At 39.9% G+C, this 144,179-nt stretch overlaps 5 protein-coding genes across 10 annotated transcripts; 4 read left to right on the forward strand and 1 right to left on the reverse strand.

The window, feature by feature from the left end:
* Nucleotides 1–3,811: 3,811 nt before the first annotated feature.
* On the reverse strand, nucleotides 3,812–11,999 carry marchf5l (membrane-associated ring finger (C3HC4) 5, like). Of its 3 annotated transcripts, none has more exons than XM_015339077.2 (7): nucleotides 11,107–11,999; nucleotides 9,892–10,000; nucleotides 8,546–8,748; nucleotides 8,074–8,204; nucleotides 5,598–5,781; nucleotides 5,239–5,405; nucleotides 3,812–4,370 (listed from the first exon to the last, which is right to left on the reverse strand). In XM_015339077.2, the coding sequence occupies exons 2-7, from the start codon at nucleotides 9,918–9,920 to the stop codon at nucleotides 4,209–4,211; spliced, it is 876 nt and encodes a 291-aa protein (XP_015194563.1). In that variant the 5' UTR covers nucleotides 9,921–10,000; nucleotides 11,107–11,999; the 3' UTR covers nucleotides 3,812–4,208. The 3 variants fall into 3 exon arrangements, with proteins under 3 accessions (XP_015194563.1, XP_006625374.1, XP_015194605.1); XM_006625311.3 differs by having other exon boundaries at nucleotides 11,094–11,999; XM_015339119.2 differs by lacking the exon at nucleotides 11,107–11,999 and adding an exon at nucleotides 10,450–10,636.
* A 153-nt stretch (nucleotides 12,000–12,152) lies between these two features.
* gpat4 (glycerol-3-phosphate acyltransferase 4) lies at nucleotides 12,153–39,364 on the forward strand. Its single transcript, XM_006625310.3, has 13 exons — nucleotides 12,153–12,284; nucleotides 15,246–16,191; nucleotides 19,529–19,598; nucleotides 20,282–20,579; nucleotides 23,920–23,994; nucleotides 24,331–24,420; nucleotides 28,203–28,296; nucleotides 29,320–29,435; nucleotides 29,952–30,007; nucleotides 30,133–30,218; nucleotides 31,017–31,145; nucleotides 36,704–36,783; nucleotides 37,539–39,364. The coding sequence occupies exons 2-13, from the start codon at nucleotides 16,024–16,026 to the stop codon at nucleotides 37,645–37,647; spliced, it is 1,371 nt and encodes a 456-aa protein (XP_006625373.1). The 5' UTR covers nucleotides 12,153–12,284; nucleotides 15,246–16,023; the 3' UTR covers nucleotides 37,648–39,364.
* A 3,591-nt stretch (nucleotides 39,365–42,955) lies between these two features.
* On the forward strand, nucleotides 42,956–78,147 carry inpp5l (inositol polyphosphate-5-phosphatase L). Of its 2 annotated transcripts, none has more exons than XM_069182804.1 (16): nucleotides 42,956–43,615; nucleotides 53,221–53,262; nucleotides 55,408–55,508; nucleotides 56,968–57,055; nucleotides 63,224–63,287; nucleotides 64,632–64,735; nucleotides 65,569–65,621; nucleotides 67,654–67,773; nucleotides 68,132–68,216; nucleotides 68,931–69,026; nucleotides 69,471–69,545; nucleotides 70,095–70,168; nucleotides 70,794–70,905; nucleotides 71,811–71,879; nucleotides 72,385–72,450; nucleotides 74,219–78,147. In XM_069182804.1, the coding sequence occupies exons 1-15, from the start codon at nucleotides 43,556–43,558 to the stop codon at nucleotides 72,424–72,426; spliced, it is 1,185 nt and encodes a 394-aa protein (XP_069038905.1). In that variant the 5' UTR covers nucleotides 42,956–43,555; the 3' UTR covers nucleotides 72,427–72,450; nucleotides 74,219–78,147. The 2 variants fall into 2 exon arrangements, with proteins under 2 accessions (XP_069038905.1, XP_069038912.1); XM_069182811.1 differs by having other exon boundaries at nucleotides 74,323–78,147.
* Nucleotides 78,148–80,695: 2,548 nt separating this feature from the next.
* On the forward strand, nucleotides 80,696–87,115 carry nkx6.3 (NK6 homeobox 3). The gene is made up of 3 exons (XM_006625309.3): nucleotides 80,696–82,209; nucleotides 84,143–84,312; nucleotides 85,395–87,115. Exons 1-3 carry the CDS (start codon nucleotides 81,807–81,809, stop codon nucleotides 85,617–85,619), a joined length of 798 nt encoding a protein of 265 aa, XP_006625372.1. The 5' UTR covers nucleotides 80,696–81,806; the 3' UTR covers nucleotides 85,620–87,115.
* Nucleotides 87,116–89,307: 2,192 nt separating this feature from the next.
* ido1 (indoleamine 2,3-dioxygenase 1) lies at nucleotides 89,308–103,726 on the forward strand. 3 transcript variants are annotated; one of them, XM_006625488.3, is made up of 10 exons: nucleotides 89,309–89,547; nucleotides 91,249–91,344; nucleotides 92,972–93,091; nucleotides 95,029–95,147; nucleotides 97,281–97,295; nucleotides 98,973–99,072; nucleotides 100,144–100,261; nucleotides 100,587–100,638; nucleotides 101,469–101,617; nucleotides 102,976–103,726. In XM_006625488.3, the coding sequence occupies exons 1-10, from the start codon at nucleotides 89,449–89,451 to the stop codon at nucleotides 103,350–103,352; spliced, it is 1,245 nt and encodes a 414-aa protein (XP_006625551.2). In that variant the 5' UTR covers nucleotides 89,309–89,448; the 3' UTR covers nucleotides 103,353–103,726. The 3 variants fall into 3 exon arrangements, with proteins under 3 accessions (XP_015203794.2, XP_006625551.2, XP_015203856.2); XM_015348308.2 differs by lacking the exon at nucleotides 97,281–97,295 and having other exon boundaries at nucleotides 89,308–89,547; XM_015348370.2 differs by lacking the exon at nucleotides 89,309–89,547 and having other exon boundaries at nucleotides 91,259–91,344; nucleotides 92,918–93,091.
* Nucleotides 103,727–144,179: the final 40,453 nt, after the last annotated feature.

The raw sequence follows: 144,179 nt of genomic DNA on the forward strand, positions 1-144,179 counted from the left end.
GTTTTGATAATTGTGTCAAGTCTCTTGAGATCTCTGTTCAAGACAGAAGAGATTCAGTTCCTCAACCAATCTGTCTGTGATTAACTATCTGATTTCTTCTGGTAATTTGTTTTTGAACCCCCCACAAGGGAAGCATTTCTGAACAGTGTTAAGGACAGCAATAATAAATCAAGTATATGTTAACACTCAATGTGAATGTAACAACGAGTGAGTTTGATTGGTAAACGTGATAGATAGCTCTTTATATTGCTGTTGTGTTGGCCTTCAGTTGTTTTGAACAGATTTTTAACTATTCTGATTAGTGTGAATTAAAGATTGGTCGTACCACTTAGCTGTATTAATAACAAAGTCATGCAATAGTAGAACACATTATTGTAGGGTTGGAATAAATTGCTGAAGCTCATGAATACATTAATTACTTGTAATTCCTGGTGAACAGCAAGTTGGCGTGGTGGTTAGCATTTGCTGCCTTGCAGTACTGGAGTCCTGGGTTCAGTTCCTGACCTGGGGTGCTGTCTTTCTTGAGTTTACATGTTCCCCCTTAACTGGTGTGGGTTTCCTCCCACAGTACAAAAACATACTGGTAGGTGAAAGGGTTTTTGGTCAAACTGACTCTGTAAGACTTCCCTGTGTTGGACTAGTGTCCATGGACGGTTGGAATTTCCAATTAATGAAGGCTTTAAAAAAGCAGTGTATGTAAACTAATAAATATTTAACTTATCCCTGTATAATATTATCTAAACTAATAACTATATAACTTATCCTTGTATAACATTATCCTAGTATAATATTAGAAGAATTCGTTTTTATGCATGGGTTGATTTCAGGTGATTAAACGTGAGTTAGTGAAAAACAAGGTACTGAAAAGTACTTTTCTTAATTTTTCAAATATTAACTGTATCATGTTGTTGTTCTTTTCATTTCTTTATAAATGTGTTGCCACGTTTTTGGTCCAGTTAGAATGTCTTTTTGTCAACAGTCGCAGACGTGGTCCATCTTTTGTCTTCCTCCCTTAGATCAAATCCTGTCGAGGAGAGCCCTCTGCAGGTAAGTAGAAGTACTGCACCCCTGAACAAATACGTCTGTTTTTCCGAATTAAGTACATTTATTTGCAAGTGTCTTTTTTCAAATGCAGGCGTCCATTCAGGAAAGTCGCGTACAAGCTAATCCAAAATGATTGTTCTGGAAGGGCCTTCCTATACTTTGATCGATTTACTTGTATCAATTTAAAATATATATATTTTTCAACTTCTTTGGCAAATAGTTTAAGTCCAGTAGCTGTAACAACATGTGCAGGCTGGAAAGGAATAGGTAAAGGTTTATTCCATTGCAGCATGGAATGATGCACGTCTCCTCGGATTTATTGAACGTTTTTATCGATAATCTCACGTTCCAGATTATGTTTGTATTTGCTCCTGTCTAAATCAGCCGTCCTCTTTGTAAAGAGTGTGTAGGCGGAAGACTTGTGGTAGTCTAGATTCACCAGTAAATCACTGACACATTCAACACTCTAAATGTCTCATTGCAAGCTCTACTTCAAAGTTCACAGCCCTCCATTTTCTAACCGTCTTTATCCAATACAGGGGTGTGGGGGGAGCTGGAGCCCATCCTGGCAAGCAGTGAGCAAAAGGCCAACACAAGGGAACAGTCCAACACAAGGCACACACTCCTGTCAGCAGGGGGAGGATATACCAACTCTACACAGGTAGCACACCAGGAACTGAGCCTAAGGCCCCAGCATTATGAGACAGCAATACCCACTATACCACCATGCCAAAGTTTGTGATTTTTAACACCAGCCTTCTGAAAAGGACTCTCTGTATAATTTATGATCCAGAGTGTCCCAAAACACACAGCTTGGACTGACAGAGATGAAGACAGAATTCACTGCCTTGTGGCAGATCATCTTTGAAACATGTTAGTAGGTATTGATGTCACACTGCAATTTTGAAAAGCTCATCTTGTTTCCTGGTTTACGCCTGTCAGCTCCCCGTTCATGACTCGGATTCTCAGTTTGAACAAGAGCTCCCACATAAGTGTGTCTTTTCCCCAGGTCTAAAACTGTATCATAGCAAAGCAATTTTTTAATGCTAAATTCATTATTGACAGATTTGATTATACGGTGTAATGAGAAAAGCTTTTATTCTATTGAACGTAAAGGGATTTTAATTCCCCCGTGTACTTTTCTTACTGTAGGATCCACAAAGCTCCGCTGTGAGCTATTCACAGTAAAGCCACCATTATTTCAACAGCTCAGTGCCGACAGGTGTTGCTTTTGCAGCTAAGGCAGAGACCTGCCCCTGGATTCTCGTATTCATTTCTGTTTGCTGGCCTTCAGCCAAGTCTCCTGCTTCATTTTGAAGTTTAAGGTCTTCAGCTTATTGTTTGTATTGATTCTTATACGTAGAACTAAAGGTTCTACCGCAGTGGCACAGTATTGCTGCCTTGCAGGGCTAGGAGCCTGGGTTCAATTCCAGACCTGGCGTGCTGTCTGTGTGGAGTTTGTATGTTCTCCCAGGGTTTGTGTGGTATCCTCTCATAGTCCAAAGACATACTGTAGTGGTAGGTTATTGGCTTCTGGGAAAACTGGCCCTGATTTGAGTGTCTGTCCTGGCGTCCAATCCAGGGTGTATCCTACCTTGAGCCCACTGCTTGCTGGGATAGGCACTGGCTCCCCTGTGACCCTGAATTGGATGAAGGGGTTAGAAAATGGATGAATGGGTGGTTCTGCTAAGAATAATTAGTATGTCACACCCCTGTGCCTACTGTATATCTGACAAAGACAGCACAAGAATCAGACTCACATTCTTAATGAGAGACTACAAAGATCTTTACCTTTGCATTTGATTGAAATATACAGTATCTCCATGCTTAAGGAATCATCACATTAATCTATTTGCAATATTAAGGTGAATATCTTATCTCCCCTTTATTCTACATTTCATTTTAAAGGGCTACTCAGCTCTATATGTAGGTACAATAAGGTGCCTTGATACCCATTATTATGACACATGAATGCTGTCTCTCAAACTTATGCCGTCATTGAGAGAAAACAAGGAGCTTTCCTCTACCTTCGGAGATGATACAAACACGTCTCCCTGCTCGTGTTTCACAAATCAGTGCAAAAATGTGGTCAGACTTGGATATTAAGGTGTAGCCTGCAGGGAAGACAATCCCAATAACCTTTGCTTCACTGTGCACAAGCACGTAGAAAGCAATTCTGTTTTTTATTGTAATTCTTCCAAGTCTGAGAACATTTTTTTCCTCTTTCTTTGGCTATTTGCTTGTTGGATCCAATAGATAATAGTACAAGATTCACTCCAGGTACAATTCCTTTAAAAGCAGAGATCTGCAAGGTTGGTCCTGGAGAGCCGGTGCATTTAATAACGCCTACAAATTAAGCAGCTGACTGACTCCATTAAAAGTCTGATACAAACAAGAGGACAGAGAGGATCTCCAGGACCAGGGTTGCCGATCTCTGTTTTAAACAGTTGTGAGCTGGGATAAAAGTATTACAGATATCCAATTAATGAAACAAACTAAGTAACTGAGTGCTTAGGTGGAGCAAAACCCAGAAGATGCTGCTCGAAGGAAAGCAGTTTCAGACCCGTACTAATTCATGTTAATACTTAAGAAAAACACACAACTTGACTTGGTAACAAACAATTACAGGTAGATAGCAACTATTTTCATAAAAAATACATGCAAAATCTTATTTTTAATCCCAGCACATGTGAAATCATTTTGAATTGAAAGTATTGGGGAGTACGCAAACCCTGCTCCATGAATGCACATGACCTGAAAGCTGTCAGAAATTTTAAAAGTGAAGTTTAATGCAGTAAACACAACAGAATTACATGATAAAAGAAAATGGTTTTGACCACAACCCTGGTCAACAATTCTTTTTTCTTCTGATGAGTAATTTGATTTTTAAACAAAAAATGTGTTGCAATAGGAGCCCTGAGAAGGAAAACGACCTTTTTCGGGGTCATCCTTTTATCACACACTCTTTCATTCCAAATTAATTTTAAATATGGGATTGCACAAGCAATCTTCATCTTTAAACAAAGCAATCCAGCAGGGAATCGGTCGAGTGGTTTAATAATAAATACTGGTATTCTACAGGACTGTGTTCTCAGACTGCAGGGGGACCGCTGGAGAGGCAGGGGGAGAGGAGAGTGGGGTTTGGAGGGGCGAGACTGTTCTCTCTACTCGTTTCCACTGTCCTCATTGTCCTCCTCCTCATGTGCCTCGTCCCCATCCTCTCGCTCCGGGTAGTTCAGGATGTGGCGGTTGGCCTGCATGAGGTACTGCTGTTGCTTGAAGTACACCTTCAGGACTCCCTTGATCACGACGAAGGCGATGCCACCCTGAAAGTGCCAAGAGACAGTAACTGCCGGGACACCGTGGAACAAAGGTGAGGAACGATCACGATTACAGGCCACGTGCAAACGCAGCAGGGAAGTATCTATGCAATCAAAAAAGAATCCTATCAGCCATCTGGCCACTTGAAAGGTAAAAATTTAAGCATTTCCCCAGATTCTGCTGTCCATCCCATACTAGGACCTAATTTCAGATTTTATCTAGTTGTTTCCTTAATTTGTAGTCAATGCGTCCAGCTCTTAAGCTATTACTGCATTATAACCAAGACCTGGCCAGCAATGGTCTAGCTATTTACAAGCCTTACTTAATATGGGAAAATCTCACCAGTACAACATTCATACAGTGGAGACAAAGATGCATCCAAGCACGCATGCTTTTGAGAGGAGCAAAAGAAGTATATCCTGTTGGTCCATGAAACAATTTACCTGATAATGAGGATGATCTCACATTTACTCTCCTTGGTATTTTATGGTCTAAAGAAATGAATATGATACGAAGGGCTTTATTCTGGAAGGTGCAACATGTTTTTTGGTTTCAAACTGTGTTCCGTTTAAAAAAAAGCTGGTCATTAAGTTGACGCATGGATGGTCATCAAAATGATGCACAGACTTCACTTCAGTTTATTCTGAACGTCAGAATTCTGTGGTTTTATGTGCATGTTAAAAAAAACCCTTCAGATCATTGTCATGTACTGTATAGACACAGAGAAAAACGCAATCACCACCTATTTGCTGTGAGAAACTGGGTAGGCAGCGTAAATACATCAATTACTCGGCACAAAAGCACAAATCACAATGAGATGAAGAGGGATGCAAACCAATTTAATGCTTCTTGTCTCTTTTTGTGTCGACTCACCAGGATGGTGCGCTGCAGACTGGAGGGCACCCTGCGGAACATGAGTCTGCCTGCCAGGTTGGCAATGGTAGGGAAGACCAGGGCACCACACAGGGTGCGCGACACAGAGAGGTGGTCGCCTGGATAGCCTCCATCAAAGGGTACACGGGGCGCTGGGCGCCCAATGCCTGGACAGGCAAAATAAATCAGGCACACATCAGAAATGTACAGGCAGGATGCCCCAGGGCTCAAATCCTGTTGAACTATAAGCTCCCGATCTGAACTTAAAAATGAACACGAATCCCACTACCGCTGCTGTACGGGCCATCTAAATGAAACTCCATTTAAGTCGCAATCATTCCTCTTCTCCAGCACCTCACCTGGCATGATGCCGCTGAGCAGCTGAAGCTTGATGGAGTGTTTCTGCCAGAGCCGCAGCACGTAGTCTTCCCAGCGGATCATCTTTCCCAGAACCAGCATGACTGGGATGGTGGGCAGACCCATGAGCAGGAACAGCGGGTCTGCCCTCTCCATGACATCCAGGCCCTTCTTGTGCCCCACCACCTGGCAGACGGGCATAGAGAAGACAGGACAGTTCCCATCGGGTCAGTGCAGTCACCTGGACAGCCGTCACGAGAGCCAGGAGCTATCTTAACCAGCCACTCTATACCCTTGGCTGTAATAAAATAGCATCCTCACTCTTGCACTTCCTCTCTCACATGCTTTTATGCTACCGGGCTTCAAATGTAAAAAACTGTATTTGGGACTCATACACCGCTAATTCTGATTTATACTAGTAAGAAGTATACACAGTAGTGGCCCAAACTGTGACTTTTGAGAAGTCAGGGAAGATACTTTAAGGATCTCTTATCTATTACTTCTATTGCTATGTGTGCTTTTCAGTATGAAATAGTTTGATAAAACTGCTTAATATTGTTTGAATCGTATGCTGCAGGCTGTATAAAGGTTTTCTTAAAGTTAACATAACATCTTAAACAGTTTTCACCTTTTTTCCAAAAGACAAAACACATACAGTTGCTAGAAATCTTCAACTAATCTGATCTTCAACTACAGTAAGTCACAATAATAGACAAACACAATATGCTTAAATAGGTAACAAACAAATGTACTTCTTCTCGTCAGTTCTGAACACATCGTTTAAACATTCACAGCCTAGTTTGGAAAAAGTTCATGAAGCTCTAGGCTAATGACTTCTCCAAAAGCTAATTGGAGTCAGGTGTTCCAATCAATGAGATGAGAATGGAGGTGTGGGTTGGAGATGCCCTGCTCTATAAAAAAGGCACACGCAGGTTGGTTAGTGACAGAGTCTGCTCTTCTCAAGAAAGAGCTGCTCATGTGAACCATGCCCTGATCAAAAGAACTATCAGAGGACCTGATAGAGATAGAGAGGCATAAAGCTGGAAAAGGCTACAAAAGCGTTTCTAAAGGCCTGGGTGTTCATCAATCCACAGTAAGACGAATTGTGTACAAATGGAGGGAATTCAGTACTCTTGCTACTCTCCCTAGGCGTGGGTGTCCTGCAAAGATCACGGCAAGATTGCAGCGTGCAATGCTGGAGGAGGTGAAAAAGAACCCCAGTGTAACAGCAAAGGACCTGCAGAAATCTCTTGACCTTGCCAAAGTCTCTGTCATGTGTCCACTATAAGAAAAACACTGAACGCGAATGGTGTTAATGGAATGACACCACGGAGGAAACCACTGGTCTCCAAAAAAACACTTCTGCACGTCTCAAGTTTGCAAAAGACCACCTGGATGTTCCACAACGCTTCTGGGACAATGTTCTGTGGACAGATGAGACAAAAGTTGAACTCTTTGGCAGAAATGCGCATGCTACGTTTGGAGGAGAAAAAAAGTACGGCACACCAACACCAAAACCTCATCCCAACCGTGAAGCAAGGTGGATGGAGGATCATGGTTTGGGGCTGCTTTGCTGCCTCAGGACCTGGACAGCTTGCTACCACAGAGGGAACAATGAATTCAAAATTGTATCAAGAAATTTTACAGGAGAATGTCAGGGTAGTGGTCTGTCACCTCAAGCGTAATAGAAGTTGGGTCATGCAAAAAGACAATGACCAGAAACATGGGAGTAAATCAACAACAGAATGGCTTTAAACAGAAGAAAATTCATGTTCTGGAATAGCCAAGTCAGAGTCCAGACCTCAACCCAATTGAGATGCTGTAGCATGACCTGAAGAGAGCTGTTCACACATGCAATCCCAGAAATATCAATGAACTGAAACAGTTTTGTAAGGAGGAATGATCTAAAATTCCTCCTAACCGTTGTGCAAATCTCAATAGCAGCTACACGAAACGTTTGGTGGAGGTTATTGCTGCTAAAGGAGGCTCTACCCGTTACTAAATACAAGGGTTCACATACTTTTTTCAGCCTGGACTGTGAATGTTTAAACGATGTGTTCAATATTGACAAGAAGAGGTACAATTGTTTGTGTGTTACTCATTTAAGCAGATTGTGTTCGTCTATTATTGTGACTTAGTTGAAGATCAGACCACATTTTTATGAGTAATTAATGCAAAATTCCAAAGGGTTCACAAACTTTTTCTTGCAACTGTACATATATATTCATAATACCTCAAACCCTAATCCTAACCTTAGCTCTACTCCACTTTTAACTCTAACAACAATACTCACCATTGTTCTAAACCCAACACGTACTATAATTTGACATATGAATACTAATGTACCTTATGTCTTTTGTAACAATAGCCCCACAGGTAATGTTATAAGAACACCTTATGTAGCAGCCTCTCAGAAGACTACATAAAGCTTAATTCACAGGAATCATGACCCACAGCTCCTACCACTTCTCTGCGTACCTGCATGACAGTGACCGCTCCGTAGGTGACAGCTGACCAATACACAGTGCCCACCACCACTCCAGCAGCAGCGAAAGGGCTGACCCTGGACAGGACTCTGTCCACCTGCTGCAGGAAGTACACCAGCGGGCCTGGGCCAGACAGAGGAGAAAGTCAGTGGCTAGCTCCTAGGGGGTGCTTCATAAGAAGACTCAACCCACTAGAAATCTACTGTTTATATTCGCAGTATAAGAATGGAAATAAGGGAACTGGCAATAGGAAATATACGCTTAACAACACTGAAAATGTAATGGACTCCTAACCAGATAATATGACCATTTTGAGTATTGGTTTATTTAACTAAACCCCACTACAACATGAATGCATCAGTAAGAATTTACATTAAAGGGCTGTACCGTTATCCCACTCCTCTGAAAGAGATCTAAACTGAAGCCCCTGGTTGATTAGCGCAGCGCCGCAGAGGAGGCCGTACCCAGCTTGGGGAAGACGATCTTGTACTCGGTGCTGCACTGCGGGCAGCTGACGCTGCCAGCTCCGTTGCCCTTCTGCTTCTCGTCCAGCCAGCGCTGCAGACACGCCTGGTGGATCCACTTGGTGCAGCCCTTGCAGCGGCAGGGGCTCACCCACTCGGCCGCGCGGTCCTCGCGCTCCGTGGCGAAGCACACCCAGCAGTGCCTGCAGGCGCGCGGGCACGCGGGCGGAAACAGACACACGGTCACTCACAACACCTGCTGCTAAGCCTAAACGAAAACACAAACCTCATAGCGGGTACTTTCAGCTCTTCGACACACTGTGCTTCTTGTCGGAGTGGCTGCCATCATCCTTAACAATTTGCTCATCCAATTCAGGGTCGTGGGGGAGTCGGAGCCTATCCCAACAAGCAGGATGGGACGCCAGCCCATTGCGGGGCAGATACAAGATCAGATCACTTTACTGGCCATATATCATTTCTTGCACTAGGAATTTGTCTTTTCGCATACCCCAGCTCGCTCTCCATGAGACACACAGACAGGGAAAGAAGGTGGGGGTCAGAGCACAAGGTCAGCCATATACGGCGCCCCCGGAGCAGCTGGGGTTAAGACCCTTGCTCAGGGGCCCAATGGAGTAGGATTCCTCTGCCGGCTGTGGGATATGAATCGGCAACCTTCCAGCCACAGGCGCAGATCCTTTAGCCACAGAGCCACCGCTCCACCCAGACACAGTACACACTCGTACCAGTTTTTTTTACATAATCCAATTAACCTAGCAGTATGTCTTTGGGCTGTGGGAGGAAACCGGAGCACCTGGAGGAAACCCACGCGAACACTGGGAGAACATACGAACTGCCCGTAGACAGCGCCTAGCTTGTGCTTTTGATTCAATTTAACACTTATACAGTATGTTGCAGGTTCACACCTCTGTTTGAAAAGAGCTTCAATTTCAGCCAGCTCTAAAACAGCATCCCCCAGCCATTTCAGTATAAACGGGGCTGAATACTATGTGCCTTTTGCAGACAACCAGTCAGAACCCTATTGTCTATTACTGCGCAAAAATATTCTGCAGTTTTTCAGAGGTAAAATCACTGTTGTGAATGATCCCAGAGATGTCTGCTCTTTACTACAGGCTTGTGGTTCTTTTGTGTGCATCTACAGGGCGTCACAGGAATTCGTTTTCAGAACAACCTTTAAAAGAATGGCTACACACAAGTTAAGTTACATGAGTCAAAAACTCTGCTACCTCATGATCCAGGTAACCAGATTTGACTTTACTCCTCACACGTCCACGTGGGAAAGTCAAGCCCCTGATGGGTAATAGTAATAGGAGGGCTTATTGTCTTACTTCTCTGGGGGTTCCTCTGTGGCAGCCATGATCTGTCAGGTCGTGTAGCCTGCAGTCTTCTGGGATACCATGAGTCACTCGGCTTGGGGCTTCAACACTGCTACACCCACTGCAAGCAAAGACCGGTTAATCACAAGCCATGTCACCACAGTGCCGTAATACCAAAAACGACAAACATACAGCACGCAAAGAGATTAATTTGTCCATTTCTTCATACAGTATAATATCCACAGCACTCTTACGTATCAAAAGCAAAGGACCCTTAGCTGTTATTACACTCCACTTACAAACCATTTTTACAACAACACAACCCAAAGCACATTTTCCGTTTTTATTTGTTAAATTATATAGTTTGAGCACACCCCATGATAAAGTAACGTAGAGTGGAGTATGTGCGATTTTCCAAAGGTTCGAGGCTTCTCCTAGTTCAGTAAAAGCAAAGCTTTTAATTTTCAAAGGTAATTTAATTAAACTCTGACTTAAGTAAAAATACAACAACACATAGCAAACGACAATTCTGTTTCTCTTATGTAATCTCGCTACGTTTTGGAAACCAACCTGTACTTGTTTTAAACGAACACTCAAATTCGAAGAGTTGATAAATAATGACACAATTTCAATTACTTTTAGTTCAGGTCTCGTTATTTAAAGAACCAGTGGTTAAATAGTTTAGCGGCCGTATGTGCGTGTGGTTAGTTTGTACGTGCCAAAAATATGACCTGACTGGGAAAAGGTGGAGCTAAATTAATAACGCATTTAAGTGAAGCTACACTTCTTCGTGTTTAAATAAAAGTGACGTCCAATTTTACCACCGACCAAATAAGCCCTACCGAACGTGAAAAACTGAATATTTCACTCCCATAAATTAGATTTCAATTCTATCTGTTGCCAATTTTTAGATTTCAATATTGTCTAGTTTTTCTACGGAGAATCGACATTATTTCTGGTTAAGACATGCTTGCTACACTAGGAGTAGGTCAGACAATCACTACAGCTTCCTTCAAAACTAGCATATACGTCTGTAACTCTTACACAACAGTGAAAATGTTAACGGATGTAACTCAGGGATAGGCATTATGAAAGATTCGAGTTTGCCAAATAAAGTTTACAGTAGGTTGAAGATTGTTAGTAGTTACAATCCCCCACTCAAGGAGCACGTTATACGCAAATAACAAGACAGAAATGCCTAATAATCCTTATACCTTTTGACCTTACCCCGTTGAGAATCATCCAGTCTCCAAAAACTCAGATCTTTTAATATATCGTTTTTCTCTGCAACCGGATTCTTTTAATTTTTAATGACTCTGCAACTGATGTTGATTTCACACAATCTGTCGGCCAAATCGCAAACTTCGGTCCTGCTTCCGGTTTCCTTCCTGCTGTTAAAGGGGAAGGCGTGATGAGTTCAAATCTGTCTCGCCTGTTACCTCTCTCGTTTCCTTACATACTGTACAAAAGGCGCCGCACGATTCACATATGTAAATCGCAGGTTACATGTTGAAAACATGAAGACATTTTCAGGATCGATCTTTATAGATTCTTGCTGGGAACTTTCAGAAATTCTTCGTTTTTGCAGACCAGGAATATTTGCACTTAGGAATTAAAAAAAAAGACCTTGATTGTTCTCACATCCTCAAATAATAATAGTAAGAAAATTGATACAGACAAAATAGTAGTATCCATGTCAACTGTGGTCTAATCACACACATCTGCGTGATATGAAAGTCGTCATTTAACAGCACCCATTGGGGGAACATTGCAGTGATGCAGGTTTGTAGTATGCAATATGACTACAAATAATTCCGTTACTCGAAACTTACTATTTCTTTGATATTCATTTATACGAATATATTACAATGCGAATACTATTACTTCGCAACTGTCAAAACTACTAACACCCCTGCGCGTTGTTTAAATCATTTTCTGTTTCAGTTAAATTGATTTCGCGTATTTGGCGACACAAAGGTTGGAAGAAATGTTTCAATAGATATTTTCAGCCGCCTTTTTTTTTTAAATCATTCCTTCGAAAAGAACATCTAAAGCACAAATGACCCCCCTCCAAGCTCGCCGCAAACTGCCAGACCCAGAACCCGAGCCGCAAAGGCGTCTTCTTGCAGTAGAAGAAATATCCGCTAGAGGTCACTGCAATTCCGCTGAAGAACTAAAATGGCGGGGATCGTCTTCAGACGCGCGCACGCAGGAGTGGCGTCCTACGGAAACGCCCCTTTCGCTCTGACGGGGGCACGCCTCGTTATTTCTTGCGCACCCGCAGCGCGCTCATGAGCCGGGGCTGTGGGATTACACTGTAGCGCGAGGGAGGCCTTGTCATCAAGCACAAAAGGAGGGCACGCTGCCGACGGGGGTAAAAAAACACTAACAACGCAGAAAAATGGGTAAGTTGTTGGAAAATACCGTTGCAATTAACCGAGGAGTTATTTTATTTCCAGTATGCGACGGTGTCCTAATCGGACGGGCACCTAAATAGTATGGTATTTATCAGTGTCTAAAAATACCAACAGAAATAAGCGGAAACCTGTCATCATATGGTATCGGGTTGTTTTTTGCTTCCTCAACAGGAATATTGAGATGTTTTACCTGAGCTGTTTCTGCCTTTTAGTGTGAGAAAGTGTATTAAACAGCGTGTAGCCGGAGTGTTCAGGCATCTTATTGTGGCTCAAGCATGATGTGTCATTCGTGTAAAATCACGATTCAGGTGGACACATGATATACTGCAGGAGAAACAACCGCGTCTGAGAGTTAAAGCTCACGGTTTAAATCTTAATTGTTTACGTCCCGACAACAATCAAGTCAGAACAGTGGGCAATTTCATGTTTATTGTGTCAGCGTGCGGGATTCCTGGGCCACTTACCCGGTCGTAAATGCGTGAACCGAGATGTGAACTGTGAGAAACGCTCATTTTCTTGAAAAACACGCAGTGATATACCAGCTGCCAAACTGTTGTCGTTTGTAATATCCGGATAAATACAAAAATGCACTACAGCTGTCCAGATTAGCGGTAGCAGGGACCTGTTTGGTATGAACGTCGCATTTTGAAAATCGAGAGATTCTTCGCATTTTTTTGTGGGAGTAATCCCAGACAGCCATTCTTTAAAAATCATAATTTTTGATAACTTTCCATTTTTTGTTTTCCCTTTCGCTGAAATTAATGACATAAATGTAAATACAAGGCTAGAATCCTTTGCCATGTAACAGGTTTTGTCCCATACTAAGAATGCGTTTTAGTTGACATTAATTTGGCAAATTATTCTAACGATTCTTCACAGCCATATGGTTTTAAACTTAAAGGAGAGGATCATCAGTGCTTTCACTCTCCGGTCTACTGGAATGCTTAAAAACACACTGAATTGCCATTAAACTACCGGCAATACAACAAGCATTACATTTGAATTGAGCAAGTAACTACTTAGTTATCAACTCTTCCTCAAAAAGCTGAACTTCCATTTTCTTGTCTCTCTTTGATCTCTTCAACATGTTTATTATTTAATGGTACCAGAGAGTCGAGAGAAACTGACAGTAGTGGAGAGATCTCACCACTTGACCAAAACATCCTAATCGGCTAATGGCTGTGACTACAGACCTGTGTGAATGATAAAGTCCCAGACCCATGGATTGTTGTTGAATCAAGCAGTACAAAGTATTTTATTGTCTGGAGTTGATCGGTACTTAGTGTGCTTGCCTCTGTCCCCAGATACTCCATGTTGTACAAGTTGGTTATAATAGTCTAGTTGCTATTTAACTTTGTGCGTTTTAAGATCAAGTTTTTCCGTGGCGTGAAGTGTGGTTAAAAGCAGTTTGGTTTGTTTTCTTTTTGCGTGATTTGCTTGAAAAAGAGCGAGGTTCCTACTGAGTGTTATTTTGAGCAAGGAATGCATAAAGTGTCTTTCATAGGTTAATTTCCAGCAGCTTGTGCCGGCCATTTCAATAGCCTGATCCCTCTGAGAGGTTAAATTGGTCCAATACAGCAAGTATTAGTTACAATACAATTAGTTTGACTAGGTAATAAAGAACTCTGGAGTCCTCTAGGACTGCAGACATTCTGTGGTCTGTCCCTGTAAAAATAAGATATTGTAAGAGGTTGTCCTGGAGGTTATGTTTTGGTTGAAGTATCTTTTACCATCCTTATGATCTGCTGCAGTGTTCAGAACTCTTTTTTTCCTTTGAGGGTGCAGGCACTCATTCACAGCTGCAGTGAACAGGATCGTTTCTGTGAGCACATCCGTACAAGTGCTGCACAGGGCCCAGTAATCGGCGAAAAGTAAAAGTGATTCAACTCAATTGATAGTCTTTTTGTAAAACTTGTACGTTTAGCAGATGTTCGATTGACAGCATGAGCAATGTGTTCCATATGGAGTACCATTTAATTCTTGGTTTTAGACTAGATAAAACAGCACTTTGCTTGGATAACACCCCTCAGTGGAGAGAACCATTTGCTTTGATCCTAAGTTTTGCAAACATGCAATTTACTCTATATGATTTTATGCAGTTTTATACTGTAGTTGCCATAGTTTGTAAAGAGCATTCTGGGTGAGTGTTTACCTGGATTTGACATCAGGTGTTGCAGGGACTTCTGTTCAATACTATTGACTTTTTATTTTGTAAAGTGGTCAAAGAAGTATTCAGTCACAAGAGCTATTGACAGAGCAAATAAACTTGTTAGAAAGAACTTTGATAAAACTGTGCCTTCACTAAGCACACCATGAACAATGCAAAAGGCTGTTCTACAGTTTGAGTCCTGTTTGCTATGTGCTTCTTCACATGGAGTGCGGCTGGGCTGTGTTCCTCCTCCTGATCAGTTTACAGATATTTCTGATCCCATATTGTGGTATCAATTTCCATCACTTCCCAGAAGCACCACAGCATGCTTGCACACTAAGCCGAAGCTGGGAAGTGTGTGGTGTTTGTGCCCTAAAGAATAATTTATAGTGGAGTACTGGCAAGGGCACTTGGGATATTTGAAGCGCCCTTTATAAGGCACCATTTTGGAGTAGTGGCTAGGTTTTCGGTCTTGTAAATGGAAGGTTGTGAGTTCAGATCTTAGGTGAGACACTGCTGTTGTACCCTTGAGGAAGGTACTGCAACTGAATTGTTCCAATGTAAATAACCAGCTATGTAAATGGGTGCAAATGTTAAGTTGCTTTGGATAAAAGCATCAATTAGTAAGAAATGGGAAACACCCTGCAGGATGACCCCTTGAAAATGACTGAAGGGGAGTGATTGAGTACTTGGGCTTCCTTTTTATTACTTGGATATTTCTTGTACTTGTGTTGTGTGTGAGTAAGGGGATTCTGTTTTGCCTGTGACTAATTTTGCCTTTTGTTCTCTTGCTTCTTCAGGCTTTGCTGGTTCTGTCTGGAGTTGATGCCTGCTGCACAATTTGTGAGGATGAAACTGCTTTCATCTTCCCCTGCGGAAAGACTGAAATAAACTGTCTCTGCAGTCACGGATGGAGCAGACTTCTCGATAATCTTAAGAAGAACTCGAGAAACCACCTTGTTGGATTGAAATCAAGTTCTTTTAATAAGCGTTCGCTTTCTTGGCATTCAAAGCAAACATCTTACCTCTGAAGTCCTGTAGACCTCTATCCAGACCATTTTTCTACCTGTTTCTTGTCCTGCTGTTCTTGTTCTGTGCAGTTTCTCTTTGCTAAGCTCTTATGGATTTGCTCCAAAACAGATGTTATTTGAGGTCGTGTTTCATAAGCAGCTACATGTGCTGTTCAGAGTGAAGCAATGCTGAACAGCTAACCCGGCCCATTAGGTCTATTGTGGTAGGAAGACAAAGTCATGACAGTGTCCTTGGGAAGGTTTTTCTCTTAAAGTAAGGACTGCCTTGAGGCTGCCACTGTATTTCTTGTCTGGCATTCGTGGGAGGGTGGCTGGGTGGGCAGGTCTAAATGGGGGACTGGCTGCTGTACTTTTGAACAAGCAGATAAGTTCTTCAGACTTCTTGATGAAGCTCTTGTTGCAGTGCAGGCTGAGGAGACTGAAGAGGTAGAGGGTTTGAGCAACACTAGGGCTGGGCTCACCTCTCGAAGCAAGAAGTATTTTTTTTTTCTCCCCCATTTTCTGTGGGGAGGTGAGATCCCTCCTCTTCCTCCCAAGCAACGCCAACATGGGCTGGTTCTACTTCCCCTTCGACAACCTGGTGTGCATGCTGCTTGGCATCTCTTTCACTGTGTGGTTCACGCTGCTGCTGGTTTTCATCATCGTGCCTGCCATCTTCGGAGTCTCCTTTGGCATCCGCAGGCTCTACATGAAGACCCTGCTGAAGGTCTTTGAGGTAAGATGCTCTTCCTCCTCGGAAGGTGTTTAGAGCCCTTCTGGTGTTCCGTGATTGCTTGTACCAACCTGAGTTTTAAAACCTTTTGATCTACGACCACATGCTGTGAGTGTTTTGTAAAACGTATGGAAGAGTGGTTTGTCTTATGCTGTCCCTCAGCGTTCACAGTAAAACGGAACTTTGTAACCTGTCTTGAGCAGTGCACTGGTACAGTTTATCTTTCAGTTGCTTTGAAAGTGTGCTGCTGAAGATTGGGCTTTCTTATCCACCTGATAAGCTCGGAGAAACTAACAGCCCCATTCATTCTGCGATAAAGACACTTAAAGAGGACTGTAGAAAAGATGTCAATAAGTAAGGAAAAATGTGTTCATGTCCCTGCCAAAATGAACAACGCAGCAATGCATTTATACAGAAATTGGCTGGGATAGCCTTTTCACATTGGAGTCAGGTGTGGGCTGGTAATTTGGTTGTTAAGAGAATGCATTTTTCAGGCTGCTCAGTCTATCCAGAGTCAGCATTTCAGCAGGTGTGTGTGCGCGGAGACCCTGCATTCTCTGATGGGGCTCTTCTAAAACAAATTATAAATAAAGATTCTGCAGGACTGTTTTGTTAAAATAAATGTTGTTGCTTATTGAGCAGTTGTCTGAACTGTTTACTGCAAATAATAAAAATAAAGCCCTGTAGTATCTGTGTGAAAGTGATCCTAAAATATGCTGCTGTTGTCTTCCCTTGACTGTTGCTCTATAGACGCATCTGTGTTTGCATGTGTACAGGTGCAAACAGAAGTATTACACACCCATGTTTAAGTATCGAATTATATTAAAATGCACTTCAAAATTTGCTGAATATTTGCTCTTCCCAACAGCTGCTACCTGTTAGTGTTTGTTGTGTGACCAATTCGTGATAAACTGTGCCAGTACTTCTCTGCATCTGGGAATGATTGCAAAATTAAATGACAGGAACATTTTTGTAAATGCGACGTTAAAATGTGAAAGCAAACAAGGAAAATAGGACCTGCATTTGTCATTTACACTTTTAACGCTAATGATATGACTCTAATGATTTTAGCTCTCCAATCAGGTCGGCTTTGTTCTATGAAGTGGTTTATATCCTGTTCTGTGTACTTTTTAGCTCTCCAGCCCAGCTAAAATAGAGATTTTTTTTAACATCCGAGTTGGATATTATGAAATGAGAGGAGGACAGGATTGGACCCTTTACTTGCATAGTAATGCTTGGTGCATTTGAGACCAGACCATTGGAATCAATAACCCTGATCAAGCTTCTAAATAGGCAAATGAACTTTGATTTTCAAGTCTGTCTGAAAAGGTAAAAGAAAAGAACCACCACCATATGTAGTTGGTTTAGTTAAAACATTTTCTGATGCCAGGTGAAAAAGCCAGCTCTCTGAAAGTCCTCCTGGTTAACTTTACATTAGTTTTTGTGAGGAATTGGTGAAACTGAACAAAAGCTGAATTCTCTCCTTAGTCTATTGGTTTAGTGGCCGAGCTCAAGCAGTGTTGGATCCTGCCAAATCCTGGATCTAATTGGTGTACTTGTTGTGTTCGTAAAATGGAGAAACAAGTTGTGGTTTCCTGTGGGAGTAGTACTTCTATTAATGACTTGTGAAACTTCTCGTCCTGGGGTGGCTCTGGTAGAGGGAGACCATTCCTCTAGATTCTCAGCTGGATGGTAAAGTTTGGAGAGAGAAGATTGAGATCTGTGGTGTAGTAGAGATGTAGTCCTGTTATGAAGGCCCTTTTCCAGTGGGATTTAGCTATCAAATTATATTGGGTAATGTAATGAAGTCAGTGGTGGGGTTCATCGCATAATAAAATAGTGGATTTTGTTTACATGCTGCAGGAGTTTGTGCACAACTGGTGACATTGTAAATGGAAATGAAATGCATAGTATATTGTTATAATTTGTGCGTACTGCAAAGTGGAGTAATACAAGACACTTTTTTTCAGCCTTGCAAATCTGCCTCCTTGTTTACTGCTGGTAGCAATTTAGTTCTGCTGTTTTGTTATTCCGCCTCCTTGTTTTTCCCACTGGTGCGCAAAACAAGTATCTTGGTGAGATCACTGCTGGGATCGGCGGCCGCCCATGTGAAGCCAGCTACAGGATCACCAGAGCAAATTGGGATGTTGCCATGTGGCAAAGGGGAAAAAAAAAGTTCTGCTTGTGTCTGCCTGAAAGAAACCTCTGTGGTTATGTGCTGTCTAAACTGGTCTTGTCGCACGCCTTGCCCTGACTGATTAACATTCAAAACCAATGTTGAATTTTTCTGATCGGTGTGTGTCGCTCTATGCAGCTTTAATCAGTGTTGTAGAGGGGTGTCTGCCAAATAGCTTTTTCTTCTACAGGACCTCCTGTCAACAAAGTGAAGTTCTAAGGATCCTCTATTCTACATGTAGAGGTCTACAAATGCAGCATCCCTTTTGTTAACACCCAGCTAAAAACGTTGAAGCACAGATGTTGCCTAGACTAGTAGAACACTACAGAAGAACTATTTTCTTTAGAAGTGCCAGTGGTCTTGCAGATGAAATGAGCTCTAGATCATATTGTGTTTGGAGGGGAGATTAATTATATTCTGATTATTCCAATTCACTCTGTTCCTTAAAGAAAAAGCAAATGTCATCAGTGTCTTTCGTGATAATGCATGGTAGAGGAGGTAGGAACTCCTTCCTGCCATTGTCGATAAAGAGATTGCGTGGAGGTCTGCTTTGTAGATTGTGACATTCAGAAGTGCTTTTACTCCTTTTTTAGGAGTGTAGCTGTTATTTTAAGAGCTTTCTTGCAATGCAGTCCTGAGGAAATGATGGATTTTATATTATATTGCAGGTTTTAAGAATTCATAGCTCTTACAAGAAGATTAATATAAAGTGCTTCTGCTTATGTTTTTAGTAAGTTTGTATTGAGATGAGTGTAACGTGTAAGAGTTCCTCCATCACTATAGTTTTACACAAGAGCTTATGACTTGTGCAATCGGAGATGGATGGGACTGCTCTGCATTGGGCATTATCTATATGCCCAATCTTTATCTTTATTCAAGCATATCTCAAAACGCAAAAAGTAGCCGAATATAGTTAAACAAGTGTCTCCAGCATCAAGACTTAGCAGTTACAGCACAATTTACAAAAATACAAAATGCATTGTTTCATCACAGTTTGTGCCAAGAAAAATCGGAAGAACATTAAAGAAATAATGAACACAACAATATGGCACAAGGTAAAAGCAATAATGTCTGAATGTAGCCTACAGTTTGTTGCTTTCAAATATTTGATATCTCAAATCCTTTTTTTTCCCCTTTGCATAACATGTGCTTGCTTCTTTCCAGTGGGCCACGCTGAGAATAGAAAGAGGCGCTAAAGAGAAGAATCACCATCTGTACAAGCCTTATACAAATGGTAAGCCTGGGTCGAATGTAGGATGTGTGTGGATGGTTAAGATGGGCAAGCCTGTGTGGGTTTGACCCATGGTGACTAGGTGACCATAGCTCTCTTTGGTGCTGAGATGTAGCTGTGAGCTATGCAAGGAGTGGCCGAGACCTTTACCTTCCAGTTTCTTCATAACTGTCATCCGAGATCTAATTGTATCCTTGCTGAATCTAAGCCATCAAATTCAGCTAGATGGTATCAGGGAGGCAGAGAAGTAGTTGTTTCAGTTGTAAGAAGAAACTGCCCGGTGAGCAGATATCTAGGAGGTGAGGCATTGTCAATATATTGTATCATTTGACCACTGTCGATAGTCGGAACAAGTATAGTGCTTTTTTTTTCCCTCCATAAAGGTTTAAAACATGCCAAATTGTTTTGAGTAATGAGCTTTGCCATTGCATCTATTGAGAGTTTGAGTACAATTTACAGTATGATGTCTATTGGAGTTGATTGCTTGAACTGCTGTTTCATAATATTGACTTTATTACATTGATCTGTTCACGTGTTGATCGCTTTTGTGAAGTTACATAATGGAATCCGTAAAAACAAGACTTTTTTTTGTGGCGGCAAAACAGAAGGTAGTTGCATTTAAAAATGAAGTTAACGAAGGATCTTCCCAGCTAATTGGATCCTTGATCTCTTCTGGTTGTTGCCAGGCATCATTGCCAAGGAGCCCACCTCCCTGGAGGAAGAGATCAAGGAGATCCGCCGCAGCGGAAGCAACAAGGACCTGGGAACGCCTGAGTTCGAGATGTCCGACATCTTCTACTTCTGCCGCAAGGGAGTGGAGACCATCATGGACGATGAGGTGACCAAGCGCTTCTCCGCAGAGGAGCTGGAGTCCTGGAACCTACTGACCCGCAGCAACTACAACTTCCAGCACATCAGCCTGCGGCTCACGGTGCTCTGGGGGCTGGGCGTCCTGATCCGATACGGCTTCCTGCTGCCGCTCCGGTGAGTCCGGCTGTTTCGCCGAGCTGCAGCTCCTGCGTCAAGGTCGCGATAGACAGCGCAGATCCGTTCGGACTGAGCTACACTGAGTAGAGCCTACTGTGTGGAAGTCCCCAAAGTAACATCAAACAGGAGTTCATATAATCGTCAATAATCTTCAGATTAAATGTCATTTCACTGCAGCCATGCTTAAGCAGTTTTGCTTTGAAAAGCTAAGAATTGTACTTGTTGGTTTTTGGTTTTGGTTCATTGTAATCACACTAATCAGTTCTTTGATTTCAGATGAGAATGAACTTGTGCTGCACTGGTCAGATAGCCTTCTGATGACCGCATGGGGCATCTTGGTGTTGCTGCACCAAATCGATTCGCCCACATGCAAAGAATTGTTAAAAACGTCTAATTGTTGAAACTGTAATTGAGATTGCGCTAGAGTGTGTTTGCACTGGAGCGCTAGTGCTGTTTTGGGGAAGTTATTGATAACCTTGCTAGATAACCGAGCTGTGGCAGAGGGACCAGCTGGCACCTGGCCCACCAAAACATTAATGTTTAGCCAGTACAGATCTGGAGGGTTAGCACAAATAGCCTGGCAGGGCTGGATGAGTTTAAAACATTTTCCCTGTGTGTAATTTTCGTAATGATCAGTATGTATACAGGCAGTCCCTGTTATAAGTCGCCCTGCTGCAGTATGTTCTTTTGCACTTATGTCATTGATGAGTTGAGGAACTCTGTGTAAAAGGACCTTTGTTTTGCATGGCTTCAAAAGCCAGCAAGGTAGGTATTACATGGATTATTTTGTTCTGAAAATGAAGAAAAATTTGTAAAGAGCAAAATCTAGCATACACAGTTCCTCTTGTAGACATTTCTATTGCTTGTGTCTTGGATTGTGAATCATTGTGCCTCAATATTAAAGCTGAGTTCTTAGCACCACACAGTTAAGTCACCATCCTACCAAACAATTACATTATTCCTTATGGATATTTCCTTTTCTAAGTCATCTCACTAAGTTTCATTATTTAGTAACATTCCTTGGAATTAACACAGATCAGTGGGTCCTATTATTTGTAGCTTCAAGTAAAACAAACACTCCATCTACCTTATGGTCCCTATCCCTGCCCTGTTAATTCTTATGGGGAAAAGCTTAAGCTTTAAGTAACATGGGCAGAGTTTATGCTCTTATGCTGACAAACTCTGCATATGTACATTGTTCTTATGGGGAAATGGAGGAAAGTTGGTAGTTTTGTTATGTCACCTGATGTGTCAGGGACTGCCTGTACTACAGTGTCCAGCATGTTCCCCTTTCTAGCAAAAGGTTGTGCGTCATTTAACATCTGTCATATTCTGATGTATAGCATATTTTAGCTTAACACCCGTTTCCATGAAGTAAAAGCAGTTTCATGTACTCCAAAAATATAAGAATATCCCACATTGCTATTCTAACTAACTAAAGGAAGCAGTTTGTATTTTTTAATTGCTATTACTATAAACTATCCAGTGGCCCCATTAACCCCTTAAATGAATGTATTGTCCACTGAATTTTAGATGCATATAAGCTTTCATTTAGAAATACAGTAAGAAGAGATGGTTTTCCGTATTGCTCAGCCAACAAAGGCACTTGCTTCGATAAGGTTGTGTCCTGTAGTCTGGTTGTCACTGGTTTGAACCTTGGCTGTCATTTTGCCACAACCTACCTGATATGGTTTTCCTGGGTTAATATGCAGCAGAGGCTCTGGGGACTCAGTAGAATAGTGTGAGCTTGCAGTGATGTCATTGGTAAGTCTGCCTGCTGTGGAGCTTGCAGTATCATAAATGACAAATGAATTGGTCAGGCAGGGTTGTCAGTGGAGTGAATGCATAGATCCTCAGCTTCCCCTTCAGGAAGAGAGACTGTAGTGGTAAAGAGGAGGTCATTTATAACTAGTGTTTCCAACAAAATCAGGAGTAAAATAAAAATAATTGGCATTTTAAATACCCTTATTGTTCCACAAACAGGTGAAATAAACCAAAGTAAAGTTGTAGTTTGCCTTCACTGTTACATACTAATGACAAGAACCAAATATCTGCTTGGTGATTCTCCTGCTTTTTTTGCTAGATGTTCTTAACAGGGTCTTTGCCCTCACTGAACCCGTTCGTGAAGCTCATAATAGCAGGGTGTTGAGTTCTGGCTCGGTGTCTCTTCAGCTGGGAGGAACGATCACATTCCCGGCCGAGGGGCAGGAGTAGTGTTTTGCTGGGAGGGAAGCAACTGTGGGGATTGTCAGCTCTGGTGATTGAAGGACACATGACTTGCATTCCCTCCTTGCCCCTCCATTATCAGTTGAATTCTTTAAACCAGTTTAACCCTTTCTCAGGGTTTTAACAAAAGATTTTCTAAAGCAGGGCTATTTGCCTGGCTGCCCTTCCAGTCCACTTATTTTTAAAACATCAAGCACACTAATTATTTTGCTCCTGTTAATGTTTATATAAATGCTGAAGGAGATGGTCAAAATTCTGCATTGATAACTCCTTGTGGGAGTTTCTGATTCTTTGAAATTTCCCTCTTTACCAGCAATATATGAACCGATTGCCTGCTAAGGGATCTCTTGCCAGGAATAAGGGAGTAATTTTAAGAAACTTAATTGGCAAGTTCAAGAGATAGCACATGTTTTCAGTTCAGACATTGTTGGAAATGATCAACCTGATCATTGGCAAGGGTATATGCAGAGTGGGAATGAAAACCAGAAGAGACAGCAGCCTGTCAGAACCAAGTTTGGGAACCACCAGGGTATATGACTTGATTGTGTTTTTAAGGTTTAGGGTTGGAGAATCCTGTATTAGACTAAACCTTCAGAGCTGCTTCTTGCTCTGTTTTGGATACCTTTAAATTGGTCTGTTATTGTCATATTACAAGACGCAGTAGGTGGTGTTGCTCACATGAACATCAACCCTGCTGTGCCCTGCAGGTAGTTGGGGTAGGGAGGGTGTTGTGGATGCACAATATAATCTAACCAATCCCAGTCTGAAGTTTGTGTCCTCTCTCAGGATTTCCAGCCATGGTCTGTAAGTGTCTGTGGTTGAATCTTTTATTCTTGTTTTAAAGGCATGTCATACAATTACATTGAACTGACATCCACAGTCATGAGGTGCTTGGTCTAGAAATTCAAGTGACTCAGTAAGATGATAAAGACAGATCAACAACCAGGCCACGTGTCGCAGGTAGTCGATCCATGTTATAGACATGCAAGCAATTTCTAAAGGTTTTTGAAAACTAAAATACTAGGTGGGCTCCCCTAATTCACAGAGAACTGGTTCTGTGGTCAAGCAGCAAAATCTGCATTTGAGTCGTCTTGATTTTTTTGTTTTACAGAGTAACTCTTGCTTTCACTGGAGTGGGTCTCTTGGTGGTTGGGACGACCATGGTAGGCTTTTTACCCAATAGAAGGTACGTCAGTCAACCAAGGAATTGAAATTTCTTGCTCTACTCCTGCAAAGACAGCTCCATTTCCCAGCATAGACAAGCCAGCTTTCTAGCTCCATCTAAATGAGTTTATTGCTATAAGCGACATTGTTTGATTCAGTAGTTCACTCACTGACATGTTCTCTTTTCTACTAAATCTTCTCTAAAGCACCATGAAAATACAGTTTTGATGGAGAACTGCTTACGTTGATTATAGTTATTTAGGCAGGAAAATGTCTAGATTCTATTGAAAAATTTACTTCCTATGAGAGTTTTGAGGTTTTTAGTATTAAGCGGTTTTGTTCACCTTTTCCTTATCAGGATGAAAAACTTCCTCAGTCAAAAAGTGCATCTGATGTGCTATCGGATCTGTGTGCGAGCCCTGACGGCGATTATCACCTACCACGACAGGTAAAAAAGACTATTGTACACTTTGTGTCAACTTAATTGGCATGGTTATGCTTTTAAGGTGTCATTTTTATATTCCTTTTATACATTTTAATTTTTCACACTTTTCTTATTCTGACTTCTGAGTTATAATCTAGCATTTGGATGACTTGTTAATAACTGAGAACTGCAGAACTGCTGCTTTTTCATATTGTGAAAGTTACCGTTTTGCTTCTCTTACAAAGAGTACTACTGAAAAGATCCCAAAAGGAGCTAACACAGAGCGCAAAGCTAAGGTTGTGTGCAGATTTATTGCAAGGTGCACACATTGCAACTACAGAAGCTATCGCAAAATGCTTTAAAGTGTTAGTCATCAGCTGAATTTTATCTGCGTGATGAAGCCAAATCTGAGAAGTGCTGAACTGTTATAGTTTGGGTGTTTTCACGCAAAATGATTTTGCAAACATTTTTTAATGTCATGAAACGAAGGTGGTGTGTTCTACCACCTTCGCAGTACTGCCTTAAGATGTAGAGTAACAGCAGAGCGCTGATCTGAGCTCCTGTTGGATCTCTCCATCTTGTTTCCAGATATTGACCTTGCCCGTTCCTTAGCATTGTTTGCTTTCCTGGTTTTGCGGTCTACTTTGTTAAAGCCGTTAATCATTTGTCTTGGCGGCTACCCAGAGTAGGCCATGTGCTCTGTGTTTGGATGAGCAGTGTGGTTTTATTTCCACAGTTATTTGAAGCCTGTCATGTGGTTCCCAGCCTGCTGTGTACAGAGCATGTTGCTCAGAGTTCAGCTGGCACTCCTAACCCCCCTGCCCTCGGTGCAGTCTCCCAGTGTAACCTGTCAAACTGGTTCATAATGCAGTATAGGTGTAGCAGGTGTTTGTTCATTTGGACATGAACGTTCGATTTTCTTAGCAATATTCATACATTCCATTCTATTTGCATGCGCACTTGTGTTGGCTGAAACCCTACATGGCTCTGCAGCTTCCAGTGCAGGTGTTATGCACTTAATATCCAAATGACCAAATTTGGGATTTTGGTGTTTCTCTGGGGGTGTTGTTCTTAGCAGGGAAACACTAAACCTCTGAAAACCTTTCTAGTGAACCAGTATCCATATTCCCAGCATGGCTATCTTGTGCTGGACATCTGTAACTTAATATATAATAAATTATTAGTATTGGCGTCTAGGACTCAGAAACCAGCGCACAGAAGTAGGAAATAATTCCACAAGACAGTAAGCCCAACCTAGTGATAAGGATGCATCACGGATGTAAGGCCTGTATTGCCTCTAGCAACAACTATAATTAATTCGTTTGTGTTAAATTGTTAGACTGTTTTCTACAAAATCATTTTTCCCCAATTATTTTGCAAGTATGCTGCTGTTATAAGTGATTTTCTTTTGATGCTAGGGGAATTTTCTGAAATTGACACTGATGGCTGAATGATTGAAAGTGTTGTTTTTTTTTAATAAAAAGAAGGAAAATAGGAAATAATGCCTGGATAGCAAGGTCTTGGCAAGATATCTTTTTTTTCCAGGAAAAAAAAAACAATTGCAGTAAGCTTGAATTGGCATTGATCTGCCATGTTATGCAGAGTGCACCAGGAACAAGGAGAGTGTTTGTTTGCACTGTGTGGGTGTATGGTACATCTCTGGAGATCTGATCCCAGTGCACTGATATAAAAAGGGAAGTGTGATGTTCAGAGGGCCTCCAGTGACCATGGAGGCCTGTCAGCACTGTATTAATATCCAAGATCAGGATCACAATGTTCAGGGTGGAATGGAGCCGCCTGCCAACAGTAGCTCAGAGCTAGCGTCAGGTGATTTCACATGGGCTGTTCTGTAAAGGTCTAATTGATTTGGTTTAAGGGTATCAGGGTTAAATTCATGTAATTACCTTTTACTTTTGGGTGTTTCAGTCCTTATTCAGAAAGGATTGTCACTGTCCTCTCCTTTTAAGTCCAAGATGGAGTTAAAAGATTTTGTGCCTACGTTATTGTTTTTTTGTTGCGTTGTTCTTGAAATGTCATTGCAGGGATCACAATGTGTAGGAAGGTAAGGTCCCCTTTTCAGGCCATAAAGGCTCATGGGCGAATGGGGAGGGCAAGGGCCACCATTTTCCTTGGCCGTCCGACGCGGCAGGGTGAGGTGATATGATCAGCATCACGCTCCGGCCGGCCTATTACCCCCGGAGGGATTAACCCCTGGTACTCATTTGGAAAGCAGGCTGAGTGAACCTGGGAGTAGTTAGGAAGGAATTGGAGCAAGATCCATCACTTGCCCCTACCTGGGATTGAACCCGGGACCTTCCGGTCAGGAGCTCGACGCCCTTGCTGTCTGAGCTCGATCAGAATGTGTAGTAATAAAAAACAGATACCAAGCAAAAACAAACAATACTTAAAAGTTGTATAAAACAGTTAAAAGGTTCAGAAACAACAGGGGGCCTTGAACTAGTGCTTCTGATCCTTAAGGGTTTGGTTAATGGCTACAGAAGGATCTCTTTTAGAGTTATTACACAAGGATGTTTTTTTTTTTATTGGCCAGTTCACGTCAGTTTTATGCTGTAATTTTATTGCTGGATGTGATGCACAGTGCAGCTGCTATGTGCTCAAAACTTACTTTGTTTCTGCATTTCAAATTGATTTTAAAATCACTTGTGTAATAGGGATATCAATCACTGTGTACAGCAGCTTGGCATTGTGAAATTAAGCCATCAGTCAGTAGGGTGTAATACAATACAGGGCCTTTCTCTGCCAATCGAGCCATGAGTTTCAGTGGCCTGTTGGACTTCAGGACAAATGTCTCAGGAGAGCTTCTCCTATCGTAAATAGTGAAAATTCAAGTTGGTCAACTGCGCAACATGCATTTTCCTTCAATGAGGGACAAGTAGCATGTCACAAGGTACAGTTTAACCTTGTGTCTCATAAATTTGGACCTCTGTGCAATAGTAAAAAGCGGCAATTTTTAACTCCTTTACAAGTTTTAGACTGAGTTGTTCAATCTTGTAGTTTCTCGTTTTTTGCTAAATGACATTTAAAGCCTGTGTTTTCATTGCCTGACTTCTGCTGGGGATCTATGTTTCAGGTGTCGTTGTTGGTGCAGTTTTGAGTGCCACCTAATGGGCACAATTTAGTAAAAAAAACATGCACAGAACTGATGCTGAGTAGATGCTCTGTAGATTTACTCCAAGTGCTGATGGGTAGAAACATTTAAATCAGCAGTTTATGCTAACAAGTGTTGAGTCTTGCTGTTCTTGGGAGTTTTATCGGTCCTCCTTTTTCCAAATGCTTAATCTAGTCCATGGCTGTGGGGGGGCTAGAGCCTATCCCAGCAAGCAGCAGGCACACGGCAGGACACACTGTGGATGGGACACATCTCGAGGCATATGTGTACACGCAAGGTCCAGTTTTTAAAGAAGCCATTTAACGTTCCAGGATATCTTTGGACTGTGGGAGGAAATTGGAGCACTCAGAGGAAATGCACGAATGTGGGGAGAACATACAAACTCCATGCAAAGAGCACCCCAGGAACTGAACCCAGGGCTGCAGTGCTGTGAAGCAGTACTAACCACCACTTTCTTTTTTTTTTTTAGAATGTCTTTAAATTGGCTTTTGTGCTGTCTCGATTATTGCAGAACCAATGGAATGCTCTCATTCAGGAAGGTTCTTAGAGCTAATCAGTGCACCGTTAGGAATGAGAATGGAGTGATGGATTGAGCCGTTAAGGATATACAAGGGCTGCTTTGAAGAGGCGGCCAAGTGCTGCGTTACTAACTTTTTTCTTCCTTCTTGCATTGCAGTGAGAACAAGCCAAAGAACGGAGGCATTTGTGTGGCGAACCACACCTCCCCCATTGATGTCATCATTCTGGCCAGCGATGGCTGCTATGCCATGGTAAGACACTTGCTCAGGGTGGATTGCGACACCCATGATCGGGGAAGAAAAGAATCATCTAAACATGAGACCCTAAAAATCACAAATGAAGGATTTAGAAATAAAAGAAAATCCATTCAGCTGTTTTCATTAAATGCCGAAAGAGCTTTTCAGATTGAATGACCTTCAAGATTGTGGGTTTTGGTTAAATATTATTCCTTGGATCTCCAGCTGCCTCAAAACCCCTGAAACCTTTGACATATAACAGGATTGTTACAATAAAAGTTATTTAATAATGTCATTTATGTGACATACAAAAAAAACTAAGGCTAGTTTGCTCACCACTTTAAAACTTTCCCCATTGTTATTTCTGGATTCTCTGTTCAAAAATATTAAAAGATGAAGAAAGTGTGATTACAAGTACAGTAAAGGGAAATTCAGTTTTCTTTATTGAAATAGAAACTTTTGGAAAGCTTGCAGAATGTTTTTTTTCTCCATTTCAGCAAAAGGCTTTGAAATTGGTCCTACTAGCATTAAAAGTTTCTAAGGAACAAGTAATAGGTTTATTCCATGCTGAAAAAAAGAAGAAAGAGAACACAACGTTTCGGCCGTGGAGCCTTCTTCAGGTGTGTGACCTGAAGAAGGCTCCACGGCCGAAACGTTGTGTTCTCTTTCTTCTTTTTTTCAGCATGGAATAAACCTATTACTTGTTCCTTTGCAGCCTACGCATGCTGACGCAGCTACCCACCTTAAAAGTTTCTATTTGTGTTTCCACTCTGCATTTTGATATGCTAATGGACATTTGAATGGAAAAACCCACCAGAGCTATTAGATATTGTCAAAAAGAGCACTAATTGCCTTGGATGATATCACCGGGAATATATTTATCAGTTATAAGCGGCTTCAGCCGCAGAGCACTGAGGTTTTGTGATTTCCTAGAACTGTTAGGGTAACGAATTTCAATGTCCGCTTCCCGTATAATTGACTGTGGCAAGTGTCTGTTACTTTTGCCCAGTGCTGGAAGGTCAGTCTGTGTTGTTGCAGGTTGGGCAGGTCCATGGAGGGCTCATGGGAATAATTCAGAGGTCCATGGTGAAGGCCTGCCCACATATCTGGTTTGAGCGGTCAGAAGTCAAAGATCGCCACCTTGTGGCTAAAAGGTACATCTTATTTTAGAGAATCTCTTGGAGTTCTACGGTAGTACTGATTAGTTAAAACTATTAACCTAGCAGCGTGTTTACCTTCTGCAGGTCTTACAATATACCTGTTAAAGGTGTTTTCATGGTCTTGATGCTTTGCAAGTTTTCAGTTGAGAAAATGATTCTTCAGTTTTTTTTATAAATGACAAAATATAAATTCAAATGACCTTTGTACTACTACTTTAAAATTTCAGGGAATTGGGTAACAACCATATATTTCATAGTTGATTTCTTTTATCCCTTATTGCAAAGACTGAGATATGGAGATAACTGTTTAACTTGTATAATGACTGCCACCTTTAACTCTTGTGAGATGTAGCTTTGATCTGTAAAAATAGTATTAATGATATATTTAATAGTGAGGATGCCATTATCCCAGATGGATCTTTTTGGCTAGGGCTGGTATTCTTCATCATGCCACTAGTCGGAAAGGTGCCCAGTCTTTCTTGATTCAGTGTTGCAATCCCTGTCCCACAGGCTCAGTGATCACGTGGAGGATAAAAGTAAACTGCCCATTCTGATATTCCCAGAAGGTGAGTCAAATCAATGCATGATAGTCAAACTATATGATAAAATATGAAACAAATAAGCCAGTTTGGCCGTTCTGAAAAGTTTATCTGCCATGTGTTTTTTTTTTTAAACCTCTTTTTTTGCCTAGGCACTTGCATAAACAACACCTCTGTGATGATGTTTAAAAAAGGTAGTTTTGAGATTGGCACAACAGTGTACCCAGTGGCCATAAAGGTAGGCAGTTTCTTCAGCATTTGTTCCATTTTAAAAATAAGACAGCATGAAAAAGATCAGTAGTTTTTCCTCCTGAAATAGACACCCCATCTGCTTCTCCTTGGGGTTGTTTTACACTGGACATGAATTTCTTGTCATACTTGCCCTTTGTAATGGCAGGTAATTAACCACCAGCAGAATATATTATATATATATTATATATATCATTTTTCAATTTCCCACTGTTTTGGCTACATTTAATGGCTTTTCAAGTTTTGTAACAAGGTAAAACAAGGTTTCCTTTTTGCCACCTTTAAGCAGAGGATGCAGATAAGGGCTTTAACAGATATAGCATGTAGGTAATTAAACTGGAGAGCTGTTAGTTGTCCATTACCTGTTCTATTAAAAATCAGACAGTTGATTAACTGCGTCACAATTTTTCCTTTGCATTAATATTCTGTTAATTTTCTTAAAATCCCTTTGGTGGAAATGTGATCTTTTACTAGTCTTCAGCAGAACAAAAATGTGCACTCAGAACAAAAAAGGTAAACTCAGAGCTGGTCATTTCAATAGGAAGGCCAAAAGCCTCCCATGTATGGACCAGTTTCCAGACAAAACTAATTAAATGCCCAGCTGAAGCTAGAAGGCAGCACTTGGGCATGTCAAGTGGCATTGTGATGGCAGTCACTACTGTCAACAGTTGTAAAGTGCACATCCTCAGTGGTTTATAAGGGGGAGGGAGTTTGGAACTCCTCTGTGCCCTGAGCATAGGATTTTGTTTTGCTACATCCTTATGGCAGACTTGTCCCTATGTTTCAGTATGACCCTCGCTTTGGAGATGCTTTCTGGAACAGCAGCAAGTATGGGATGGTCAACTACCTCCTGAGGATGATGAGCAGCTGGGCCATTGTCTGCAGTGTCTGGTACCTGCCACCAATGATGAGAGAGGTGAGGATGGCTGTCCAGCTGGGTCACTATCTGGTGCAAACCTGGGCCCTGAATAACCTCTCTCTGGAGCTAAGAAGTCAGTGATATTTGAAGCGTTCCTTGCATGAAAAACTGTAGGTCCTGCCTTAACATTTCAATGCAGTTTGGATCCAATCCAGAATTCAAAACTTCTCTTCAGTCACTGTTGTGGATCTGCTTAATGTTTAGAATCATTGCCTTGCTGCATGTTTGTCAGGCTATGTTTGAGCTGAAGCGGCACCAGTCTCCTCCAGATTTTGCTGATGCAAAGTCGAATTCATGGGTCCTTCAGTGATGGCAAGCCTTCTGGGTTCTGATGCAGTAAAGCAGCCCTAAACCACCACCACAATGCTTGGTCAGGATGTGGTTGATGTGGTTCTTCTAATGGAAAGTGTTTTGTTTTTCAAGTTCACTTTCAAAGCTCAACTTGTCTGTCCAGAAATCATTCTTCCATTATTCCTGTGGATCCTCCAGGTGTTCTTTGCAGTATTTGAGACATGCGGCTGTGTTCTGTTAAGAGAGCAGTGTTTTTTTCCAGGCTTCCTGTCTATTTTCCATTTCTTTTCCACTTGTCTAACAGTGGATTGATAGAGCTTCAAATGTTTAGAAATGGTTTGGTTGCCTTCTCTTTACAGATGAGCATCAGTTACTTTTTCTAAGTCTGAAATATCTTTGATCGTTGCATGACATGTTTCACCTAACCTGTATGGGGAAAACTAAAACCACAAAGTTCCTGACTATTAAATAGGACAGGGCTGCCAACTTCAGTCCTTGGTTACTTACCCTATCATTTCATTGGAGCCTGATTCTAATTATCCTTAACTGAGCTATGGAATCTAGGGGTCTACTTATCCCTGATTCTTATTTTTTCTACTTCATATACTATTCCATCTCATAAAAACATTGAATATCCTTTTGGTTATTAAAATCTAGTCATCACAGTATGAAATTATTCCCATAATTGTACATTAAATGTGGGGTTTACCATATTTTTCCTCAATACTGTGCCTGCTGGACTAAAAGTCTGCAATCGTTTTGGGTTTTAGATCGAGATGGCCAACATGAGTAGCACTCCTATGATTTTTATAGGGAACATTTAATGAGCTCAGATGTGGAAAAGTCATCTACTCGAATTCATTATGTAAATATTTGGTCTGTTTTGTCATTCATGTCAGCTCGGCATAAATTCTCCAAGGTCAGTTGCCTTGAATGCTGCTTAAGACCTACTAAAGTGCTAAATTGTCATCATAAGCAAGGCAGTTCTTTACTATGATCTGTAAACATCCAGGTACTACAGCCCTGCTGGAAGCAGCGTTTGTCTCTGCTTAACTGAGGGCACATCTGCTGCAGATGGTATTTATTTGTTAGAGGTTTATTTAAAAGAGGTATTTGAAAATTGTTTTTTAGGTAAATGCTTGCCCCCTCGTACTCCATAAAAGTGATGGAAAAGTGTCCATAACACTTAAATTAAAAAAACTCTACTGTTTCTCATCAACAGATTGACATGTTTTATTTAATCCCCACTTGACTGAGCAGATTAATAGTGTCTTCCCATTACAACACGGATTTTGTTTCCATTATTTTTGTTCATCGAGTGTCTCGTTTAAAAAGTACACAAGGATTAAAGGCTTGTGTGTGGGGGGGGGGGCATGAACCACCTGAAATGGTCTGTGAGGTGCATCTCTCATGGAAATCAGCTTGGTGGGATTGAGGATTTGCATTTGAATGCAAATGGTTTGTTTTTCCTGTTGGTTAGTATGGGTGATGCAAATGGTATCCTGCACATTTCCAAATCAGTTCTTTCCATTGTGAAGGTCACAGGGGGAGGCTAGGATCTTAAGCGATGAATCATGGGATGAGTTAAAATAGCCTCCTCATGTTTGATAAATGTCCTTGTTTTCTGGTGTTTAGTGCTCAGTATAGAGATCAAGATCTAGCCCCTTTTACAACCTTGCCTGGTGGCCCTCCTGACACATACAGTAACATTCGTTGTACACTGTCAGTGGGCAGTGTGCTTAAAGCACGATTTTGTTATGCTTTGTAGTTTTCGATCTCTTATATTCTGCCTTCTCTTCAGTTTTTGTGCCCCAGTGCTTATGGGTGGGGCTTTATTGCACTGGTTGAAGAGAGAGAACTTTTGACATCTCTTATGGCACATTTGGTATTTCCTCATATTGTGTACTGCAGTAGCTTTCTTTTTTGTTTTCAACTTTTGTAAAACTCTTCAGTTAAGGTGTTTGTTATGTAGGCAACATAAGTGAAATACAGATGCGTGAGTTGTATAGTTATTTAATACACAGCCTTACATTAAATACTAGCATAAGGCATAATAAGGTGGATGGAAATATTTTTAGGATTATTGTAACTGAATTCACTTTAACATTTGGAACTACTCGGATAAAAGTTTTGGACTTCTAGGTGTGTAATGCCCATAAGCCGTGGCATGAAGAGCTCAATACTGTATATGTGCAGCTGTAGTGAAGTCTGATTGTGACAAAGAGGATGAACCAGCAGGCAAAGAGCTCAGAGCTTCAGTCCTCTAAGGTTAAAATTACATAACGATAAGTTCCAGATGTGTAGTTCAGGCTTTAAAAGACCTAATTGCTTACAAGCATATGGTCTTTTCAGTACTGCTGTCCTCCTGGTGTTTTGCTGTGGTATATTGTGATATTCTATAACCGAAGAGCCTGTGAGCCTGGTAAACAAAACAATAGTGACTGACTCAAGGGCTCTGAAACAACTTACTCGCAGATTTGGCAAGCTTTTTGCGGCAACCATGTGTAGCCCTTCTAATGTGGAAAACAGATTTACATTCTTCCTGAAATGTCAAAACACCGGAGGGGCAATGCGATCATGCCTGTACTAGTTGTAAGAGGAGCATTTGCCCTTTGATACGGTATGTTTCCATTAACAGCCTGTGAAAATGAAACTGATGACCTAAGTCTAGCAGTGGTGACAGCTGCCAGGATATTTGTTTTATGAGAGATCAAAGTGAGGGATATAATTATCCCATATTTAGTAAAGTCTCACTCAATGCTATCTCCCTAATCCATTTTTTTCTCTTGAAGTCTTTCTTACCTCAGTACAGTCCTTATATGCATGCTGCTAGCTCATGTTTTTGCTTAATGTGTCATGGGATATTAGATAAGCAACCAGTGTTAGAAATGCACAGCAAGGCAGGGAAATGTGGGGAGTTACAGTGCCTTGCGAAAGTATTCGGCCCCCTTGAACTTTTCAACCTTTTGCCACATTTCAGGCTTCAAACATAAAGATATAAATTTTTTATTTTATGTGAAGAATCACCAACAAGTGGGACACAATTGTGAAGTGGAACGAAATCTATTGGATTTTTGAAACTTTTTTAACTAATAAAAAAATGAAAAGTGGGGCGTGCAAAATTATTCGGCCCCTTTACTTTCAGTGCAGCAAACTCACTCCAGAAGTTCAGCGAGGATCTCTGAATGATCCAATGTTGTCCTAAATGACTGATGGTGATAAATAGAATCCACCTGTGTGTAATCAAGTCTCTGTATAAATGCACCTGCTCTGTGATAGTCTCAAGGTTCTGTTGAAAGCGCAGAGAGCATCATGAAGACCAAGGAACACACCAGGCAGGTCCGTAATACTGTTGTGGAGAAGTTTAAAGCCGGATTTGGATACAAAAAGATTTCCCAAGCTTCAAACATCCCAAGGAGCACTGTGCAAGCGATCATCTTGAAATGGAAGGAGTATCAGACCACTGCAAATCTACCAAGACCTGGCCGTCCCTCTAAACTTTCAGCTCAGACGAGGAGAAGACTGATCAGAGATGCAGCCAAGAGGCCCATGATCACTCTGGATGAACTGCAGAGAACTACAGCTGAGGTGGGAGAGTCTGTCCATAGGACAACAATCAGTCTTACACTGCACAAATCTGGCCTTTATGGAAGAGTGGCAAGAAGAAAGCCATTTCTCAAAGATATCCATAAAAAGTCTCGTCTAAAGTTTGCCACAAGCCACCTGGGAGACACCCCAAACATGTGGAAGAAGGTGCTCTGGTCAGATGAAACCAAAATCGAACTTTTTGGCCACAATGCAAAACGATATGTTTGGCGTAAAAGCAACACAGCTCATCACCCTCAACACACCATCCCCACTGTCAAACATGGTGGTGGCAGCATCATGGTTTGGGCCTGCTTTTCTTCAGCAGGGACAGGGAAGATGGTTAAAATTGAGGGGAAGATGGATGCAGCCAAATACAGGACCATTCTGGATGAAAACCTGTTGGAGTCTGCAAAAGACCTGAAACTGGGACGGAGATTTATCTTCCAACAAGACAATGATCCCAAACATACAGCAAAATCTACAAAGGAATGGTTCACAAATAAACGTATCCAGGTGTTTGAATGGCCAAGTCAAAAGTCCAGACCTGAATCCAATCGAGAATCTGTGGAAAGAGCTGAAAACTGCTGTTCACAAACGCTCTCCATCCAACCTCACTGAGCTCGAGCTGTTTTGCAAGGAAGAATGGGCAAGAATTTCAGTCTCTCGATGTGCAAAACTGATAGAGACATACCCCAAGCGACTTGCAGCTGTAATCGCAGCAAAAGGTGGCTCTACAAAGTATTAACGCAAGGGGGCCGAATAATTTTGCACGCCCCACTTTTCATTTTTTTATTAGTTAAAAAAGTTTCAAAAATCCAATAGATTTCGTTCCACTTCACAATTGTGTCCCACTTGTTGGTGATTCTTCACATAAAATAAAAAATTTATATCTTTATGTTTGAAGCCTGAAATGTGGCAAAAGGTTGAAAAGTTCAAGGGGGCCGAATACTTTCGCAAGGCACTGTATATTAGTATTATGCAAGACTCTTTACACAGTACCTCAGGGTATTTTGTGACAACAGTTGCCTTTGCTTGTCTCTTAACATTCACCTTACTTTTTGTTTTCCAAATGACATTGTAAGTCAAAGCTGGGCACATGTATGCATTCTTATATTTGTGACTTCAACATTCTCCTAATATTGAATATTTAAACCTTTTCTTCTAATGGAATCAGACCGCAGGTGGTAGCCATGTGCATATACTGCTGTGAAGAGTTTGTAGGACGGCAGGCACGGGCTCGTTCTCTCTCATTTCCGGCAGTTGTGTATGTGAGTGCATGCAGAGTGGGCTCTCCGAGATGGGATACTGCTCCGAGTCGGATTTAGGAATCTCCAGTCCAGATTGGGAGGGGAAAAAGAAGTGGGATGATTGCTTATGTTTTATTTAAACTTTACATTGTGTTGGCAAAAAAAAAAGTTGAGATCCAGTGGAGTACAGTGTTTTCAGCAGAAAGAGAGATCAGATGTGTGAGGGAGAGAAAGCAGGACTGATGCTGAAGAGCAGGGGAACAAAGAGGTTTTGATGGGTCTTATGAAGAGACATGCCCTACGCCACTGTGTTTGTAGCGAAACTGCCCTTTTGAGGAGTGCTAGAAGTCAGTGGTGCTACATGTGTTTAATGGTGGCCGTCTGAGCTCCTGCCTCTTGGTGATAGTAGTGTGTTCCTCTGTTGCACAGGAAGGAGAAGATGCGGTGCAGTTCGCCAACCGAGTGAAGGCAGCTATCGCCAGGAAGGGGGGGCTGGTGGACCTGCTGTGGTGAGAACACTCATGCACAAGCGTCCGTGTGCAAGAGAAACTAACGCATGATCATTTTTACTCACTCTTTCTCTTCCCCATTCCCTATCCTGTAAGCCTCTCCTCACAAACTCTTCCTTTCATAATCCACCTCATACCTTCATCCACTTTGGCCAACAGTATCACTCCCTATTCAGTCTTTCACCTTGTCCCTCCCAGTCTCTCACTCTGACTTACTGATTTTCTCCCACTGCTTGCATGCTAATTTCATCACTCCAAGGCTGATTAAACTAAAGATCCAATTTTAAAAACTCAATTTTAAAATACTATGATACATTGTGGATATTGAACCGCTCAACTGTTTTGAATGTACAGTAGGACTCCAAATATTTTTTGCAATTTGAAAAACTAAAAGCAAATATTCTTGCATGTGAAACACTACAGATTTTTTTTCTGAAATACCTTCTGCTGGTCTGCCCACCTTGCTTTTGGTGGAAAATATGAGTTACATGACCCCAGAGGTATACTTTCTGCTCTGTGATTCCATCTGTTTTGGGGGTTGTGTGCACCAAAGCAGAAGTGATCTTTAAGAGGACATGAGTTGTGAAAAGCTGTTCTGGGACTGGGGTTCCCTATCTACTTGAAGCCAGAGATGTCTACATGAGTCAAGACGAGAGGTATTCTGCTGGTGTTTAGATCACATCCGTCGGTGTTTGAAGTGAGACTGAGGGGCCGTGACAGTGCTCTGATGTGTGCCTGTGTCTCTCCTGCTGCAGGGATGGAGGACTGAAGCGGGGGAAGGTTAAAGAGACTTTCAAGGAGGAACAACAGAAGCTGTACAGCAAAATGCTTGTTGGGAACCAGGAGGATCGCAGCCGTTCATGAGAGTGTGGCGGATTGGGATGGGATCACATGGCAGAGAGGGATCTGGGAATACTGCAGCGCATTCCAGATTGCTGGAACACAGGAATATTGCCCCGTCTCTCATTGGAACACTGGCTACAGCCCCGGCCATATCCTGAATGGCTTGGGAGCCTACTTCTGCAAAAGTACCATGAAGACTGCTTGTTTAAACACCAAGCGAGAGCCTTTTGTTAGAGAAGACTGAGGAACACGGACACACCTCTGATTGCCTTCCATGGTTTGCTTTAGAGAAAAGGGGTAGAAGTAGAGAGGGTAAACTTTTCAGCAGGGTTATGACATACATCTGCACAGAAGAATGCTGTTGTTTTTTTTTAGATGCAAAATTGATCCGGTCTTGGGGAGTGAGACTGTTACGTACATTTTTTTTTTCTTGAACATCATGACTTTTGTTTTTGTTCACTCGATTATGCTTATTATTCTACTATTATACTTGTCATTACTGATACTTGGGGAAAATTAAAGGAGACATCCTGTCTAGTTAAACAGGTGGCAGTAGTTGCTGGAGATGCATTGGTAATAACTGCATGAGTTGGTCACGGCACCAAGTTTTTGCATGTAGTCCTGTTTTTTGGTTTGTTTCTAAGTTTTCTTACCATTTTAATTTTTTTATAACCACCTATTGTTTTAAGCATTGTACGCACAGGAATGAAAATACAGGAGCTACTCTGGAGTAAAGAAGGCGTTTTTTATTTGACATCCACAATGTTGTCTTTTTGCTGGTTATAGTGGTATGTTAACCTTTTGTTATTAGCAAGTATGTTTCTCTTTACAGGTCCCCTTTTCCTCCCCCTTCACACTTGGCTTTTACATATCTATACCAGCTGGTATAGGGTTTAAGATTTTTTGTATTCCAGGATCCGTTCTATAAATCTTTCTGTTGTCGCTCTCGAAGTTTGCAATACAGCGTTAATATGAAGGATGAAAGACAACATTCTACATGTTCGCTCTTTCGAAAGAAACTTGTGCAATGGTCGTGGTTTGACGTTTGCACGCCCGTTTCATTTGTAACCATTTGTGGTTGTGGTCGTCAGACTCTTTCATGTTTCTGTACCAACTCTGGGGTTTCTGCCACTTTTAGTCTTTGGATCTCCACCACAACTGATCCTACCTCGGTGATCTGCTGAAACACCATTCCTCTGCTTTGCGTCCAGCTGCACTGAGCAGCTCCTCCTCTTCAAGTTGGTGTGAGATTTTTGATTAGTATTCACAGCAAGCTATAACTTTTTTGGGTGGTCAGTATGTGTGTGTTTCCATTATGTGCATCTGCCGCGTTCCTGGTGCGGTTAACCGACCACAACCCAAGGAGCCCCAAATCTGAAGCAGCTCTTAAATTTGTGGTTGTAGGTGAAGGCAAGTGATCTGTAGCAGAAGATTTTGCCGTATTCCCTGTGAAATAAGCCATTTGATTTTAGCTGCCGTAACACAAGGAACTGTTATTTTGCTCCTGCAATGTGAAGTGCAGCAGAAATGATGAGGATTAGTACTGCAGATCTGGGTAGGTAATGAAGACCGATTGTGCTGCAGAGGCCTGGAATCTGGTGTGGAGTCCTGTGGAAACATTGCAGTCACAACCAAGCCCAATGCATTTTAAATGGCGCTCATGTTCAAATGTATTTGTGTACTTCAGAAGCTGTTTTTTTCTTCAGACTCAGATTAAAGTAATCCATAACAAAAACAATCCTGTATTTCTTGGGTGAGTTGAGATGCAAGGATTTATTTTGGAAATTATAGCTTCATCTCCGAAGGAACAGCTGATAAACTGAAATGCTATAGCCTTGCCCTGCTTTTCATCTGTGATGACCAGTATCCAACATCTGAATGTGCATAGCCTTTTGTGATGGTTATTTACTTTTTATGTGATCTGCTTACATTTGTGGATAGTGTGCATTTTGAAGTTGGCTGAGAGAATGCTTTAAGAAGGTTATGACTTTGACATCCAGGTTTGCAAGCTGACAAACATGCCATCTCTGCTCATTCTGGTTTTAAAACCACTTGATGGTTACTTGATCAATATAATGTGAGCAGTGGTGATGTTGAAGTACATTTAACATTGAGAGCAGGAGGCACTTAATACAAAAGATTGTGGGAGCCTTTATAAATATACACTAAAAAGCATGATGGGTGGTTTCTGAAAAGGTGGTATTTTAAATGATTTGAGAAATGTCAAATTGACAGCACGTACAGTATGCTGTACACTGGCTTTATTCTGGGTTGGAGTCATGCGAGATCCATCAGGCTGTGGCTTTGTCAGACATGGATGTTTTGCAATAACGCAGATCCAGGATTACAAAGAGCATTTTCAAAGCCCTTTTCCTTTGAAAATTCATTAGTTCTTAACTAGGATAATTAGAGAAGTATATTGAACTTAGCATTTTAAAGAAATGCTGACTTTAAACATGCCAAATCAAAATAATTTGGAGGGTTGGGACTTCAGAAACCTTGCAGACCAAAAGCGATTGACTTCATTCCCAGATAAAGTGCAATGTAAGCACACTCCAAATGGCTTTCAGAATAAAATTCAGTTAATTACAATTACTCAATTGTGAACATCCTTTAATAAGCATTATTTGCTTAAACATCAGCTTAGGCACAAAGCTTGAAGAACAGTAGCATCATATCTATTGATCAGGTGGGTGGTAAAGGTATGTAGTGTACTTCACTGGCAAATTTTGACATTGCAAACCTGCATTAATGTCGTAAAATGATGTTCACCAGATACTTGTAAAATGCACTTTTGAGCATTCCCAAGCAGAGGGAAAGGGATTCCCATCTCTACTCTTCTCTTTGTATCATTGTTCTTTCTTGTTTACAGGGATTGAAGATGGAAAAGGAGGTTTTAAAAGTGCATGCACCACAAACCTTTTACATTTTCAGTACCTAAATAAAACCTTTCTCACTACATTGTAAAATACTTGGTATAGTGCTACACTTGATTAGATGACCATTCACTTACCCTGCGAAGAACTTTACGTAAAATGGTATTTTGCTTTGAGAACCAGAAATCTTGGGCCGCTTTTATTGTGCGATCAGTTTCCTTCCTTCCAGGAAGTTTCCTTAGTATCTCTTTACACTGTGGGTGCTTATCAATTGTGATCAAGTGACTTTTCCCCAGAGAGCTGTAGGGTATTCTAAAATAAATTCAGTCCAGCAGGACTTTGAATTATTGAGACAAAATGAATTTATTAATAGTCCAAGCTAAAATGTTCTGTAGGTCTCGGCTCCTTAAGCAATTTAGAACACTGATGGCCATCTCAGGTAGATCAGAGTTGCGGGGTCTTTGGGTTTCAATTCCATCTTTGAATTTTGAAAACCCTGTTGTTGTTTCTGCACTAGTTGAAAAGTACCTAACAAAACTGTTGCTCATCCAGGCTTCTAAAACTGGATGTGTTTAGGTGCTGCAGATCCTTTTGAGGATACAATAAACAAGGCCCATTCTCAGCACAGTATTGACAATACTACACAGAGGTCTGAGAATGCCCTCTTAGTTTTCTAAGTTCTTCTGATGAGATTAATTGCTTCAAATTTGGTCATCAGAACAGGAAAGAATGGATCTCTGGAAGTATGCTGTTTTGCATTCATTTCTACACGAGTGCGTATTGGCACTTTCCTAGCAAGAGTATTTAGAATGAGCTCCTTGGTAAGCCCTGTGGAGACGCACAACAGGGCGAATAGTGGCGAAAGAGCTTTGTGTAAACCATGCTGCTTGTTATCTTCCCACTGCCAATGTTTGCTCTACTTACTGGAAGTTCTCTGGCCCCCTGAGTAAATCCAGCTTTCAAAGGCGGCTTTAATGAATGTATAGTTGCATTGTGTGTGGGCCAAGATTTTTGAATGGTGACATTTACTTTCCACCTTTTAAAAATGATCGAGCTCCAGAGAGCTTTTTAACACTTGCACAGTGATGGTTGTGCACAACTTTTTTTTTTGACTGCTCCTTACTTGAGAATTCTCTTCTCTGGGCTTTAAAATCATTCCTTTCGGGATCGGGTTGTTGAACAACCTACAGTATGCTCACTTCAGGACACCTTACTGGGTGGATCCTAACTTGGCCCACATTCGTTTTATAATGGGCCTTGTGCAATGCAATATTCACAGCTAGATGGGTCTTCATGGTGCAACTAAACCCCAGTTGTGTGAGAACAATCTTTTTCAGTTTCATAGTTCAATCGGGTTAGGAGGGTAGGGAGGAACCATGTCCAGTTCTGGGGATCTGTGGTCCTTCTGCTTTTCTAACTCTTTAATCCCTCTTTAACTGATGTACTAAATAAATCCAGAAAAGCTGCTGCATTAAGGATTTAGTTTGCTCTCCATGGTCCAGATCCTCTTGATATCCAGCCGAGATTTCATTATAGTATTCAAGAGAACGGAGTCGGTGGCTGTTGCTTCATGTTCCAGGCCAGCTTGACCACAACTGCCACACCCTCTCCCACTTTGAGGGAACACCACGCATGTGTGGTAGGGAGTGACTGAATTTTCTTCAAAAAGCCTGAGCTGACAGTTTTATTCAAATGCCAATTTCACATAACCTGATTGGGTTGATTTGATTTTAAAACAGTGTTGTTGTTTTTTTAAACAGACTCAAAGTGCTGGTCAATGATTCAACAATCTGCTGAAAATCTCATGCTAGAGTCTGCAGTCAAGCTCCAACAGAACCAAGATTCAAAAGCATGTGTTCGGTCTTCTCCGGTGCTTTTAAAGTTGCTACTACAGTATCGTGTACACTGGCAGCAACATTTTCACATTAACCCAAATGCAGCAGGAGGGAGAAACGGTAGAGCTTCTCAACCTGTCAGCCCTACTGAAATCTTACTTATGTACAGTTGCATGATTCCTCCCCCCTCTATTTTACACTTTGAAAAACATCCCGACTGGACTGGACCTCCTTCGTGCTTCACGTTTCAAAAGGACTGCTCTCTTACATACACGTAAACGGCTAATTCCCCACTTGTAATCTCGATCATTTATATTGTGCATTAACAGGTTTACTATACCGCGGTTGACTTTTTACCCTGCGTCGAGATCGTCGAGAGCTTCGAAATACAGCGGGTAGTTGCCTCCTCTCGTAAAACCCAAGCAGATCTCGAGGAAAAGGCCATAGTCATCGATTTCATGTTTCTAAATTAATTTTGCATGAGTGTGTACGTACTGTAAACTGTTATAATTCAACAAAATTACAGTTCTATATGGGCGTCGAGGCTTTTCTTCAGACTTTTGAAATAGAGGATTCCTGGACCCCCGGAGAGGTACTTTGTCAGGCTTTCTGGAAACGTCTTCATGACAGATTTACCCATCTGATCCAGTCGTTTATCACCACGATGGATTTGTTTTATTTTACAAGAGCTGCGCGCAACCCATCTCCCAGGCTGTCCTACGGAAAAGGCGCCGTTTAAATGCGATTAAGTGCTGTACTGTCAACTAGGCGGAGCTTAATCGAGTTCATAAAAACATTACAGTAGCAACTACTGCAGCTAGGCAGGGCAGGAACTAAACGACTCCCTCAGTACTTACATTGTGTCAACTAATTCTGTTTAAGCCTTAGGCTGCTTATCATGCACTGAAAAGAAGATTTCGTTGCGTTGCTAATACCGAGCCTGCAAGAGGGCTCCTGGAGGAGTCGGCTTTGAGTTCGAAGGATCCAGTCGGTAGAAATACCGCAGTGCCGCCGAAGTTAGGAACGTTTCAACTTTTAGACCGCTGAAGAGAAAATGATCACAAAAGACAGAGACACGCTTTCGGGACGAAAGAATCCAATGTATCTTTAAAGCAACTGTGGACACCGTGATCTTTGTGATTCTCCGTGTCTTCTCCTGAGGTGTACAGCGCACCTGTAAATAATTTTGACAGTTTATTGTGGAATCCGAGCTCTATCATGGGGACGTGCACAGACGTGTTACTGGTAACTGCTAATGTTGGATCGCTGTTTGATCGTGTAAGTATATGTTCTTTAAAAGGGACTTCTCTAATTTTATGTTTTTAACATTGAAATTGCTTAGAGAGCTAATGAGGAAGGACGGTATGACATACCCACGAAAGACGGATGATCCTGCAAAACCAAAAAAAAAAATAAAACGGGAAAGGTAGTTAAAAGGGGAAAAACGTCGCATTTGTACATACTTTAGTAAAAGCGAAACCTTTCGAAATAATCACAGTCATGCCTATGGTGTTGTTGAACTTAGAAACATGAGAACAGTTTCCCAGAACTATGAAACCGTACGAGACTACAGTATACAGTTAGGAGACTATACCTGTTTTTTTCCGCAACGTGTTTTTTTCTAGTGCATTTATAGGTAGCTCTTTGGGATTAAATATTTTTGCACCAAATTATGGACAGTTGCAGATCCTGCAATGTATTCTTAGCATGGGAACGTGGTTTAGCAACATATTTCTAGTGCTGCAAAGGCCCTTTCCCAACGGCAGAGCCCTGAGTCTAAAGTAGTCTTTGCCCCCTTCCAACGTGAGCAGTTAGGGCAGGATGAGGGAGGTGAGTTACGTGGGGCTACGCTTCAAATCCGGTGAGATACCAACTGCCTATCGAAACGGAGTTGCTACTTTGTATCTGTTTAAATAAAACAGGAAACCCGTTCGACCTAAAGCGGGTCATTCCGCGAGAGGTGCCCATGTTTTTAAAAAAATAAAGAATCGGCCCTTTTCAGGTTTTGTTCTCGAAAACAAACACGCTGGATCCAACAACAGCCCTTGAGATTGGCATCTATTAGTCTCCACGCCGTCTGTTGAATCCACGAACCGTTTTTGTGATGCACGTTTTTTTTTAAATCGTGCAGTGGTGTAAAATAACAAACCCTTAACCTCCGAAGATGTACAGACAGGCAGAAACCGTCAGCATTTTGACCTGCTGCGTTTTCTACAGGTGAGAAGTTCAACGAATGAATATGAATTATAGAAACTGTGAACTGAATTATGTGCAGTTTATAGTCCTTTCTGAAGTAATTCCGGTGACCAGTTGCAGAAAATTTCTCATTTTATAATTAACTTCAATGAACAGTTCTTGATCTACACCAATTAGATGAATGCAGTGACTTACAACTTTTATTATCGCCTGTTAAACGATTGAAGTGTTACCTTTTAGACTTTTACAACGACTGAAAGGAGTGAACAGGTTAGTATCCTACAGATTATCAATTGGGATTAGGAAGCATTTTGTTTATTGTACTTTATTTTGTGGTTTAGAAGGCCCCCATTAAAAAAGCAAGTGATTCGGATGCTATGTTGTGATAAGAAGGAAAGTGACCAAAGACAGGAAAGTTGCAATAAAGCTTTTTGAAAGTTAAACGTCATTCTAATATGAGCAGTTAGTACTGTGCAAACCAGCTAGTGACATTTGATTAAAAAAACAGAGCATTTTCAGTGTAAGGAAGGAATTTGATGCTGATTTCGGAAATACAAGGATATGAACCAGAGACGGTCTGCTTTACAATCTACAGTATAAAAGAAGGATCAGGTCAGTTAATTCAAGGTCATTGGGTCTAGCAGGCAGAAAAGACAGATGAAAGAGTTGTTTCACTTGATAATTTGGAAGTTGAACAGGATGGAGATGACACCACCTGCAGATCCGACACTGCTGAAATTCAGAAGGACTGTGTGTGGGTATAGATGAGGGCTAACAACAGATGTTAGAATAAGTGGTGAGGAAAAAGTTGTTCTTTTTTTTTAAAGATGAGATGGGTATCAATTGCCAAATATTGTGTAACCCTGACACTTGTTGAGCCCAAGTATAGTTTTCCGCTATTTCAAAATGGGAACTTCAGCTCAGAGGATGAAGGCTATGTTGGAAGGGGACGTATTATTTGTGCTGCTGTGTAATTTTGGAGGGGGAGAAATTGTGTTAAGGGGTTAAATTGTTCAGTTTGGCACTGGGAGTCAGTATTGCATCACTGAGATCATGAACTGATGGGTGTATTCGCACTTAGGCCTGGAGGGCGAAGATGTTTTTAACTTGAAAGCAATCTGACTGCAACTGCACGTAACATTTTATTTTCCTACAACAGGTTAAGCAATAACTGCATTTCAAGTTCAGCTTTTAGGTCACATTGTGACAATGGAGCTTATACTTGTATTCTTGTAAAATAGTGCCTGCCATCAGCCAAAGAACACTAAACAATTAAGCCTCAGGAGTTTTGTACAGTTAATCTACCTAAGTGAGGCCTCCCTGGATTAGGCCAACAGAATGTCGTTGATTTTTTTTTTTTTGACGTAGGCTAGGTTTTGAAAATTTAGCTGAAGTTTGTTTTGAATTGGGGTATGGGATCATTGATTCAATTTTGTAATTGAAAGAAAAAAAAACACTCTACTCTGAAAACAATATTAGGAAAACAGCCCTAAGGCATTTTTTGAATGGCTAAAAAAGGCCTGTTTGATTCACATCCTAGAGGATCCAGTGGTTAGTCAAGTATTTGTTGAAGAAGCTGCAGAAATTAGATTGGGCCTCTACTGTTTTCATTTTTTTTTTTAAAGTACAGTAGCTCTGTGCTTCTCTGGAAACGCACATTAATCTGAGATCCTCTCTCGTTTTTCCTTGTTTATTTTTTATCCATAAATATCAAATAGCTTTCCATGGTAAAATAAATTTATTAATTACCCTCATCACAAGACTGCAACAACCCCGATTTTCTCTGTGTGAGTTTAGAGCACTGTTTGTATCAAAACATACTCCAGTATTTCTGGGCAGCACTTGGCTTAGGCCTCAACTCCATTTCCCTTGTGAGAAGGGAGAAGAGATGTGTATGGAAAGTTGGCAGAGGGCCACACTGTCTTGTTTCCATATACAGCTTTATTAATAACCCATTAGATCCTTGTGTGGAAATAAGTGGTGCAGTCCATCTCTAAGTCAGAAGGTTCTAGACACATTCCTTTCTAGTTTTTATTGGTTTGTGGAACAATTTAAGTTCTGTTCCTCCTGAATTGCACCTTGGTGTAGCTGAGGGCACGCTAGCTGTGCCTGTGAGTAGTGTGCATCCCCCCTCCCCCGAAAAAAATAGACTTGAACTTTAATGGTTCTTAACTCCAACTTCGGCCTGCAAAGGAGATTCTGTAGACTGTAATCTCTTATGAATCTTTTCTATTAATTAAAAGTCAAAGATTTACAATTCTTTACTATGTGGTAGAAATGTGTTTTTTCTTCTGTGAGCTTAATGAGGAGAATTACTGTATGGTACGTTTACAAAAAAATAACCCTAAAATCTAGGAAAAAAATACATCTTGGAGCTTTCAGGGAAAGTGCTCAGGGTAATGGAATTATACCTGAGCTTCAGTGTTACATACAGTATATAGCATACGCTTCGAACACCCATTGAGTGTGGTCTAAACATTAAACCTAACCTGAGTACGCATCTGCTCATTGGACACCAAAGCACTTGGGAACAAAAGCAGAATATTTTCTGTATCATGAAAATTTTCTCTAACATGTTGCTTCTTGCAGGAGTTACTACTTTCATTTGTGGTGATGGAGTGTTAAAATTGTGGGATTTTTGTGATGGTGACTCATTGGTATCATATGAAGTCAATTCATTTTGTTGTGTGGTAACCTGATAACCTGGAAGGAAAAAGTTGTGTAACTTGCTGATCTTGGAAAGTGAGCATTTTGTTTCTTTCTACTGTATGTAATTATTCACTGCAAGGCTCTCTTCTTCATGCATTATTGTTGATGTGCTTGAAAGCCGAAGGAATGCGACTTATCAGATCTAAAATGCATCTGGGTTGTTGGGCTGACAGTTCTCTCATTTGGACGTGGCTTAAAGTAATCTACTAGTGACAGCAGCAGTCCCATCAGCATTGCTGTAACTGGGGCTGCCTGGCTAATAACCTCTTGTGCAGACACATCCACTGTCCAAGAACCTGCCCTGACCTCTGCACTCTGCATGTGATGGTATGACATCATGTGCTGAAGGACTCTGTCTTCTTTAACCCTCTAAACCACACACACTTGCTTATCTTTGATATATAAATGTGAAAGGCAAGGCAAGGTTCTTCAGTCCCGAGAAGCTTTGTCAAAAGTATGTGTATAGGTTTGTCAAGTTTGTTGAGAGTGCCCTCAACAACAAACCTTAATGCATTTGTCATTCTTCTGGTGTTTTACGTTTTAAAGTGAATTGGCATCATTACTCTGTGAGGGGCTGGGTGTCTGTAAACTAGCTAGTCCTAGCCTTGAGTTCAGTGCTTTTCTCTTTTATCTCAGGGGTAGTTAAACAGCAGTAATGACAGTGTGTACATTTCTGAATACAATTGCAGAAGTAGTGGTATTTCTTGTGCCTATGAAATGAAGTCTCTGTAACTGGAAAACCTGTCCATGTCAGTACATTAACAATTGGCTGTTTGTATCAATGACTTTAATGTGCGAATGTCTTAAAATAGTAAGAGGAAAGGGACACTTAATCAGAAATGAGAGGGTTGGTATGGGTCATTTTAGAAAAATGTCAAGGTGTAAATGCTACAGTATTTGTATGCTACAGTGCTACAGTACACAATGCTACAGTACACAATGCTTTTAGGTATAGTCCTTATCCAACATGCACAGGCTTTAGCTGCAGTCGAATTTAGTCCAACATCCACCCACCCATTTTCTAACTGCTTTACCCAACTACAGGGTCACGGGTGCTCACCTATCCCAGCAAGCAACGGGCACAAGCAGGATACACCCTGCATGGGATGGCAGTCCATTACAGGAAACATATGCATGCCGGGGCTAATTTTCTCAGAAGTAATTTGACCAACCAGTACATTTTTCTAATGTGAGAGGAAACCGGAGTACCCGGAGGGAACCCACTTGAACCTGGAAAGAACATACAAACTCCATGCAGATGGCACCCCAGACCTACCCCAGGTCCGGGGCCCCACTGCTGTGAGGCAGCAAGGCAAACCTCTGTGCCACTCTGGGTCTACAGTAAATTTAAACACTTGAACAAGAAGTGGTAGTATGAACAAGTATTGATGCAACGCAGTGATGTAATGGTTTGTAGTCTTCAGTTTTGCTATTATTGTGAGGTATCGGTGGAATTTTTGGGACGTTATGTTCCACTAAATACCACGCAAGATGATTTTCCGTCTGAATTTGCTGAAGCCCAGCAGAATGGCGTATTTTAGCTTGGCAGACTAGCCTTCAGTGCTGAATTCATGCAAATCTCTTATGCAAAATTGCATCATGCATTTTAACCCTGCAGTATGTTGTATAGGGCCAGAGTATGTCTTTTTATAAAGGGAAAATATAAACAGAAAAGGCCCCACTATTTGGTATTTTTCTTATCTGGAATACAATGTCAGCTTTTTAAAGACCTAAGTCACTGAAGAGGCTTGTTGGTTTAGAATTTTGTTCCTAGAATGCCAGATAGTAGCCTCATTTCACCGAGCGGTTGAGCCTGTCATCAGCCCCTTTTGCTCTTGTTCATGTTTCTGTGGTCTTAAGATTTTGAGTTTGGCCTAGGAGTGACATAGACAACTCCTGTGCGTACTTCTGCTTTTATTTGTGCTGCAATCCCTAGATCTTAAAGAGGAGGGCTGTTGTGTCACTGGGACAGCAACATAGAGCTCTTAGAGGAACTGCTCAGTCAATCGGAGATAAGGTGTCCAGTCCACAGAGGTCCTCCTTCCTCCTGAAACGGACTGTACCATACACAAACATGACACGATTTCCATTCGGCTAGCAGCCACATGCAAGATTCGAGATGAGCTAACTGCCAAGGCAGAACAGGAGCCCACATCAAACAGCTTTTTATGCCTCTAGTTGAAGGGTGTCCTTGTCTTTATTCTGGGCTGTTAAACAAGTTAAACTGTAAGTGTCATGGTTCTGATAAATGTGATGTACATCACCTTGTGTCACTGCAGTTGTGCAACAACTTAACCATTTTTCTTTGTTGCTCTTAGCTTGACAGGTTTTTATACTTCAAAGCGATCTGCGCGCACTCGCTCCCCCCAGATGCTGGCTTCCATTCAAAGCGGCAGGGTCATGTTGTCGTGGCTGCAGTCCGCGTGCTATCGCTCGCAGCTGCTGGCAAAGTGTCTTTATACCTGGGTGCACTGGAAGCACAGGTCCGTGGCACGTCTCCAGCAGCTGCAGACGACATCAGGCTGACAAACCCCAGCTGCACCGAACTTTCGAAAGCACAGCGGGTTTCTTTCCCTGGGAAAGAAAAATCAGAGTGTTTTTCTGCTTCCTACTCTTTAAACAGTATCTCCTGCTAATCCCTAGAAAAGAGGCAGGTAGCAGGCAGTTTTTGACAGCAAACTGATTGAATACTAGATTAGATCACAAGTTTTGCACTGGATTGCATTTTATTTGTGGAGTGTAATTTAACTTGACACTGCAAAGGAACAAGTAAAGTAAAAATTCCATGCTGAAAAGAAAAGACATTTTGTGCTGTGGAGCCTTCTTCGGGTTTGCAGCCTCCACATGCGGACACAGCTGCCCATTTTAACTTGAGGCTTTCTAGTTCACCTTCGTTCTTCACTTGTTAGTGTAATGGAGTGTGCTTCCTGATTTGAGCCTTTCAAGAACCCCGTCGGAGTCTAGATCTGGACTTGACCACCTTGGCTGTAGTGTGTAGGAAGTGCGGAAGAGCAGTCTGGAGAGGGAGAAGGTGAAACCTCTGTCAGTTAAAAGCTGGTTCTGCTTCTTGAAGATCTATAGAGAGCTGAACCTGCAGATGACTGTTAAAAGTGGGGCGGAGAGCTACCTTTTAATTATTTTTTGGAGAGCTGCACAGTACTGTACATGGCATCATGTAGTTTTTGAGGAATATGAAGTAAAATCTTTTATATTGTAATTGACATTATATAGAAAAAATATTTTCACTCTGAGCACACTACCTCCATAAATATAACTTTTACATTTAGCACTTTTAGTTTTTAAAGCCTATTAACATTTAAGAAAAAATGAAGAAAATATGAATAATGTTGTAAGCAGTCATTTGTTCTTATCAATGGAATATAATAACCTCACACACAGCTTCTGCAAGACAGTAACCCAGTCCTTTCACAAGGACAGAATTTCACATCGGCACAGGAGTTGCTGGGAATTCTGAATTGTGTCACATTTGTATCTCGAGTGCTTCCTTGTTTTTTTTGGTGGGGGCAGAGCTACAGTTTGGCTGCTCGGTCATGATAATGTTATGGAAAAGAAAGTTCCACTCCGACTGTTTGCATAACTAGCTTTGACAGTGGCTGTACTTATCTGCCTCTGCAGGTCTGCTCCCCTCTTCCTTATAATTATACTATATATTCTGTGTAATTAGATCGAGTTACTCTTTAAAATAACAAGGGCCTTATTTAATATTTCCATTTTGCTTTAGATACCAAAGATAAAACTGTAGTATTTAATATTTGTGGTCATGGTAATGTTTTTAGGAATGTATGTCATCGTTGCAGTGAAAGTCCTTAAAAGACCTAAAAGTGGAGATCTGAGCTGGGATTGTTTGAGGGATATGCTGTTTTTAATTGCAGAGTGGTTTGGGGAAAAAAGGAAAGCTGCTTTCTTTGCGAACAAAAGCATTTTGCTGATGCGTATTATCTATCACTTCTTAGAAATGATTTAAAAATAAAATGCCTGATTCTCACTATAGAAAAATGTGGTATGACACACAGGTTGATTTATATGACAGTTCTGGTCCTGGGGACCCAAAATCAAGTGGGTTTTACAACTCAGCCTTAAGTCCTCAATTTGTAAATGCTTTGCTTTTGAGTACTTAGGGGTTATTTGAAATGAAAATATCAACACCCTATAGCTCCCGAGGCCTGCAATGGTGCTGGTCCTGAGTTCCAGGTCTTGACAAACATGATTTAAGGGTTAGTGGTAGACCATAGTATACGCTTATAGCTAATATACATGTCATTTATTTGTGCTTGTTTGTTTGCTTTATGCTGAATTGATTTTCATTATGCACTAATATTATATAGACAATTACCATATTTACAATTGAACAGAATGTAAGAGGGTGACTTTCTTGCATCCCTTACATTTGTCACTGCTTTTTGTTATTCTTTTATTAATATTGATATCAAAAGTAAGTTTTTATTTAATGTACATAGATAAAGATTGTATATTGTTATATATATTTATTTATTTTAAATTGCATGTAATAAATGAAAAGCAGTAAGTGGAGAAAGAAAAATTCTTGAAATGTAAAACATTTTAAGGATGTATTAAATGTTTATTGAAGAACAAACAAGCGACACAGTGTCACAGTAGTTAGCATTGCTGCCTCAAAGCACTGCTAACCTGGGTTCAGTTCTGGACCTGGGGTGCTGTTTGTGTGGAGTTCTCTTTGTGTTTGTGTGCTCCAGATTCATCCGAATGTCCGAAGACATGTTGGTAGGTAATAGTTAAAAGAAAGGTTGGTAGGCTTCTGATGACAAACTGGTCCTTGGTGTGAGTGTGTGCACGTCTGTGTGCCATGCGCATTGCCTGAAGTCCTGTCCAGGGTGTAACTTGTACTACCTGTGTTAAGGGCTTTCCCGTGGCCTTGAAATACTACGCTTAAGCAGTCCTATGCAAACATGTATCATTCTAAATATCTACTAAACGAATATACTTTCCTGTTTCCAAAAGCAGTGGTCCCAAAGAAGGAAGGGAAAAATGGACTTTTAATTGAGTGCTTGTATCAGAGCTAACTTGCTCACTATACTACAAAAACATTTGATCCTGAAATATAAGGAAGCAGTAAGGGGACAACTACCTGCCCAATTTCGTAGCGCCCTCTTGTGCTCTCCCAATGCATTTTCCTTCACACTGGTGTAAAATTAATTGGAAATCTGGGTATAATTTGGTAAAAATATACGTACAGTATGAAAACAAACTATGTACCAATGTATTGTTTGGGGATGGCATTTTGACCATTTTGTGACAATGTGCAAAAAAAAAAACAGCAGTGGAACAGAACAACTTTTTTTGGAAAAGACAGATTTCTAAAACTGTGGAGTGGATCATTTCCAGAGCTTTATGGAGTTGTTGTTTTGTTTCTCTACTCTGCATTGAAGATCTGTTTAAGTTCTCTGACCTTCTTCTAAAAAATAATGGTTAAGGCATTTATTTGACCCCAAAAATAGGTTTTGTTTTTAGATTTTCCTTTTGTTTGTGCACCAGGCCCTATACCAAACATTTACATACTGTACCATGCCAGAAACAAACAAAAAACAACACTGTGTAAAGCTATTTGTCGTCACATATTTATGCACAAAAGCACTTGCTAAAAAACAATTCCCTGTATCTTTTTCCAGAAAATTAAAAAAAAAAATCTGAGGTGTTCTAATTTAACAACTGTATCTCAGTTTCCCCATTTCCTTTCATATCCCTTGACACCATTGCCAAATATCACTTCCTGAAGCGTGGAATGAAATGATTGATAAATATTAAAATGTGTTTTAATATTTGTAGCTGCACCATTAAGTCTGGCTTTAAGTGACCCCTATCCTGCTCAGTGAGTGACAAGGATGAGTTGCAAAAAAAGAAAGCTGCTGCCTTGTTCTGCTTTTCCTTGTGTTTCCTTGACGGTATTGAATGCAGCTCTTGTCTTTTTTTCTTCTCCCCAGCTCAGAGAGATCCAGAGTGACTGGCTCCGGGAGTTTTTTAAGGTGGGTTCTCGGAAGTACAAGGTGGAACATCCCTTGTCGATGTACTCTGTTCTTCTAGAACAAAAGAATGTTAAAAACGAGAGGAAGCTGTTTGCCCCACCAAGCCCAGTAGGCAGTTAGTTCCATCTAGCTCAGTTATTCAAATAACTTATTCAGTTATTTCTTGGGTATCTTGTTCTCATTGATCCAAGGATTTAATTGACCCTTTTTTTAAAAAAAAAGAAGCTATTTTTGTTGCAGTGTTTTAATTGCAGTGGGGGTAAAGATTATAGGAGGATACTGTTTGCTGTTTTGCTGGCTCTGGCATCGGTGTTCTCTGTAATGCTGCAGTTTGAAACAAACCCATGTTTTTATTGTGCCACTTTAGTTTTTGTGGTGGTTGACAGCAGTAGTACTGCCTTGTGTAATCCAGGTGCTTTTATTCCAGCCAAAGCCTTAAAACTATACATGTAAAGAAAAGCAACTGAGTACTTTTAAGTCTACAGCCTCAACTCTTATCCTGATCTGTTCAATTGTGTTGACTTATCCTGATTCTCATGTTAATCTACTGCTGGATAGATGTTGATTACAGACCCATGCACTGTTCACTGATTGCTTCTGTAGCCAATGGTGGCTTTCTGAAAAGGTTTTTTTTTTTCACATTCTCCACGTTGGGTTCCACCTTCAAGTAAAAGGTCTGATGTTTTCCACTTTTTGGTGGATTTAATTTTAAATGTTTAAACCCAGGAGTGTGGTTAGCAGTTTCAAAATACTGTTTTTAAGTATGTTTAATCTTTTTAAAAAGCCATTATTTCACAGTGTTTTCATTAGAATTTTATATTTGTTTTAGATAAAAATGACTATACAGCAGCACATGTTCTGCATATTAATGTGTAGAAACATTTTGCAAAACATATTCCTTCACCTTTATATTTACAGTAGCTGTGCTCCAGGAATAAGTGCATATTATGTCCACATGAGGGCAGCATATATTGCCTAATTAAAATTCACACAGCCTACAATTCTTTTACTTTAAATTAGAAACGCTGTAAATTTGATTAATGTTCTTTACTGATTTCTTTCTAGTTAATTGTGGGAGAATTTCAGGATTGAAAAGACTGAAAATACTCATTTATGCCATGTATTAAAAAAGAGACACTGCATTAGATTTAAAAGTTTTTATTAGAGGTGCTCCATCACATTTCTGTACAAGTAACAATTTTAAATGCAGACTCTTATAAAATTCCCAAGGATGTTTAATTTTTCACATTCAGGAACAAGTGTTTATTTGACAGCGGGATTCAAAAGCTGTTGGAGAACCCTAGCCAGGTTTTCTGCCACAGCTATTTGCAGTCCTTATTATTTCAGCAGTGATTCAAGTTAGGTGTGAGGGAATTTGTTAGCGTTCAGCATCCGTTGTGGGCTGTTTACACCCATGTCCAAATGAAAAGAAAGGCATGCAGACTATTGTGATCTTGGTGTTTGCCAAACATTAATACTATTATTGTCTATTAAGTTTCTCAGAAATTAGTTTTGCATCAAAGCAGCCTTGTTTTACTCTGAAACCTACTAAACGCACCAACAGTACTAGTAAAGGTTGCATCAGAAATAAATATAACATTACATAACAGGTGTCTACCAATACATATTTATTTTACACCACTTGTACAGGAATGTCCACAGATACACCTGAACGTTGTAAATTTACTCTGCCGCTAATTACACTAAGCCCATATAATTCAACATTACCCTTCACTTTTGCAGACAGTCTGCTGACTGCATTTGCCCATAAACAATTTGAGTACACTTGGATTGTTAATAGCATAGACCCAAGCTGCCCTTTTCCACTCCACTTCCCAGCTCTTGTCAGTAGACTGCATGCGTTTCTCCTAAGAAGAATTGGTGTCTGCAGATTGTGTGTTGGCAGCCGCCCTAGTCAAAGGTAGAAACCCTTCTAATGCGTCTAATGTTTCCTTTTGGGTAGCTTGCTGTGTGTTTTTGCTCAGTGACCCTGCACGGTCTGTTGTTCCTCTTCGGCACGGTCTTGGGGTTTCAGAAATTTTTCTTTGGTTTCCTTCTTCCCTGATGAAACGGGTTGCATAGCCTGTGCAGGTGGCAGTAGAGCAGGAATGTGAAGATGTAACTCTCTTTCTTGTCTCTCGTCAGACCGTCCACACCTACAAGCCTCGCTTCGTCGCCCTGCATTTCCAGGAAGTGGGAGGGAAGGATTACAAGCGTAACATGGGCCAGGTTGAAAACTTCTTCCGGTAGGATCTGCATGGAAATTGCGGCCAGTGTATCGCCATCTTCTTTTGTACATTTAAATAATTCCCCTTCAGGATTTCCTCCTTTTTCTGCCTTAAGGATGACATGATATTTATAATCATCGTCCATTTGTGGGACACAGGAAGTGAAGGGATTTGTCTACACTCTTCACATGGGAAACAGAGCTAGGACTAGTCATCCCAGAAAACAGGAAGATTGTCCACAGCTTCCTCCTTCACTGTTGTTAAAGGGCGTTCTGACTGAACTTTCAATTTAATAATAAGTAATAATTTCTTATACTTGTATAGCTCTTTTCTGGACACTCCACTCAAAACTTTACAGGTAATGGGGACTCCCCTTCACCACTACCAGTGTGTAGCATCCACCTGGATGATGCAACAACAGCCACAGTGCGCCAGAACGCTCCCCGCATACCAGCTATCAGTGGGGAGGAGAACAGAGTGATGAAGCCACTTAATAGATGGGGATTATTAGGAGACCATGAATGGAAAAGGCCAGGAGGAAATCTGGCCAGAACACCGGGGTTGCACCCCTACTGTTTTTGAGAAACGCCCAGGAATGCCCATGCACAGTGCCCTTTTTACACTATAGTGTCCATATACTGGGGCATAAGGATCACACAGACTGCAGGGTGAGTGCTCCCTACTGGCCCCACTAACACCTCTTCCAGCAGCAACCTTAACTGTCCCAATAGGGTTCCTGTGCAGGTACTGGCCAGGCTCACACCTGAAGATCTTCAGTGGGTTGCCACTTATGAGTTGCAGAGTATTACAGTTGCTGACAAAGTGGATGTCATCAGCTGCAGTAAAGGATGTAGTCAGGAGTCCGTAGCAGATACCATTTTTTTCACATCACATGCCTTTCTGTTCACTGGACACCCTTTGAGGTCAATTGAAAACAACTGCACATATCTGCAAGATCTGTACAGCATACGTGTACAACTCCAGTCTTCAAGTCCCAGAATCTAGTTTCTAGTTTGCTAGATCCTGCGATAACTGGGGAGATCTTTGAATCGCTACACATTGGTCCAATTAAGCTAATAATGAGCTCCTTTTAGTCAATTATGGCCACACTGCAGCCCTCTCAGACTGTAAATTGGGATTGCTGAGAGCGGGGTCCTGATTTGTGGATTAAAAACTGTCTTATCAAACCTACATTGCAATGTTAAAAACAGATCTCACATATATACACCTTTTTTTAATAAATTTTGATCTTGGGCTTTGAGCTCTTTACATGGTTGAGTGATGGCTTGGGTTGCTGAAGCAGTGTCTTTGGCTGGCAGGAGGCATTGGGTGCTGTGTGACTAGCAACAGGGCATGCCAAATGAGGACATGCAGGGGGAGGGGGGAGTTTAAGAATTCCTTGGCTCTAATCTCCCCACACTGAAGTCTCATGATTGCTCTGACTACTGCCAATACATGACATTCCTTTCCTTCTTAGGGACATTGAGTCGAGTGAAGAGATGAGAGATTTTGACAGGGTCTGTATCTATGTGGACACCAACTTCAAGGCCATTGACCGCTTCACGGTGAGTCCTCCAGTTTAGACTGAAAATGAAGCACTAACATTGCGAAGACTGGGATGTCCTGAAATTTGCATTTATTTTTTTTAGTCAAGTATTTTATTGGTCAATTCTGATTTCTCTTTGTGCTGTCCATCGTTTGAAAGCGTGGTTAATTTTAACACACAGGTGTGCTGCCGTAGTTCCTTACAGGTCGAAACCCTTGAGTTGTTATGCCTGCTCTTCAACACCAGGTGGAGTCTTCTGCTAGCTCATGAGTCCACTCTGCCTGCTGGGCGAGGTTGGGTTCTGTTTCTTAATCTGGCCGTTAGGTGATGGTCTTAATATTTCTATGTGGTTCCAGACACAGAATTTAGATTTTTTTATAATGTCTTAAACGTTCAACTGCAGTAGATAATTTAAGGATTGATGTTTCCTAAACTAAAAAAACAGCTGTATATAAAGAGTATTTACAGTATCTGCAGCTGTCATAGAATATAGGAGAAGTTGCAAACACGAAGATGCAATCCAAGCTATGTAGCTCATGTAGCTGTGCAACTCATTAGCTGTTAATAAATCTCAAGATCTCAGCTAGCAGTTTCTTGAACGAAACCCGGGTACTGACATAGACAACTTGGCCTTTTAAGTAACTTGTTACAGATTCCTTTAATTATTTTGTAAAAAGCTCTCAGCTGTATTTGAACTTTCCCTAGGTCTCCATCTGTGTACTCTGACTCATGTTTTGCCTTTCATTCTGAGTCCGTTGGTTGCATCGCGTTTGCTTTGTCAGTGCTTTTAAGGATTTTGAATAATTGAATTACGTTTTTGAGCTCCATAGTGATGTGGCAGTTAGCTAGCTGTCTTGCAGCTCTAGGGTCCTGTGTTCAGATCTTGACTGAAGCACATTGTGTTTGGAGTTTGCATGTTCTATAATATTCATACCCTGGTTTCCTCCCCTACTCCTGCTTCTTAAGATATGCTGGCTACTATAGGATAATTGGTAGTTCTTAAATGAGTTGATAATATGACCAAAATCATACAGTACTTTAATTGCTTATGGCTAATGAAAGATGGCAACATGTGGCAGTCTCTGCCCCTCAAGAAACTCCATAGACAGAGTTTGTGAGTTGTAAAAAAGCAAGAAAGTGTAGTGAGGGTATGTGCGGCTCTGTGAAATAGCTCTGCACAGGTGTGTCCACTCTCACACGCACCTCTGACCTATTCCAGTGTGGCACGTCTCTCTGCAGCATTTGTATCAGAACGATTTGTCTTCCGGGATGGTGGCTCTGTACGTACGAAGAAAAGATCACATGCTTTTGCCCTCCACGGGCAAATCAGCGCAAGTCATCTTGAAAATTGAGTGGCACTGGGATTTTACATCCAGTCATTGAGCCAAGCATCCTGGGTCTCATCTTTCATCAGGGCGCGTGCTTGTACTTGAGAGCTGTTTCATTGAACACTGTTCCCTTGTTTACATTCAACATTAAAATTAATGCAAGGCTTTTAAACAATCTTCCTCCCAAGTGCATGTCCCAAAAACAACATATTGAATATCCAAACTGGTACAGTGGATTTAATTATCGCTTAGTCACTTACCACATTATTTTTCTTTATTTCAAAATTCTGTGCATTACTGAAGGTGAAGAAATACATTAGTGAAAGTGTTCTAAATGCTGTAAACACTATCTGCAGCACTGTTAACAAATTATACACATTTGATCTTTAAAACCAAATTTTCTTCACTGGTTGAATTAATGAAAATGATGGTCATCATTCACTACTAGAGGTGCAAAGTTTCTCAAGTATGTTGAAAAACAAGGTAAAGGAATGTATTCACAAGAAACAAATTTTCTGCATGGCAACATGTTTGATTCCAACACGATTTTCCTGTAGTAGCAATTGAAATGTTTCACACATGTGATTTTAGTTTGTTGTAGAGGAATTTTTTTTACCCCTTCTGAATGTGTCTGGATGTGCTGTCCTCCTCTTCCTCGGTCACCACTGCCTCTTATAGTTGAATTATCAATTGCCCCTCACTGACATTAAGACCCCGAATTGTTGAGTGGATCTTTGTCAAGTTCAGGGACTGAGGTCAAAGGCACACAGTTTCAGCTGCAGCATCAGTTGCTGTGATCAGCAAGCTGTACAGTATATACTTTGAGGAGAGGGACAACTTTCTGAAGTCCGAAAATCGAGGCACTGTCTGTTCTTCCTGCTGTTGTTGACTCTCATTTCCTTCTCCTCTAGTTAGGGGCTTGTTTGGCACTGTAAGGATCAGTTTGAATCATGGACAGTATCTCCATCAGGCTCGTGTTGCCTTGAGTTCTTCTCTGGCCTTCAATACTGTGCCAAATACTGTAGGAGCTGCCAGTGCTTACTGTGTAATACAGTATAATGCAATAAACTTATAATACATTTCCTTAAAAAATAATTTAATATTGCCCAGTAATTTTCAGTTTTATTTCAACAATGTATCATTTCTAAGAGGGACAATATAACATCCTGTTATACTGAGGGCCGCACCAGAGGATGTAGAGGTTGAGGTTTAGTGGCGTTGAGAGGAGAGATGCTTGCAGGAGCTGTCAGACCAGTTTGCCTCAGCCCCTGTGGTTGGTTGTGCTGTCCTTGAGGCTCTGACTGGCACACCGCTGAAGCTGCTTTCCCATAGTAAAGGTTAAGTGATCCCATTAATCTCGGTGCTGATTCTGGACTGGGAGTCGATGCGTCTCTTGAGGACAGTATGGGGTGTGTAGGGCTAGGATGGGGTGCTGTGGTGGGGGGGGAGGGGTAAAGTTAATAAATTTAACTCTAGATTAAAAGTATTGATTTTCTTCATTCGTAAACAATAAATAAAGTGAGAGAAGAGTAGTGGACAGCTAGGACAGTGCTTGGCCACTTCCAGGCCGGGGGCCCAAAGGCATCGGCCCTGGCTCTCCCTCTCATTTTCATTTTGCCCGTGCCGCCAGCATTGATTTTCAATCCGTTTCCCTTCGGCTGCAGATCCGCGGCTCACTGCTCTGGGCCAGGGCTCTGAGCGCGCGGGGGAGGGGGTCTCGGCTCCCCGGTACAAATGGTGTTTTGATAAAAAATCACTTGTAAGTCAATAAATTTTTATTAAACTGTGCACCGGGTGATGGATTAAGATCGGTGAGCGGGCAAGTGTGTGTTTAAGTTAAGGGTCTGTGTGTGTGTGTGTGTGTGGTGGTATCACTGTGAGGATAAAATCTGAGAAAATGTCAAGAACTGCTATCTTTATAGAGGCAATGTAGGCATGTCCCCTAATGTCAATTTATTCCAAATAAAACGACATCTTCTTTTTTGATCTAATGGAGCCCCAACCATTTATGGCTGTCCATTCACTCTTGGTGTTGTTTCATGTAGATTGAGTATAGAAATACAAATGCATGAGAGCTGATGGAATAGGGGAATCCACACATGTGTTTTGAAAAAGAGAGAAAAAACAACAGTACCATCAAACTGGAATGCACTGGGAAGCAACAATGAGGCTGCACAGTTTTTTTTAATATTCTGTAGCATGAAAGGCCTGGTGGTTGTCATCTTAAATGATGTACAACAGCTAACAGGCTTAGTTCTCCCAGATCTTTGAACAGTATGCATTCTGTACACACTTCCTGATCAGAGCAGTCCCAATGCATTTTAACATGCATTGTTTATACTGTGGTTAACAATTGTTTGTTCTCAAAGTGTATGGAACACTGATTCATCACAGTGAGTAGTGTTGAGGGTGCTACTGTAGGTGAACTAAATCTAATGTAAATGATATAGGTCACGGGGGAGAAGATAGTTGCTGGGAGCTCTTTTGGTTTGGATTCAGAACTGAACCCTTCTTCTGGGTCTGCTCTCTGAAAGAAGGGTTTGTTCAGAGTCCAATGTAAACACTCCTCTTGCCTTATTACCATGATATTTCCTTTTTCTGTAATTATTTTAGAATACCTTCATTTTTAATTTGTTATTATACCCATCTTGTAGCATTTTGGTTTTTCTTGTGTTTACTTTCGGTCTCCGTCTCTTGTTTGTTTTTCTATCAACAGTACGGGCAAAGGTTGATCAAGCTATACGCTCTTATAAAAGAGGTTCTTTATATTTCTTCAAACTGTGACGCTTAGTAGTGTCAAAAATGTTTCTCATTGCTGTAAAAAAGTTATTGAAAAATGCTTTAAATATGAAGGAGTTGGGCAGGCAAGTATCCTCAGTTATTAACAGGTTCTTTTCTGGATTTACTATCTTATTCTAAAAGAGTTTTTTTCAGATTACAGTACTTACAATATAATTATAATACACAACACTGTAATGTAATCAGTCGTTTAAAATACTTTTTTTCTTGAGATATACAGAGACACGGGGTTAAAATAAGTATCAACTTATTTCAACAAAGTATCTCTCTCAGTTGAGAGAGTTTGAAATGTGTTTTTTTCAGCGGAAGCATCAGGGTTTGAGCCTGCAACCTGCTGATAAGCCCTTTACTTTAAGCACAGCAACATCTCGGTGCAGGGCTGAGCTGACGGTGGACAGGCCTCACAGCGTGCATAAGCCCCTCTCTAATAGCGGCCCTCCCTGGGCTGGTCAAAGGGACAGGTCTGTCCCATTAAATGAGGATCACTTTGCCGGGAAGATTAATCGGCTCTTTAGGGGAAGATATTTCATAACGGGGGGCAGCGCTGCGTCACGCCTGAGACCCCCTCGACACTTGGCTGATTTTTCTTCTGCCTCTGGCCCGGGCAGGAGACAGCTGCTCAACTGCTTAATCCCTTTTAAATTGTTTTAATTTTCTGTTGTTATTGATCTCCGAGGGCCCGATTAATCAGATCAGTGAAGCAGGCAGTTAGTACATTAAAAATTGTCAGGGCTTGTCACCGATGACGAGGGGGGGAGGACAGGGGGAGGCAGTACTGCGAGAGGGTCCTGAGCAAAAGATCAGGAGGTTCAGGCCAGCGTTGTGTGGATTGTGTGTTCAGGTAACAGGTGGACAGATTCCCACTGCAATTGCTGTAGACCTTGGTTTTGTTAAACTAGGCTTTAGTGACAAACAGTGACATTTGCTCATTCATCCTAGCAAGTGGAATTTGAGAGTGCTAGTGAGGTAACTCATTTAAGAACTGTTAGTTCTGTGAAATTTTTGTGAATGGTGTTTTTGGAGTTTTGTGTATCAAACACATCTGGGTTTTGTTTTTTCAAGAAGCATGTGGGAGTGTTCAGAGGATATCTTCTACAGCATCCAAAAATGTCTTAAAGCACAGAAGCAAAAATAAAAATGAAATGACTGTGATCCATTTCACTCGCTTTTATATTGCATAAATGTAATGTTCTTTTTCCAGTAAGCTGCTGTTCATCTGAAAGGTCAAGCAGGGAAACAGACCAGAGTGCCATTGTGTAGCATTGCAATCCATTTCAGGGCCTTTTCACTGTGCTAACTGTGCTGATGAAGCATAAAAAGTAGGCTTGTTTATGGTATTATTTGATCTCCCAAAACCTAGCTCTTCATTAGCGATTAGTATTGTGTCTTATTGATTAATTCTAGGAGGAAGCTTGGCACCATAAACTAGGGCAATGTGGGATGGAAAAATGTCACGGTGTTGGTCTCTCTAAATACATACTGTTTGGGTTTGTGCATTCTATTAAATGGTATTATTGCTTTGTTTTTGTCAGGCTCTATTCACTGGTCCATCATAGAATTAATTTATGTTTTCGTTGTATGCAATCTGTTTGCATTCATCTATGTATGAGTTGGAGGTGAGCTGGAGAACTGTTATATAAAATAGTAAGAAGTCAATTTATAATTCATGACAATATCACTGTAATAGCACGTACTGTAGTTGCTTCCCAACAGCTGCTAGTAGGATTAATTTAAAAACTATGCTGTACTTAAAAAAACTGATGTGTTGCAAACATTTAGAATTAAAGGTTTATGATACAAATAAGAAAACTGAAAAATTTAGATATTTGAATGTTTTGTCTAGTATAGCTCCTCACATTGATTTCTATATTAATTTAAATGTGGGTTGGTTCACCTGTGGCACTGATACATGGTGGTTCTTGATTAATTTGAAGGGCTGTATTTCTGTACTGTGAATTGTATTGAACCATATTATGTTTGTTGTCCTTAACTGTCTTGCCTTTAACAAATCCTTCAGTTATCAATGAAGTCATACTGACATAGTTTTTTATGGTGTTTAGGCTCTGGGTAGCATGTACTTCATCCACAAATCCTTAAAGAACATCTACCAGTATGATTTTAATGGTAAGTTTTTTCAATACATTCTTAAATGTAGTTTCTAATCTAAATTAAAAAAAAAAAACATTTAAGGCAACAATCAAAAAGTGCACGTTACCACTTTATAAGAATCTGTTGTTGATAGACATTTTTAAAACATCATTGAATATGAGATTTCTTTTTGTGACTTCGTTAGTACTACTGTATAATTAGCATCCCACGTTTGACTAAATGTGGTTTTGTCTATTTTCCAAGTAAGGGAAGTCACTGATGCAAATCGACAGGTTGTTGGAATTATGGCATTATTCTGTATCTGAAGTCCTTTACAGTCCTGCTTCAGGTACTACAAAAAAACAGGAGTGCCTTGTGCATTGTAAATCAGATGCAAAGAACTTTGAACTTTGCTCTGAATAGGCAACTCTGTGGCATAGCATGTATACTCAGGAGACTTTCTACTGTCACCTACTGTATATAGACCTGGCTTAAAAAGAACCTTGCTTTTAAAAAGCAACTTAAACTACTATACATCACTGCGTATATCAACCCTGTAGACCACTAAAAATATTGAGGGGGATAGCTGAACTCTGTTATCAACATATTTTTTTATGTTTTGCTCAGAGCATCAGGTTACCATTGCAAGTTTGCTAGCACTCCAGATCAACTGATCACTCTGAGGAAGAGTGGGTTTGATACATTGCCATTAAATTAGACTGAATGCATCTAAATTGTTTTATCAAACCATCTTTTTGTTGGCTCCTGCTAATCAGAAAATATGAACAGCTGGTCGTTATTACTGCCCCCTGTAGGAGTCTGTGGGATTTAGGCCAATGCTCATTCTTAAGTGGATATTTGCAACAGAAAACAAAGAGATCTAAAGTTTAAATTAAAAATATTCAAGACCAATTTAGTTTTTGTTTCATCAAGCATTAATGCATTAAAAGCTTCATAATGACCTCATAAGATCAACTCAGCCTCAGGTGTAAGGCTGACCTGGGGACAGATGGGAGTATTGCTGCTCTGTGTCTAAGGTACAGTACAGTCCAGAGGTAATGTCAAGGACTGATGAACTGGTTGACTGACCTGCAGAGTCCCTTCAGTGCAGTGAAATGTAGGTACATTTGTAGAGTAGATTGGGGATGTTTTTTATGACTGTGTGCAGAAAAAAAAAACAAGTTCTCCTTTGTTCCTGACGGAGGACAAAATGGAAGAACCATAAACATTACAGTCCCTGTCGGGGTTTCGTGTACAACAGGACATACAGAGAAAACCAACATTGTCTAATTGCTGTATTATGGATCTCATCACATGTGCTGTGGAGATGAGTCTATTGATTTTGCTTTTTGTACTCTTTTTTTTTTCCCCTTCCTCCAGTGAAAGATTTTAAAGCCATCTCTGGACAGAACAAATATCTCAGCTCTCTGGATGGGGTCACCACGGTGGAAAAAGAAAAATTTCCAAAGAATTTCTGGCCTGACGTGAGTGTGCACAGCAAGCAGGAAGTTGATAGTGATCTTGGCCGTTGCTTCTAGGCTCCTGTTTAGTGGAGAGGCTTACCAGACACAGGTTGCTCCGACTTATCAGGGCATTAATGACGGAAATACAGTTAAGGTCATTATTCAGAGGCCCAACCACGTATCAATCTTCCCTCTGGTACAGTACATGGCAGATGCTCATAAGGCATTATTGACATGATGGCATGGGGTTCCTGAAGTCCTCTTGATTTTCTGAACAAATCGCTTATCCATGGTTCCATCTTTGAACTTGTAAAAACAATAGTCACAGCAAGGTACCAGTTTCACTGTGAAGAAATTGGGGCATGACAACGCCGAGGCGTAGGTCTCTTGTAAAGGTGCATTAGCAGCACGAGGGACCTGAAATCTGCCTGGGCTGTGGGATCAGTGCCTCATGTTTTACCAAGCTCAGTGGGGTGTTATTGTACAAAATCACATCTGTGCAGAGTCGGTAATTATACTGCCTCGCTGCATTGCCTGCTTTCACACAATGAAATACTGTAATTGTGCCATTGTCATTGCAGTTGCCATCAAAGAAGTTAAAAAAACTCAAACAGCTATATTTAACAGCAAATACTGTAGCTCCTTAGTCACAACCATGAATCACAGACCACGATCGGTGTGGAAATCTAGCTCATCTGCTAATGCTTAAGAAAAGATCTTAAAAGATCTTTGAATTACTAAAAAAAAACAAATATTAACAACAAATTAGGTGGTTTCCAATACAGGGAGTATGAGAATGTACTTATTTCTTGAGTAACATTAAGAATTTAGTTTTTTTTTTTATTGCGTTTCAGTTCAAGTGGTCCAGGAAAGGCTACATGAGAACTCGCTGGATTATTCACAATCAGTAAGTTATTAATGTTAACAATATGTTTAGTATAGGCTGATGAAATTCTTTCTCCAGGTTATTTAAATGGTATTAAGCAATCACAGCTGGGAGCACAGTCAATGGCTTTTACATGCGTGCCCGAAGGCGAACCCAGGCTGCTATTGGCACAGCACTGCGCTGGGTTTGCTGTAGCTACAGTATGAACACAACACAGATGGGTATCTCTTTTAATCAATGTGTTATCTCTGCTCTACCCAGTGAGAACATGTGTCAGCAAACACACTCTGTTTTCTCTCTATAATAGTAACTATTTGCTCTTCTCCGGTCATTTGCACCAGGAAGAAAATAGCTTATTCCCAGGAGTGTGCTGGGGGCACTCACTGGGTAAATAGAGGTGGCTTGTTTGTTGAACATTAATTGTGTGCCCTGTGGCAGGTAAAAGAGTGAATGCCTGTCCAGAGTGATAAATGGGATTTGTGTGATATTACCTGCTTTGCACTCTGACACCACTCAGCTTTCCAGTAAGCCATCGTATCCCAACTGGCTGATTGGCACCGAGAAAGGTCAACCCAGAACTGTGAACTCGGTGATCTGCAGAGATTCACTTGGGCTTTATTAACTCGCCTCTGTATCTACTGTAAAGTATGTCAGCGCGCAAATGCACGTTAATATTTCCTTCTGTGAGTGACATTGCCCTCACTGAGGCCACGAACGCTTCTTTTCACAGACAAGTTCCCATCAATCAGCAGGCCTGGCAGGTTTCGCTGGGCCAGTGGAACTGCAGTGAAAGCGTACGAGGCTTGCTAGAGCCCGAGAGGCCCCTTCGGTGGCATTCATCTGTAGGAAATTGTTTTCCGTGTCCTGCTTTATATCTGATGTTTTGAAAAATGAAAACCAATAATAAAAAAAAAAACATTCAAAAGCAAAACATCCATAAATACTGTATGTGGGTTTTGGGTCCGGGGGAAATTTTTTGATTTCCTTCACTTCGTTTTTAACTTCTGTCCTTTTTAGAATGCGTATGTGTAAGAAGACAATGTACAGAAAAGTACATTTAAAAACAAATATGGTTGAATAGATGCAATTGGACCAAGCACGTTATTGGAATAGTACTGAGCGCCAAAAGAAACATACAATAGCAATCTGCAGCATATTTTGAGAAAAATAAAGCATATGGATTTTGGATGTTGATTAAATGTTTTGAGTGTCATTTTGATTAATTGATCATTCATGACCAAACATGACATACTTATCGGCCCCTCGTCTGTTGCATTAGCATTAAATCACCTCATTTAGTAAGAGAGCTGATTGGCCACAAGGGATAAAGAGGATTTAACCTCTTAATCCAGCCTAGTGCATTACACAAGTACAGGAAGCAGGCAAGCGTGGTGCACATTTTTTAGAATAATTTGCTGATTATTTTGTCCAACAGACCAATCAGTGGTGAGGTTCAAGCATGGTGAGAGTGTAGGCAGGAGTGTCTAGTTACTAAAGAGCTGACCACATGGCCCCATGTGGATCAAGTCCTGGGAGCTTGCTTGCTGCCCTGATCTCTATCCTAACATGACAACATTCCAACAGGACAACATGCTGCTCTTGCAATGATTATGTGACGGTTAATAAGCCATGGATGGCCAGCCTGAGCCCCTGAACGTTAATAGGATGACTTTGGATAAAGGGTCGAACACCCAAAACTCAACAACCAATGAACAGACACATGCATCACAGATCTACAGCCTATGTTCTTTCCAGCAGTGGCCACAAGCTATTAGCTTGTGACATTTGCAGTACACAACCTTTGATCAACCCTGTTGATGACAAATGTTAAACAGCATGTTGTGCACCTGCAGCAAAAATTGTCATTTGCTTTATAAATGTGAATTAATTGCAGCTACAGTATAACTTGATAGTCTGTGTATTAAAACAAGAGCTCATAGAGTCTTGAAGAGTTCATAGAATGTTTAGGCAATATGGCCTTTTAGGTTCTTTTGTATTCATACCCTCTTCAGTGCATCATGTCAGGCCTAATGCAGATTGTTTACTTCTAAAGGGGCTTTGAGCTGGTGAATGTCCACTTGTTCCATGATGCCTCCAACCTCATCGCCTGTAACTCAAGCCCTTCAGTCTACTCTGCCAACAGGGAGAAGGCACTGAGATATGTCATCAACAGGTAACCAGACAAGTTGCAATCTGATGGCTGCTTGGGAACAAATATTTTATTCCTGAAGCAGGTCAACATAAGTAAATTATCACCGTAAGGAAAACATCTGTGTAAAATCTTTTGTTTGTTCTTTAAGCTAAATCTTTTTTATTAATTAAATACATTTGCAAACAGGCATATTATAATTCAGATCATAGATGTTCCATGTCGTTTATTCAGTGATGCCATTTTAAAAATGCACCCCGACTGGCTTGGTTGCACACAATCTCTGGTGAGAGGCACAAGTATATTACCCATGTCAACTGTTGCAATGCTAATTCTTCAACCACAACTTCAGACAATTTTTTACAACTTTTTTTTGTTTCAGGGTATCAGACAGCAGCTATACTCCTCTCCCATTCTTCTTGTTTGGAGATTTCAATTTCAGACTGGATACACTCAGCCTGGTGCAGGTGCTGTTTTATGAATAAAACTGCATAGTTTAGTATGAATAAATTGGGCATGGTCTAAAGCCGCATCAGTAAAATTCTTTATTCCTGCATATATCATGTGGCAATGTTGCCACATCCTAAGTAAAGAGATTAGCTCAGACAGGTATTTGGAAGAAAGTGTTCTGTGCATTTGAACCACTCCTTCAGGCACGTTTTGGAGTGTCCGTTTGATGCCGTGAGGAAACACGAGGATCCTGGAACCTCACATGCTACCCTGGCAACCAAAATTGATGCAGAGGGAAAGAAAGCGAGGCCTGGTGTCAGCTTCCTTCTTAAAATGAACCTTAGAAACCTGTAACAGTATGAATTCAGTTTATCCAGTGCAAAAGAAAAATGTACTGTATTTGTGGATTACGGTAGGGATTTCCCAGTTAAATAATTGAGGGATAAGAACCGGTCTCTAAAATGAATCACCCTTATATACTGTATACAGTAGTGTATGTGAGAAAAATTGTCCATTCTATAGTGTATTTTTCCCCACAATGAAAGGCATGAATATCTTTCATATCTTAATATTAGACAATATTCTTCATTAAAGAAATGTTATTAAAGGTCTTCTGTCTAGAGGTTTAAGGTTTGTGAGATGTGCATACACTGTTTTGAAAGAAGATTATGCTGAGTCTTTGAGGTCTAGGCTCTGGTTAGGCTGCGGCTAATGACCTTGGCTCTTTTCAGACTCTGTCCAGGTCTGCTGATATTCAGACAGTGAAGAAGGATAGCAGCAACGAGGTGGAGAAGATCATCTGTGAAGAGAAGGACAATGACCATAAGGTAGAAGTTTCTGAGCCTCTGCAAAGGAAGCTTTCCTGACTTTCTGTTCATTTAAATTCATTTAAAAAGGTTTATCGGCACTCATTAAATTGGTTACTATGCTATTTAACTTGGCTCTGAATGAGTGGTATAGACCTACACTGACAAAGGTACTATATATGCTTACTGTATAACTCAAATCTCATTACATTCTTGATTTGTACTTTTGCAGTTGCCTTAGACTTGCAATTGAAGTTATGCTAAAGTATGTACAGTATGCAAGAATTACACTAAGATGGCTAAGATAAAGAGAAAATCTTTAACCCTTAAAGATCTAAACAAATTAAGCAATTAGCAAGCTGTGAAGTTTGAGGTTTTCTGTAAAGTAGTTCACAGTCTGCTTTAGGTGCATAGCATCAATATTGCAACAATAATTCCCATGTTCTGCTTTTCTTTCTGCTGCAGGTTCTTCTGCACATTGAGACAAAGCTGTTTGAGTACTTGCACCAGGCTGTCTTTAGAGAGGACAATGGCAGAGGAGTGAGTGGCTCACTAAAGACCTTAATGCTGATTTACAGCCTTGATCCAACACAAACCCACACAGCAGTTCTGACAGTCAGTCTACTCAGTCAATCCCCATGAGAAGTAAATGATCTGGTGCTGTCAGAGAATCATCAAGACAGAAGTGACCATGTGGATTTCACTGATTCTCTCAGTCAAATCATAATCAAGCACCTGGCATCAGACTGTTACAGTATGTCACCTATCTTGCTAGATTCCTGACTGAGCTGTTTCTTATAAACTACTGTCATTGTCATTAGGCTTTGTTTTTAAATTGAGAACTGAACACTGTTATCACTCCATCATTACAAAGATCACACTTCTAGACTAAAAGAGCAGCCTACACAATGTCAGCTATTCAAATAGGATATATTCTATTGGATTAATTTACCACTATTATAACCTTTTAATTCTTATTAAATTATTTATTTCTGATTTGTAGGTTGCATTGGTGTCAAATTTGTACAGACTCTGTAGATCCGACTTCCTAAGCTAATTTTCGTGATTTATTTTCCCCCAATGTTTCAGCTTTTAAAGTTTGATAAGGAGATCAGTGCCTTTCATGACGTCATCACAGAGGAAGACATTTTGTTTCCTCCAAGGTAAGCGCTGTTATGCTCTGTGTGGGAGATGGCTTCATTCCATTGACACAACAGAAGCCTTGGGAGGCTTCAGTGAGCCAGACCTTATCTACAACTTTAAGGACAGTTTTTAAGCATTGTGCTACAAGATGCCCAAAATAACCATTCTACAAAGCTTTTGATGGCCTTCATTAAAACACTTTTTTCTTAAATATGCAAATGTCTACAAAATCAGATTTGGCCATTTGCTTGGGTTCAGAAACATTGCCACTGTAAACATTGTAGCTGAGATTTTCAGATCTCAGAAGGTAAGCATGGCCTGGTCAGTACTGGTATGAGAACAACCTACGTGTTGTGGTGTTGGTGGACCAGTAGGTGGCGCTCATCCCCCTGAAACAGAATTTCCAAAACAATTCTCCATTATGATGACCAGGGATACTGGGCTGTAAGAAGTGCTGTGTTTCAAGTGAGACATTGATTCAATTGGCGATTTTACTTTCTCACTTCTCCACCTGATCTGTTGTGTTGTTAATCAATCATTTTGAAAGTGGATGAAGGATTAGAACCCTGCCCAAGCTCCTTAAAAAAAGTGTTTACATGGAGTTGTTCACAACCCCAATGAAACAACTTTCTTTTGGCTTTGCAGCTACCCCTACAGCGAAGACTACACTAAACCCACACAGTATATGAACACAAGATGCCCCTCCTGGTGCGACCGGATCCTCATGTCTCATTCAGCCAGTGACATCATACATAGGGTGAGTGGCAAATTTCATACAGCTTTATGAGACCCATGAGCTTCTGTGTAGTGGTTCTGGGTGATCTGTTACTGTGAGCCTATGAAAGACTACAGGGCTAGCTGAAACATGGAGGTCGAAACTTCTAACTAGTTTAAAAGGAGTGGAATTTGCAAGCCGTCAGTTGTTAATGGCATAAATAAAAGATTATATCGTAAGTCGCGCAATCCAAGTACCAGCACTTAGCTGAATGGATTTTGAAAAGTGTAGACCCTTCACTCTGTCCTTGAGAACTGGAACTGTGCAACTGAGAATTTTTTGCACTAACCGAGAGAGCTCTCATTGCGTCACATCTCGCCATTTACAAGGTCTATCCTCTAGCTCTTACATTGAGGCATTGGAGAGGCAACCTAGTGTTTAAGTAGAGCAGGGCTGCATCATGGCTACCCTGTCATCTGGATGGGCTCTTTCAAAGAGCCTGTCTCAATGTTAAGATTTTGTTGGAATAATCTGGCGAGTAGTTTTTTTTTTGTTTTAGAAAACAAAAAATACAATGTGTACTGTAGTTGAAAGAAGGTCAAGGGACCCGATATAATCCCCAAAGGCAGTGGACTTCTTCAAAATGAACAATGAAACACAAACTAGAGGACACAAGTGGAAACAATGTGGAAGTGCTTTTTATGGTGAGAATGGGATGCACTTCTTGTTCTAAAGAGGTGTGAGTGTTTAAGAAGCTACCCAACCACGTGATCAGAGTTGGCACTTTAGCTTCCTTCAAGAAATGGCTGGATTGAGGTCCTTGGATCTATAAGCTACTTAGTACCAAGCGGACCACATGGACTGAATGGCCTCTCATTTGTTGTCTGTCTTACTTTCTTCTGAAAGTCACATCTACATGAGTTTGCCATTTCTGTGCTTCTGCTCAGGTTCAGGATGGGGAAAGCAGTGTGGTCTACAACACCCTGGGGCCTAATGTCTGCATGGGGGACCACAAGGTAATGGTAGGCGGAGCGCTTAAATCATAAGCGATTTCATGATGTAAAACTGATTTAAGCTTTCAGGACATAATGCACCAAGTATCAGTTTGTGGTATGGTGTGCTAACACCACACAATTGTTGGAGTTGAAAACGACCTAATTGTTATGTGGCTTATCTTAAAACGGGGAAAAAAGAAATTGAATCATGGTTGTTACTGCAATGCTAATGTTTGATAAAAAGATTTTGTGCCATACTTTTGCTTACAACATTTTTCTTAGTAATATCTACTAATTGTTTTGCAAGTATTCCTGATTTTACATACAGTGGGGGAAACGTTTTTGATATAGGGTAAGAAAGTATAGGGCATAGCACTGTGGTTGTCAGGTGTTTCCATCTTCCTGTTGGTACTGTACAGAAGCTCTGCAGTTCTCACACTGTTTCTCCAAAGACTGAAGATCCTGCACTGTTTGCTGTGTCAGTCCAGGCAGCAGATTCTGACGCTTTCAATTTCTCTTTTTTCAGCCCGTTTTCTTATTTTTCACATTAAAAACAGATGGATACTGAAATGAAGCTCAACTCTCTTGATAGGTAAGATACAAGGAAGAGTGCCAGAATAGATTATCACCAAGCCTGGCTTATTTTTACAACCTGTGTGTCTGTGCAAGTACGCTGGCAATCCAAAAAATGTCCAAATGAAAAAATAAATTAGTGGTGTCTGGATGCTACTGCCCTGGTGCATAATGTAATAGGGCCATCAGCAATTTCCTGAAATGTATGGATTGAATTCCCTCTGCCCCTGCAGAGAACTGCAGCTGGATCAAATGCAGTGTCATTGGAATGCACTCTGGGACTGTCCATTAATTAAGTGCAGCTTTACAGGTGATAGAAAATTCATTATGTGGTATAATGTATTGGCATATCTATTACTAATGCAGTGTTTGGTTTACTTTGGTTTACAGTTTTGCATTTAGGCACCCTAATTTATCAAAATTAAGGTGCTGTAGTATTTAAGAAATTTAATGGAATAAAAGTCCAGAGCTCTTCTAAAATATTGTAGGAGCTTAATACCAGTTTCATAAGACTGTAAATGCAATTTTGTATTGTATTCATAGTGCAGACACTTGCTACACTCTTCACAGTTATGAGTTATTCAGGATTCTGTTTAGGTCAAGAAGAGTGCGTCTTCAATAGTGGAACGAGTGACATGGGAGGTTTACTCAATAATAGTCAAAAATATTTTTATAAATCGGCTACATTTACATTTATCTGGATAGTGCAGCAGGGTTGTTTAAGGCTGTGGCCACCTGACTCACATGGGGATACAGCTCCAGCCATAAATTAGTATAATTATTTATCTTAGTATAAATTAGTGCTATGTATGTGTATGTACAGTAAGACATAGTTAACAAAATCTTTGTTGCTCAGACTAAAAACATCAGCCAAATTATTAATAACAATATTATATTAAATTACAAATGATTACATACAATATTATGTATTTCTTTTGGATCTGAATTGTCTTTAATCTACAGTGCTTTCTGAAGAGCAATTTCTCTGAAGGGGACTGTTTAATTGAATAAGAGTAATGGCTACAAGCACAAACAGCAACAGACACAAACAAGCAGTGTCGGATACCTTAGTCTTCTGCACTATCTAGGTTCAGACTCTCATGTTGTGTACAGTATGTTCAGCATAAGACTACATACCAAATAGAGGTACTGCTGTAAAAGCAAAGCTTAATGACCGTAGTTGATAAGAAATAGCTCAGTCAGGAATCTAGCAAGATAGGTGACATACTGTAACAGTTTGATGCAATCCTTTACGACACAGTATCTATATGAAGTTCTGAATATATTTAGTGCATAAAGACAAAGGTGATTTTAAATCTAAACCCTAGCCCAAAATGATGAATATTATTTAACCTCATGCATGAAACCCCATGATTATGTTGATGATTGGGCTAAAAGATCAGCCAGGGCTAATGTCCCTGTTGGGGGGAAAAAAAAATTCAGGTTGCAGTTTTTGTTCAAACTGAGCAAGGCATTGCTGGTGAATGCAACTGCAAAGAAAAAAGTTTTTCTACATTTTCAAGAGAAAAGGTCAACCTCGTGAGCAGACAATTCTTTGTCCGTTCAGCCTGAGAAGGTTCTGAAAATGATTAGGTTACAGATCAAATGCTAGAATGATTTCAGTTCTAACATTTTTATGCTGTAATTTAAAAATGAATCCTGCAGAAACATCTGCATACCCTTAATTTCCTGGAGGGCAAAACAACTGCCAGTGCCGTTTAGACTCCACTATTATCTGTTGTTGGTTACCAGTTTATCGCTTGTAAGACCCGTGTCTTCATATCCAGTGCCAGCAAGAGCTGTCAAAGAGAGACGCACCAGGAGAAGGGAAGACACAGGGAACAGCTACACCACAGGGAAAGTGTTTCACAAGTGACTCCTGTCTCCACAGCATCACCAAGAAAACCCGTTGGCTGGGATCCCATGGACATTTCTCAGGTTTTCTTTCTTTCTGCAGAAGCACACACACTCCAGCACGTTTTACCGTTATCCTGACATGAATGAAACAAGTTGGTCGGCTTTTTGGTGATGTTTTTTGATCTGTTGTTTTTTTTATGATTTTTTAAATTGTCAGGAGAAGGAAAATTGCAAGAAAAATGAAACACACCAGTAAGAAGCTGCTTAGACTGAGAAGTCAAGAAGCACTGATTGTCTAGCCTGTCCTGTCTGTGCAGCTACACTTACTGCTTTTGGTGTAATACAGTGTATCATTATCTGACTAAAGGTGTATACTATTAACAACAAATGTCACAGAGGGAAATTCAAATAATCATTTATGTATTCACTATATTATGCAGTAATTCTATAGTCAAAGAGCATTACAATTTGACATGAAGATCTAACAAATATAAAATCCTGGCTTTCAGAAATATGGACCTTTCATTGAACCAGTAACTTTCCACTGTTTCATGGTTGACCACTGAGCCAGAATTTGGTGCAAGGCAGACGTTTCAGTGACCGATACTCTATCAACACTCAGACGGTTGTCACCATTAATTTGGATAAACAGCCAGGACTTGAAAACTGCTGCATATATCATGACACCTTGATGGAACGTGCAGACGTTAATTCTTTGGTGTGTTGGAAAGTAAACCAGAAACAAGGAAGGTGCCATTCTCATGTTTTATTTCTTTCACTTTCCCTGCTCCTCTTGTCTGCCATGTATTCCCGTTCTCTTCACAGCTGAGAAAGACTCCACAGGTGGAGTGTTTTACTCTTTTTCCACTTTTTAGCATGGAATGACCTTCTGCCCATACAGTTTAGACTTGCTTTCTGACAGAACTCCCTGCTCTAGTTGCATCTTAATGACTGTTGCACAAAACTTGTAAATGAGAAAATGGAGATGTTCTTATTTGTAGGAACTTTAATTTTAAAAGACTAAGTTCCCCCCACCCTCCCAATTCCTGATTAGTGCTAGAGGTTCTGACTGTGTCCCAGGAGAGGAATTAGCGGGCTGATTACTTTGGGACCTGAGCTATAATTATAAAGCGTGTGCAAAAAAGGACTGTTAAGTGATGACATGAGCAATTTGCATGTGTATAATATGAAAGGCTTGCTGTATATTGCTATATTTTCAGGAGATTGAAAGCCAGAACTATGTGCAGAATTGTTTTTAGTTCCAAGTTCCTTCTGCAGTGGATTAGAGTGGAGTACAGCTGCACTCAAAGCTAAGTTTACATGGAGCACCACCATTATTAGCTGTTTCATTACACTTATTTCACTGGTATTATCTAGACTGCATTAACAATGATGTTGAATAGCATCTGCAAATACACACACTGCATGTCTCTAAGCTACTGTACATGGAGCCAAAATATTTAAACTCAAAAAGATTTCTTAGAGATCTTTCATTTTTATCAGTTTTTCTACCAGGAAGTTAGCTATTTTAATCTTTATTTTCATACTATACTGTATATACAATGTATGTTAAAGTTTGGGTGATTTTAATTGTGTTTCTTAGGACTTACACTATACCATTCTGGTTTAATGTAATGTGGAGTTTAATGTGATATATTGACATTTTTACAATTGCTCTTGAGCCCCAGGCCACTTAAAATTTCCCTCCCATTTCTGTCATGCTTAATTGCAACGGTGGATATTTTTTGGTCTTGGAAGACGCATGATTGGGAATTCATGTGATGTATTATAGTTAATTATTCCAGTAAAAAATAGCAGCATTTCCGATGAGAGCTGTCGATGTAGATGAGCAACAGAAAAGATTAATGTGCTAAAGGGAAAATATAAAGGACACTTTTTTAGTTCCTGCACTCAACATATGCTGTTTTTTTAAATCTTTGCATCTCCAGCAGTTTGAAATCACTTCTTTTGCAATCAGAGGAAGTATGAGAGTTGTCTTTTTTTTTTACACTGGACGCTGGTTTAATGCCATTTAGCCTGTTTTATGATCCTGTACAGTATGTGTTGTGTAATCTGGTAAAGAATTTACATCTTGGGTTTACTCTATTAGACTGAAAGGTGCATTGTTCTCATTTCATTTAGTGTCATTTCTGACATGTAATTGGGTTTTAACCTCTGCAGGATATGTGCAGCATTCTTGAGATTAATGTTTTAGTTTCTTATGAAAAAAGTTGCAACATAGTTGCTTTCTTGTTATTCTGTAGTGGATTGCATCAGTGCATGTACCTTAGTGAAGGGTGATGAGTGTATCTGGAAATTGAGTGGTTTGGTTTGCTGAGATATTTGTTTTTGGCTCATTCTAGGACCTTTTATGATTCTTACAATTGTAAGTGTTAATATGCAAGTCAGGAGCCCAGTTATGCAGTAGTTCTGATGACCTGGACAATAGTGCTGGGGAGCGAATAGTGAGGGACTGTTGTGGCCTCTCAACATTGTTTTAGTGGCTGGACTAGTGGTCAGTGACCTTGAAGTCAACAATTTCACAAGATGGGAAGCAATAGTAGAGTCAATCTCTTACTAAAAACACTACATTTATACTATTTAATCTGTTATAATATGTGCTGTGTTTGGAAATTTGTATTTGTCTGTTTACAGGGATTGTTGAAATATTTTAAATTGTTTTTTGAAGACTATCTTGACTTTTCCAAGTCCTTTTAAAAAGAACAAAGCCTAGATTAGCTGCATTCCATAGATAAGACCATTTATCCTTTACTGTTTTTCAACTCCATTGCACAACCTGCATGATTACCAAGTAAAGTAACAGCAAATCAGAATTTAGAAGAGTTCCTCTTACAATGAAGGCTTCTATAAATCTAAGAATACAGACCTGCCAAACATACATTTAAATATTGCAATATGGCACTTAACGGCTCAAAGAAGAATATCAGAAGTCTCTTTTTGAAATCTTAATCTTGCCTTTTAGAAGTTCTCATTTGAAACATTTTTTGAAAATAGGTCATCAACAATTGGGAACGGTTCTAAACCTTTTCTGACATGTCATTCCTACAATTGCTGTCCCCAATACTGTGATGACATATATTTTAAGCTTTGAATTATCGGTAAATGTGTCTGTTATAATATTTTAAAAAACATTTAGAAATCACTTCTCCGTCCTTACAATGGAGACAGCTGGTATTCCAGAAGAAAGCATCCTGTAGATCATAGTGTTTTGCACAGCAAAGTTAGACTTTGTCGATGGAGTAGGAATAAAATAAATGATGTATTAAACTTGCTACCACAAGCAAGTGGTAAATGTGATGGGGGGTTTTTTGGCTGTTGACGCTGGGCTAGTCATTTAGATCGATAGTGTTAAGAAAAAAGCTGAAATATGCATGTTTCAGAATCGGAGCCCTATGGCTATAAAATTTGAAAAGATGAATAGTTGTCTGATTTGGCTGGTGCAAGTCATCAGCCTTATCTGCATAAAGTGCAGATACACGGTGTGTACACAAAGTGAATTTTTTAGTGTCTTGGGCAAGTTACTGCTTTCCTCTGCCTAACTGCAAGTGTTCAGGAGAGCACAGGTGTGTTTTTTCAGCTCGAGAGCTTCCGCATCATGAAAGGAAAGCAGTCAGCCTGTGTGCATTTATTCTTATGTCGAAATCTTTTATGTTTTTATTTCAGGAAAATCCACTTTACATTGAGTTGGAAATACAGTAACTTGCAATTACCCAGCATTTAAACAGATCAAATCCTTTTACATTTTGACTTGTAGGAGTGGGATTTAACTTTCTTCTTGTATATATTTGTACTGTAATTTGTCGTAAGACTGTGTTCATTAAATACTGTATTGATGCTGGATGTTTCTGTTTTTTTGTGTATTTATGAAACCTGGTAGGCATCTTGGTTAATGATCATCTTCATCTTGATTGTTTCATGTACTGTAGATCTACTGTTATTTTCTATTTCTATACATTCACAAAGCTTTACTTGAGAAGCAACATGTTAGTTTAAGGGTTATGAACTATGTATATTAACTTGAGATCCATAATATTTAGTCAGAGTATCAGTAACCCTGCAATACAGTACATTATCAATACTGTACATTTCATATTACTAAAAAGCTTTACATTACACAGCAGTGTCAAATAGGTCTAAGAAATAGCACACCTTTACCAAGGAGCCTGAAAGTACTAGTTAATGACCTTCTAGAGTTGTAAATCTCAGATTTCCCTCCCCATACCACATTTACGCTGTGGTAGTCGACACATTACCAAAACCACTCCATATACAGTACAAGTCAAAATCAAAACTTGAAAAGTTTTAAACTGCAAATACATTTTTGCACAACATGCATTTTTTAAATACTGAAATTCTGATGTAGCCCTTAACACTTCCATCAGTCCTTTGGGATTTGAGAGCCCTAAGCGGCTCTTGGCTGTCAGTGTGGTTAATAACACCAGCTGTTCTGATGACCTGAACTGGTATCCTATACAAGCGCGATGGCCAATTGATTTAACATTAAGGATTAGAAACCTTTCACCTCTACCAGTGCAGAGTCAAGTTTATTACCTGTTCTACAGCATTCCCTTTTTCTTTCCAGCTAATGGTTCAATCCTAATGGGTCAGTGCTGCCATTTAATCAACAGCTCCCATTCAGCGTGGCTGTGATGTATGAGTGGTTCTTCATAACTGATCACTGTTGAGATCAATAGGCCCACACAGACAACTGGTCATTCCCATCTGTTCCTGAGTGACAGAGGAGTGGCAAGAGCTCAGCCTGAGAAACAAAGCAAGGGTTTGGACAGGGGGTTTGCAGTTGTGTTCTCTCTTTTTTTTTTTCTTTTTTTTTACCAGGTACTGAAACCTCTATTGGCCTCCCTGAAGAAATGGAGGTTACATGTGATTGGTTGCTCTAAACTGATGGCAGGATGGGCTGTTTTAAAGTGGTCTGTTTGCAGTTACAGCCAGTACTGCTTATGGAACAACCAGACCAAAATGAGCCCTTTTGTCCAGATGATTTTTTTTTTGTCATTTACAGCTGTCCCAGGGAGCTCATAGGCACTTTCATAAGTCTTTCAGAAATAAAATTGTTCACATTACTGGAAGGGAATAAGCGCCAGACAGAAGAAGATTAAATGCAATACGAACAATTGAGGAGTTTGATATTGGTCACCTTCTTGAAACACATGAACTTGAAAGTTACAAATGAGAGAAGGTCATTTGGCCCATATAGCTTGTTTAATTGCCAGTAGGTAATTGATCGGAGAAACTCATCCAGCCAATGTTCGAAAAAAGCCAGGGTATCGGATTCAGCGATATGGCTTGGTACAGTAGCCTGTTCCAGACTTCCAGAACCTTTACTGAATTCACGGATTAATACAAAAACTGCCATACATTAAGAACACGATGACACCAGTATTTGATGTTATTGTGTGATGACATGATGTCACATGAAATCAAATCAGTACTTAATTTGGATGACGACATGTTTTCTATATTTACATTTATTTTTTTAGGACAAATAGTCTTGTTTAATGATTTTGTGTGTGTGTTGCAAAAATCTGAATAAATCAGTTTAATAGACTTGCACACTATAGATGGAATCATTGTTGTTAATGGAATTTTTTTCCCATTTCTATATTGATGGAATTTTAGTATTATAGTATTATTTTGTAACTAGAAAATGACATTGATGTTGGAGTTATTCTGATTTTTTCTGCTCTTCTGAAAAACTAACCGCACTCACTCTATGCAGTAAGGCTGTCACTGAGATGCTGTACTGCAGGATTCTAATACAGCATCCTTCAACTGATGTCCTCTAGCTACAGTATGTAACAAAGGTCATCAACCCACTTTTTAAAATTATTACAGTTAAAAATCCTATGGGATAATCCAATGCTTATTGCAATATTTTTTTTCGAAGGTACGGCTTCTCATTCACTGTAAAAGAGTTCACATTGGATCTTGAGCTTTTCTCGCCAACACTAAGACATATCCCACTGTGCACTCGTCTTAACAAAGAATCCTGTTCGTTTCAGGAATATTTAGATTACATTTGTGTGGCTAAATAGTCACAACCCTTGAATGTCACACCCCCCAAGGGCACACAAGACTCCCATTTCACAGCAGATTCCAGCTTTAGAAGCTGACAAGGCTCATGATTATAAGCAAACAAATCTGTGCTCCACCCTTCCATGCTTGCTACCTTATTCTGACTACATTTGCAAAGCCGGAGTAATGTAAAATAAACTTTCCTATCTGATCGTCACTTCTGTTTGCACAAGAGCCTGCCTCCCACAAATCCCGAAGTGGATGCAGTCACTCCACAAGGGGGAGTCTTGTTTGATTTCCTGCTGGAAAAACCCCTCCTCTCTCAGCTGCTTTTTTTTTTTTTTTTTTTTTACACGTTGAAGCAAAACAAGAATTCAGAAAAGGTGACCGAGCAATGCAGGAGTGACACTGTTACGGGCTGTGTTGCCTACTACTGAATGACACATTGAGAAGGAAAATGATGTGTGTTAAAGCAGTAAAGCAAACAAAAGGCAGATGTGCAGACAAATAAGACAAAGGAGAAACAGAAGTTATTCTAGAACATTAGGATCCAAATAGACAGTCAGAATCCGAAAGGCAGACAGCAACATGCAAAAGACAGAGATGATCGCAGACAGGTGCCGTTCAGCCTGAAAAACAAATTGACAGTCCGTGATTCAATGCAGCAGTCTTAAACACAAAGCACAACAGATACTTAAGCAGACGGATTGAAAGGTCTTAGATGGAGAACAGTATCACGAAGCGGGCAATTCTTTAAGAAACATCATCTTGTTGCAGAGCCTCACAGCATTTTCTCTGCATCCTTCATCTCAGGCCTACATAACAACAAGTCATCAAAAAGCAACTTATTCCCTCTCTGCCTTTTAAAAACCTATTAATCCACAGACATCCAATAAAAGGCTTGCCCTTCATTGGGTAGCCAATAAAAATGTGTGCTAGTGTGAGCCATAACCAATCCCTGTCCTGCATTCTAATGTTGCCCATCTTTATCAAGAAAGTGTCACCTCTCTTTAAGGTACTTCTTATTTATTGCCTCAGAGTTAAGTGCCAGGAAAGATATTTGTCTAAGGAACTGCTGTACCCTTCTCCTTGAGCTGCTTTAGCTAGCTCCTGATGTTTACCTTGGAATTAAAACACAATGGCAAGAAACAGGTAAGAAAAAAGAGCTACTCACATTTCTCTGTGTGCTGTCTGCTGAACGTACACCCCAGTTAAGGCACTGAACCGGTTTAAGATTTGGAGCTAGCTGTCTTGCAAGGAAGGGAATTGCTGGGCATTTGGACATTGTTAACCAAATAAATAAAGAGAGTGAAACCTGGAACAAGAAGGAGGAATCTTCAGGATCATTTGAACTTAATTCATCTTTTTCAGAAGAAAGCGAACTTTGTGCAGTAACCAAGTCTTTCCCCGTTTTATTTCGAAGAAGAAACAGAAGAACACAAACCTGGAGCTCAACGTTTTCAGATGGATCACAACATAGCAGGATCTTTCCTGTTTAACAACGGTCTGAACCAGTTTTCCTCGGACATCAAAGCTCCAATGTGCCAATACTCCGTGCAAAACTCATTCTACAAGTTCAACTCGGGCATCAACACCCAGCTGCAGGCGGGCACCCCTCATGGAATCAGCGACATTCTAAGCAGGCCGGTGGTGGGGGGCCCCAACACCACTATCCTCTCTGGCTACTCTCACGTGGGGGGGTTCGGTACAGTTGCCACCCCAGGGGTCTACTATAACCGGGACTACGGCCCTGCGCTGGGGGGCTATTCCAAACCGGGATCGGAGTGCCCGGTCAAGGGCAGGAATGGGAACTGCTGGGGCGATGGAGGCTACGAGTGGAGAGGCGCCAGGCAGCACTGCAGTAACAGTGAGTTTTCCGACTGGCAGCGAATCCCTCCTCCCTGCACAGCCCTGTCTTATTCTATTCACCCTTCATCCGCAGGTAACCGGTCGGGCATCAGTGAGTTCCATGGAGAGCAGTTAAAGGAAAAAAGGCGTCTCAATTAAAGCGTTGAAATTCAAGTGTCTGTGCTTATTATAGCAGCCATTTGTATCTTTTAGGAGATACATTTCTGGTAAATTCCCATTCTCTTTAAAAGAGCAGCCTTAATTGTTTCCAAACTGTAATGGGCAGGCATTATTAATAATTGTCTATAACCAACATTCTGCAGAATGAGAAGCGGAGAAGAAGTTGTATTGGTAAACTGAGGAGACGCATTCTGCAACAAAACGGAAGGCTATCACTTTCTTTTTAGAAAGTACTGAACCAAGACAAAATGCTGTGGAGTGATAGAAAATGCCCTACTTAACTATCTATTTATTTTAGCATTTTATGGTAAAAAGACAGTGAGGTAGTGAGGGGTGCGATGAGATGTATATTCAACACTGACTATCACTAACTGCAGAAATGTCAGTGGGCTGGGTCCTGCTCCGCTGCAAAAAAACTGCTCTGAATCCTAAAACACTTGAGTTATTTTTCAAACACTAATGTTCAGGCAAATATAAAAAAATATCCTTTAAATTCCACTTTGCATTGCTGTTACTAGTGCAGATCTAACATGGCTTTTAGAAATATGTTCGCGTGGAGGACTGGATCAGTGTGTTGTCTTTTGAAAAATAAACGAGATCATTTGGAATATAGAACAACATAATTAAGAGTTGTACTCTTTTTTTTTACTGTTCAGCATTTTATAGATATGTATAGGAAAACAGGAAATTTCGGTATGGAGCAATTAAAAAAACCTTGTTTCTGCAAAACATAATCCTAATAATATGGAAACAGGAATGAGGGAAAGATCTCCAATAGGACGTATAGAGCTTTCCTGTTGTCATTATCTGCATGCAGCTTCTTTCTCAGTAGAAAATTTTATATTTTTTAGTAAATCAACCAGAGATTTTGATTAATCTGTTACTCTCAGTTATAGCAGCGTAAAAGCCTCAACAAAGAGTTACAGTGAAAAGTCTTTTTGGAAGTGGACAGAAAGAGCCTAATGTGAAGAACCGTAAATGTTATCGTGTCTCTGAGTTGAGTCATTCAAAACAGGTAATAGAACAGTTTGAAACTTCATCGCAGAGATCATACAACAGATCAGAATTATAAACAGAACAAACAGGTAAATTGTGAGGTACAAGCCTAGGAGTCTGAGAATGTAGTGGGTTGTGCATATGCTGTACTCCAATGAATATAACTTCTCTATTTAATTTCTAAAAGAATTTGTCATAAATGTGCATTTTAGTCTTTTCAAAACTTCAGCCTATTGAAATCTTTGACCCTAATTTCAGAGCTATTAACTCAACTGTGCTCTAGCCCTGTCTTAACTCTAATACAAACACAATCCAGTAATTCATATTGTGCATTAATTTTATGACTGAAGGAAACTCAAGATCATAGTTTTCCCTTCCTTTATACTGTAACCAGTATTTCCAATACTAGTTACTGTATTTTGGAATTAAATCCACTTTATTCTCCTATAAATAATACCCTACATTGTATTTCTACCAATTAAACACAAACAGAAGAAAACTAAAATAAAGAGAATGATAACTGTACAGCTCTTGTAAAAGCAGTTCTGCAACTTGGTGACTCATTTGGATAATTTACAGTTTTGTTTTTAATATTTGGACAAAATACAAGTTAATATCAAATGTACAGTACGCTGTATTATGAGTGATGAGTGTGGGTATTGGATCTTTCACGGCGATGTAAAAAATCAGGGCTTGATTAGTGTAAGATCTGAACTTTGTCTTCAACAAGCGCTAAGGCTTGCTCTGTAGCTGCGTTGATGTGCTTTTTTTCTCAGACAGTGGGCACCTGGGCGAGTCAATGGGCAGGAAGAAGCACACACGACCAACCTTCAGTGGGCACCAGATCTTCGCTCTGGAGAAGACCTTTGAGCAGACCAAGTACCTGGCAGGCCCTGAGCGAGCCAGACTGGCATATTCCCTGGGCATGACCGAGTCGCAGGTGAAGGTAAACCTACAAAAGTAGTCCTTCTACAATCAGTACACGCAGCTTTTTTACATATCCACAGGCTGAGAACATAAAGAATAGGGCAGGGTATTTCATCTTACAGAACAGTTCGTTTCCCATTTTAAATCTATTAAAGCATATCAGACAGAAAAATCAAATAATTTACTTTTCATTTTGAAATTTCGATTGAAAGGTGATCCAACGCCCTTTCAAGGATTCAGGAAACATTCTCTTAAAATTGTGGTATATTGAAGTTATGATTTTTTCTCACTTATACTGAAGTGTAAGACAATTGGTTGTTTATTCAGGATTGTAAAGTCTAAATTCCGTTCTTCAGTCCTTTCTGAGATAGCTAATCTGTAATCACTTTAAAATTCTAAGAGTTTATAATACATTAAAAAGATACAATTTAAATTTATTTTAAAGCTTAGAATGTTTGCACACTGTGTGCAACTTCAACACTGCTATAAAACAGTGTAGATTTAGAGTAAAGGATTTATTGATGACTGGATTAAAATCCAGGCAGCTTCCCAGTACAAAAGCACACAACTCTGCAGTGGACACCCTTGTTGTGCAGACGTCAGATAACTCTGTTGTAGACACCCCTGATGCACAGATGTCAGATCTCTTTGTTGTAGACACCCCTGATGCACAGATGTCAGAGCTCTTGTTGTAGACACCATTGTTGCACAGTTGTCAGAGCTCTTGATGTAGACACCCCTGATGCGCAGATGTCAGAGCTCTTGTTGTAGACACCATTGCTGCGTAGATTTCAGAGCTCTTGTTGTAGACACCATTGCTGCGTAGATGTCAGAGCTCTTGTAGACACCATTGCTGTGTAGATGTCAGAGCTCTTGTTGTAGACACCATTGCTGCGTAGAAGTCAGAGCTCTTGTTGTAGACACCATTGCTGCGCAGATGTCAGAGCTCTTGTTGTAGACACCATTGCTGCGCAGATGATGGGGTTCATGCGCAAAAGTTCAGTCTCATGCTGTAGACATCTTTAATGCACAGGTATTGAACATTGTACTGTAGACGTCTTTTGTGTACAGATGTCAGGTGTTGCTGTGATCTTCCTGCAGGTGTGGTTTCAGAACCGGCGAACCAAATGGCGTAAGAAGAGCGCCTCAGAGCCGAGCTCCACACAGCCGGTCGGGCCAGAGACGGGCACATCCGAGAACGAGGTGGAGGATGAGGAGTACAACAAGCCTCTGGACCCCGACTCGGACGATGAGAAGATCCGCCTGCTGCTGCGCAAACATCGCAGGGCTTTCTCCGTGCTGCGGCTGGGCCCGCACCACGTCTGACACCCACGCCATGTCTCCACTCGCGTGGGTGCGCGTGCAGCACACTGCGTTTGACTGACACGCCGAGCACACAAGCAGAGACCATCTTCCGCTCCTCACCTGACTGACATTAAGACATGCTGAGCTCAGGCAAGCACACATGCACTCACGGGGACTTCAGCCTCCAGACAGAATATCCGAAACAAACCTCCAAAAGCACAGGGGGCGTTTGCCAAAATAAAACACTGTGGCTTGCCAACACTTTTCCTGTAATCTCATTTGCGCTGTTCCGCCCCGAAGTGAGTGTGACACCGCATGAGTCTTAAGTGACATAACTCACCTTAGAAAGCAGTATAGTTACTAATGATCAGGACCTTGATTTTGCCGGGCAATATTGTCAGCACTGGGAGTTGCCAGCTGTAGGAATTGTGGCCACGAATAGAAATCACTTTGAAAGTTTCACATCTAACTCATTGACTTTAATAGTGTCGCAAACTTACAATACTTGGTGATTGTCAATTTTCTGTAGCAAACCTCTGCGTTACTTTACTTACTTATGCAACCTCTGCCATTCCATAATAAACCAATAGCCATTGACTGTTAGAAGACTGACTATATATTGTATGTAGCGACTGAATGCTATCTTCTAAGGGTACGATTAACCCTGATGTGATGCACCTTTTCACCACCAAATCCTGACCTTAGAAGAAGAATCAGAAGAAGAATCTGTCTATTCTAAGATCTCTTTTCAGAAGAAGACTTTTTGTAAAAAAATGTCCCCAATATTTATTCTGTAGTTAAGTAGAAAAATACTGGGGACTATATTCCTGGAACACCTGTTACACCATCACTTTACCTAATAGGAAATTTAAAAACAGAATTTGTGGAGTGTCATCCTAGTTTTTGAACTCCTGAATTAGTGGTACCTTTGGTTCTATCTTATTTAGTTAGAGTATTTGAAAATTACACGACAGAGAAGGAGAGCGATCTTTAGAAGGCAAGCAAAAGTTTTATGAATGGGGTCCTAGAAATGTATACCAAGGTATGGAAGCAGTTAATAAGTCTGTTAATTGGAGCAAAAACAAAAACTCAGCCAATCCATGGGGCCAGAGTTGTTGGCCAGTGTATTTGATATTTGCTGATGGTGCTCTGTGGGTATGGCATACCTGAGACAGCAGCAAGAGCCTGAAATCTGACTGTGGTGACTCTATTGCCAATGTCTGGAACACGCTACAAGGAGCAATCCAGCAGAACATGTAACCATTAAACCTGTGGCTGTTCCATTTACAGTTTAGACTCCATTACAGAGACCTAAGCACTATAATATATTGTAAAACAGATTGTCTGAAGAACTACCGGGCTGTGAGACTGTTTGCTGGGTAAAACAGTATCTTATGTCTCTACCTGTGGGACACTCTTCAGTGCATGTGTTTTTAACTGTGCAGTTTCTAAATTCTCAATGTACTCGAGACTATATAAATAAATTGTATAATAAAATACTATGGATTACCTATTGAGTGTGGTAACTGTATTGGATTTTTTTAAAGCTAAACTTTGCTAAATGAATGCTAAATGAATGTGCAGCATTTCATCGTTTGTACTCCTAACGCAGTCAATATTTAAATCAAAATCGAAGTTAAATTACAATACTTTTGGTACAAATGTATTAAAATCTTTCTCCTTGTTAATGGCAAAAAAGAAAGATGGTCAGGTTTTGTCCACGACAGAAAATAATTCTAGTTAATAATATTTATTGATATAATTAATTGTTCAGACAGATTGAGTACTGCCATCCTGCATCTCAAAAATTGATTTTACCTTCCCGTGTAGAACTACCTCCCTCTGCTGGCGAGCCCATATCTAGGTAACCATTGGATCATCGAAAACTAAATACTGTACATGGAACAATTTGTTTGTCTTCAATTGCTGGATGAGTGCCATTAAACCCACTCCATTCACAATAGTTTGCATTGCACAGGGTTCAGATTTCTGCCTTAAATATGCCTTGATAATCTATGCCAACTGCAGTCAGTAGGACTGTAACACATTAAATATTAAATTCTGACATTTTCTTTCCATATTCTCTTCTTGAATTCAAAAGCATTGTACAAAGCTTCTTACTGCAACTGGTATCACCATATTTTGCCCATAAAGCAGGACATTGAAGCCCACTTTTAGTATTCTACATCTACCCAAGAGAACATATTGCAGATTGGGGTTATAATAATCAAATTATGTTCTGAGTTTCATTTAATTTCACATTTAGGTCCTGGACTCCAGCTCATAGTAACTTCCTGACCCACACACCGTTGCTGTTTCAACACAGCTCTGAATCACCATGTCACAAGGCAGAAGAGTAGTTAATGAAGTATTTCCTATTAACAGTGAATAACAACATTTATTAAAATACAGTTACAGTATATCTTATTCGATTTTTATTAGCTGAAAAAAACAGCACGGGTTATTCAAATCTGGTCTTGCAAGGACCAATCCTGTAAGTTTTATAATCCTCTTTAATTCACCACTTAATTGCATCGGCGTGCAGTGTATTACATCCTAAAGAAGATGACTGGAAATAAACATCATATCAATATACATATGAAATAATAATTAAAGTGTATTGAATTACGAACTCCGGATAGGGATCACTAAAGCAGAGATTCAGGAAACTTCCTCTAAACCAATTTATGCATGAATATGTTTTATACACAAGAGGGCATAGAAAGTCACCCCCCTAGGTGCAATGTTAAGGTGAGACCTGTTAGAGTAACAGCTGGGGTGTTCAGTTCAAGTTCAGCAGTCGTCCTGATACTTCAGGACTCTCTGTTCCCTTCAGTCCACTGGTGCTGTTCTGGTCAATGCTCTCTCATTGCTATTCTGCCCTCACAATATCCACCCCACCACAGCTACATCCTTTATAATGTACTTTAGTCAAATATGTCTCTTGTGTCAAAGCTCAATGGGCACTTTAACCATTTAAGAGCTGACAGCCTGGTGATGCATCGTCATCATTACAAGCGTCATACATTACCGGCAAAATCAATATGACACTGCAACTCTCTGAGCTTTACATAAATTAAAACTGCTGCCAGGGGAGCCACGTGCAAATCGAAAAGAAAATAAATGGATGAATGAATAAATTGCGCGTCTCTTTATACCCCGGTGAATGAAAGCTAATGAATGTGCCAGCACGAAGGGGAATAGTAAGATAAACTGTTGTACACAGTGGTGTGCATGACTTTAAAACAGAAGGTTGAAAGTGGGAGTGTGGGGGGCTGGTGGTAGCGAGTGGTTAAGGGCAGCACGCACAGAGAACTGGATGGTTTGTTAAAATTCTGACCATGAAGTAGAAGTGATCACCAGAGGCCATCACTGCTGCAACCTCTTAGGAATCTAGTCTAGTCTCTTCCATCATTTTAGCCTTTTTTGTATGTAGACCCCAAACATGGACGCTAAAATGTAAAAAATAGCACTATCTTGGAACTCTTAAGCAAAGAGCTGTAACAAGCCTCTCTTTCTCCTAGGTCTTTACCAGTCTGTCCCTTTGTCTCTTGCGGGGGAGTACGTGCATGATTGTCAATGAGCAGATAAATAGCTCAGGTGAGTGCACTCTAATCAGAGCAGAGACTGTTGTGCAACTTCTGTATAACAGTCCAGAAGGCCACCAGATGTCCAGACTTTCTAGTACAGGACAGCAGTTATGCAACGCCTATGGGTAAAGTTTAAAATTAATGAACTATTAGGGGTTGGTTGACTTGCATGCTAGCAGAGCCTGTTCTCAGACAGAGGGGACAGGGATCTGGACTTATGCGGTGTGCTCCACAGAGGCCGGGCTCACCTTAAACCAACCATGGCAAGCAGTCCCAGAGACCAGCACCACCCAGGCCCTTTCTCTTTAAATAAGTATCATGTGTCTGAGGAGTATGGCTTTGTCCTTCCTGCACCACTGGTAGGTTAAAATATTCCATGGCCTTTCTTCTTAGCACAGTATTTTCGTTGCAGTTTCCATTTTTAAAACAATGTTGTAGTTGTTTTTGTTTTTGTTGTTATTGTTGTGTGTTTGCAATTCTAACTGATCCACTTGGTTTTGCACCACTTTCTCTAGACTTGCTCATTGAACTACATGGTAGAGAAATTATGACAAACCTATGTTACAGCTAAAATTCTCAGGTATTGCAAAAGATCCTTCAGATTTAGAAACACTTCAAACGGTAACTAGAAATCACATGGAAATATTTCAAGAATGCAATGCCAACAGTCATCAAAAGCAGTCTCCTGCCTGTAATCACCATAGGAAAAGTCTTATCTGTGTATTGATTGTCTGTCTTTTGGAAGCAAAATGTAGGTTACAAAAAGTCAAGCAGTAAACTGCTCCTCTTTTTTAGGTAAAGGCTTCTTTAGCCATGCTTTAGTTCCCTGTTGTGTGTTGTAAAACATCAGTACCTGTGCATTAAAGCACTATACTGTAGGTCAAAGCTGCTCTTGCAATGGGGACATGCAATCTGTTAAATTGAGCATTGGTTCTTTTTTTGAGACGAAGTTTAAAAGGCAAAATATTTGAAAACATTTCTGTATGCTACTTTGAAATTGTGGGGAAAGTGTTTTAAATGTTTGTTATATTTGAAAAGAACTCAATGGCTCTTGAAAATCCCAAAGGAACACACATGCAAATCAGGCAGCTACTAAACACAAGGGACCACAGAGTGTTTTGATCCTGTTTCATGTATACACAGTTTTAACATTCAGGTCCAATTCTTTTAGTCTATGGTAGAAGTGCCTTTATATGCCAACAGACTGCAGCAGGGCTGTAAAACTGGGTGCCTAGAGGTCTGTGGTCTCTCCTGACTTTTTGATTAAGCTCTTTTTTTAATTTAATGGGCTAATTAAAGGATTAAATTTGACACATTTAACTCTTCTTTCCATGTTTAATTAAAAATTAAAGGGATAATTTTCGAAAGAAGGACATAATTGTGTCACTTAAGTAAAACGTGTGAAGTTAGTGTATATTAAAATGTGTTTAAATATTCCAGCACTAATACCAACTGTACTCCTTTCCCTATCTCCATCCACAGCCCTTATTAACCATGCACTTACACGCAGCCTGGCTACAAAATACTCCCAGCCTTGTCAGGAGGCAATCCAAGCATGAGAGGTCACATGACCACATCATGGCTATAGGGTGACACACCAAATCAGGACAGAATGTTAACAGGATATGAAACCAGTGATCTGAGAGACTTTGAAAGGTGGCCTGACTGGGAAATGAATCAATAGTAAAGACCACAGAACTATAAGAAAAGGTGAAGAGTACTGCGTCTTGCCAGGAGAAAGCCGAGCTTCAAACACTGTCTGTCAACAGGAGAGAGTGAAAGTTGAAGCGACTATTGTAGGACAGAAGCAAATGAACCTCATCATGTGTAAAGGAATAGTTGAGCCACAGTTCAGCATTGGGTGTCAAGCACAGATGCGGTCCTAATAATCCTTATCAACATACACAATGCCCTGGAAACATTATTAAGGGCTGGTTCCTAATAATTTGGCCAGTCCATGTAGTGATGCTTTGACCTTAAGTAGCAGCTAGCAGAGCTTAAGTGTCTGGAGTTGAAACAGCCAAACCGGAGGAGTAAAACTGCCCTCTCACTTCCTCAAGACAGACCTCCCTCAGTATTACCAGCCCTGGATGCAGATTGCCAGGCAGCTGACTGAACTCATTGACAGCCACTCACTGCGCTCGGAAGTCCACAAGGTAAGGTCCTGGAGGAGCAGAGGAGTAAAGATCTGATCCAATTGTTAACAGATAGATGCACAACATAGATGGGTCCTCCCCAGTTTAGCTGTAATGACCTGAGCTCTAGGGAAACTGCAGCTGTTGGTTGATTCTTAATACAACTTTGTCTTTTGCTTAAATGATTGGGCAATTCATATCTGCACTGACCGTCTTAGTCACTTCAGGGAGAAATACTGCTTAAAAACGCAAAAAATTTTGATTTGAATAAAACTTGGATTCACTGATTAAAACTAGGATCAGAATAAAGTAGCTTCGCAGACTCCTTGACATCACTTAAATTTAAATTGTTTTTATATACATTCGTGTATTTTATTAAAAAAATGCAGAAAAGATGAACGTCGAGGTTGACTTTAGTATGTTATGCTGTAGCGCCATCTAGTGTGCCCAGTGTGTCTTCACAATTGGTCTAAATTTTGGAACGATAAAAACGCTTCTAAGACTACAACAGGTTTTTAGATTCAAACTGAAATTGTTTTCATTCTTTTATCCGTCTGTTCATTGTCGGAAATGTTCCTTGTAAAGAGAACAACAACCACGAGCCTATTCTAGAAGCACAGGGAGTAGGGTGGACCTAAATCCTGGAAGATACAACAGTGCACTGCAGGGTCTGCACACAAATGCCATATCATTTTTTATGGCATGCTCTTGACCTTGACATAGAAACCAGCAAAAGCCCATATTTGTAATAAGCCAGCTGGTCCTCAGACATATGACATAATTAGTTCATGAAAAAGTTTTAAGTAGAAGTAAAAAGTCTTACTAGTATTCGAACTCTCCCCCCGTTGCTCCTTTGATCATAATAAAGGCTCTTTAACAGTTAATCAGCCTGTCCAGTACACTCCTGAGTTATCACAGTTAATTACATAGGGGGCCAAGCTCTGAACACATTATTGAATTCTTTACTTGTTCTTCAGGATAGTTTTGATGGTGGCTCGGGAGATATCCAAAGCTTAACTGATTTGACTTGGTGTATCTCCTTTTTTGGATCTCAGTTATTCCCACGTTTGTTTCCATAATAATCGTTTTTCTTTTCTTAGGATAACCTGTCCCGTTTTCACCCTTCCCCACCATTACTATGGACAAAACAATACACAAACAAGAATTCCAAAGTCGAAACAGGAAACAAGAAGAACAAAGTAATTCAAAGAAATAGGCCATGTAGTATACAGAAGCACACTTATAAACTTTAACTTTGCTCGCTGACATGTTGTGGCTGCAGACCAATTGTCATAAAGTTGAAACGTGGTTGTAAATTGTGTATGTACCTTTCTTCAAACATCATAAACCCGAGGACTGTCTGTACAGTGTAGGTATAACATGTTTAATCAATGTATTTTATATTTATATTCTTCTTAGCACTTGTAATAGTAGTTTTTTCTTGTTCCCTGTATTCTTAGCACTCATTTACGTTGCTTCCTCAGTGGTTCAATATACAGTACTGTACAATTTTTTTTTTCACTGTCTAAATATTCACTATGCTTCACAAGCATGACACTTGTGTGATTTTCCATTGTATGTGCTGTCTGCTTAGAATCTTTAAAGGTCTTCACCTCCAGCAGTCTCCCTCCACTCTTTGTTCTCCCAGATGCCTCAGCTGGATACCTGCTACCTACAAACACACAGGGAGCTGAGACTGGCACATCTGGCACTCAGCCTTCTGACAATGGGCTACGTGTGGCAGGAGGGGGAGGAGGGCACAGTGAAGGTACAGGGCACGTTTCAGCTCTCAGCCACCAGCCTTCTGCTGCCCACAGTCATTTTCTGTTTCACAAACACCAAGAGGGCAGAATACTGTAGTCCACAGAGGACTTTACTGCAGACAAAGCTCCTGACATCACTCATACTCACAAAAGGATATTGCTGGTACAAAGTCACACATATTTGTTTAAAATAGCGTGGTGATCTACAGTCAATTCCTTCCGAATGTGAGTGTGAAATAGACTGTACGTCATTACTCACAGTCCAGTCTTCTCCACTTCATTCCATATTCCCCTGTCCTTTCTTTAAAGAGCAGAGTGGTGCCACACAAATCTGGATAAATCAGAAATGTGCACACTAAACACTGAAGCATCCACCCTGTGACATCAGTGGTGATCTTCCACGTCACTTCAGCTCAGTGCTGGGTGATCAGAGTGACTGCCTGTGAGGAACCGATGCTCAGAGCCCTTATAAGATCTGACAGTGGATTTTAACTTAGCTCCCAATGCACAGCACAAGTGAAGCTGATCAATGCCTTTATGACACTCTGCAACTTTAGATTTTTTGATAGCAAATGTATTTCTCAGGGGTTTTTGGTTTTATAATAAATAAAATAATCATAAATGTATTAAAAAGTACTGCAGCAAAGATATGAGCTAATATCAGCTGTTGAACATAAACCTGTTATCCTGTTAACAGGATCCTCTGAACAGGAAGTTGTTACCTTAGTGCCAGCAGCTATATCACCCTGCAACTCCTAATGACTGAAGCTAAGCAAGTGTGAGCCTGGTCAGTATCTGGGGCCAGTAGGGGGCGCTAACCCTGCAGTCTATGTGGGTCCTAATGCCCCAGTATAGTGACAGGAGAACTGTACTTTAAAAAGGCGCCGAGGTTTTATAAACTCCCACGGCGTTTCTCGAAAAGAGTAAGGGTCTTACCCCGACATTCTGGTTAAATTTCCCCATTGCCCTTTACCTTTACCCCTCCTAATAATCTCCATCTGTGAACTGGCTTCATCATACAGTTCTCCTCCCCCTTGATAGCTGACTACACATTGGTGGTGGTGGAGGGGAGTCCCCATTACCCGTAAAGCGCTTTGAGTGGAGTGTCCAGAAAAGCGCTATGTGTAAGAGTAAGGAACCGTAATTATTATACACCTCTCTGTCCTTTTATATCTAGAAAATGTAATGCCCGCGCAAGCGCCGGTGATCGGTCCCGCATACACAGGCGGGACTGCACACCTCCCGGCGCTGTTAAAACACGCTCACGGCTAATTAATGTATTATTTAATTATTAGTTGCAATTGTCGTCACATACTTCTCCCGCCCTTCACTCAGGGCTCTGTCATTAGCTGAACTGCAGCGCGATTGCTACCTTGAAGCTTCCTTTCGCCAAGTTTCTCCTTTCCCCTCTACGGTTTTGCGCATCCTTAATTATATCCAGGGGTTTCTATGGCCTTTGCAACTGCCTCTCTGAAGCCTTGAGTGTTGGGTAACTTTTGTGTCTTTCTCTTTTTTTTTTTGGTTCCCCTTTAACCTTTTGTTGCGGTGTTCCCCACCTCGCTTTTTTCCCCTGCCCGCGTCATTACAAAAAAAAAACCCATATAGAAAGACAGGAACAAGTCAAGGTTTATTCCATACTGAAAAGCGAAGAAAGAAACACAATGTTTCAGCTGTGGAGCCTTCTTTGGGTGTCGTTGCGTTTCTGTTCTTCTCTTTTCAGCATGGAATAAACCTTTACTTGTTCCTTTGCAGCCTACGCATGGTGACACAGCTACCTTCTTGAACTACGATAGAAAGACAAATCTCACTCCTGTTTCCTGTTACTTGGAGCAAGTGATCATGTCACATACTGTACACTAAGCATAACACTCAGGCACAGATTATCAAGGACAGTTCTGCCACGTACAATCCACATGCTCAACTCAGCCATGTCTTTCATCAGGTATTACCCCAAAACCTGGCTGTCCCATACTGGGAGGTTTCCCAGCGCCTGGGGCTCCCTCCTATCCTGACGCACGCAGACGGGGTCCTGGCCAACTGGAGGAAGACCAACCCTGAGGGGTGAGTTCTGGGAACTCATTATAAATTGTCACCAGCTACGTTTTCTAGTACATACAGGGGAACAGTTAAGGTGACTCATACACGCTGCTACTTATAACTCTCGGGCTGTCACACTCCCTTTGTGCTGCTGGGGTGAAGTGTACGTTTACACAAGATCATGACCAACATATTCCCAGAATCCGCAACTTCAGTAACAGGAAAATGCAGGTGACATCATTTTAATTTGAGGCAATATTCTTTTAAAGGATCACAAAAATAATTGAAATGCTTTCTCCACGTATATTACAGTAGTTCCTAATGAATGCAGTATCCAATACTATGAGTTAACTGCTGAAAATGTGCCAAAAGTATAGGCTGGAATAAGTATAATTTTATCACAAATGAGAGCTGAGTTGTCCCTCATCTTTTCATTGACACAATAGATACTCATCAGTCATTATACAGTATAAAGCAACAAGCAAATTAGTTGACTTATTCTGTCTCTTCCCCCCTCACTTAAACTTGTCACTCGCAGCTCTCCTCAAACCACAGGGATGTCTTTGAGCAGAGAATGGTAATTATTTCTAAGACAAGCCATCGTGTTTGCAGAACCACACACAATATACTGTATTTTCACCAGTCAGACTATGTAGTCTGTGGTATTAGTGGTTGAATTTTCCAAGTGAATACAGGAAACAAAGATTCAACCGATTCAAGATATCACAGTGAATGTGATATCATGGCACTGATAGAACAATCCTGCCTTCTCAGTTTTTAACACAAAATTGCTTTACTGCTTTTTAGACTGCTATAAAATACATTAAACAGCGTAATATGTTAACTGAATGAAAAAGACAGATTGTTAAATGCTACAGTCTTCCTGCTGTAGTTTAGATCAAATTGATCAATTTGCTCTTTCTAGTAGAATTATATACTTTTAAATAACTACTGTAAGTAATAAGAAATATATTTTTTCTGTACAGTACTGTACAGTATATCATTGTTTTATTTGCTAGATGGCTTTCCTGAACATGTCTGTGATTAACTGAGTCATGCAGTGAAATGCATCATAGTTGTAGGCTTTCTGTCTTATTTCAGGCAGGTGACAGCTTGTTAAAAGAGTAGTTCATATTACTTCCATTTTCCTGTTTTTACATCCTGATATTACTGCTTGGTATATTTCACAGATGAGGTAAGATTTTTTGGTGTTCAGAACACTATTTTCAATGCTAATCTGGTGTTCCAGAAAAAGTTAAGAAAGGTCAAAACTGAATGGCCCAGCTGGTCCATTTGGTAGTTAGTAACTAATTGATCTGAGGAGCTCATCCAGCTGTTTCTTGAAAGAAGGCAGGGTTTTGGCTTCAACAACATTGCTAGACAGCTAGGTATCCCTACAATCTTTTGTGTCCTGTTTTCAGATTTAATAAACCTTTCAAATAGTTTCCACTTGTGACAGCTGTTTTGTGTTTCTCTGCTAAAACTGTAGAAGTTCAGTATCAAGTTCAAAATCAGGGCTGATACTGGTTTGGCTGTCAATGCCTGTAAGAACCTGCAGTGCTTAGACCATCAGTTTGGAAAGACTCTCACCCTTGAAACAGAAAATACAATACACATGATTGTTGGCTGCACAAAATTAAATGTATAGCGCAGCACTTATTTGCAGTATCCCAGATTCTTCATGCAGAACCCTACATCTGACATGTTTCAGGAGTGCATTTAAAGAAGAAACACCAGTCGATTTTAATAAAGGTCAGACTTATATCCCAGCTTTTTTAACAGAAAAGCACATGTTAATCAATCAATGGTACTGTACAAAGCTAAAAAGCAAATTAAATGTTATTTTTAGAGGAATGTAGACACTATGGATGGATGGCATCCTTAAAAAGCTTTATGAAAACAAATAAGAGCACAGGCAAAACATACAATAGAGGAAAGATGCTACTGTCGATTCAAATTAGATAAAAAATTCTATTTCATTCTCAGAGGTATACATCTTTCCTACGTGCTTGTGCTTGACTGTAAACACTGTGAAGATGGAAGAAATAATCAGTGAATTTACAGTAAATTACATCATGCTTTACATTTTGAAAAAAGACAAATGCTAATGATATTTTTCCTAATTTTTTCTATTTCTCCCCCGGAACCACTTATAAGCCCTTTTGAGATGGAGTAAGTATTTCCTATTTCCTCATTCAATGTGGATTTCAAAATGTACACAAAAAGCCTACACTAGCAATCTCAAACTCATCTCCCCAAATGTCTTCATTTATTATACATATACCTGCGGTGCTCCACTTATTACCACTAATTACAGTACATCTCTCCAGAATGAGCATTTACCACTAGCACATAGACCTTACTCCACTCTGTACTCTCTCTTTTCTATTAACCAGCTGAAAATCATGTACATGCATGAACGTGAATGTCTATCACCTGTAATTTAATAATTAATCTCTTATGAGGATCTTTATTAAAAGCTTTCTGGAAATCTAATTACAGTATACCAATTTATATGCTTTATTTTTACCCACAACTTCTGCTGCTTGTCCAAAAAACTCTAAAAAGGTAACTAAGCAAGGTCTACCTTTATAGATCCATGTTGGCTATGTCATAAGATATCCCTATTGACATAAAAATGATTCTATAGTTGGTTAGCATTTCTATAACCTAATTGAGTAACACTCGTTGGTCAGTAGTTAATTGGTAATACTTTTCCAGTGACCCTGTCTTGAGTGAGAGTGAGTTTTGGCAGTGTATTGTTAAAAATAAGAATGAAATATAAAAAACATTTTTAGGCATAACTGATTAAACACAGTACCATCAGACCCCAGAGGCTCTTTTATCTTAAGTTCTCTAACTACCTGTAACACTTCTGCATCCTAGGATAATACTATTTAATATAGAACTCTATCCTAAGCCTAAGGCATGTTGTGAATTATTTCCATAGTAACCACTTGAGTGAAATTAATACATCAACTCTTCCACTTTGATTCCCTCAGACTTTCCCATTGTTGTTTCTTAGACTCGTTGCTTCATCCTTTGCTATACTTTTGTTGTTGAAAAAAACTTTTTATTATTATTTTAGCTGCTATTGTAATATTCCTTTTCATCTAGACTGTTCATATTTTCTTCTTGTTATAGATATTTAATTAATTCATTTTCTTTAATTGAATGTTTTTTTTATAATTTTGTAAAGTGCTTCCTTTCTCCTCAGATTTATATTAAATTGATGCATTAAAATATTTGAGCCACTGCTTTCTAGCCTTGATTTGCTCATTGCTAGGACAAAGCTATACTGAACTTCAAGCAGAATATCATTAAAATGCTGCCATCCATTCTCTACTTATTCCATATTTATCCCGTCCCAGGATAAACGTCTTTTAAATTTAGGAACAAGTAAAGGTTTATTCCATGCTGAAAAGAGAAGAAAAGAAACACAACGTTTTGGCTTTGGAGCCTTCTTGACACCTTTTCTTCTTTGTAGTCTACGCACGGTGATGTACTTGTAGCTACCTTCTTGAATTTCTTTTTAACTTATTCTAAAGTTATTAGTCTTATTCTAAACCTCAAGTTGTTTTGCATGTTACTTGAGGTCTGCATTGGTGCAACTTATCTTGAGATGTGGAAACGCTGTGCTGCTGATGCACTTTTCTTAGTTATAATTTGACATTGCATTAAGAAAACTGAAATTGACATGATAACTATTAGTCATACACATCAGCTGTACATCAAAAGATGTTATACAGGCTGAGGTGACTGTACTGCCAGGGGTATCTGAGAAGTAATTTAGATGCTAAGTTGTGAATCTTAGTTGATGGGGTTGTGTGCTGGCTGGAATCTTTTCAGGAACCTGGAGCTGATTTTGACTCTTCCAGGAGGGGACAGTGTCAGAGGATTTTTCCTGGTGACCCTGCTGGTCGAACTGGCCGCTGTCCCAGGTGTAAAGGTAAGTTTCCTCCCAACTTCCAATCTCATGCCGATCAGATTAATTGGTGTCTCAGAATCGTTCTGGGCATTCTTTTTTGTGTATCCTGTGAAGACAGGCATCACAGTCAGGGTTAAGTTTCTCGTTGAGGAGTGCAGTTGTATTAAGCAATAACCTGTCACAATCCTCGACAGCAATGATTGCCAATCCTGGACGAGGAGGAGCAATGTAGCTGCTGAATTTCATTCCAGCTGATCTCTAAATCCCCAGTGCTTAATGATGATGATTGAATTGATCTCCCTTCTTATTTAAAACTTTTAGTAATAATTTTAGTTAACTTGTTTCCTCACTCAGTCCTGAGTGTCAAATAGACCCTGCTTCTAGTTTCCATCAATATCAGAATTTCTGACCAAACAGCTCTTAGTAGCTGTTCAATTTATGCAAAATATTTACAGGTGAAATGACAATCTATAAACACTTGCACAATAAACTTCTATTTACTTTTGAGCAGTTCAGTTGGTAGCATTTCTGAAACTGGTACAGTGTTAATACCATTTACAAATCCCTTTTCACCTTTTAAGAGCTGAAATATGTCACAGACTGACAGATGGTGGCTTTGTGGCTAAGGATCTGTGTCTGTGGCTGGAAAGTTGCCGGTTTGTATCCTGTGGCCGGCAGAGGAATCCTATTCCATTGGGCCCCTGAGCAAGGCTCTTAACCCCAACTGCTCCAGGTGTGCTGTATAAATGGCTGACCCTGCGCTCTGACCCCAAGCTTCTCTCCCTGTCTGTGTATCACATGGAGAGCAAGTTGGGGTATGTGAAAAGACAAAATTCCTAATAGAAGAAATTGAATATGGCCATTAAAATGATCTGATCTTATTAGCCTGTGATTAAGATCTCAGCAAAAACACAAGGATTCCCCAGGATCAGAGCTGAGAAGCTCTGATGAATTGATTGAAGCAGATAGAATATAGATGGATGTAAGACAATAATGTGAAAGTCTGGTAAAGCATAGTAAGAACATGCTTGTGCGGCATGTGGAATGCGTGTGTTTTGCTCAGGCCAGTGAAGCTGATGTGCTGTGTTGCAGGCGATCCCCAGGGTGATTAACAGCATGCTACAGCAAGACAAGCAGACTGTGCAGGCTGGGCTTAACGACATCACTCAGGCCCTGAAGAACATGACTGATGCTATCAGACTTATGCATGGTAAAATAAAGAGCCTACAGGCCTCTGTCCACTCTACACACAACTGCCCGTTACCTGGGAAACTTTTAAATATGTCTCTAGAAAATCTATATGTTTCAGAGTGAAATACAGAGTGTATAAAACATTTAGCATCCTTGTTTATTCATGATTTAAACAACACAGAAAGGAAAAATATATATTTGCACCCACTAAAATTTCCACAGGATAACAACAGTTCCTTATTCAAGAAAAGATACTTACAGAAGGAGCCTGGCATTATCTCAATATTTTGAACAAAACATCCACAGGATTTATCTCAAATCTCTTCTTTCCTGTCTGATTCCAGCACATGTTGACCCAGCTGTGTTTTATGGGATCATGCGTCTTTATCTCTCTGGGTAGGTGTCCTCTTTGCAATTATTAAGGCGTTTTTAATTACTACCTTAATCATTTAAATACCTCTACCCTGGAACATGCCAAGCCCTAATGCTACACTCTCTTCACTTCACTGTAAGCTTTCATGGTGTGAGATGATACCTAAGGCAAATGTATTTGTTGTGCTAACAAAACACTTTAAAGAGAAACTCTTGTGGACACATGAGGTAACTAAATGGTAGAACCAGCAAAAAGATTTGTTTTGAAATTGACTGAAAATGATTTCCTGGAGAACCAGAGATTGAATTTGACTCTTATAACACTGAATACATTAAGAAATCTTATATTTAACATCTGGGCTTTGTTGCCAACTGTAGCCTGCTTTCTTTATACTGAAACTTAGCTTTTTTTTTGTTTATTCTAACATTTTGACTGTCCAAATGACCAGACTGCTGCATCCACAGATGTAATTGCTCATCTGAAACCAACAAACACTTGACTGAAGTTTGAGTGAGGAGTTGCGTTAGTGTGCAAAAAATATAAATAATGCAATGTTTTGGGATTTTGAGCTCCTTGAGGTGTCCCATACTGTATATAACACTCGACAGCTTAAGCATTTTATTTCTTCAATGTCGGCCATGTTGTGGAACCGACTTCAGAATCCATTCCGATATTTAGGGTCACAAACAAAATCTGATTATTTATTAATCATGTTCATTTAAATACACCATCACTGCAATGCACCAATCAGATTGATGCAACAAAGTGATTGTTAAGAATATCTCTAAGCTGCCACCTGTCCTACTTTCTGTGCAAAGTAAAAAGTGGGGCCTTCCTTCTCGTGTGTGTTTAGGTGGAAAGACAACCCCCTCATGGCAGAAGGGCTGGTGTATGAAGGGGTGCGCACAGAGCCACTGCAGTATTCGGGGGGCAGCGCGGCCCAGAGCAGCTTGCTGCACTGCTTCGACGAACTGCTGGGAGTCCAGCACGAACCCGAGAGCGGTGAGGATGAGCTGCATGTTTCTTCTGGAAAGCACACGAATTGAGAACCTGGATAAAAAATCACATTTAGCCAGCTGTGCAACACTTTATATCCGGTGCTAAGCTGTGTGACTTGATATGGCCCTGCAAGTCACAACTGGCAGCCCACTGCAGCTCAGCAGGTGTGAACCTGGTCAATACCTGGATGGGAGGCTCCTGGGAAAGCTAAGGTTGCTGCTTGAAGTGGTATTAGTGGAGCCAGTAGGGGGCACTCACTGCTGTGATCTATGTGGGTCCTAATCCCCCAAAAAGGTGACGGGGACATTATACTGTAAAAAGGCACCTTCCCTTAGATCAGAGGTAAAACCGAGGTCCTGACTCACTGTAGGTTTTAAAAATTTCATGATGTTCCTCGAAAAGAGTAGGGGTGTTACCCCAACATCTTGGCTAAAATCTCCTATTGGCCTTTACCAATCGTGCCCTCCTAATAATCCCCATCTATGAATTGGCTTCATCACTCTGTTCTCCTCCTCATTGATACCTGATGTGTGGTGAGTGTACTGGCACACTCCAGGTGGCGGCTACACATTGGTGGTGGTGGAGGAGAGTCCCCATTACCTGTAAAGTGCTTTGGGTGGAGTGTTCAGAAAAGCGCTATATAAGTGTAAGCAATTATGATTATTATTTTACAATAATTCCTGAACTCAAACTCTCTTAAAGGGGGATTCCTCTTACAGGCGTTCTGTCATCATCCCACGGATGGTAGCTTCTTGCCATTGGCCCGGCATAGACACCACATGTCTGAACCTGCGGTTCCTCTCTCACTGAGCAGGATTACTATTACAACAAGACATAGTCAGTAGGGTTAAACTGAGCATGACAGTCTAATCCCAGCTCACGGTCCCAATTAGTGGGTGAGCAACCCAATGCTTGGTGAGTTCAGCTTGACAATAACGGTAAGAGCATCTGCATGAAATGTATAGTACAGTAGGTCACCTGACCACCCTTATTCTCTGCTCCCACTGGTCACACGGGAACACAGACTTCAACGTTGAAATCAAGATCTTTTTCAAGCTTGGAAAGAGAGCAAGAACAAGAATTTCACCTCATTTCAGACGGAAGGGGAGGAGAACAGGGCTGTATAGAAGTAAGGTTTATAAACTGTATTTTGGATTAGGCTAAGTGAGCACAGAAGTAACCTGGGTTCCCTTATCCAGCCAAGCCTTGCTTTATCTTCCAAAAGCTGATAAACCAAAACTTCAAGGAAGTTAGAAATTAATGGGTATCACAGACTAGGGGAGAAGGATATCTAAATGAGGGGAAAATGAAAAAAAAAATAGTATCAGCCCTGAAGAAATAACATGATTTTCTCCCTGTAGGTGCATTTCTCACCAGGATGAGGGATTACATGCCCCCCATGCATAAACAACTGGTCCAGGACATCTCGTCTGGCCCCTCCCTGAGGCAGTATGTCCTGGATGCCGCTGACCCACAGCTGACGCAGGCCTTCAGCACCTGTGTGTCCCAGCTGCTCTCTCTGCGCAGCTACCACATCAACATCGTCAGCCGCTTTATCACCATTCCCGCGGCTCGGGCCAGGCAGCTAAAGAACCGGAGTGAAGGTCCTGCCGAAGCCCTGAGCCGAGCCCCCGTCGCCCTGGAAGAGAGGGGCACCGGGGGCTCCGGCATCATGAATTTCCTGAAGAGTGTCCGAGACAGGACCAAAGAGGTCTCCATCCCCCCTGCCACTCTCTAGTACGAACACCAATGCGGTGTGGGTCTGGAATTCGGAAAAGAACTTTTGTTATCATCTTAAGGTATGGGGGGAAGAAACAAGTGGGTGCAACATTTTCGTCACCCCCCCACTCACTTTGAGTCATTTTACGCTCATTTGTAATGACCTCTTTTTTTAAATATAAATAAGGTTTGAAAACGAAAATCATGTGAAACAACTTTAACGTCAACATTGTTTTTAGAAGGGAAAAAAGTAAAGGTGGTTCTTTTCAAAACTCCTCCTCGAACTTTAATCTAACCTGAGAAGATTCACAATATTCTAAACCTTTTCAGCTGTTCCCATTAAAATGATGTGAATGTAATACTAAATCACTCACGTCTATTGCAAGCGCGTAATACTGAGATGTAATTCCTCTTTGGGCCACTAGAGGACACAAAAGCACACCACATTGTACGGCATGGCATAACGGCAGAGAATGGATCTCTGCCATTCTGAGAATGGAATGGATCAAAAATGTCAATCTGTATTCCAGGAGGGCCGCAGGGCCTTCTGGCTTTTATTACACCAAAGTCCTCACTTACTTAAATGGCTTAATTATTTGATTACATGGGAAAAATATAATAACATTACTGTCACTCCTGAGACAATGCTGTAACTCATACAGTGCCCCGTATCAAGAATGTACAGCACATTACCTTAGAAGATTTTGCCTAACTGAGCCAATAGTTGAGCAAGTTATCTGAGAATGTAAGTTTAAATGGAAAGATGCAGGATGTCCAGGCCCTTGGAACTGATATTGAAATCCCCAGGATAGTATGCGCTTCATGAGGATTTTTAGAAAACGCCACTCCCACACCCAAGAGTTCCTGAAATGCTAAAACCTGGGCCTGTGGTTCGAATACAATGGTTTTGGATGGTTTTCTTGATTTAATCAGGTGCTAGTGTAGCAAATGTTGCCTACCACCCTCAAATGCCAAGTGTTGTCTCAGGCACAGTCCTAAGCCCACAAAAAGCTAAACAACCCAAACTAATGTCAAAAGCCCCTCAGCACAAGGGGGTTGGTACACTATTGAGTGGCTTCAGTGGTGCCAGGTGAGTGACATCACTGCCACAGACTCATGGTAAACTGAACCGTAACACTGGCTGTAGATACAAGTCGATTAGGCTAAACAAAGTTCTGCAAAAGGAACGGGGAAAGGTTCATTCCACACGGAAGGGAAAAGAAAAGAGACACAACGTTTCGACTGTGGAGCCTTCTTCAACCTGAAGACAACCTGACACACCCGAAGGCGGCTCCTCAGCTGAACGTTGAGAAACGCCGTGTCTCTGTTTCTCTTCCTTTCAGGATGGAATAAACCTTTTCCTGTTCCTTTGCATTCTTTCCAAGCTGACGCAGCGTCCTACTTTAACAAAGTTCTTACTACTAGTGCCTTTCTGTGATTAAAATCTAGTTTTTGTTATCCATGAGATAAAGCAGACATTAGTCTTCAAATATCTCCAACACAAGCCCTGAACTTCTTTGCACTTCATAATTGTGAATATCGGAGATATGAATACATGATTAGAATCCATGAAATAGTTAGGACCCAGGTATAAAACAGTGTTGGCTTTTACCATGAGCTTTTTTTTCCTCAAACGGTGTGAAAGCGCAGGGTGAAATCCACAAGTACGAATAACAGGAGCTTCATTATCCTGTTTTAATGGAGGACAACCCCATTTCTGAAAACTGACGCGCTTTGGAATTTCCCTGGCAGACAGGCAGGATTTATCAGTTACCCTCTCTCTCACTGGCTTCTATTACTGTATATCTTGAGAGCGCTGCAGCTGAGACACATTCCCAAGAAGTCTGTGGGGGGGCATTTCTGTTGAGGCTGGGCACGGCAGTTATTTCACTGAATGAAAAAGTTATCTTACAATACAAACAAATGCCATGGCCTTGAAAAGGACAACTAGCCTGTAATTCTTTCTAACTTCCTGAAGACCACATCAGAGCTGCGGTGAGTGTACATCCCCAAACGTGTAACTGTATTTCCTGGTGGAGCAAAACATCAAAAACACACAAAAACAAACAGATCTACAACAAAGAGCACGTTTCTCATCCCTTCAGTGACTTTTCCTGTGGAGGCCACCCAGTTACAATGATGTACAACTGCAATCCAGATCAGATACGTACTGCATGTGGTGCTGTGTGGAGCTCCACCATGAAAATAATATCCCACAGTCTGAACCAGTTCCTGACTTGCCACTTTAATACAAGGTGCTATACTTTGAAACAAAAAGAAACAAAAAAGTAGACAGCATAATGAATGAGGCAGACAGTTCAAAACAAAGATCCTCAGAAAAATAAATTGAATTTCATGGTGGGCACAGAAAAGCACCCTAAGCTATAAAAACGACTGTGTTTGGTTTTGTTTGAAGCCTTTCCCCTTAACGCTTCACAAAAGGTAAAGGAGCTATTCAAAGTATATGCTGCACAAGCTAGGTGATTTTCTCCGCAAAGAATTTCCTGAACCGTAAAAAAGAGAAGTAACTTCAATATTCACCAAGAATTACCAGTAACCCTCCCAGTGCACCTGTCTTTCACAAGACACAAAATTCTCATGTGAGGAAATGGGAGAGGGGGGTGTCGGATATAAACAGAGGACTGACTCATATCTGATTAGAATTTTTTTATTGAGCCAAACCAAATAATCACATTCCTTATTACCTCAACATTTGAGTGGAGTCCGTGACAACCTTGAAGTAAACAGCTGCTGTTTCCAGGGATGTGCTCACTGTGTTTCAGTGTCTCACAGGGTCGGGCCCATTTCTAAGGTGTGAGAGGTCAGATGATAGAGGATGGCTTTAACCCTGCCATTCAGTCAGGTTTCAGTGTAATGAAGACATATCCTGCTACACCCTGAACTGCTGCTCTGGTATTTTCCACACCAGCCCACTGCAATCCATTTAATGGGACTTATTTCAGGACAAGCTGTCACTGGTTTAGTTTCTTTGGCAACGGGGTTCCTTTTGTAAAGGAATATGTTTGTGATTCATCAGAACTGGGCACTCCATGACTTTCCCATTGGAATGGCAAGATTGACGGAGGCCTTGCCTGTCTCGACTTAGTTTTATACCAAGATGGCTGACTTGTTTGTATAGGTCTGCACAGATCTTTTCTCGCGTAGGACGAGGTTGCCCGTATTCCTGAGTGTTTCTCAATCAACAGAAACACCAGTGAACAACGGAAAAATCGTAGCAAATGATGGGTTTGTACGTTTTAGCAAGAATGGTAATCCAGTTGCATGACCATGAGGTGTGCGAAGTGCAGCAGAAAGAGGCTGGAGAGTCAGTTGTTGATTGATGTAGCATGGAGTGAAGAAGAAACCCAGCCCATGTCAGTGAATGGAGCTCAGGTCCTCTGTGTTGTTAATGCAGAACACTGACAGCACAGAACAGCCTGTCCTAATGAACCTTGTGCATTAGGACAGGTTGTATATAGGCAGTCGTGAAGACGGCACTACTGCAGACACACAATCAGTCTCTGTGAGTTCATTATGTGGTGAACTAAGATTCACACCACTGCTGTAAAAACCAGATTATTTCAGCTCTCAAAAAATAACTCTTCTTCTACATTCAGATTCACAACAGCCAGTACAGCTGCTTTAGCTTCCAATACTGATAATTATTATTTACAATTATTCAAATAACTGGGGTTCTGGAAAGAAACCTTTTCATTTTTGTTAAGCAGAAGGTAAAATTAGAACTTAAATTACTTTTCCATGACATGTCACATTCCAGCAAGCAGCTTGTATATAAATAACTATTAATAACTCAAAAGCACTCTTCTATTTCTTTTATTGTAAAGAATTAAAGAAAAAAAGATGACAGAGGTTCTATCAGTGATATTCATGTGATTGGTTTACACATTGGTAAGTAACCATTCAAGTTTTTTTAGAGATAACTTGTGTTTTTGCCTTTAGTAGTCCCTCATGCCAAATTAATATAAAAAGACTTGAAGATTAGTACTTATACACTTATCAACTATTTAAAAATCCCAATATTTCATACAGATTTGTCATAATTTATGTTTCTGTATGGATCTGTAGGTTTCCTCTACTAAGTGTTTAAGTAAGAATAAATGCTGCTTGATGTTTTTTTCTAGTATTACATTAGCAAAAGGACAGTAAAGAATTTCATTTATTCAGTTATTTACCAAGAAAGAAATCACCACATGTTTTAGGCCAGGGGAGTTCTATTAACCAATATTAAGACAGAAGAGGCCAGAGAGTGACAGGTACTGATTGTATTCTACCAGGTCTACTTAAGGAAATGAGATGTTATCTGCAGATCACTCTTCTGGCATTCACTCAAGACAGAGTTCATGTCTGTGGATTGGAAAATAGCTCATGTAGCACCCATCCAAAAAGAGTCAAGATATTATAGACTAAGAGATATCACTTCTATTACATGTAAAGTTACTGAGACAACAAATACAACTAGAGGATCATCTGTATGGCAGTACATACAAGAGGATTCAAAATCAATATGGATTTGGATAAGGTAGGTCTTGTTTAATTTGCTCCTGGTAGCTTTTCTTTGAACATGCAAAGGCAGTACAGAATACAAAAACAACATTTACTGCTGTATATTTAGATCAGCAGAAGGCTTTTGCTAAATCTCCTAATAAAGGTAAATTCTTAATCTGCAGGTGCTTGGCTTTCAGGGTGAAGTCTATATTTGGACTGAGAATTGTTTAAAGGATGGTAAACAGAGAGTACAGATAAAGAGTGAATGCTCAAACTGGGCTGATGTAACTATTGGAGAACAGCAGAGATCCGTATTAGACTCACTGCTCTTCCTAATACAGTATACTGTATATCAAACAAGCAGAAATAGTGATATAATCAAATAAAAACCAGCAAAAATGTTGGTAACATTGAACTTGATGAACTTAGTTAAAAAAAGACAAACATTTACATTAACACATCAGTTACATCTAGGGTAATTAATATATAATCTAATATAATTTTAGGATATACAGTATGGTCATGTTTTGGTCACATTACAAAAAAGATGCTGCAGCCCAGAGAAGAGAGACCAGGTGCATTCCAATGCTCAGAGGAATATCCGATACTGATAGACTGAAGAAATCACTTCTTTTTTGTCTTCAACGCAGAAGACTACAGGGGTACAAGCATTCAACATCCTCAAAGATGCTGTTAAAGGCAATCCAATGGACCTGAACAAAACAGTGAAACCTAAACTATGAAGCCTATAACTTTTTTTCAAGAAAATACTGTTTACCAAACAGGCTGAATGAACCGAATGGCCTTCTCTTTTCTGTAACCTTCATCACACAAGGCAAAATAACAAATGTATTTAATATTGAGAACTGTTGGAACTTTTTAACACAAAGTAATGCAGAAATCATGGCTACCAAGCTATGTTGTTGAAACTTTTTTTAGTACTTTAGTATTTTTGGTCCTAAACGCTATTAAATACAACATAAAAAACTTAGTTGATTTAATTAAAAGGGAGAGTGTGGCACCAAGTTCTTAAAGTTGCCTTCTACACCTCTTTCTTTTCATAAAATCGAAAAACCTCAAGGTCTCTGAGAGAATTAAGTTGATACTATAAGTAAGATGATGTAACATTTCGTTCTTCACCTTTCTTCATGTCTCTCATGTCTTTGATTTCCTCTGCACTGGAGAGTGGGTGAAGCTACAGACATTAGCCCATCTTTCTGCTCATGAGTATAAACAAACACTGTGGTGCTGTGGGTTCACAAAATGATGAAGGCTTTTCCCATTTTAAAAATAAAGGCTGTCTGTGTGGAGTTGTTATATTCTCTCTGTGTTGGTGTGGATCTCCTCTGGGTGCTCTGAATTCCTCCCACAGTCCAAAAAACATACTGGCAGGCTAACTGACTTCTGGAAGGAATTGGTGTGCGTGTTAGTGTTTGTGTGAGCCCTGCAGTAGACACATGGATCTTTTTTTTCAATTTAAAAACTTCCTCTTGATTATAAAGGTTGCCATAACGTCACAGGCCCTGCAGGCACATCATTACCTACTATCAGGAGTTTCCCATCCTCCTGAAGGCAGAGTTGCAGGAAGTTCCCGTTGTTTTCTATAGCACTTAGCGCAAAAGCACAGATAGCATTCCCACAGCACATGGTTTGTCACAGGTTTCTATGTTCCAAAGATCCCCATCCCCTAGTCCTGGACAACAGCAGGACCAGGACCTGCAGGATTATGGCACTCTAGAAACTGGGTTGACCATTCTTGCTGCTTGTTTTATGGCAGCTACTTATATACCCATCCCTCTGACTTCTCACTCAAGTGTTACTTTAACAGATACTCAATTTCACAATGTCTTACATCTATCACAAGGCCATTAGTAGAAAACGTAAATAGGAAGTCAATATGATCCCCATTAAACCACAACAATTGAAGTGACCTACTGTACCTTGATGTCTGTCTGTTCTGCCGTTCGCTAGCAGTTGTTCTGGCACTCAGCAACCAAGAATATAAGGGAGGTTACAAATGGGGGGAGGGCATTTTGTACATCTCGTTTGGTTGTTAGTAGTTAACTGATCCAAGGGTCACATCCAGCTGTTTCTTTAGTTTCCACTTGTGTCCTCTGATTTGCACTTCACTGTTCACTCTATTGGAATTCAGTGGGATGAATTTGTTAGCATCTTTGAGGATCTTGCCTTGTTCCAGGTCCCCTTGTAATCTTCTCTGTTCAAGACTAAAAAGGTTCCGTTTTATCAGCCGTCTCACTCTGGACATTCCTCTGAGTCCCAGCATGCACCTGGCTGCTCTTCTCTGAACTGACTCCCGAGCAGCAATGTCTTTCCTGCTACAGTACATGGTGATCAAGGATGCCTATTTTCAGAACAGTAACCCCATCCACATGACCCGAGAGATCCACCGAGAGATTGTGGTTTTTCCTTAGCAACATCAACCACCTCAACTTGCCACGAGTAACCAAGGTAAAAAAGCAAATCGATGTCTCTTAACACACTCGCGCACATTTCAATTCTTTGATCGCCACGAATGATTTTGTTTTTGCCTCAGGCCAGCACCTTGCATGTATTGAAAAATCTTCAGATGTGTTTCACTGAATTTGCCATATTCAAATGGGACCTCGATAAAGAAATTGACCATTGTGCACACACATACAGTATATTTATATCTAAAATGATTTGGTTTTTCAGGACGTGGGAAAACAAACACCTGGAATGCTAATGGGTCCCCAGGCTTGGAGTTGGGAAAGACTGGGAGAACACGAGACCATGAGAAAGGTTATGAACATGAGGGGTCATTTGGCCCATCATACTCTTCAGGCTACTAATCCTAGAACGTCACTAAGGCGTTGCATGAGAGGCACCTGCTGAATCAGCGTGGCTTGGTCATTTGTTCCATACAAACAACTTTTTCAATAGAGAAAAGCCATCATGTTAGCAAAATCTGCCCCTGTAGGTCACACACAAACTACTCTGGATGCTTCTATTTCCTCTTCTATGGGCTTCTTTCTGTTCCCTTATTAGTGTGGCGACCACAGCGGAACTGTTCTACATGGGGTCAGTCTTGGATCGTTCTTCTAAGAACATCTATTTTTACAGCTGAAATGAACAATTCCAGATGGTTCCTCCTCCTTTATGATGTGAGGCTCTTCAAAGTAAAAATGTCAAAATACAGTTCATTGGCAAGCCTGCAATACAAATTTAACACTTTCACCGATAAAGTTGAGTTCTAAATGTTTTACAAACATGAGTGTAAATACTGCAGGTCCTTCTCAGGAGTCGTGCATCCTCATTTGTTCTGTTAACTAAAAAGGAAACGGAGAGGTTTCATAAAACGGTTTTTTATCAATCCTGATTAAATCAACATCTCCCAAATTGATCTTTTTATTTAAGTCAAAGGTTTCTGCATTCCATACATAGGTAATTTTAGAGTCACACTGGACAAATAAATTGGCACATTGTTTTAATTTATTCATTTTTAATCTTCCGGTCTTTTAACGCATTCCAAGTCAAATGTGGTTGCTTAATAAATATAGAGATGACTATTAAGAGTAGGCTAGTACAACCCTTTTCATTCTGTAATATGGAAGAATTAATTATTTTGGTATTAGTGGTACATGGCAAATCCCTACATTTTACAATCCAAGGTTTTATTCATTTTGATTGATTTAGCACAGAATTGCACTGCATGTTCCTTATGGTCCATGCGTGATCAGCTCTGGAACGGGGTGGTCTCTGCAGGGGGGATGCCTGTCCCCAAGTCTGTGTGTGTTCTCCCCAGCTGCTCCACTTTCCTGATATTTCGAAGGCGTGCGGGATTGGTTAACTGGTGTTCCCTCAATTCTGCTTGTGTACTCACGTGTGGATATGCCTGCCTTCCACCCACACTTGGCCTGGTATCCTGTCCAGAATGGCTCTGGGTTAAGTACTGTACATAAAAAGGTTACAATTAAGAGGAGGTTATCTGGCCCATCTAGCCCATTTGGTTATTAGTAGCTAATTGATCCAAACATCTCATGCAGTCTTTTCTTGACCCAAGCAAGGTACTGTATTGACATCAACAACTTGGCCAAGGAGCTAGTCCCATACTCCCACAATATTTGGGGTAAAGAAATGCCTCCTGTTCCTGGTTTTAAAAGCACTTCCACATAGCATCCGGCCGTACTCTCTGGTTCATGTTTCAGTGTTCATTCTGATTCAATCTGCTGGCTTGACTTTGTAAATGCCTTTGAGGACTTTGAATACGCGCACCAGGTCTGCTCGTGCTCTTCTCTGTATAGGATTAAAAATATTTAGTTCTTTCAGCCTGTCAGTGAAGGCTGCTACAATCGTTGACTGTAACAGCAAAAAGCGGCTTTTGTGAAAATGAAATGGCTGGATGGCCAATTCCACAACTATTTTGTTGGCTGTGTCAAGCAGGAGCTACCCAAGAGTGAAACCCAGTTTGTAAAAAGACTTTAACAGCTTTCGCTACTGATAGACTTTCTCAATTAAACAAATTTAAAAATATCGGTGGGTTTCTGATGATTGATGAAAGGTTTATAGAAAGGCAGACTAATAGCCAGTACCTAAGACAAAAAGCCTTACTTGGGCTAGGAGTAAGTCTCATAAACAAACACACATTTCCATAATTAAATGTTAAATCCACAGATGGCGCATTAGATGTACGGAAAGATATACAGTTGGCTATGTAAGACAAAAGCTGAGTGAATCCATATGAATAAAGAGGAATGAATAATTTAATTGAGAAAAAGGGAGTGCTGCTGACTGGGATCTTTCCTCTGTGAACCCCTACGGAGTCTTCTAATCCCTGCCTTCCCTCTGAAAACATCCCACATGGCTCCTAACATCATCCCTTGCTCCTGGGAGACAAATCTGCTCTTTTTTTGTAGTGTTCCTCACAGGAAGGGCAAGACTATGTGCACTTTCCAGCCTGGAGAGAGCAACATACCATCCATTTAAATGGTAACATATAAGGGCTGGCTCAGAGCTGAAGAGTATGGGGTACAGGTAGTGAATGGGCACACTGACCTCCATTCGTTTCCTGCCAGGAGGAGGTTGCAATCAGACCACTGAATGTGCCTTTACCAGGGTGAGGTTGGACGATTGGTGAAGGTGGTACCTGCTGCTCCTCCCAGGTGATTGAATTGATTGGTATAAGCCAGCATGTACCACCTGGCCCATTCGCTGTCATCCCATGTGCAGCAGGTACCAACCGGCCCACTCCATGGTCTAATCACAATCAGATTGGGTCTGCGCTCCTGCTCCTGCTTAATAAAATAAATAATTGTATTAATTTGCATTGGAGCTTTCTACTATCGTCCAACATTAAGAAGCTTCATATTGCTACTGGTGACAAAATGTTCCCACCTTGATTAAATTAAAACATTCCTTCGCACTTCTTTCCTCTTAAGTGTTCTTCTTGCAATCAAGTGATAATAGTACCAGCTGTGAGAGAGGGGCGCAAAAGTTGGTGCCTCCAGTAAAACAAAATGGTGCCTCAGAAAATCCATTTTCCAGTCTCAAACTGTTCTCTCACACATACAGTTTCCGTAACAGGTCGTTTTTTCCCCACTGTGGCGTTGTTGGTGCCACGCCCAACCAGGAACCTGGAATACCAGCATGCGGTACTTTGTCTGGCCCCTCGCCTGGAATGGTTAAACCTGCCAGGAGCTAAAACCCCTACCAGTATCTCAGGGTCTTTCAGGCACGCAACCCATCCTCCAAAACCTGAACAGATACCAAAATATGCGTTGAGATCATCAAATCATCAAATCGCATCAAATGACGAAAGAAAACCCGGAAGGCCAAAAACCACCTGGAGAAGGAGGGTACAAGATCAGCTGGCCAAGATCGATCTCTCTTGGAATGAGGCACAACATGTTGCCAAGGAAAATACAGATAAAGTACTGTAGGTGGAAGGAACTCATTGTAGCCTTATGTCCCACATGGGATGAAGGGTAATAGTACAGTAGCTAGTAGTAGTCTCTCACACATGGCAAAACCACCTCACTGATTAGGAATTAAACATACAATAAGAATAACAATAATAACAATAATGTTTTAGATCAAAATGTATGTACAGCACCCACATACAGTAGGTACACTGTTGCAGTCACTACCCTAATTTATCCACATAGAATGCTTGTGAATGGTAGTCAGCCTGTTAATATCCTTCAGTCTTTTACAGATTGTGAGGGTAGGTGTGAGATATTGTAGAGGGTGCCGTGAAAATACCTCAAAGACAGAGAGACTAGTTAGAGACTTGGGCACCCTCAAAACAGCCCATTAATAAAGGGCCTGCAAGAGGTGAAGGGTATTTTACAGGAAAAACTGCTGCTCATTGTTTAATTAAATTGGAGAATGGCTTTGGATCAACATGTCCGCCTTAGTTCCATTCAAATGTCCTGCAAGTCATTGTTTTTTCATGAAAAGGAGTGTTTAGACATTATAAGAAACAACTTTTAGACAAAACACTATTTTTGTTTTTGGTGTGAATGCTGCTGTAGGCTTCGATCCAGCCTGATTTCTGCCAAAGCCATATCATTTTAATGTTCTGGATCAGGTTCATGTTTTGGTCTTAAATATATAAACACTACCCAATCCAGGCTGAACAAGAGTTTCCCAGAGTTTGCTGAAATTGATACAAAAACATTTTCTATTTACTCAGTTCACCAAAGTTATAAAAACAATACTGTACACTGAGGTAATAATTAATCTGCTTTTAAACATTATGCAATGCTGTCTTGTACAGTTTAAACTATTAATCCCAAAACTGATGAGTGATAAGCCAGGGAAAGGCAATCTACAGTCGGTGCAGAAATGCAGAAAAAATGGATTGACTTAGAGCATTTCCTATGATTTCATTTTAGAGTACAGCAGTCATAGAAGTGAAAAAAAAGAAATAGCAAAAAACAGAAATAACAAATGCAAGTACAGCTTTTAATAATTGATTATTAACATTCATTAGAGCTACAAATAAAAAGCACTTAATTTTATTGGAAAATCATGAATGCATGACTAAATCTACAACCCTAAATTCTAAATGTATTACACTCTCAAGAATTTAAATGGAAAAACAGATTAACACTATTTATGAGGCCTTTCATTTAAAAGAGTATTCATATTTTTTTGCTTTGTGCTACTCAAATACATTGCATTTTGTTACAACTATTGTTACACCTCTCAACAGTATGCAGCTTCTATAGCAAATAATTACATGTCAGTAGTTATTTTCAATGTGAGTCACTAAGTAATACTAATACCATTACTAATACTAATAACAATAACAGGAATAATACCCTGTCAATGTGATTTCTCTGCCATTAGTAAACACAATCTCACAATTTCCCAGTAATATCTTTGTACACAGTGGAAATAACTGTCTAATGCTTTGTGGATGACTCTTAACCTCAAACCATTGTGTGAACAAATGGGCTCCTGCTCTGTCACTCAGCTCTGTCAGTGCCTGTTGTATAGAACCTGGTACACTCTTTTGTCCTGACTTGACAACTATAATATCCTAGTGTTCTTGCTAAGTTGTCATAAAACACACACCTTAGGAAAACTCCATTATGTTCAGAACTCAGCAGCTATAATTCCAACTAGGTGACATTTTGGCAAACACACAACCTCTGTCTTGAAATTCAAGCACTGGTTATCTGTTGTGTTTTGCAAAGACTCCAAGATTTCTCCTTTAAAGGCTATGAAAGGAAACTCTTTTTTTTCTTTTACTTCTGACCTGATGAATTAAACCCTGAGCCACATTCTCCAGGCCTGCAATGTCTCTTTTGTGTTTCTACACAAGACTGAGCTGTAGGCGATAGTCTTCTCCTTCTACTGTATGTAGAAGGCTGCGGAGGCTGTGGAGCTTTGGGGCATGTTTCTTCAGAAGGACGCTTTAGAAAATAACGCTGATTTTTTTTTTTCTCCTTGCCGGGACACTGTAGTCTCTGGCTCCCCCATGACCCAGTTTTGGATAAGGCAGTTAGAAAATGAATGGATGGATTATGTTTTCTCAAGAAACAAACCCATTAGTGTGAGTTTACTTAATGTTAAGCTGGTTCTAGGCAACATGTCCCAAGGTGATGATGAGATGTCAAGTAGCGGTGTTGTGTATTCTGCTAAAATCCTTGTTTAGAGGAAACACTGTATTAAAACCCATACTCTACATGCCACATCCATTTCCAGCTTCATCATCCTAAGTTTTTTCGCATTATAATGTTACAGCACTACCCTCTTTGTTATGGATCACACGTTGCTCATTCCCAGAAAGCGTTAGTTGCCAAAAATAATCGTCTAAATAATTCTCTGCTTTCCAGCAACATTAAGACATGCTGTCTCGCCAGACCTAACACAGTCATTCCCTGCAGGCTCTGTTTTATGGCAAAATTAGCAGCCAAATAGCAACCATGTTGGCAAATCGTTTTTTTTCTCCCTCTCTCACTGTGCTTATTCCTCTTCTCTTTAATTTTGAGGCTTCAAAATTAAGTTTCCAACTACAGTCTTCAAGGAAAAAGGTCTATAAAAGGTAATTACCCTGAACGGATTCTTGTATCTCCCCAGCATCCTGCGGCATGTGTGGAACTTCGTAATTTTTTGATGAATAACAAATCCAAGAGTAGGCTGCTTCTTTAAATCCCTGCAAACGCAACGCACACTGTATTTAAAATATTTAGTTTGTGATATCTCCTCTCGTTAACCAGAATGGAAAATTCTTTAAAAAGGTTTATCAGTGTGTGTAAAAAAAAAAGAGTTTATAAACTTTGTTAAAGGCACTCAAGTTAAAGGTCCATTTATTGAAACAAGGCCTGTACTTCAAGTGCAGGCCAAGTATGCAATAACATGCAAGACAGATGGGATTTTATTGATCTTTGTTACATTCAGGTACATTTCCACGCAGGGATGGATGGTTGCCTTAAAAATACCTAATCTCACATTCAGAAGGTGATAAACACTACCAGGCATAACCATTGCCAAATAGTACCACTATGTTCTATAACAATCCCAGCTAAGCCATGTGAGGAGTAATACTGTAGGGCAGTGAGGATACGTCGCACAGTGAATATGGGGTAGGGTTAACTAATTGCACTGTCCATAGACATCACCATAGACATTTAAATTTTTTTCCTTGAGCTGGTAATACTCTTATGAGACACAGAAGGCAGAAAAATGCTGATATTTTGCCCCATGTCGATCTTTATCAAAGCCAGATCAATGATGCCGATGAACTGCCAATCCTGCTAATTCATCTAACTGGCAACCTGAGCATTCCTGTGACGGGACTGAGGTCACTGCAGGATCTTTAGAGGGGCCCTCTGAGTGCATTTAGGTACAGTGCTTCTCTGCTTAGCCGGACCTTATCAATGACTCATCTTGTTGGGGATGAGAGTCAGTTATGTACAACTAATGTGTTTGGTAGAACACTGGAAAAAAAAACCTTTAAATATTTTAAAAAATGTAAATATAAGAACATAAGGTTAGGTTAGGCCTTTGGTAATTAGTACTGTATATAAGGGATCTAATGACCTCAGACAGACAAGAAATTTCATTTTCTTGAAATAAGCCAGTTTCAAGAACACAGCTGGCTGCTTGTTTTCAGACTCTTACAACCTTTAGCGTGAAGAAGTGCTTTCTGGTCTCTGTTTTAAACGCACATCAATGTAGTTTCCACTTGTGTTCTCCAGTTCACGTTTCACTATTCATTCTGAAGAAATTCATTGCTGACTTTGAAGATAATTCAAGGATAACATTGAAGGCTTTTTTTTTAGTCCATGTGCTATGCATTTATTGTCAGTGCTGCAAGCCTTGAAGTAATTATAGCATACTTGTAGTTTTAATACTTTATGTACTTTGAGCAATTTTTTTAGCCTCCTCTCCTTCAACAGTGCTGTCTTTACAATTGTACACTGAAGTATAATTACTCAACAATGCAGAAGATTTATATGGAGATTTAAGGTAAGTTCTTTTTAAAGCTCCAATATTGTAATATTTAAATAATATTGTAATATTTAATATTGTAATATTTAAATATGTATGCAGCTAGTATATTATAATTGTAGGTTATCCATCTTTTCACACTTCCATCCACACTGTAGCCCTGTTGGGGCTGGATATTTGAGATTTAATTTTATGTAAAAAAAAACAATTTTCCTCTTATCTAATTAGATCTCCAAGAACAGACATATTTAACTCCTTTCAGAAAGTGTCTTAAATATGATGTATCAGATAGGAGTATGGGTTCTGTCTGTATATATTCAGAAAACAATGTCTTGGTCATACATACAGTATTCTTTCAATATATGTTGGCTGAGATCTTTTAGTTGATGTAGTACAGGAGTGCATCTACCAATAACATCCTTGGAGGGATTGTCTCATCATTGGGGGGACTGTGTTCATTCCTTTTCAAAAACACCCTCTCCCAGGAGGGCTGGGATCTTTCCTTTACTTTTTGAAACATTTCATTACATTTACTTCATTACATTACATTTTTTACTTCAAGGCCTTGTGAAAGAACAAAATATGCTTTTAATGAAAGAAAAAAAAGTTTTAAAAAATCTAATTAGGACAGTTGTGGGTCAACCGCATGCTTTTATGGAGAGAGGAAAAGACTTGCTTTGTTTCAGTGATGAACTTCTTTTTGCACACTACAGTCCCTACTTTCTCAGTCCGGGGGCAGGCTGTGTTAAGATACAAGGACTAAACACACGCTCTTCCTTCTCCGCTGTCCAAATCATCATTGCTCTTATGAAGCAGAGACCCAGCAACCAGTGAATCAGATGCTCCATCATAAAAATGTCAAAATACCCAGAGAAACCAGGACTGAAAGGGGGCTAACATCTTAGAAATTCAAATATGTCACCGAGAAGTCTTTCAGAGAAATATCTTGCAAACTGTGGTTGCACAGCTTCTTTCAGACAACCATAACTCTTTCTGGCAGACATAATCAACCATATTGGGACATCACCTGGACAGACACCTGACAGTCTTAGTGGGATATCAAAAGCAAATCCACAATATGACTGCAAAAGAGCCAGATCATGTATAGAAGGTCCACTTAGCACTTCACCAACTATTAGATGATGGCCAAAGGCAAACATCAAACAGTGAATAATGGTATTATAGTTGAGAATGATTAGTGATATAGCAGAGAAGAAGACAGGTTTCTCACCTTCTTATTGTAGCAAGGTGAAGGCCCTATTCCATTAATTGTTGTGTGGATTTTTGTACTGCTCCTTTAAATGTGCCTCATGAAGCTGGTAGACAAGCCCTTTCCCCTTAATTCATTTATTTCTCTCTTGTGCATTAAACTGCATGTAGCTGAGCCCTATAAAGGACATTTTGTCACTGAAATAGGAGTCAATGTACCCTTAGAGAAACTGCATGTCATGTCATATAGGAAAATGATCCAGTCTTGCTAGCATCAGTTTAAGGATAAGTGGTACAGTACCTGGCAGTAAGTGAAAGCTATCCAAACTGCTGTATATATTTTAAACATTTGTAAAAACATTACAGATGTGTGTTTTGTCATATTTTTTGTTAGCATAAAAACATTTCGCAACCAGTCTGTTGAAGTTCAATTCATTCAATTCAAGGAAAACATAATTTGTTGGTTTTCTTATGCAATGTTACTAAATACAGCAGAATTGTGCCTTGCAGAATTGTCTCTGGTGCATTTTTTTAATAAAATATAATGTGACCTACATTTGGAAGCACAGGGTGGGGTTCTCACACATTTCTAGTGGAAAACCTACTTTAGACCGTGTCGAAAATATTTCTCAAGTTCTGTCGTTTATTTATTTTCAAAACAAGTGATATTCAGAATTTGCTCTTCCAAGCCATCTCTGCATCTTAGTTGAGCATGAAAACCATATTTTCCACACCAAATTTTTCTCTTTCAAAGCGCCAATGTCTGAGCACATAAGTGGACATTTCTTTACAGAGCTGTGGGTGTCTGGAACACCCTGCCCAGCTATGTTGTTGAAGCAAATTCCCTGGCTTCCTTCAATAAATGGGTGTATAAAATCTTGGATCAATAAGCTCCTAGAAACCAGGCACACCAGCCTGAGTGGTGTTTTCTCATTTGTAACATTTCTTGTGTTTTTATGTTATTGACTAAAAATGCATTCTTCTCTCTTATTACTGTATAATCACTCTTGTTTCACAGCCCTGTGCCCACGCTGGCCTTGTGGAACCACACCTGAATGACACACTGTCATAAACATTATAATCTCCTGATCACACAAAGGCTCTTCCAGACCTAGGGTTGTTTCTTTGGGTCTGGGAAACAACAAGTTAAACAACTTGAGAAAAGCACTTTTTCTTAACTCAAACTATTCTATACATGTACAGTAGGCCACAAGCACATTTGTCACTTTACCTATACCACAGTGCTACACATTTTGTCAATACAAGACAGCAAATATAAGAATCGGTATAGTTTGCCATTGAACTGATGACACAGTACATCCGTTATCACCAGCCCGGTGGGTGCACTGACTCTCACAGTTGCTAATTGTACTGAAATCCGAACAGAAAACAGAATTTCAAGCTCGTTCCAAGGATGCTCTATGGGGCACGAACAGTGTGCAAAGACCTCATTCCACCCCTTGCAGGTATGGAAGGGTGTAGCGAATGGTATTTTTGGAGTGGAAGCAGGGGGAAGACGTTTAACCTGTGATACCAAATTAAAAAAGAAAAAAAAAACAAGTACTGTAGCAAGACAATTTCTAAAAAACGACCTGACTTTGACATTGCCCCAAAACTGGTCACAGAAGTCTGTATCTAACAAATTGGTACCTTTTGATTAAATCACTACAATCTTTGTACCATGGAAGAGCATCAGGCTAAAAACACATTTTGAAATATCGAAATTGGGGGTGTTATTTGGTGCAGTGTGAACTTATTACCAGCAACACAGAAATGTAGACATGCACGTAGACTTGTGCATCATTGGAGACTGAACAAAAGTTCACTGCCTTCAAACAAAGAGTTTTTGATTTACAGTGTGGGAGGCATGGCAGTACAGGACTTCATCTCCTTCCCCGTTCTGTGCCCTCACAAACTGAGCACGTGGAGATGACACAGCATTTCCGCATTGCACCACAGGAACTATAGTTCACACAGAGGGAATGTCCTGTACATGGTTTAATAGTAATCTTGTAGCATCTCGATAAACAAACCTCTATCAAATATTAGATTCTACTAAAATCAGCTCATGACGATTAATGTTTAAGAAACAGTAAAGAATACTTTGCAAAAAGAGGAGGCCATCTGGCCCATCTAACCTGCTTAGTAGTTACCATGTAATTGATTGAGGGATCTTATCCGGCCATTTCTTGAAAGAAGTCGGGTATCAGCTTCAGCAACATAGTTTGGATGCTTGTTCTACTCCCACAATTCTTTGGGTATTTTCCTTTTGGACCCTCTGGTCTGTTTCAGTGTTCATTCTGAAGATGTCAAGGATTTAGGATACATATGTCAGTTCTGCTCACAGTCTCCGTTCTAGAGCAAGAATATCTATTTTAGAATGTGGTGACCAAAAGTGTACACAATATTCAACATGAGGCCTTACTAGTTTGTTATACAGTTTTTACATACCACCAAAACCAAATTATGCTTTAACCTACTGTACATATCCTAACATTTTTTTGCCTTTTTAATTGCTTCCCCACACCATCTAGTTTTGGAATAAAGTATGTTTACTACCCGCATACAAAACCCTGCACTTGATTACACTGGACATTTACCTTTAATGTATTAATCTTACACTACGTAAGAAGGATTCAACATGTGTATTCCTGAACAACCAGAAACTGATGCATCAGCGTCCTGTCCTGCACTCTATTTTTTGATTGTGTGACATGTGACTCCAGTGTGATTTACTCATAGAATCCGCAAAAGACCATGAACGATCAGCAGGTTGCTGTTGAGAGATGTTTCCTTCATGGCTTTCAAGTCAATGGAGTATGTATTTGTTTGCTTTGTTTTACCGGATTTGTTTTAAATCTCTTGGTAAACACGTCATTTTCAGAGACCTTAACAATACGCCCCCATTTAAATAACGATTCTTTATCCATCTCTCAGAGGTCTGTTTCAATGTAGAAATGAGACAGTCAAACAGTGGTACTGTATAAGCATAACCCAAAATAGCTCTTACATTGTGAGAAACACAGCACGCACTGATGTAAACTTATACCCTTCACGAAAGATGAAGACAAAGGTAAAAATCAAAACAATTAAGAAACCCAGAGGGTTTTTTCCTGTGGAAATATCTGCTGTGCAGCGACTGTGTATTTCAAAACTTATGGAAATGACTGTCTACGATGCACAGGCTGGTTAAATTAAGTGAATTTTCCCACAATGTGGCATTAATTAACATAGCTGATGGCAAAACAGAAATCAGGTACTTCAGAATCTGGCTCGCTGAAAGGAATAATTTGAATAAATCTGAGGCTCTAAAAATATCTTGTACAAATATAAAATACACTCCAAGATGCACATTCCTCACATGACAAAGTGTAGTATGAAAGCCTAAGAGAAAATAAAACAATGTGATTTTTCCCTTCCTGCCTCCTGTGACTAACTAAAACAATTGCTACAGGCATGCAAGAGAATGTCCTTCTGTGCATTTGCATGTAAAGATAATTTGGCCCCAGTTCCTTGGATCTTGTCACTCACAGATTCATTTTTTTGCCTGTTAGAGAAGACATGGTCCTCATCACCAGATGCCTCAGGGTTCAAGTCCCTGATAAACACTGCAGTTCTATGCTTGGGCATGGTACATTTCCCACATTGCTCCAGTCCACCTAGATGTTTAGATGGGTAACAGTATTGCTGGAGAGGTTACCTGTGATGGACTATTTTATCCAAGCAGAAGATTAATTTTAATTAACACTCCAGAAAACAGGGCACAACTTGTTTGTTTTTTTTGAGCCAGTAGGCTCGTGAAGGACTTCATCTTTTGTACTCTAACCAAAAGTGGGGGAAACTTTAATGGAAGCATTTACAGTCAATGGAAAGAAAACAGTATCATCTTTATCGCCCCAAGTCACCAAACACCAGTTGAATTTGTCTAATTAAGCATCACTACTTAAAGTACTGTAGGTATGTAGGATATGAAAAAAGCTTACTAATTTAAGCAACAATATGATAAAGTTAATAAATTGTGCTTAATAACAATCTCTTGTCTGAGCTTTGTTTAATATTTGTTCATCCTTGTGAAAAGATAATGTACTGGTGAATCACCTTTCAGAATTTACAGTATGTTGCCTGTGCCAACTCAACGGGATAATTTACAGAAAATTCAAATCACACTCTGGATTTTCCCTTAAAGAAAACAATGTTGTTTCTTACTGTGATTCACTCGAGGACAAAGGGCTAATGTAACAGAACAATTGTAAGTGCCCAGTTTGTTTGCTGCGAGCTATATTTAGGCCCGGGTCTGACAAGGCTAATTAAAAGAACTCCGTACGTGAATTCTTGACCCCGATCCAAGCGCAAAACAAAGTAACGTGTGAAACTTCACGTTCAATTTGGCAAGACTTCTGCGGATCCGCATTTATCCGCTCGGTTAAACGGCAGGTCGGCATTCCGTTGTTCCACATTAACATTAACGTCCTCAATTGCTAACCTGTGTGGAAGTTCACCAGCTACTCTGCATTCCGGTCTCTCACCTTGCAACCTGTTTTTAGCAGCGGGTGTTGCATGACCTCGGAAATGGCATGGAGCAGCGACAAAAGTGATTGTATCTGCTCACTGCAAGGCCCAGGAATTGGTGTGAATGCTTGAGGGCACAGCACGCCCACTCGGGCTCCACCAACAACTTCTTTATTGTCTTAGTCTTTGACTCATTCATTTAATCATTGCTTATGCAGTATTCTCTTTCACGGGGATGTAATACAAAAGGCGCGTGACAAAAAGTGGAAAAAAAGATGATATCCAAAGAGTTGTTTTGATTTCTCATGTGCAGTACCTCAGTTCCTCACACACATCCTGAGCAGGAACTTTTCTAAGAATTCCCTGGTGCTTCTGTAGCAGTGATCATTTTATGCTTTATTAATGCTTGTGACAAAAGTCACTCTCAAATATAAATGACAAGTACTGAAAAAATAAATTGTTCAGTTCTTTTATAGAAATATATAATATTTCCAGAAAAGGGAAGTTTTCCCTCTGATATATATATATATAAAAAATCACTAATCACAAAACGTTTACCCCCATTTCTTTGGAATCCTGCAATGAGCTACAGTATGAGTCCTGCTATGAGTCCTGACCAGAAATTTCCAAGACAGAAGTTCCTTGTATCTTCTACACACCTGGAGTTCAGCTCTGTTCTTGCTAAACTTGCTAAACAGCCAAGCAGTTTTTCATCACAAAGGTAGAGAACTATATTTAGAGCGTTATCATTAGAAAGTGAGTGTTTCCAGTGACAAACAGATGCTGAGAGATTGAAGAAAGCAATGAGTCCCCTGAGGAAGATGGAAAAAGCCTCTCATGTTTCAGTAAATACTGTCCTTATATGAACAAGTGAAGATTGAGCCACCTTTCAAACCATACAAGATTCAATTAAGTCAAGAAAGGGGAAAACCCAGTTTAATGAGATGAGTTAATAAAAGCATTTCAAAGAGCAATAAAATTAGAAGTTAACTAAAACAGAAGTAAGGCTTTGAGCAAAAACAAAATGTGCGTGTGAACAAAAGATAAATAAATGCAACAACAAGTTAAAAACACACAGTAATGAAACCAGGAAACGAGGTCAAACAAACAAGAAGTTTTCCATTTTCCTGTTGTACTTTAGTCAATTAATCCACTAAAGTGTCAAAGCATTTCTGGGGGCAGGCGCACCTCAGCACAATTACTGTAGCATCCGTTGCTAAATTCTAGCTATAATGTATTTATTTACTGGCAGCAATATACCAAAACTTAAACACCGAAACAGTGTTGTCTTTTTAATTTGGACTTTAATCACAAGCTTTCTTGTAAATGATGCTTAAATGTCTATAGGAACATTATAAAATATCTTCAGGGATATCGTCATATCTCAACATGAAAATATATAGTTTGCGTTAAGAACAAGTCTCGAGTGCTACTGACCCTACCCAGTCAGAACATTTGCAGTAATGAACCATATTAAGTATTGTTAATTCCAGGGGAATATTAATGCAACATGTATTTTCATTCAATCAACTAATTTTATTCTAATATAGTACCTTTCAATAAAGATCTTTCTCAAGGCGCTTTTCATAAATGATACATACAGTATGAATAAAATGTACAGTAAGCAGAAAAATGGAATAATGAAATATAAAAAAGATAAATAAATATAAAATTCAAAGAATTGCAAGCCACTGTAATCCAGCAAGTTTTAAGGCGAGGGTTATGGTCTGGAAGAGTGTAACGGAGATGAGGTGCTGCCACTGACAATGCTCTGTCCCCTAACGTACAGTATGAACACTGAGGAGCCTGGAGCAGAGTGTGGAATGTATGGGGATAGTAGATCTTGAATGTATACAGGCGATGGACAGGGTAGACCTGGTAACAAGACAATTTTAAACTCTGTGCTTTGAGAGATGGATAGCAAGTGCAGTTTTTTTTAGGACAAGAGAAATATGTTTGGATTTTTTTAGACTTGGTCAGTACTCAAGCAGCACAGTTCTGGACAAACTGTAATTTCTGAAGTAATTTCTCGAATGATCCAGCTGGCAAGGCATCGCAATAGTATAGTCCTGAGGAGATGAACATGTGAGCTCACTCCTGAGCAAGAGAAAGAATTGGTCTTAAATGAGATATGTTTCATAAATGGAAGAAGGATCTGCAACAGACTTTTTGGACATTTAATTTGTCACTAAAGACAATGAAGAGTCAAAAATCGCCCCTAGGGTTTAAACAGAATTTGAGGGAACAAATTCTGTAGCACCAAAAGTGAGTTTCAGACAGTCTAACTTTGAGACTTGATGGGGAGAAGCAATTAAAATCATCTCGCTCGTATTCTTCTTTAATTGGAGATATTTGAGACATCCTCAGCTGTATGTCTTCAAGACATTTGATTAGTGTTGCACAAGGAACTGGGGGATTTGGTGATTTATGCGGGTAGATCTGGGTATCAGCATAAGAGTGGAAGTCAACTGCATTTTCTCATAATGTGTTCTAATGGCAACATATGAATATTCAAAAGGTAGGGGCCGAGCACTGAACCCTGAGGGACTCCAGAGAGGACAGTGGCAGGATCCCATTTAAATCCAAGGCTGACAATTGGTGTCAGTAGGAAAGGTAAGATTTAAACCACAGCAGTACATTGCCACTTTGACCTGTATAAAGCTCCGATTGACTGATCAAAACGTCAAGATTTACAGTAGGCTGCCAAAAGGTCTAGTAGTACAAGATAATAGCATCTGAGATATGATTTTTAACACCTTTACCAAGGTGGTTCCAGTAGTATTTACAGCACTATAATTGGATTGAAAGGTTTCAAACAAGGAAACTGTAAGGGAGTAACCAACTAGGATGGTACCATACTCGTTCCAGTAGTTTTACTAAAAACGGTACTGTAGCTTTGAAATTGGAGTAAATTTGGAAAAATCTTTATTGATTAAGGCAAGACTTTTTCAAGAGAGGGATAATTACAGCCATTTTCTGCTGCAGGGTAATTCATGAAATAGGTTTATTATTTTAAAAATGAAAATCTGAAAGCACTGACTTATTCCTTTTTAACGATTTGTAGAATTTGTTGTAACATGTAAATCACAAATTTAAAATTTTACAAATTATGCTGAGTCACTTTTTGCAATAATGAGGCTCTGAAAAGAAAAAAAAAGGCAAATTCAATTTTTTTTTCCAATTTGTTTTTACCTACAGTGGTCCATCAAACCTCCTGGGACAGACGTTTAGTTCTGGCAAATTGGTAACATCAAGTGCATTTTGACATTCAAGATCCCTAATGCAACATTTAATTCTACAAGCATAATTGATGGGTTTGTCAGTGATCACTTCCAGCTTCTTGTCACCTCATCTGAGAAAATTTTAAAAAATTGACCCTTATTTAAGAATAAAAAGAATAGCAAATGTTTATTGGTCGTAACATGAAGACAAAAAAATAGCCATTTATTGGTGTGATTTCTTTCATCCTTCAACAGACAGACCGAATAAGAAATGGAAAATTGTCCAAAAGAATCATTTCATTGAGGACAATGGCATCAATTTGCTCATCATCTGAGGCAATACTCTGGGCATTTCATTCAATGCCATAACAATCCTAGAGTATTTGTTGATGCACGCAATGTTTCAGCACCTTTTATGATTTAAGAGAAGACACATGTTTTGTTTGTTGTGACCTTAAAGAACCTTGTAAAGACTCTCAACTTCAGAAAAACATGGTTAACACAGAGCTTTGCTGTGCCTTTCAAGTCATGTCTCAGAGCGGTTTTGTGAAAATCCAAAATGCCTTGTAAAATAACTCAAAAGGCTCTCTGTTCCTATCCAGGGATCATGGTTACAGTAAAACAAAGCCAGAAAAGTGAAGTCTGTTATGGTGGTGAAAGGTTTCCAGCGATGCCTAATTTAACATTGTTAGCACAGCTTAAGTGGTTGGTATCGTTGTGTACAAATGAAAGGAATTCATTACAGGACTGTAAATTTTAAATCATGCAAATCTGATTTAAATCAAGATGATGTTTAGTTGCTTTACTTTCGGTGACCTTGATTAGTCATGGAAAGTTAAAAAAAAACATGACGAAAAAGCCTAGTACCTTTCTTGGAGGCAGATTTGAAATATTAGAACACATTATTTAAGAAAAAGAGAAATTCAAAATGGAAAAGAGCCCGTTACCTTGTCATTATAAAAGATTTGGAATTAAGTCAGGGTCAGGTCTCAACGGAAACATGTTGTTGCTCGTTAGTGCTCAGTAAGATTATGTTACAAAATGCAGTTGATTGCAGTAGATGTACCATAAGGACATTTTACATTATAATAACACCCATCTTACATTTCTAAAACTGTTGTGATACAGTACCATAATATAAACTGTACATTTCTGCTCCTAAAAGGTTAAAGTTTATTATTTAGATATAAATTAAATATAAAAGAATTACAGAGATCTGCAATCTATGCCAACAAAATCAGCCAGCAATTTTTCAAAAGAAAAGAGAAAGGAAACAAAAAACTGTCCAAACATATAAACAATGTTTTTTTATTGTAGATAGATATTAGATTGAACACCCTTCCAGGTTAAGGAAGGAGTTAAGACCATCAGATGAATTATGGGTGGATTGTGGGTATGAATATTAATTATTACTTTACCCAATCATAATGCTAAAGGAGATAGAAGTGTTTGACTAGATCTTATTCCTTAGTTTTGTGTATGCATATAAAGTCAAAGACAGCCAGTCAGCCTTTGATCAGCTACATTGTTCTGATACTGGTTTTATTTTCTGTCAGCACTGAACCTCCATTGCCTGACAGTGGAACCCTGGTATATGTCTGGTTTACCGTCATTACTGGGAGGTGGAAGCTTGTCCATTAATCGGAAGAAAATTCTTAGAGTGAGCTGGAAATTGGCTCACTTAATCCAGGACACAACGGACCATGCAATGATCTGGAGCCTTTAGAATCAATAGTACCAGCCAGATCAGTCTAAAAATACAAACGTCTAAAGATGAGACATTTCTCCTGAGTTCCAAGTACTAGCAGTTCTTTCTGGTTTCCGTTCAGTGTCCCATTAAACAGTTTTATTTCATGAATTCAGACACAAGCAAACTTCTGACTATTAACTTGCAAGGCACTTTCCAATTCAAAATGTAACAGAGTGCCCAAATACACTATGCTTCATTGCAAATGGAAAAAGAAGTGGGATAACGTGCCTCCCAGACGTATGCTCAGTTAAGAGAACCATAGAACTCTCAAATATTTCTTATAGTTCAATCACATCAGGCACAGTTAGGGTAATCATTTTTGCTATTGTTTTCAAAAACATTTCTAATAAATGATCTTAAGTATAAATGTGTTATTGCAATAAGTACACAAGGAAAATTCATTTTTTGTGATGTGAAGTTATAATATATACACTTTTGAGGTCAGCCACTGAAATCTTGTCCAATGAATTAATTCCAGGTTTTCACACACAATAACCTATTTTGGGACAATTAGAACCTAGGGAAACCACAAAAGAGGAAAATGGATGTTAGCCCACCACTGGTTAAGAAACTAAGTGGAATATTTACAAAATTCTGCACTACTAATATACCACTACTACATGCTAATTAATTTATTTTCTCAAACAAAAATGATTATTCAGCACTTAGGACACATCACCAAAACCTGGAAATTAATCTCCGAAATAACACAAAAATACAGACTTCAAGCGTAAAAGCTCATGAACAAACTGGACTGCTTTTCTAAGCAGGGTTAACAGCAAAATCGAGCAGCAGCACAAAGCAATAGAGCTGGTGAAACATGCATTTGGTACAAATAAAAAAAGAAACTAAGTGAGACCCAAGTTGAATAAGCACTTTTTTTGTGACTCAAACCTCTTGGCATCATAAAACTCATTTGAAGCGATCTTTACAGACCCCCTGTTAATTTCTTGAAATATACTCTATAAAGTGCACAGCGGCTCAGTGACTGAGCATTGAGTCATAGCGATCAAATAGGTTTTTTTTCTCCCCTCTGTCTAGGCAGGCACAGGGACAGGAATAGCAAAGCAGTCATTCGTGGTTTGGGCTGTTTTAAATATGTCTCCACAGATCTCAGTTGATCATAAAAGATTTGTCACTCGCATCCAGTGCAAAGCTTTAGTAGCAGCAGCAGTTGACTGCAAAAACAGCCAAAAATGTTTGGCCTGACAAATATTTTTCCTACAGCAAAATTTCAAATATCACCCACAAAAACATATATAAATACATACATAAATATATTTGCAGTTATTTACTGCTCTGCCTGAATATTACAGATATTACCTAATCGTACGTTGGTCCACCTCCAGTCTTGATTACAGAGGTAATACATCTATTCCATTCGAAATTCTCTACATCTTGTTGCTTGAATTCTTCTGCACGTTTGTGTTTTCTGTTTTCGAGAACAATGGATTGTAAAGTATTGAAACCGTCAGAGTTGACACATTAACTGGGTTTGCTGTTACCTGCAGTAAAGCACCAAAAGCACACTCAGTAACTGTCAAGGTTCTTGCGAGTTCAAGAACCATGAGCAAAGTTTTCTTTGCTCCTATGGAACATATTGGACCAGTTTTCTAATATTTTGGTAGAACAGTTTGTATATTTACATGCTTGTTATATACAATACCATACATTATATCCTCTCTATTCCCTTCAATCTCTCTATTGTGCATATACTGTATACCACCTACAGTATGTATATCCTCTTCTTAATACCACTTCTTATATACTGTACCTTAAGAACATTTTTGTCTAATTGCATTTGGAAATCAAACAAGGTACAGTACAACAGGGATGGTTCTTATTTCAAACAAACTAAACAGCTGCAATGCAGGGGCAAAATAGAAATCTCCTGCAAAGTGTCACTGAAAAACAAGACCATAAGAATGTAAATTAAAACACAAATAGCAGCTTTTCCCATCACAGTGCTGCCTTCATTCTGCTTGAGTGGAAAAGCAGGTGGAAAGCTGACCTTTCCAAGCTAAACCCCTTAATAGGTTAATGGAGGTCATAGCGGAAATCGATCTGCTTTTCCTCTTAGGTTATTGCTACTTAAACTTTGGGGCAGCAGATAACACTACTGGTTTTTCCAAATAAAACGTGGAATTCTGGGGAGATAGCATAAGTGTGCTCTGAAAACGGAGCTGAAGGAGATCAGGACTTCCATAACAATACTCATTAAAAAATAAAGCAGGTTTAATTTTAGGCTGCTCCCATTCCATCGCTGTCAGTCTGGGCTGGTGCCGCAAGTACACATGCCAACAAATTGTTTTTCAGAAGCAAACTTTTCTTCCTGTCATTCATACGATGTGATGCTTGAATCCTTTTTTTTCCATAAACCATGGTTTCGAGCCAGATCAGCTGTTCTGAATTATGGGCTCATTGCTGCAAATTGAAGAGTAAGCTCTAATTGAGGCTCCCTCAACTCTCTTGTCAGGATGAAGGACAAGAATTCCACTAGCCAAGGGAGAACTTTAAAGAATTTCTGTTTCCACTGGCCCAGCTGTGCAGTGATTGAAAGAGGCTACTGCGCTCTTTTTAGGTTTTAAGAATTTTTGTACAGATAGATTTTCACGTGAGTCAAAGGCCAATGGACCAGTGTTGAATTCTGTGATAGACTAAGGAATTTCCAAAATTACCTAGAAGTCACAGCAGTTGTATCAGTTAAAAACTATGAGGAAGTGATCTGTGTTCTCAGTTTCTTTATTAAATTTGTTCCAGTGATCTCATAGACCTGAATCACTCTTCTAATCCCTGACGAGCTCATCATAATTAGGTAATCAAGTCTGGTACTATTGCAAATCTGAGGCTGTGTAAATATCACATCATTTCTTTAACCAGTTACAGTAAATGCAATAATCAGGGATTGCTATGGAAGCTGTAGATCTCAAAGACAGATTTGGAAGGACTGGTTATCACTGATGTAAACTCTAATTTTGCCAAATGATTTAAAAACACTCCGCCCAGACTTCTGTGTAAACCAAACCAAAAGTCCCCATTCTGAAGGATATACAGTATATAAAGTCATATATAGGATATATGACAAATCCTTCTGTCAAGCAATGTGTTATCAGAAATAAAGTAATGGAACTGAAAATAAAACACAAGAGAACAAATGTTTACTAATTCTTACTCTTATCGTGGTTTTTCAAATTGACGTGTAACTTAAAGTTTGTTTTCTGTTAGATGCTGTCCTACATCACTTAATCACACAACTCCCAGTGTATTATTAAAGTCAGATGCTTGTATTTTTTCTTTCCATCTTCATAACATGTAAAGCATTGATGTTGGCTTAAAATAAGAGCAAAACAACAAAAAAAAAACCCCATCAAATCTGATGACTGTAGTCACATATTGGCCATTTGGGAGAATTTCATTTGCTGGCCTTCTGCGCAGCACATGAATAAGCTAAAGTATAATATTTTTTTAACAAAACATAAGCCCAGTTTAAATTAAACCTTTAAGATATCCATCAATCACAAATCAGACAGCAAGCAGATGATGGCAGTATCTCATTTGAGGGATGTTTCTTCCATCTATCCAGTGCTTGTACAGGGTTTGTAATTTGTGTTTGGTGAGGTGGCTTAATTTATGTATATTTTGTGTCTTAGTTAGAGTACACTGTGCTTTCAACCAAAATCATGGCCTCATAAAGCTTCTTAATATCTCCCCACCTGAACCAACCACTAATGGTGCCATAGCAATAAACACACCAGAAAACTGGAACGTAACAAAAAAAAAGAGGTTTAAGAGCTTGAGAGAGGAAGACTGAATCAGAAGATGGTTTTCACCTATCTTGACCCCTTCTGGGCCAGTACAGAGGCAACAGCAGTCAACCAATCTGATTTGACATCTGTCAAAAACTGGGGTATATAAAATGAAAACAAAATTTGGTGATTTCATATATAAAAAATGAAAACCTGAAATGCCTGGCAGTTTGCTGTTTTAATTACAGGGTGTCCTTTCAGCTACACATTCTAACCCCAGTCCCTATTCATATGACAGAAAAAAATGCAATAACCAATCCAAACATATCTAAGCAGTAAAACTATTTTCACAGGATCCGAGAATTTTATGATACAAATGAAATTGAAATTGAAAAGAATCTACCTGTGACAGTGAGAAATGATCAGAGCAACATAAACAATAGTTCCAGTGCAGTTCTTCTCAGCATCTAAAAAATATATTTTTGCAGTGGAACAGGCAAAATCTTGGTTCATGAGGTGGTAACAGCAATGAAGGCTTCTTTCTATGAGTTACTACAAAGAGCAATGTGTTCACAAGAGAGCTGAGCTAATCATCATCATCATTATCACTTTTAATAAGTGCTTAATAAGGGTTATGGTGGCACAGAAACTATTTTGGAGAGCACCGGGCACAAAACAGGGTACATCATGGACAGGGCACAAAAACATTGACACCCTAACTCACACCAGGGCCAATTTTCCCAGAAGCCAATTAACCTACCAGTATGTCTTGGACTGTTGGGGGAAACTGGAGCATCCAGAGGAAACCCACACTTACACAGGGAGACCATACAAACTCCACACAGAAAGCACCCCAGGAATTGAACCCAAGGCCCCAGCAGTGCGAGGCAGCAATGCTAACCACTGTGCTTATAAGAATATTGTACAAACTAAAACAACTCTCTGAGGGCTATCCGGAAGGGACGGCACAGGATTGTGATTAGGGTCCTTGCATCCTAACCGAAAAGTCCTGGGTTCAATTCCCCAGTTCAGACTAATATATGCTTGAATAAGGTATGTCACTCCACTGTAAAAATATTTTTTAGCATTTAATAGGAATAAACCTGCATTCCATTGAGGGTGAGACTTGCAGTCTCAGAAATATTAACGCTACAGGAACCAGGAGCTGTCTTCCACTGAAACGTGCAGGACTTAATCAAACATCTAGAGATCAGGTGTCCTTGATGCTTGCACCACTGTATCATCTTGTTAATGAACTGCCTAGCTAGTCAAAAGTCAACTGGCTTCTCCTTATTGATTGATTAAAGATCCTTGTAATGCCTGCAGGACCTTTGTTTTCCAGCAACAGACCCCAGTCCATGGTTAAAATTCTACGAGTCCATTTGCCAAGGTTCCAAACACACCAAGGAACAGTAATAACATCCTATCTTGATGTGCTGTAATACTTTCAAAAGGAGCCATGTCAGACTGTCTTGCACTTGCACAGACAAGGCACTGCCTTTGGTCGATGGCATGCCAGTTCTCACCGGCAGTAACTTAGCGTTTTCTTTTGTCCAATGGAAAATCTGACATCACTCCCCAACCACAAATCGCACGCTCATTATTTGGCGATGAAAGATATGGAAAAAATAACATTTCTGATCGTTCACCAAAAACGTTTGTCTTCCCTCATGTCTAGTTTTTTCATGTAATCTTTTTTGCATGCACCCAGTCTCAACATATAATATCTGGACTAAACAACCCGGGAACAAAGAGAAAGATGCTGTCTTTTTTTCCAGTGAGAAATGTCGCTGTAGTTCTTTCTTGATTTTTTTTTTTTAAACGTCCTTGATGGATATGTGGAAAGTACTGAAAGCAAGCGCTCTTGCTTGTTAGGTTTAAAGCTGTGGCCACCTCTGTAATTGGGCATTGTAAATGGCCCTGCTGTCAAGGCTGGGGAGAGTATACAAAATGGTCTTGTGGAATTCTCCCTTTTGCTGCCTTAAACAATACAGTCATCACTCACACCACTGACAATGCCATGCTTCCTGTCTTGTGAAGTAACAGCTAGAAAGAAAAATAAGGTAACATACCTGCCTTTTTCATGTCTGATCAAATAAAGCTGGTTTCCATTCTTAATTAGAAACTCAAAAGATTGCCACAAATGATAAGAAAGATAACCTCTTCAGTGTGTGATTATTACACTCTCAAGCTCAGAGGCCAGGGTAAAAAGCTGCAACTTGACATTATAAGCTGAAACTGAAATCAGTATCTTTAAATAAATATATCTGATGAGGCTCTAGGATCATTAATAGCCATTCAAGTGAGAAGGCTTAACACACTCCATCTCCTTTGAAAAGAAACACACTGTGTGTGGAAAATACAGTTTCCCCTGCATTGCATTAAGAAAAAATAGCTTTTTGGAATAGAAGGCAGTCACCTAATCATGTCACATATTTAGCATGAATTAAGCATGGCTAGTTTTTAATATGAATACAAATTTAAATTAATTGTGATAATGTCACCTATTAAACAATCTGTATTTCAGTTTTTCCAGGTTTCAGGTTCTTGTACCAACTAAAGCAGAAAACAAACATATCTCATATTCATACTTACAGTATGCTTTTTGATTATACAAAAGCTTGCAGTTGCCTAATCTATTTATATATTATACATTAACATTAAGTGATCCATGAAATTAACAAGGCTTTTTGCTACAAAAGTTAACACAAGTTTGTTTCTGAAGAAAAACGAGTTCCAGAAAGTCTAAAATAAACAATCATGCAAATGAAGGATCTTCAGAATTACATTTCTAATTCTTCCCCAGGTTTTGAAGAGAACAGCAATTACTAATACCCTAATGAAAAATAAACCAAACAGCTCAGTAAATCTGTTCCAGACAGCGCAAAACGTTTAATATTGATGTGATAAACAACAGACATGGGAGTCTGTTTAGTGTAACCTTACAATCTGACAGATTTACAAACTGCATTCCAAAGTCCTGCTCATGAAGAACAGTACTGTATGTCATAAAATAAAATCATAAAATAACAAAAAAACAAAACAGCAAACCCAGTGCAGGAAATTTGCAATACTGCCTTAAGCAATAAGAAACTGTTCTGGTTTACACTGCAATCTTCTAAGGTTAAAGCACAGTAAATATGGATGGACAGCTGTTCTGGTGCAGCTTGCAAAGCTGATGATTCAGTGAATGTAACATGGCCTATGACCACAGGAAGACAAGATGCTCTGTATGCCCTTCTGGCTCATACAAAAGTTTATCTTTAAAGCTGGAGATCTAACCATAAGATCACTAATAGCTTTTTCGATGTGGATTTCATCAACATAAAACAGGAATTTGTACATAAAAGGCGACATTGTGTAGCATGTTGTGAGGCTTACGAGCTCTTTTACGATCTATGGGGCCCACAATAGATATCAGAATACACAAAAACCTCAAAGCTGCAATTACTCGGACCTTTCACCGTCATCTGTACAAGAGGATATGAGATGAGTCAGTGTGGAGGCAACGAGAGACAGGGGAGGTTAGAATGGCGTTATTGTACATACATGACCTCCTTCTGAAGAGGCTCTGTTCCCTTACAATGTGTGAGTAACACATACTGTAGTATTGTTAGGGCTATATCCTTGGAGCCATGTCGTCTCGGTGAAACTGCTAATGGGAAACAGCTTTTCTCTTTAAAAGTCAGGATCAAAGACATGACTGCCATGCCACATTTGGGAGAGTACAGTAGGTGCAACAATTGTAGGTGTAATATATTGTGTGATAATATAATGCAACAGATGAGCTGCTCTTAGATACAGTATGTAGAGTTCCAAATAAAGAACCTTGCAGTGCAGCTGAATGTTTTATTGCACATCAGAATAAATGAATTCCAGCAGCTCTGAATTTTCTTTAATTGTTTTTAATTTCTGTAATTTAACCACCAAAGGCATGCTTAACTTGAAGGAATAGACCATTAGCTGAAAGCTTAACAATCATAAAGCAATTTTCAGTCTGTACAGGGGAGGCACACTAAAGAAAGAGCAATTACAAAGTATAAGCCTAATAATAATGTCAGTGATTCCACTCTACCAACATGTGATATCTACTAATTCACACCTACTGTATTTATCACAAACAACATAACATTATTTTTTTTAAACTCTCCCTGCTCATAAAATTTAGCTTGTATTGTTGTATTCTTATGCAGCTTGTATGGTGCACAAACACCAGAATGGGCACCCTGATTACTGAAACAATGAGCTTTCCAGAGTACTTTTCTGTTTCATGCCTTTTGTGAATACGAATCCTGAAATGATATGCAGCTAGAAAAGCAGAGGAGGTTATAAAATAGTAAATAAAATGTTACTGATTATATGCACCATCATTAAAAATATGCACAACTGTAGTAAAATACTGATTCGCTCTAACCCTGGAAGATAAATCAATTTTCCAAGCAATGTGAAATGGCATGAGCTACAATAATTAATCAAACCCATAATTCACAGAGCCTTTAAAAAAGCTTTTTTTTAAAAAAAGCCATAAAATCATGTTTTTATTATGATTATAAGTTATTACTCAACCTAAAAGCAGCAAATCGCATGCTAGTTCTAAAACAGTTTGGAATGAATAAAAAAGTTTATAGTACAAATGCAGTCATTTATTTTCTACATATAATTGTATAGTCAGGACTGACATGGTATTAACTCCCGCATACCTTAATAGATACTGTTCTTGACCACAACTTACTGTTGCTTGAAGATCTTTTCAATTTGAAAACTGCAAATTGTAAGAAGAGGGTGCTAGTTTCTGCACTTCTGCTAAATGCAATCAATAAGTCAACAACTTAAGTAAAGATCCTTCTTAGAGGGAAAAATAAGAAAATCAGAAGATTAAAAAATAAGAAATCAAGTAAACTAAATCTACTTAAACTAAACCAAACCTGTGCTATGTCCCTCAGGTGACTGGTTAGAACCACATTGAAATCGATTATGAGGGGGAATTGGGTAGAAACAGACTTGTACTTCTAAGGCACTACAAATAAATCACATTACCTACAATTAAATTAAATACATTACGCACAGCTGTATCACCATATTTCTTGATAGGTTGCCACCTGATAGGGACAATATTAAACTGTGGAAAAGAATTAATACTCAGCATCAGGTTTGGACACTTCCAACCTGTTTCTTTGCTGCAGGCACCATCACTCTGATTCATACGTGTCATGTGGACGGATGAATGAATGAATGAACACACTTCTCATCAGGGCAAATCAGGGTGGACGAACCCATTGAGCAAGGATTTTCGGCAGGTCTCGCCAACAAGCCCTTTCAAAGAGGCAGAGTTGAAGAATTGCTCTTGACGTGTTCTTAACAGGAACTTCTACTGTGTTACCCCAGGAAAGGCAACGACCGCCGACATGGGCTGACATTTTAATCCATCTTCCCTTGGATATGTATTGTACTGGCACACTGCATAGTGAAACACCATGCCTGGGGTGACGGGCGTTGAAGTGCAAAAGACTCCAAGCTCACGTCCTGCAACACACAAGGCAGGGCACTTGAGAAAGTCAGAGGCCAGCCTTTCACTTAACCCCTTCAGGGACAAGCCAGATTTTATTATTTTCTAAACAGGGAAAGACACACAGGATTATGACATCCAGGTTTTGGGGGACCAGAACCACCAACCAGGTTGCACCCATGTTTATTGATACAGTCTGGGCTGTGCGCAATAGATAAAAGTGTCATCGAAATGAGCAATTATTATTGTAATTCCTGCAACATTAGCCTATGAATGGGATCTTCTTATAAAGTAGCCACAGTCTTTTCTTATGTAGATGAAACGCAAGTGAATAGCAACCAAAAAATGTGAAGTGAAGAGGACAGTCAAAAGTCAAGTAGGCATCAGCATGACTACTTTGGACACTGCCATGGATGTGGGTAAAGAGCTGACTGACCTAAATTTTGGAGATTGGTTTAAGACCAAATCCTGTGTCTCAGTGGAACTATCTCCTGGGCTACAAAAAATCAAACTCGAATGAAGAGAGCCGCTTGGCTTGTCAGCTGCTAAACATTCTTCCTGCTGCCATCCTCACATGAAAGTCCATCAGACTGAGGGGAAACTTGTTTGTTTTCAGAGTAGTGGCAGAGCTTTGCACACTGCAGCTGATGCAGACTGGCAACGCTGCCTCCCTTCATATTCCACTCAGAACTCATCACCCTGAGCTCAGACCCCTCGCCCTGCCTACAGATCCATACTGAGCAGGGCCTTGAGGAGGAGGAATAAGGATAAACTATATTAGCCTTTCAATGCTTTTTTTTCAAATCACTGCAAACACCAGCAGCACTTTCTTAAGACTTTGTTTAAAGATACCCCAGAGGTGTGAAACCATCAGTTGCTCTCAGATTTAAAAAAAAACGTCACGCCCTGGACACTGGATTTCAAATTGATCAAAAGCAAGGAAAATACAGCAAAGAAAAACCCTGCAGCATATACAGGGTTCTTTATTTACAAGGATCTAGTGGCTTGAAATCCAGATTAATCCAGACCTTGGTCTTATTCGATATATCCTTTTTTTCCCCCATCAAAATATCAGATTTGAATTATTTTGTTTTTAATATAAATGAAAGATAGCATACAGGAACACAAAAGGTGGCAAACGTCAACACTTCAGCCCACACGATTTCTCATCAGGTTCATGTGCTTGTTGGCAGCAGCCATGATTAGAAGCAGTTCAACATCTCTTCCTCTTCAGTCTCTTGGCTAGCTGTTGCTGTCACTGTGCTCTGAACTAGGCTTCTTCATTGTTATTGTTATATTAAGACTTTGCATTTTTTTAATGCCTTTCCTTCCCAGATGTTGGAAGCAGATTAATAGGACAAGCGGAATTTTAACATGACAGATGACACTGATTAGAATTTTGCAGCTGTGAAAAAAATTAAAATGAAAGGATTCTTAAGAAATTGGCGTGTGCTTTTCATTTCTGGTGATACATCTTGGAACACTTGGTGATGACTTTGTTTCGCATTCGACCTTTTTGACTTGACACATTAAAACCTAAATCCAGTAATAAAAGAGGAGCTGAAATGCAACCTGTATGAGATGATACAGAACAGTAGTATCTCTATCTCTGTGTTTGCACATTTGGTCTCATCATTCTGGCAAAGTTCATGGAATTTGTTTTTTTTAACCTAATTCAGGTTTATAAGACAAACCACACATACCATTTAACTTTAATCTTTTCTGCTTGCTTCCATTAGTTCTTGTGCTGCCTTGTCTTTTTCTGTCTATTCCACATTTACCAGTTGTATATTCTGCCTTGTAAAGTGTAATTTTAAAAACACATGCACAGTGTTAACTACGTGTTGATTAACAGATTCGTTCAGTGAAGGGGCTTCTGGTTAAAAAATAATGTCATGTATGAATAGAATAAGGCCCTGCAGAGCGCTACAAGCAATACTGAAGTACCACAGCCCCTGAGAACCTCAGTCACTCCTTACCCTAGTTGGATCAGTCTAGTTACTAATGATACCTAGAGGCAAACAGATAAGCAGCGTATTTGTTTAATTTTAGAAGGAAATCTTCTAAGAGGAGCCATTGTTTGACTGTGGCTGGTAAGAGACGTAGCTGTAAAGGGAAGAGTGCAAGAGGGGAACAATGCTAATCGTCAGGGACAAGAGTCAATGAAATCCCAGAGAGTGTTTTCAGGTCATTCAGATCAACTTATCTGTTTTCAGTTCATGTTGTAAGAGCTCATAAGCTCATAAGAAAAGAGCTGTTTTATAAGAGAAAATCAATGCATTGCAGTTGGTGAATGAAGTGTACACTGTATGTCTACCTTCTGTCTTCGGGCCCCAGTCGCCATGTGTTTCTGGTCTCCGTGCTGAACCTGAAGAACAGGTTGGTGCTGCTAATGTGCTTCTAACTTTAAAGCTGTGTGCATGCGATTGCAAATTCATCAGCCACAGGGAAGCCTGTGAAAGACACGTTAATGCCACATGTTCTGCACTCACGCAAAGAATTCTGCAATCCCTGGCAAGAATCAAGGAGCTCACGAGGTAAAGAAGGCACTGTTGCCCGCATGGTGCCGTCTGCCTGATCATCGCTGATGCTGGAGAAAACAAGAAGGGTTGGCTTTAACTCACTGCAGAGGCTTTTTGTATAATCCTTAGTTGCTACTGAAAGGTCTTGGATAAACATCAGAAAGAGATTTTTTGTTTTTTTCAAACAGAAACTTGCTATACTGTATCTTGTTCGTCTACTGTCCAGCAACAGGTACCTAGTGATCATAGGATCATAAGCACTATGCTAAGACCCCAGTCTCTTCTAGTCAGCATGGAGCCTTAATGCCCTTACGAAGAGACATCACTGTAGGTGAGCAATCTGTAGGTATGTGGCCATGACTGTCTGTGGCAAGAATTATGAACAGAGAACATGCATGCAGTCCTGTAACCAAATTCTTATGCATATGCTAGTTCCTGATATACTGTAAAAGTATATATATACATGTTTTTTTTTTATTCTAGCATTACCTTTTCTGTTCCAGAATGAAAAATGCATGGAGAGATACCCCCCCTGAGAAAATTAAAAAAGAAACCCTCCTGAAATTGAAGTGGTGCCAAAACCTTTATATAATTTCAGTAAAGAGCAATACTGCAAGGAATGGATGCTCTGCCAGTCAGACTCATAGGATATCAGCACACAAGAATGATACTCATGAGCACAGGCCTCAGGCTTGCAGAGTTTCCATTCTACACACAGGGGAATTGTACACACACGCTACAGTAAGGCAAAGGAAGCTCTCTGGTGGAAATCCAACTGGACAAGACAAAAAACTGCACAGAAATAAACTGTAGAACTACAGGAATGTTGTTTTTAAAATTGTATTATACACTACACAAGTGCACACCTTTGTAACACCTTTTATAAATATCTACTAGCAAATAAATGGCTGGAATTTCACTCTTGTACTACACATAATGCTGGCATTTGCTTGGCATTTCAAGATTTTTTTAAATGGTAAAAAAGAAGTCTGATTATTTTTCCACTCGACCTTCAGTGATTCAATTGAAAACAGAGATTGAGGACTGCACATGTTTACAGTATAAAAAAATTAAAAAGTATAAATAGTCCCTCCAACTACATCTGCAAAACAGCAAGCAGTCTTGCTTACTATGTTACACCAAGCAATTTGCAAATTAGTTTCAGGTGCAACCCTATCCATTGAACAATGCACTGTTAGTAGCTGTTTGATCTGCTGAAGCACCTGTACTTTAGTAGCTTAGCACTTCATCACATTTATAGTTTGCACACTTGTCTATAAACATTAAACAAAATGCATGCATGGATCACTGCATGCGATCATTATGCTTCAGAAAACTGTGATGTTCCTGGGCTGCATGCATACACCTACTGTTTTGACAAAATGCAACACTGGTGGTACATTAACTGTCTATTGCCGGACTACCATCAACCTTCAAAGCCAATGACTCGAATCTGGTGTTGGAACTAATTTTTTCCACGTACAACACCTTTTACTGTGGTCCCAGGGAAACATTTCCACCTTTCACTATCTGTTACTTAAAAACTTTAAGCAGTTTAAGAGATTACAGAACAATCCTGCTTAAGTGAAGTGCATTTTAATTCAAAAGAGCATCATATACTTTCAGCTCTAAAGCACCTTTAAACAATCCTTCAAAAGATCAAGTGTGAGCATTTTAGAACAAAGATCCATGTTTAGATACATTATATCCTGGGTTAAAACAATGTAATAAATCATGCACACTAACATCTGACCTACTGTAATATTCATTTTAACTGTCTTGGACAATGAAAATAAGTTTTATTCACTTCAGTTTTTATCTTTTTTTTTTAATCTTTCTGTTATTTGTATAGTGAAGTGCTGACTTCTTCTACATATATTTTTTTTCTTTCAAAATAAAACACAAAGGGTGCCATGGAGGTGTCACTTCTTTTGAGTGTGTCTTCTGTGGGGTGAGTTTTTAAAGGAAATGACCACTAATCGCATTTAGAATGTGATACTGTGCCATCTAAAAATGCTGAAGAAACTTTTACGTCTAGGAAGAAAATTGACTGGGAACAGAGGTGACAGTCTCCAGACATACAAAATGATGGAGTGTGAGGCTCTCTTGGCACAAGCGTATGGAAAAATAAAAATGCACAACAGGGAAGACAAACAATAAATAAAAACACACAATATGTGAAGCAAGAGATAATTAAGAAAACTTTAAAATGAATAGATAAAAAAAAGTGTCTAATGCACAGTTTTCCTTACCTCAAAAGATCCTTTCTTCTCATAAATTGATGAATTATTCTCTTTATTGTCTACCAATCTACTTGCCTTTAAAACCATAATAGATAGTTAATTAATCTCTCTTAAAGAGTCACTATCAAACATTAGAATTACATTACTTTTCTAATAGAGCTGAAATAACATTTAAAACAACATTTTAAGCTTATTATACAGGAATATAAGGATGCCCATAAATTAGAGGATTCCAGTTCTTCAGTTAGTTCTTTTTGCACTGGCTTTTACTTGGGTTACAGATCAAGCGCCTGTTCTTTTTTTTTTGTTTTCTGATCATTTTGTTAAAAAAAATCTAGTACAGTAAAAAACCAAAAAGCATTTCCTCAACCCCACAACACCATCGGTGGTACTGTAGCTCTATCCTAGCTACCCACCCAAAGGCTCCAGAAGTGAAATAATCCATAATTTGTAGCACTGTAGTGTAATAAAGACCAGACTGAATCAGCAGTAACATTCCATGCCTCCACCATTCCAACCCAAATTAATAAAAATCTCTATAGTAGAAATATATAGAAAAGGCCATATTTAATTTTGACAGAGGAGGAGGAACTGTGATGGTTTCCAACAACATTTTAGCCACTGTGAGGCCAGTTAGCCAAATACTTTTCTGCTGCTGTGAAAGACTGGGACTGGAATTGTTCTTCCACTTACTGTAAGTACCCAGTGTAAGCATGGGATATCAATAGATAATGATGGATGAGGAAGAGTCTCTAAATGTTAACCACATCTGGACATTCAAAGAATGTGAAATGTGTCTTGATATGGACAAAGTGTACACAACGGAGCACGGACATGCTTCATATGAGATTGTCTAGGAGGAGTCCTGTGCACTCTTTTGGGAACACTTACAGCAAGTACAGAACGTTTTCACGATTAGTAATTTCGGGTGCGGATGTCTATTCTAAAACAAATCCACGGAAATTATTTTTGTCACAGGCCTAGCTTGACAAAGAAATAAACTAGGATCAGAAAAAATTAATAGAACCACAGAATGATTACACAGATGGTTTCCATAGAGGGGTTTCCAGTGACTGACTGCTATAAAAAGCTGCAAGAATATGTATTGTTTCATCAGAACAGAGTGGGAAGAATGGAAAAATGAAACATTTACCTAGTCAGGGAGGAAAACATTATTTGCATGAACTATTTTTCAGGTTGCATTTATTGATCTAGTGCAAAACTATTTTAAATTAAAATAGCAAATACTCCAGTCAGTTATTTTGAACTCCTAGTATACTGAATTAGAATAATTGAATGATTATTTTGTGCATCTCTTTTGTTTCTCCTGCAGCCTTGTTTTTCTTGGGTGTGAAACTCCCTGGTACAGACAGTTCTGTGTTTTTTGCAGTTTTATCTAATGAATGTTCCAGTTTCTCTCAGCACCAGAATCTTGTTCCGTTAACATAGGGTATCCAGGTCTTCTTGAAGGCTGAACGCCTTAAAGTCACTAAGGAATATGTCTTTTAAAAGTCTTGACTTGTTTAACGATAACGGTCAGTCTTTGCACATTTTCAGAGACTGGCAGACTTCATGAACGAGTTTAGAATGCGACAGAACAATGGTGTTTGCCACTCTAGACCTGTATTACATCATGTGCAGTATGTAAATGAGATATTTACTCTCTGATAATGTCCCCACATTTGCAAAAGG

Source organism: Lepisosteus oculatus, chromosome 2, assembly GCF_040954835.1.
Source record: "Lepisosteus oculatus isolate fLepOcu1 chromosome 2, fLepOcu1.hap2, whole genome shotgun sequence".
Classification (NCBI taxonomy): Eukaryota; Metazoa; Chordata; class Actinopteri; order Semionotiformes; family Lepisosteidae; genus Lepisosteus; species Lepisosteus oculatus.

Bases quoted from the DNA above. Each gene is read 5' to 3' on its own strand.
- marchf5l (XM_015339077.2), bottom strand. From the start codon at position 9,920: ATGGCTGCCACAGAGGAACCCCCAGAGAA. The intron at 8,205-8,545 runs GTACGGCCTCCT...TGTCTGGCCCAG, and splicing joins GATCGTCTTCCCCAAGCTGG to GCCCGCTGGTGTACTTCCTG. The intron at 5,406-5,597 runs GTGAGGTGCTGG...TTGCCTGTCCAG, and splicing joins GCTCAGCGGCATCATGCCAG to GCATTGGGCGCCCAGCGCCC.
- gpat4 (XM_006625310.3), top strand. From the start codon at position 16,024: ATGGGCTGGTTCTACTTCCCCTTCGACAACCTGGTGTGCATGCTGCTT. The intron at 16,192-19,528 runs GTAAGATGCTCT...GCTTCTTTCCAG, and splicing joins CCCTGCTGAAGGTCTTTGAG to TGGGCCACGCTGAGAATAGA. The intron at 23,995-24,330 runs GTACGTCAGTCA...TTTCCTTATCAG, and splicing joins GGCTTTTTACCCAATAGAAG to GATGAAAAACTTCCTCAGTC.
- inpp5l (XM_069182804.1), top strand. From the start codon at position 43,556: ATGGGGACGTGCACAGACGTGTTACTGGTAACTGCTAATGTTGGATCG. The intron at 63,288-64,631 runs GTAAGTTTTTTC...CCCTTCCTCCAG, and splicing joins CTACCAGTATGATTTTAATG to TGAAAGATTTTAAAGCCATC. The intron at 64,736-65,568 runs GTGAGTGTGCAC...ATTGCGTTTCAG, and splicing joins CAAAGAATTTCTGGCCTGAC to TTCAAGTGGTCCAGGAAAGG.
- nkx6.3 (XM_006625309.3), top strand. From the start codon at position 81,807: ATGGATCACAACATAGCAGGATCTTTCCTGTTTAACAACGGTCTGAAC. The intron at 82,210-84,142 runs GTGAGTTTTCCG...TTTTTTTCTCAG, and splicing joins CAGGCAGCACTGCAGTAACA to ACAGTGGGCACCTGGGCGAG. The intron at 84,313-85,394 runs GTAAACCTACAA...ATCTTCCTGCAG, and splicing joins TGACCGAGTCGCAGGTGAAG to GTGTGGTTTCAGAACCGGCG.
- ido1 (XM_006625488.3), top strand. From the start codon at position 89,449: ATGGCAAGCAGTCCCAGAGACCAGCACCACCCAGGCCCTTTCTCTTTA. The intron at 89,548-91,248 runs GTAGGTTAAAAT...CACTTCCTCAAG, and splicing joins TTGTCCTTCCTGCACCACTG to ACAGACCTCCCTCAGTATTA. The intron at 100,262-100,586 runs GTAAAATAAAGA...GTCTGATTCCAG, and splicing joins TGCTATCAGACTTATGCATG to CACATGTTGACCCAGCTGTG.